The sequence below is a fragment of the Oncorhynchus keta genome, chromosome 4 (assembly GCF_023373465.1).
Source record: "Oncorhynchus keta strain PuntledgeMale-10-30-2019 chromosome 4, Oket_V2, whole genome shotgun sequence".
In the NCBI taxonomy this organism is placed as follows: Eukaryota; Metazoa; Chordata; class Actinopteri; order Salmoniformes; family Salmonidae; genus Oncorhynchus; species Oncorhynchus keta.
The window spans coordinates 28,741,560-28,876,672 of NC_068424.1; the positions used below are offsets into that span (position 1 = coordinate 28,741,560).

The 135,113-nt window shown below is 41.7% G+C and overlaps 1 protein-coding gene across 1 annotated transcript; it reads left to right on the forward strand.

Annotated features, from left to right (window-relative positions):
* Nucleotides 1-5,935: 5,935 nt before the first annotated feature.
* On the forward strand, nucleotides 5,936-119,196 carry LOC118372758 (cadherin-7-like). Its single transcript, XM_035758758.2, has 12 exons — nucleotides 5,936-6,138; nucleotides 13,672-14,272; nucleotides 47,781-48,075; nucleotides 56,105-56,224; nucleotides 71,269-71,436; nucleotides 73,088-73,272; nucleotides 73,927-74,180; nucleotides 75,385-75,521; nucleotides 83,391-83,512; nucleotides 107,641-107,758; nucleotides 113,512-113,763; nucleotides 117,557-119,196. Exons 2-12 carry the CDS (start codon nucleotides 14,027-14,029, stop codon nucleotides 118,069-118,071), a joined length of 2,412 nt encoding a protein of 803 aa, XP_035614651.1. The 5' UTR covers nucleotides 5,936-6,138; nucleotides 13,672-14,026; the 3' UTR covers nucleotides 118,072-119,196.
* Nucleotides 119,197-135,113: the final 15,917 nt, after the last annotated feature.

Genomic DNA, 135,113 nt, shown 5'->3' on the forward strand with positions numbered 1-135,113 from the left:
GCAGGGTACTGAATTAAAGCTACACTCGTTATGAATCCAGCCAACAAGTCCGATTTTTAAAATGCTTTTCGGCGAAAGCATGAGAAGCTATTATCTGATAGCATGTAACACCCCAAAAGACCCGCAGGGGACGTAAACAAAATAATTAGCATAGTCGGCGCTACACAAAACGCAGAAATAAAATATAAAACTTAATTACCTTTGACGATCTTCTTTGTTGGCACTCCTAGATGTCCCATAAACATCACTATTGGGTCTTTTTTTCGATTAAATCGGTCCATATATAGCCTAGATATTGATCTATGAAGACTGTGTGATCAAGGAAAAAAACAGCATTTTATAACGCAACATCATTTTTTAAAATTAAAAAAGTCGACGATAAACTTTCACAAAAGACTTCGAAATACTTTTGTAATGCAACTTTAGGTATTAGTAAACGTTTATAATCTATCAAATTGATCACGGGGCGATGTATATTCAATAGCTCGACGTCTTCAAATCATGTTCAGAAATTTCTACTCTAAAACATCCTGTCGGAGACCGGAGGAAATGGGCTGTCTCTTCTTTCGTTTGACCAAGAAACAAAGCCTAGGCAATTGACAAGACTGGTGACATCGTGTGGAAGCTGTAGGAATTGCAATCTCGGCTCCAGGTAATGTGGTTTCCATTCAACAATACATACAAGTGGCGCATTCATATATTTTCCAATTTTCAGTGATCAGATTTTCCTGCGCTTTTCGATGAAACGCACGTTCTGTTATAGTCACAGCCGTGATTTAACCAGTTTTAGAAACGTCTGAGTGTTTTCTATCCACACATACTAATCATATGCATATACTATATTCCTGGCATGAGTAGCAGGGCGCTGAAATGTTGCACGATTTTTAACAGAATGTTCGAAAAAGTAGGGGGTAGGATTAACAGGTTAAAGACCTGGTAATATTTTACATTAATAGCAGTCAATATTAATCGTCACATTAATTCAGTCTCATCTGAAAGTTGTAAATTATTGGTTATCTTCACAAACCCTGGCTAACAAGTTGAATCAGCAATACAAAATTGAGTTTAATTATTTTTTACTAAATACCTAACTAATCACACAGAATTACACATACACATAATTAATCATAACTTGATTACAAATTACGTCATAAAGGAAAACGTCCTCACTCTGGTCTTGGCACCATAGCCAGGGGGATGTAGTTTGGGGGTGGGGATGGGGGTGCTCTAGCCAAAAGCTTAGTGGCATTTCCCCAGTATCTACCTGTAAAGCCTCAACCGGTGTGGTTTTAAATGCACCATCACACATCCTGAGTGCCCACGTTTGCATCCTATCAAAGCGCAACAGTGATGTAAAAGCCGCAGAACCATTTACAAAGCACCCATAATCTATGGACAATCTCATCAAAGTACAATAAATATTCAGTAAAGATTAACTATCTGCCCCCTAATCATGCCCAAATATTGTCCTCATAAGATGAAATACTTTCTTACATTTAGTGTCAACACATGTAATATTGCGTCTCCATATTTCATCAAACCATAGCCCCAAATACATACATTTTGTTACCCTTTCCATTTGTTCTCCATATAATTGATCACTGACATATTCCTTAATCTTTTTGTTCGTGAACAACATGTGGCAAGATTTAGATACAGATAACTTGAAACACCATGATAAGGACCATTCCTCTACTGCTACAACAGCACCTTTCATTTTCTCTATTACATAAGGAATACTCCTTCCCCTTTTCCAAATGGCACCTTCATCTGGATTTAAGGCTACCTCTATACCCTTCTGATATCCCCAAAGGTATCATCAACATGAAGAGGATAGGACTAATAGTACTACCCTGTGGAGTTCCATTTTCCACCTCATTCGCTTGATAACTCCGTTCCCACCCTGACCTGGAAGGTTTGGTCAAACAAGAAATCCACAATCAAGTTGTACATTCTCCCACTAATATCCATTCCAGTCGTATCAATTAAATTACGTTTAATCAGTAGACCTTTCCTTCACATTCTATTATATGCTTTATTGGCGTGTCGCTTGGTTCACAGCAGCACTGTTGAAATGATAACTTTGTCAGAGTTTTGAATGACTCTTCCCACCTTTTGGTTCCATGTTGGCTGAAGACCTACCTAACCAGTAACTAGCTAATACCAGATAGAGCTGAAAAGGGAGACATATAAGTATCTTTGCCATAGATGAATAGTGTAAACTTAAAAATATTTGCGGACACCCTACAGTCAACTTTTGGCACCAGTAGAATAACTATGTAATTATTCATGGGTTGCATGTTTCCTCACAATATTGTTTTTAACATTTGTTTTGTACTGATGCCCAAATGAGCATTCTACTCAATGCATCGTCAATGAGCACTGATGAAGATTCAATCAAAAGTGCAGTAGAGTGGCTTGGAAAAACAATGACTTTCAAAGGGAGGCGTTGGGCCACCAAAAGGTTGCTGGTTCGAATTCCCGAGCCAACTAGGTGAAAAATAGGTTGATGTTCCCTTGAGCAAAGCACTTAACCCTAATTGCTCTTGGAAAGAGCATCTGCAAAATATAAAAGGAGGAAAATAATTTGTTGGAAAACCTTTTGTCATCATTTTGATGTATCCAGATTGACTTTAGATGCAGTACAAAGTTAGCTAGTTAGCTAAGATTGAGGGCAGGTCACCTGATATTAGCTAGCTAATTTTAGCATTGCTAGCTATTTTTGATTAACTTTGCTAGCTAATTACAACATTGCCATCTGCCTAAAGTACATTTGATGACATGATAATGCTGGCAAAGTTGATTCCTACTAAACATTTGACTGCTTAAGCAATGTCATTGTATCTCTAGGCACTATAGTATAATTTACACTAAACAGTCATTAGCCTCTGTCCAGAATGACTGGGCTTATCATGACTTTAGGGTACCACTATTGCGCCACCGGTAGAGTGCGGCTTGAGAACGTTCATAACAATGACATGACACGACCGAGTGACGGAGGTGCAACCTATGAATATAAACCACGCCCCTCCGCAAACACATCTTCTCCGATGTTGGTTACAAGGTGGTAATTTAACTAAGGTAAGAGAATATCATGTTACCATTGGTGTATTCAAATGATTGTTAGGGTGATGTCACCCTAGCCACTTAAATGACCCGACACTATGTTTAACAGCAAAGAAAAACCCCAAATTATATTTTTTCAACTTGAAGTTTGATGACTTTTCCTAGAGTGACAACAACATTAGAAAAAGTATTTACATGAAAACTGTACAACACCAGGGTACAAATATTGCTGTAGGGTCATTTTTGACCTGGAAGTTATAACATAATTTACACACCACAAAAAAAAAACACACACACACACACACACACACACACACACACACACACACACACACACACACACACACACACACACACACACACACACACACACACACACACACACACACACACACACACACACACACACACACACACACACACAATGAGAAATTTAGATTATGTGTGCTACTGATTGAACTCAGCCAGTAGCTCCTGAAGAGGAAGATCACCATGGTTGGCACAGTTAGAAAGAACAAGCCTGAGCTCCCCCTGCACTCCTCACAAAAGGGGGAGAGAGGCCTTCTCATCAAAGTTTGCCTTCACCCCCACCACCACTCTAGTTTGTTACCTCCCAAATAGGAACAGGAATGTGGTCGTCCTGAGCACACTGCACAAAACGGCTGAGGTCAGTGATCGTGAGGAGAGAAAGCCAGCCATCATCCTAGACTATAATCACAACAAAGGAGGCGTGGACAACCTGGGCAAGGTGATTGGAACTTACAGCTGCAGGAGGATGACTGCCCGCTGGCCCCTGGTCATCTTCCATAACATCATTGATGTGTCCTCATACAATGCCTTTGTGATATGGAACAAGATCAATATCATTTTAGGGGTTTAGTGAAGGCGGGTCATTTTTTACCCTTAGGACAAAGGGAGTATACAGAATGTTAAGACTACACAAGGGTTAATAATCCCACATCTTGAATTCAAGTGTTTGACTTGGGAGAGGGGACCAGTAACTTTATGATCAAACTGTATCAATGTAGAAGCAATCGTAATTTTTCATACTTTGTTCATCATAATTTGATCTGGTTTCATCCAAATATCATCAAATTGAATGAAAAACCAGATTTCGACTGTTCATGACCTTTAACTGATATGTGGTAGTGGTTCCCTAACAATTTAATTTATATAGAGTGCAGATCAGAGTGGCAGCAAGTCCCAAACCTTTATTGGTTGAGTGGCTAGCCATGTCTTTTTTATCTGTTTCCCCTGGAGTCACTGTCAGTTTAGAAGCCTTTGTTAAGGCCTCAAATGGAAGTGATATAAACACCAAATATCAGTTAGTATACTGTAATGTATAATTACATATTCACAATTTGTAATTGCTGACTTGTTTTTCCCCCATTACAATTCAACAATGAGGTACTCTTTTGCTGCATATTCACTGCAGCATACTGCAAATTGTGGTATCACTGGCTCATAAACATTTACAAATTAAATGTATATAGGAAACATCTCAGATTGGTAGCGGGTCTTAAACCTTTAATTGTTGAATATTTAACCATGTCCATTTAATCTGATTTCTCCTGTAATCACGGACAGGTTGGAAGCTTTTGTTTAGGCCTCTAGAAGTACAAGTGATATAAAATACATAGTATTCATTAGTAATCTGTTATGTACACATGCCTAGCAGCCAATCCCTTGTAAAAACAAACTATTACTGCTTAATAGTCACTTTTACAGTCTTGTACTGTGCTTCATTGCATTTGAATGATTGTAATTTATCGGAAGCTGTCGTCAAAATACTGGGATATCTCAGTAAGTTACTGGCATTATCCAGAGATAGTCAGAGATACAGTATATCATAAGATATCTTGTTGTAATTAGAATTGTTTTGATGACCAGTGTATGCTTAACTACAACAACATGTTCAGCAGGCTAATGGGTACAGAAACGTTTGACTTGTTATGGCTGTTTTTTTTATCAACCTTGGTTGAATGCATCAACTAGTAAGTTGCACCCTCTAAATTACACAAATGTAGGCCTAAATGTAAATATCAAAATTAAAACTCGCAAAGAACACTAAGTAATATGTCACTGGATAATTAAAGTAAAATGCTGTAATTGTAATTGGTATAGTAAATTAGGTTACACTAACTGACTTGGTACTGTATATAAGACTACAGTAACAGTTTGGTACCATGACATGATTACAGTCGCTGTACTGTAAATCATTTTGTTTGGTCTGGTAGTCTTGCCCCAGTTCACGCCTGGCATTGTACCTTGCTGTTTGTGGGAGCACCCAAAACCCTATGCAGCTGGCTGGGGAATCTCCAACTGAGCCAGCTCTGGTGCAGCCAGAGAGAAGGAGAGGACCATCTGAATCATTTTCAGTCAGCGAAGGCACATTTGTCTGTTTGCACGTGTGTGTGTGTGTGTGTGTGTGTGTGTGTGTGTGTGTGTGTGTGTGTGTGTGTGTGTGTGTGTGTGTGTGTGTGTGTGTGTGTGTGTGTGTGTGTGTGTGTGTGTGTGTGTGTGTGTGTGTGTGTGTGTGTGTGTGTGTGTGTGTGTGTGTGTGTGTGTGTGTGTGTGAGGGAGAGAGAGAGAGGGAGAGAGAGAGGGAGGGACTGGAGAGGGACAGAGAGAGAGGGGGAGAGGAGAGGGAAAGAGAGAGAGAGGGAGGGAGAGGAGAGGGAAAGAGAGACAGAGGGAGGGAGGGGAGAGGGAAAGAGAGAGAGAGAGGAGAGGGAAAGAGAGAGAGAGGGAGGGAGGGAGAGGAGAGGGAAAGAGAGACAGAGGGAGGGAGAGGAGAGGGAAAGAGAGAGAGAGAGGGAGGGAGAGGAGAGGGAAAGAGAGAGGGAGATGGAGATGGAAAGGGAGGGGATTCGGGGATCGGAGTTCCTGCGCTGCATCTCTTCTACGGTTCACCAATGCGCGTTGTGGTAGAGTTATTCTATTCACCTGTGCACGATCAGGAATACGTTTGTATTACAAACTTTTCATATATTTTTTTGTCATCATCACCTCTAGTGGTAGGCAACACGGAAAGAGCTAAACTTTTATAACTTACGACCTAACCAATACGAGGTAAGTTTTATCGAATAATTGAAGTGAGTAAATTCAAACCTATGTTACGTGCATTTCCACCAGAGTTGTTGCTTGCAGCAGTTGAGAACGATTCCACTGGGACACGAAGTTGGCGTATGGTTAATTCATGACATGAAATTATATTTCGCTAATTCTGTCATCAGTATGCAGTGGACACAGCTTTCCTGCAGCGGCTGTTCACTGATATGTTTGTTGACCAAGGGTTTTGTGGTGAATGGTGCGTCATGGACATTTTAATGCCAAACATTTTTAACATTCGATTGAGATATCTCGCTTCCCCCGTTGCTGTCTCATTTCTCTCAACACAGTTGGAGGTGAGCGCTATAAGTGTCAGACCTATTTATGATATGCTATGGGATGTTCTTAGTCTCTAGCCTTCAGTTCAATGTGGCTTAATGTAGCTATGAATGATGCGACGCTCCATTTTGGCACCGATTTTGGAACATGCATGCGCGTTGTTGTTTCAAAATAACTTTATTTGTGTAGACTATTGTATGTGCACATTTAGCAGATTCATGTTAGGATTTGTTTTGTGAACGTATTGTCTTTGAATATGAATAGCATGCCAGGAACTACGGTATGTATACCGTGGTCACTTATGGGGTATTTTGACGGAACGTACATTATAATAGAAAAGGTAATAATAAAGTTCTAACAATTACAGCTATCAACCTGCTTTTCTTGGCAGTGTCTGGAATGAGAAATAAACACGTGATGCATTAAAACTTATCAAGCATGAAATGCATCCTACTAATTCATCAAATGAAAAGTTATGATTGGCATGCATACCATGATGACAACAACGTATTGGTCGTTTGTCACTGCAAAGTCCATACACCGACGAGTGGTACTTTATAATATGGTAGATGGGATACGCAGAGCAAACTGCATAACGCACGGACGATTCTGCCAGACTTCTCCTAGACCTTGCTAAGGTGGGGACTGATTAGGGTTATTTTTATGGTGTGTGTTCCACGTGATATTCATAATTTAGATGTCATATTCATCTATATTCTTTTCAGGTTCTCCACACTGTAATTTAGTAAATTCTCATTCAATACAGGAGCGAATTAATAAGCAATGTTTTCATCATTTGAAAATGAATTTCAATTATTAATGTTGCTTGAGATTGGATTTGTTTTATTGCTATGAATCAGCCATTTTCTTGCACAACACAAATCAATCAGCTAATTTTAATTGGAGTGATGCAATTCATCAATTTGCTCTCTAATCAAATTGACTTTTGAAAAGTTTGTCTGCTGTTGCAGGTTGATACATTTTGCTATTCAGAAGACTGATTCATTCATTCCAGCCTCTAAATAGGTCTGCCTAGATAGTTTTCACAAAACAAGCCTATGCTTTCTTAGGTTTGTGGCCCCTCCCCATCTCAGACAGTAATACTAATTTGGACTCCTTACAGTGTCTACCCCACTATGGAGAAGTACTCTTACACTCTCCTTCTGTGATAGTACATATTACAAACCTATAACCCACCCCATTAGATGGATTGCTTTGGCTATACTAAGGCTAAGAGGTGTGGAGCGAAGCAATTGGAGGCTGATGCTTCGTAAAACCCATCGAGATTTGAAAGGCTATCTGCTCTCAGCCACTGGCAGGCTTACATCAATGAAAAGTCCTTACATTTCCTAGACAAACACTTTTATGTGACCAAGTCACTGAATCACCTACATACAGTATCACGATTGTCCCATATGAGACGTATATTATGGGTATTTTTTAGGTACAGCCTCCTTTACTAATAATGTTGACAACTATCCTGTATTAAATCAAAGATAGTTGGGAACAGATTTTCAATGTTTCAATACCATGGCATTGGGTTTATGAACTGATATACAAAACAACAATTGATGCATCAAATCATTCTTTACAATTTAAGCTATTATATGAAATTCTTGCTACAAAAATAGTGCTCAGTGTTTGGGGTATAGAACAGTTTGACCGGTGCAGACTCTGCCACGAGGAAACAGAATCATTAGAGGATCTCTTTTGGTACTGTCCATTAGTGGATTGTTTTTGGAGTCAAGTCCAGGAATGGTTGTTATGCTATAATATCAGGGTGTGGTTGGACCTGCAAACAGTATTGCTGGGGGATTTGAAGGACCACAGTCATTCAATAGTAAATATCATTGTACTCTTGGGTTAACATTTTATTTTCCAGGCAATTTCGGCAGAAATGTTGCAGATAGGGAGGTTCAAGTCCATAGTGAGTCACCATGGGAGAATGGAAGGATGTATTGTGAGAGGAAATTGTAGAATGATTATTTACTGGGAAGATGGAAGATCTGTGGCTGTCTGAAGTAAATATATACACAAACGTACAGTATAAATGTTTGAGGTCCTCCAATCAGGGGTGAGGGTGGGGATGGGATTATTGTATGTTTTGCGTTTTGCTATTCATACTGAACCAAAATATAAAAGCAACACGCAACAATTTCAACGATTTTACTGAGTTACAGGTCATATGAGGAAATCAGTAAATTGAAAAAAATGATTATGCCTTAATCTATGCATTTCTCATGACTGGGAATACAGATATGCATCTTTTTGTCACAGATACCTTAAATATAATGAGCCTCACAATGGGCCTCAGGAACTTGTCACGGTATTTTTGTGCATTCAAATTACTATCGATAAAATGCAGTTGTGCTCGTTGTCCGTAGCTGATGCCTGCCCATACCGCAATCACACCGCCACCATGGGGTATTCTGTTTACAACGTTGACATCAGCAAACCGCTCAACCACAAGACGCCAGGCACATGGTCTGCTGTTGCGAGTCCGGTTGGATGTTCTGTCAAATTCTCTAAAACCCCATTGGAGGCAGCTTATGGTAGAGAAATTAACATTGAATTGACAGGAAACAGCTCTGGTGGATATTCTTGCAGTCAACATGCCAATTGCACGCTCCCTCAAAACCTTTCACATCTGTGGCATTGTGTTATGTGACAGAACTGCACATTTTAGAGTGGCCTTTTATTGTCCCCAGCGCAAGGTGTACCTGTGTAATGATCATGCTGTTGAATCAGCTTCTTGATATGCCACACCTGTTCGGTGGATGGATTATCTTGGCAAAGGACAAATGCTTACTAATGGGGATGTAAACAAATTTGTACACTAAATGTAAGAGAAATAAGCTTTACATGTTGTGTTTATATTTGTGTTCAGTGTATGTTTTGGTTTCATGCTGTGAGCAGGGTGTGTGCTGGACCTGGTAGTTATGGGTGAGATCGCTTCCATAGGGGCTTGGTTCTTCCCGCCCTTGGAAAATCCCTTTGGCCCAGGGCATTGCCAGCGTCTCGGGGCCTGTAATCAAACCCACAAATGCTGATGCTCCAGGTACTCAAATAGTCGAAAGAAAGACAGTTTTATTGCTTCTTAATCAGAACACAGTTTTCAGCTGTGCTAACATAATTGCAAAATAGTTTTCTAATGATCAATTAGCCTTATAAAATGATAAACTTGAATTAGCTAACACAACGTGCCAATGGAACACAGGAGTGATGGTTGCTGATAACGGACCTCTGTACGCCTATGTAGCTATTCCATAAAAAATCTGCCGTTTCCAGCTACAATAGTCATTTACAACATTAACAATGTCTACACTGTATTTTTGATCAATTTTGTGTTATTTTGATGGTCAAAAAAATGAGCTTTTCTTTCATAAACAAGGACATTTCTAAGTGGTCCCAAACTTTTGAACAGTAGTGTATATAGATGGTCCAAATGGTCCTCCACACTGAACCCTTTCTGTGGGTTGTCCCACTTGGTTACACTCTTAGAAAAAAATATTAATTGAGGGGGGGTAGGATTCTACCAAGAACCTATAGATGGGTCTGTTATGCAGTGTTTATCACTAGACCCTTACAGTCCATTCTATGGTAATACGTGATTGTGATTTGCCATTGGGTGATCGGAGTGCTGCAGTGCCACTTGTTCCCTCAGAATTCACAGTGACTTGGTTGAATATTGCTCCAAATCAGCTATAGAAAAACAAGCATCTCTACTGTACTCCTTAGGGCTCTTGCGTTTTCAGTAAATAGGGTCTCAGTGGTTTCTTTGAACCCCCTCTCTCTGTTTGCATATCAGAAAGCCAGTGCCCATACTAACCTTAATGAGCTTATACGAGCCCATAGCAATCAGACAAGGGGTCCAAGACGGAGTAGTGAAATGCAAGTGTTTACAGATTAGAACTAACACAGACAACTGGCCAGTATTGACTTTTCACTGTTACATTTCTAGTGTTGATTCAGGAGTTAATTTCACTGTAAGAGTGAAATTAAAACTTAGTGGTGTAAAATAAGCCTGTGTTGGTGTTAATGAGCATAGTTATTGTTTTCCACTGTGGTGAGTAAAACAGTCCCATCAAAACCACGAGCACCATTGTCATGTTTCCCAGAATGCTCTACTGCGGATAGGTTATTTTTACAGAAACACTGTCTAAATGTTAACATTTGAACAATTTTGAAAGTGTTAAATTCACTCTGTTAAGAGCGGATGCATACTGCATACACACAGCAAAAGTGTTAGAATGAACACGACAGGGAGTAAGGTTAACACTTCAAATTTTGCTGTGTATTTGTTGTGCCCCGGTAGACACTGTGAAATCTACAAGCTATACGAAAGGGTGGAAATTAGTGATTGGTTACTAAGCACTCTTAATCCCATTGTGAGGCGGGCAAATGGGATTAGAGACCTCAGAGAGAGAGAGAAAGAGAGAGAGAGAGAGACCGAGACCCTTGGTACATGATGCAGATGAATATTTACTTCTCACTGTATCTCCAAAACTCAAATTTCTCCCTTTTACTACTGGTATTTTAAAGCAGCTAAACACCTCCCAAATCAGCGATGTGTAAGGTGATGCTTTTTATTATATCCTTTTGTTATATCCTCAAGTGCAAATGGTGGAAGGACAACTTCACTCTTCGAGCAAAACAAAACAGATATTTCTCCTGTACACTGAAGTTTGTAAACATCTGCTCTTCCTCTCTCCATCCCTCTCTCTCTCTTGCTCCTTCTGTTTCTTATTGATGCATATAGCATCAGCGAGCTCTTGACTCTCACTACAATTCATTCCCAGTTCCGTTCTGTGGGGCTCTGGGTTAAGCACAATAAGAAGCATTCATTTGTCTGCTCGCCTCAGCCTGACCCTGCACTGGGCAGATCCTCTCCAACACAATACCACAGTCTCAACCTGCCTGCCTCTGCCTCTACGGCTCTCTTGGTTCTCTCTGCCCTCCAGCCAGATCTGTTCCACTACCTGCCATTAAATCGGATGCATGAACTTTGCATTTACTTTCTCCCTGTGTGTGTGTGTGTGCGTGTGTGCGTGTGTGCGTGTGTGTGTGTGTGTGTGTGTGTGTGTGTGTGTGTGTGTGTGTGTGTGTGTGTGTGTGTGTGTGTGTGTGTGTGTGTGTGTGTGTGTGTGTGTGTGTGTGTGTGCGCGTGTGTATTCCATTCCGTACATCATTAGGCTTTTCACATTCAGGACACAAACAGGTCACCTTGAGATGTTTGTCTGTTGGCGGGTCAAGTGGGACCCAGGGGATCCTGAGTGGCGAGGCAGTCTAAGGCACTGCATCGCAGTGCTAGAGGTGTCACAACAGACCTGGGTTCAATCCCAGGTTGTATCATGGCCAGCTGTGACCAGGAGTCCCATAGGGCAGTAAACAATTGGCCCAGTGTTGTCTGGGGTAGGCTGTCATTGTAAATAAGAATTTGTACTTAACTTACTTAAAAAAAGGGGTTCTTGGGAGTTTCTTAGAAGTGAGCAATGGTTCTATGGAGCACCATTTCTACTCAAAGATTCCTTTCTCTTGGAAAGGGTTCTTTGCAGTCTGAATGGTTGCAAAGAACCTTCTTGCTAGAGGATGTCTCCACTGAAACAACCATTGATGTCGCTAAATATGAGTTGGCAGCAATTTCATCTAATTCATCTTCTCCTTCTATTCCTTATCTCAGTTTATACCAGTTTTGCGCAGGACTAGCATAACCGTGTGAAGGTGGAAACAGGCTGATTTAAATTCTGTGAAGTGTAACTGCTCTTTTTGCCTCCTGAAATAAAGCCGCAGCTATGTAATGAAAACACTTCTGAAGCAGTGCATGATACCATCATTTATCTCTATGTGTTAATTACCAGCACTTGATAATGACTTCGTTAAGGCACGAGTGGAGCGGAGCAAATGACTTCCAACAGGATGTGGTGTTAGCTGTTTTTATTTAGCTCCCGGGGAGGAAGAGGAGAAAACACAATGAGTGCTAGAGACTGTGTGGGAAGAGAGAGGACATTGCATGCCAAGGTAATTATCTCCATTGGCCAAGGCATCTGCCTATAGTCTATAGGAGGAGAGAAAAAGACAGGTCAGAGAGAAAACAGATGTATGCATGGTCAAGAGTCTCAGTTTCTGTTTCTTAAGAGCTCGCTTTCAGTTTCAGCAGTCCTCTTGGGATTTTTGTGAGTTTTCTTCTGGCTGACTTGAATTGGTAAGTCAAGTGATATTTGGTCATGTACCTAGTGAACGGATTGACTTTTGAGTGTTTTCACACTGTCATTACATTATTTTATGGCTAAGCCTGCTCAGCTCTCAACCTAGATAACAAGTCACAGTATACTGCTCAGGTAATTTTCCAATGTTGGTGTCGCTGGGATGTGGTGTGATATATGCTTAGACAACAGTCGATCATAATAAGCCTATTTCACTACTTCCACTAGTTCCTAATGGCATGACTGGTCGTTGGTGGTCAATCCCATGCAGCATCATGATGGTGGCTGAGTGACTGAGGCAGAGATCGCGTTGTATGCTCATACGGCGCTCTGTAGTCCTCACACACACAAACTGCTGGGAGTAGAGGTCAGAACACGAACCGGTCCGTCATGTTGCTGACAGCTCAGATTTATTTTTAATCTTGTGGATGAGGGCTTGCCAAACAGATCAGGTGCCTTGTTAGTGTTGTGTGGAGAGCCATAGCGGTATTACTTTGTGCCCTTCTACAAAGAAAATGTGACAAAATAACGACCTTGGAAAAGGTAAATCTGCAGTAATGTGAATTCAGCACGAAAGAAGGCTGAACGACACTTAATTGTTATTCCTACCGCCCACAATTTTTATCCCTGTATGTGGAAATCACTTTTCTTGTGTACATAGATAAGCCAGGTCATTTTGCTCCAATATTCTTGTTAACATTTGACCTCTCTCAATCTGGGTTTAGTTGGGAATGGGAATATACAGTGTAGTTTAGTACGTAGAACTTTATGAGCCCTTGAAGGATGCTATGTTAATTGTATTTACCATATTTACTGTCGATTCATTTTTGTTCGATTTCTTTATCAGTGGTTGAAAAATGTAATTATCATTGCATCAGCAAGCACATTACTTAGTGTCTAAAGTGACTGCGGTCACTGAGGCAATTTCGCTGATGGCAGTCTCTCTCTCTCTCTCTCTCTCTCTCTCTCTCTCTCTCTCTCTCTCGCTCTCCTCATCCCTTTGTTCTGATAGGTGCCAATTACTCCACCCCTGTGGTGAAGAAGCAAGCTTCCCCGTCGCCATTGACCCTCAATCTACCCCCAATGTCAACCCTCTATCTCCAAAGTAGAGGGAATTACCACAGCTTTTGTCTACAATCAAGACCAATGAACAGCAGCACCACTCCAATACCCAGAGCTTGACTTTTTCCTTTTTCTTCAATCCAAGTACTCTCTTCTTCAGGGTTGTATCCACGGTCATCTTCTTTTTCTTTTTGGCAAAACATTGGGTCAGGAGGACAGTGGGATTAGGCCCTGAGGGTTTTATCATTTCTCTGCTGTGTGATTTTTCTCTCTCCTGGGCTTGTTGCTTGTTGGAGGGGTCCTAAATGAGGTGGTGTGGCTCAGGAAGTGTGTGGAGAGCAGGTGCTCTCCTGGCTCTGCTGCTTCCCCTCTGGGAGCTGGGCTGCTGGGGGTTGATCTCCGCCTCTGGGGCCTCTGGGACACAGAACCAGGCCCAGCACACTGCTGGAGGCCCATGGGAGCTGCTTCGCAGGCACAAACGCAGCTGGGTATGGAACCAATTCTTTGTCCTGGAGGAGTACACAGGTGAAGAACCGCTGTATGTTGGCAAGGTAAGTGTTTGCAGTTCATGTGTATTTATATAGCAGTTTGAATGAGAAACAAACAATAGATATTGTTTAACTTTTTAGAGAATAAGAATTTACCAGATTTCATCACTGTGATCACTAGGAAAACATGTATAATACATCAATATAAGTCACTAATTGCTTATATGTTTTTTTAAACACATTCATATCTATTTATAGAATTTGTCATTTTAAGATCATGTTTCAGTCATGTGTTGCTTGTCTCTCAAGTTTATTGCATTCCACACAGGATGAAAAAAGTAAACATCATTTTTTCAATAATTAGAGTAAGTGATCATTTGAACCATTAATCACACAATGCTGTTTTTTAAACGTTTTAATTATATATTGACTCTCTCTTTTAAACTGTATTTGAGTATCAGCAACTCACAACAGTTGCCAGTAACCACAGCTCATTTCAGCACCACATTTAAGCAGACAGCTCCCTCTCAGTGAGGGCCTGAGCTCAAATTGGGCAGATGGGCCTCATTTGCATTTCCTGGATTTCTGTTTTCTTGAGGAATTTCGTGGTCTTATAATCAAATCAGGTTTCAGCTTTCCGCTCATCTGCAGGATAATTGCTCAGGTCTGCATGTGTTTGCAGGCTCTGCACTCACAAACACACTTCCTGACAGTCTCTGAACTAGATAAGTGGTTCCAGCAGCAGGAATTAGGATAGTTGTGACTCTCCCATTATCTCCCATTGAGGGCTGGAGTAATGTTATGGATAGGAAGCCAAATCACAATGTGTATCCTTAGTGTCAGTGAAACCTTTATGTAGTATACTTCATATACTGGCCTCAGTGATTATGTGTATTTACTATGGTTGTGGTATGCATTTTATTGTTCTTTATTTGTAGTCTTTGATAGTCATTTTATAGGTTTCTTTGTACAATGTTGACCTTTTAAAGTTGGAATGAGAGCGGTGCAGAAGGTCAATCTGGGCCACTGAGTTGAACCTAAGATTTGTGTACGTGTGAAGTCAAAGTTCCTTCTCTGACTCGTACAACTCCAGTACGGTAAAGTTAAGTGAATAAAAACACCTTTTTCATTGCCCTCCAAGCACTCGGTCAGGCTTGTAGACTGTAGAAATAGTAGCATCAAAACACAAAAAACTGTCACTCATACAATCAAGTGGTTAAGAAATACAATTGGTTTATAGCCTAAATAATGATTGAGGATAAGGGCCTATGGAGAATCTTTTTTTTGTGGAATTATACTTTATGCTTTGTTTAAGACAGATTAGAAACAGGAGGAGACAGAGGAGTCAAAGTGGGACAGGCAGAAGCGGGAATTGAACCTCTGACTTCCGGGGCAGTGAAATGTCATATTTCATTGTAGTCTCATTGGAATATTACCCACTCAACCACACAGCCACACTGTAAACATACATTCTGGGGTAAATTGAAATTGACAAAAAAAAAACACAAAAAACATACTTAATAAAAAATGTAACCTTTAATTAACTAGGCAAGTCAGTTAAGGAGAAATTATTATTTACAATGATGGCCTACGCCGGCCAAACCCAGACGACGCTGGGCCAAATGTGCCCCCCTATGGGACTCCCAATTATGGCCAACTGTGATACAGCTTGGAATCGAACCAGTGTGTATGTAGTGATGCCTCTAGCACTGAGATGTGGTGCCTTAGACCACTGCACCACTCAGGAGCCCAACAAGCTGTTCATTTAATTCCTTTTCCAGTAATGCTCCCAGTTCCTGGTAAGGTGTTACACACTTAAGTATTGTTACAACACACCATGTAATGTTTCAAATCATCTCAGGATTATGTGTTTCAATACTCCAGCAAGAAGGTTTTGTCTCCTTCGCAATGGTGGCAGTTCAGTTGCTACCAGTTTTGGTTTTACAAAACACTTCATTTTAACACTACAGTGTCAACGGAGACAAGGTCCACAGCTTTTAATAGGAAGCTTTTGTAGGTATTTAAGAGGAATGGGCAATTATTCATCCATTTTAGTCATCTTTCAGGATACAAGAGGATCTGAGATTTTTGCCTTATGCCTGGTAGCCTCCCAAACCTTAACTTCTCACCCCCTCGCATGGCAGAACAATCAGATCTGTTGATTCCTAGAGGTGATGCATGTTGCCCAGGAGCAAAAGGGACTGTCACGTTAGGTGTCATGACACTGTTTCTGACATGACAGGAAGTTCTAACCTCGTGGCTGAGGTCAGAACTTTGCGTTCATTTGTTTTTTTGTTTTATGGACTTCAAGTGAGAACCTAAGTGAATGTTATCATAAAACATGTATATATTTAATGCAATATCATAGGTATTTCATAAGGCCTTAGTTTGAGTGCCTAGTTTTCCCCTAATATAGGGGCCTGAAACCCATACACGTCACTTTGAAACAAAACCAATGCCCGTCATTATCATATTTCCAAGCATGCTCTACTGCAGGTTGATTACTATCTTTTTTTAATGTGTTTTTGTTTGTACATTGATTGATACATATTATACTAAACAAGATAAATAACATACATTTTTCAAAACTAATCCAATCTGATTTTTTTTTTGACCCGTTACTGAAATGGTTGTTCCAGTTTGAATGGTTTATGTAGTATCCTCACAAAGTTCATAACTCTGGCAGGCATTCTGAAATCAAGTTGTAGGTGAAGAAGAGCTTCAACTGTTTGAGAGCCAACTCTGGGTGGATTCCAATAGGATTTCCACATCACTTTGCAAGCCAGCAAAATATGACTTGCAGGTAGGGTTGCAAAATTCTGGGAGCTTTCCTGAAATTCCCAGGTTTCCCAGGTTTCCCAGAACTCCCAGGTGGAAGATATCTCGAGTCCTTCAACCAGGATATTTGGGTATTTTGAATAAGTTACTGGAATTTTGCAAACTTTACTTGATGTGGCCTGTAAATAATCAGTGTGCGATATTGTCATACGTTTAATTTTAACCTCTTGAGTGTAGGGTGCAGTATTTTGATGTTTGGATGAAAAACGTACCCAAATGAAACGGCCTATTTCTCAGGCCCAGAATCTAGAATATGCATATAATCAGATTAGGATAGAAAACACTCTAAAGTTTCCAAAACTGTCAAAATATTGTCTGTGAGTATAACATAACTGATATAGCAGGTGAAAACCTGAGGAAAATTCAACCCAGAAGTGTTGTTTTTCCTGAAATCTCTCTGTTCCATAGCCTGCCTTCACTCCATTTAAAGGGATATCAACCAGATTCCGTTTCCTATGGCTTCCCCATGGTGTGAACAGTCTTTAGACATAGTTTCAGGCTTTTATTTTGAAAGATGAGTGAGAAAGATCACATCGCGTCATTGTATGGTTGGGGGCCAGAAGCATTTTGCATGCACAACAGCTTGGAGCAGACATTTCTCTCTCTCTCCTATTGAAGAAGCTACAGTCCCGGTTGAAATATTATCGATTATATATTGTAAAAACAACTTGAGGATTGATTATAAAAAACGTTTGACATGTTTCTACAAACGTTACAGATACTATTTGGAATTTTTGTCTGCGATGTAGTGACAGCTCGAGACTGTAGATTTCTGAACATAACACGCCAACCAAGGTATTTTGGATATAAAAATAATCTTTATGGAACAAAAGGAACATGTATTGTGTAACTGGGAGTCTCGTGAGTGCAAACATCCGAAGATCATCAAAGGTAAGCGATTAATTTGATTGATATTCTGACTTTCGTGACCAATCTACTTGGCTGCTAGCTGTTTGTAATATTTTGTCTACTGAGAGAGATGTCCTTTCATAAACGCTTGGTATGCTTTCGCCGAAAAGCTTTATTGAAATCTGGATTAACAACAAGCTAAACTGTGTTTTGCTATATTGCACTTGTGATTTCATGAAAATTAAATATTTTTAGTAATTTAATTTGAATTTGGCGCTCTGCAATTCAGCGGATGTTGACGAAAATGATACCACTAATGGGATGGGTGCATCAAGAAGTAACATTCACAAAGAAACTCACTTTTTGAAGGCCACAGGATTGGAAAGGTATGAATTCAACAACCATGTTTCTGTCACAAAAAGTATAGTTATGGTTGGTAACTCTAGAATTCACTCAAAAAGCAAGGCACTCTGGGAAATATTTGAATAGATTTTACACTAAGTAGTGTATTAAGTTAACACTGGTTCCAGTGTGTATATGGTCCCACTCTTTCAGTATTGATTCAGCACTCTGTGTTCATTTAATTTAAGACTGGTTCCAGTGTGTATATTGCCCACTCTTTCAGTGTTGATTTAACACTCTCAGTGTTAATTTAATACTGGAGAATTTGCTGTGATAGTCCTCCTATTTATGTAATGAAGAAGAACTCCATAATGATATGTATGCTTGCACTCAAAGAAACAAAGTGGCCACTACTAGATGCAACATATTTTGATTGATTGGTGGAATTGCATTTTATAAGTCTTTATGTGAATTTCCAAAATGAATAACAGTGATAATCCCAAAATAATGTAGTGTGATTTCTTGTACATAATCATCTTAATAATCATCATTTTGGACATTTCTGTACATGCAATGCTTGAGTCAGAATATCTCAACACTGGTCGGCTGTTGGTTATTACACAGTAAGTCCCTCTCAATAATGATGTATACTGAGTCAATAGTGCCACTGTGCCAGCCATGGATAGCCATAATTTGGCATCTGTGTGCAAACAATCCGACAGACCCCCCTAGTTGGATCTGGTCATTTGTCTAAGCAGAAGCAGGGGGATATATGATATAATGTGGGGGAAATGGGAAGTCATCACTTTGGCCTGGCTGATCCCGCCGCTGCTGCATCTGCAGCCCTGCTTGGCTTTAATGGATTCTGTCAGATTGTGAAATTCAGATCCAAATGTCTCATTATGCCTTGGCACTGTGCCTGGGGTAAGTGCACTGGCCTAGAATCAGCTGCAGTCACAGCAAGCCGGCGAAAACATACATTAAAGACTCAAAACTACACAGTGTCGACTGAAAATTGGTGACGCATATTTAAGCAAGTGGGAATGGCGTTGTCGGAGTAGTGCTTACACTTAACAGATGCTCGGCGGTAAACATGACATAATTGCAGTGATTATGTGCGGTGATTATCGTTTTGTGCACAGGGTGTTCGAGTTACTAAATATTTGCAAGTACCAGTGTGGAGTCTGGGCTGAATTAGTGATCTAAGTAGGCATGCAATTCCGTATCACTTTTATTCCTAATTAGTTGAGTCAACTTTTATCTCTAAGCTTTCATTTTGTGTCTTGTCTGTGTTTACCAGAACGTGTACAGAAATCACAGTTTCTGAGCAATTTTACAAACTTCTGAAAAACATTATACTGACTTTGTTGATGAGCTCCTACCATGGTAGTGTCCTCCTTTCCCATAGGTCTGTTCACGTTTCAGTGGCTACAGTGCTTTGCCCATCAACCCTCAGGGCAAGCAGAGCGCCCGTTCACGTCAATTGGACCATCGTAGGGCACAACAGACAGGACCCTTGTGCTGCATCTAGCTTATTTTTAGAGCCTGTTTCCAGAAACTGAAAGTCTGAATAACCGTCCAATTAATGGATGGACTTATTTCCCTTTTCTTCCTTTAATGGCTGCTTTCAGGGCAGTATTGTGAAGCCTTTTCCCTGCCAAACACACAACTATGGGCCTTTGTCCATGTGAATGGAGAAGCGCAAGGAGAGGCAGGAGATCGGAAAACATCTGTGGATGAGCAGCTGGAAATTTGTGCTAAAGCAGACTTGTACTGAGGTCATGAAGTACAAAGTACACATGCTCTATCAACATGTAGTCTGTAACTTGAAAACAAGTGTATCTGCAACTTGGGTTTTACTGATCACCACCAATTGCGATGCGAGATGTTTTCCCCTCTTTAGTTCTTGGCTGAATCATTCCAACTCTGGTGGCAAATAAACTTCAATAACTAAGCCTATAGCGAAAGTCATTACATTTTTTAAGAAAACACGCACGCACGCACGCACACACACACACACACACACACACACAGGATGATATCCATGCTAGCTCCCTCATTAGCATTCTGTTAGAGGTTCCCTTTCAAATGGATTAGTGTCATAGAGCCCGGCGTGTTATGCCATGCCTCCACTGAGGGGTCAGTCCCAATCTTATCTAATCACTATCTCCACTCATTTACCACAAACAGTGGGCAAAGCTGGCTAGTGGAAGGGGCCGCATGCGCTAGCTAAAGAGGAGGGAAGAGGGGGGGTCATCATATATATCCTAGGAACTACCCCAGGGAGAGGGTATGGGAGTGGGGGAGCTCTTCATGGAGCCTGGGGCCTCTGGGAATGTTGTGGTAGTGGGGGTTTGGAAGCAACACTATGCTATGATCCAGGGAATGAAAATAGATGATGATAGTGGTGTACCTTCTAAAGGACTAGTTGTGGCAGAAAAATAATATTCTGTTAGTACTTTTTTTGATAGTCTTTTCTCCCTAATACAGTATAAAATGCAGACACTTTCACTTCACCCTTTATTTGTGACTGATGTGTCAGTGTACACACTATAAGAAACTATTTAACTTCTCTTTGTCTTGAGAGATGGGGCAGAAGACATCGGGGCTTTAGGGGGCTGAGGCAGGTATGTCCCCTGGGGCCTGAGAGTGCAAGGTATAGAGCAGAGGATCACTGTTGACCTATCACCTTGCCATGAGAAGCATCCTTTGGGCTTGATTTTCCCACTTTATGGTACACAGCTGGTAGGGTTGCTAAGAAACAGAGCTAGAGAGAAGAGCTAAATCATTGCTGACTAGTTCCATTCTAGTTTGTTTGATGCCCCCTAGTAAAACTGTATCTTGCTCATATGAAGGGAGCCCAAAAGGGGTGGATGGTGTGTCTTGGGAATTGTTTGTTTATCATAGGTTATATTATGGTTTGAGGTAGGGGATTGAGTTGTTGAAATTGTTGAAGTTCTACATTGACTTTTAGGGATCCAAACTAGTAAGACCTTGAATTTTTGACAAGGTGTCCTCAGCCTTTTGTTGAAAGTATTATACACACACACACACACACACACACACACACACACACACACCACACACACACACACGCGCACACACACACACATCTTCCGAAAAATTGACAATGTTGGCTCGGGGGAGACTTTGGATCAATCAACTTATAATTTTTTCCATAGCTGTTGGGCCTCAAGAAAATAAGTTATTTGAATGATTAAAATACACAAAATTGTGACAGACAGGCTTGATTTGGTCTTATGTAGCAACATTTTAAATTGTGTTTTTTACGTTGGATAAAAGTAGAGCTAGGAAATAGTATATCATACAATATAGAACAATGAGAAAGTAATTCTGATTTGAAAGTTGATAAACTTGTTACCCCATTTTGAGAAAATGAATGAATGTTTTAATACACCTACTGGAGAGCTCTTTGTTTACACCCAACCAATAAGGAGTAAGGATTCACATGTGAGGCCATGTGCTAAACAGTGTGAGTACGGTAGTGTACTAAACAACCAAAGATATCAAGACTACAGGCTGGTTTATACTAGGTCTATTGACATGCCTGTATACAGTTGTCACAGTGACATCATGAACATTCTATAGTCGTCCGACATCAAACTTGTCGTTGTCGTTTAAAAAAAATAAAAACAACAAATCAAATCAAATGTATTTATATAGCCCTTCTTACATCAGCTGATATATCAATGTGGCTGCATGACATCAGCAGCCTGGTGGTCCAAAATAGCGTAACTGGTGTATTTTAACACCAGTACACCACCCGTTTAAAAATGTATGTAGTATTTGTAAATCTGGCAAAACAGGCAACTAAAAGCCACTTTCTAAACAATGTGTTGGTTAGTTTCTAGCTTATTAGGTAGCTCGCTAGCTAACGTTAAGTTAGCTGACTAGCCAGTTCAAATAATGACCATATCATATAGCTGACAACGTCTTAACATGAGCTAATTTGTATTCATTATTACAGGAAAATAAACTCAAAACAAGATCATTATTTACAGTTTAATGGCAAGCTAATTACAGAAAATAGCTTACGGTTTTGAGTGTGACGAAATAAAAGCAGGGTTTTCTACCGAAGAAATGTAGAACTTGGACACTGTCTCGTTGGTCTAACGTTATATCCTTATTTGACTATGGTGCAGGCCATGTTGTTCTTCACATTAACATCTCTAGTGAACACACACTATATCAAATAAAATCTAAGTTTATTTGTCACAATCACAGGATACAGAAGGTGTAGGCAGTACAGTGAAATGTTTACTTGTATAGTGGAATCTTTTGTTTAGACATTTAGCTAGCTAGCTAAACAATGAACCATAATCCTAACTCATAATGTTTACTACCCTGCATGAATCTACAGGTAGCTAAAGCTAACCAACTAGGTTCAATGTTAGCTAGCGAGCTAACATTAGGCTATTACTAGCAATGCAAATGGCTCTGAGATATGAATAATATTACTACGCAAATCATACATGTAATGTTAGCTAGCGAACCAGCCCGCTAACAATAGCTAGCTAGCTAACTTGCAATGATAATTACTTTCTGACAAAATGAGAAAAGTATGATATTTGAAAATGTAGCTAGCGAGACTCTCTTACACGTGTATAGGGATGAACGCTTCTCCCTCCTTGTCATGGATACCTTGGTTGCCCTTAGTTTGAAGATGTAATCTGGAGACAGGTGTTTTATACAACAGCCTTCTGTGTGTTCTCGTTTCGATTCTCTCCACATATTTACAATCAAACGCCTGAATTTTCTCCACCTCCTTAGCTATCATACTCTGCTTCCACGGGTCATTCCACTGATTTCAAACCTTGGTCCTCCGGAAAGTGGAGAGCATTAGCAACACTTTTGCAGTTATTTGTAATATTGTTCAAAAAAGCTGCATTGGAAAGGATTACCTACACATATTGAGCAGCTCATGTCATAGACAGAAGCATGCTACATGGCAGACCAATCCGAACTCATCTCTCGGGCATGCCCAGCCCATCCATTATCTCAGCCATGGCTAGCGGAAAGGTTCCTCACCTTTTCCGTGGCTAAAACAACTACGCTCGTAATTTAGCAATTGTATTTGTATTTACAATTGGCATACGTTTGTTATTAAAGCACATGTAAGTTCACATGTTCCAGAAGGCATTTCTGCCCCCCCAAAAAACATTTTAATTTGAAAACAAAACGTTTACGTTCAAATGCCTCTCCTGTGAAGTAGTGACGCTCGACATAAGCCTCGTTTCCTGAAACGAGTCCCAATTACACTATAGCTTGAGATGGATAGTAGTCAATTTGCCCTGTCATGAGCATTTCCCTCTCTAAATAGAATTAGACAATGAATGCGAGGCGTCATTTTTCATGGAATGACTAATCAGATTACCGTATCAACATTAATTTTCAGACACGTGTCTGTTTGTAATTAAACAAGTTTAATCTGGGTGTATCAAATACCGGACCAGGAAGCCATGTTGTATAATGCACTATTAAATAGAAACCATTTTGGAAATTGATCCACATCGTCAGTGAGTCTTTCAGGTATATGCTGGCAGCCTGTTACATAATATATGATCTCTTTAAAAATCACAAGTTGTGAATACTTTGCTATGGTATCGACAGTTCAGTGTTGTCTTGCTTTGATATTGCGTTGATATAAGGTCAGACCATTTCTTTCATTTCACTGTCAATACTGTAGGTGTTATTCTTGCCTCTTCAGCTTGAATTAAGTTGTGTCTTGAAGTGGTTTGTTGGAAAGAGTTTGTTTGAAGTCATCCTATTCTTGGAATGAGGCCCATTCATTTTCAGTGAGGGGGAGATGAGTCCATTGTCTGGCAGCGGTAAATTGTGCCCTTGGCTGTAGGAAGCTATGCAAAGCAAAGACTTTGGGATGATTCAGAAATGGATTGGGCTATGATCTAAGGTTCCTGTTGAGTTCTGTGTGACTGTTCCTGATATCCCACAGAAGGAATGTTTAAGTCGATGATTTACTGGGTTTCTTCGGCAGGGGATAAACACATTCACTTCTGCAGGGAATGTGTGTACACATCAAATGTGTTCCCTCCCAAAGGCCAAGGCTGTCTCATGTTGAGGTTTTAAAGGTATCATATTGTTTGAAGTGGTACTGCTTGTTTGAGTTGGTTATTATCCCCTTGGATTGTAGTGGTATGGAAGACTATGTAAATGAGAATTAAATTATTCTCCCCTATGTTCTCTTTCAGTCACAGGTATCACGTTTCCCTCACACATTTATTTTGTAACATTGAGAGTGAGTCACAGAAATCATATTCACTTTAATGCCTGAGCTATCCACATCCACAGACAATATTACTCAGGTCTTTTGTGTTTACTGAATGAGTCCTTGAGCCCTATTCAATCGAAACAGGTAACTGAGATAAAAAAAAGTACCATTCTTCCAACAGCGAGAAGCAAGTTTGAATTTAAATGCATTCTACTTGTTTCACACTGCCATTCTTCTGTTGAGGACATTATTCCAAACATGCACTCTTGAACCCCAAGAAATATAGTGTTTGTGACATGCTTGCGTTCAGTATATGGGGATAGATTTCTGCCATGTGTACATTATGTTTTGGCAAGTATCTACCTCCATACAGCTTGATTAAATAAGGACCATTGTTTTCATTATTTCTTATCTTATTATTTTTTAAATGTTCATTGTACATTGCTCACAGTTATTCACATACTCCCTGGGTTAACCCTATGGGTAATGTATTGGCTTCTCTGTGACACTTCAGTATATCCAGCCACACCGACAAAAGTTATTTAATTTTCTATTTCATCAATTAGCAGACAAATTAATCTAATCATATACATATCATATACAATTAGAGGTAACCTAACATTTGCTACCTTGATAGCCTTGCTGGGTAATTTAGCTAGCCAGTGTTACGGTCCTGTACTGAACTCTGAAAGCCATCAGCTAAATCATATAGCTAGCTATATTTTGGTATACACACAGTCAATCAATTTCGCCCATGCCATGGTAGTCACTGCTTGACTGGTCGCTGCCTTTAGCAGAGTTAACATGTTTGTTTGTTCGTTCTATCTTTGACTGACGTTAGCTAATGTAAGCTGGCTAATGTTAGCAAATAAGAGTATCTACTAAGAGTAGCCATATATTCCACCCTTGTCTGGAAAACAATCTGTTAGTAAAAATATAATTGTCGATATAGCAAACTCACTCTCTGGTTGTGTGTTGGTAGCAATGATGAATGTGTATAAATCGTCTGGTTGGTTAGTTGCTTCTCAGCCAGTCTCAACTGGCTAGCGATCTTGCTTCCAATTTAGACACTACTTAACAGCAAGCTGACAATATTGAAATGTCCATGTTAGGTATGCTTAACTAGCCCGTCTAATAGAGATCAAAACAATTAATTAAGTGGTTAAATTGTGTATTGTTGTATATTTTGTTGTATGTGGTATAGAATCTGATTCCACCAACATGCGCTCCCAACACCTAGCTCTGCACAAGCTGAATGTAAGTTGGCCAAAACATTTCAAGCTGACGGCTAAGATCAATTTCCATTAAGCATGGTATAAACATGAATTGGATACTGTTTGTATGGTTTGGGTTTGTGTTATGGGGTTACAGGTGGTTTGAGGTAGCCTGAGGACCACAGAGTATCTTCCAGACGATGTCATCAATTTAGTCTACCCCTCTTCTCATTTTACCTTTTCTTTTTGTAAAACTCATGTTATCTGAATGATTCCACAGTGCCTTTCGGGTAAACAAGCATGAGGGAGCGAACACACCTTGTGGTTATGGAACACACCAAGATTGTGAGACAGAAACCAGGAAGGGACACTGACAGTAATGAGACAACCACCACATTCTTCTCTGCAGATTTTAAAAACACAATGCAAAGACCTGTCTTCAAAATTCCCCTGCAAAGGGCTACTATTGACAAGAATGATCTGTCAAAGTCAATGGGCTGGAGGAGGTTTACAGATGGTACATTGAGATGAGGAGTTTTTTTTTGGTTGTACAGGGTTGTGCTTGGACAGTAAATGTATTGAGTATGAGCGTGATTGAGGTGCCTTTTCTCCTCATGGAGAAAAATAGTAAAATGCTAACACCACAACCATGCCTTTCCAGGAGACATGCAGTACCCGCAAATCTTACATTTACATTACATTTAAGTCTTCTGCACGAGAACTGAACAGTTAGTGGTTAAGAAGCCCTACACCACTTTCGGCAGTCTTGTCCAGTTGGCCGTTTTCCGCAGACAGGACAAGCCCATCACCATAAGAACAAAGAATCTCAGCTTCCCCAGCCCACCATTGCCAGTGTACCGAAGCCTGATAAAGGAGTATGGCTGCGTTTACACAGGTAGCCTAATTCAGATTTTTTTTTACTAATCAGATCAGTTCTGAAAAAGACCTGGAGTGATTAAGACCAGTTAGTGGAAAAAATATAAGAATTGGGCTGCCTGTGTAAACACAGCCAGTATGGCTCAGCATAAGACCATGTAGAACAGGGGCCTCTAACACTGTTGCTGTGGAGCTATCCTCCTGTAGGTTTTCACTCCAAACCCAATTGAAACTAACCTGGTTCAGCTTATCAACTAGCTGATAATTAGAATCAGGTGTGCTAGATTAGGGTTGGAGTGAACCTGCAGGATGGTAGCTCTCCAGCAGCAGGGTTGGAGAGCCCAAAATAAGTACCCTAAATAAATATAGATAATTCAGATTCAGATATTCAAAGAATGTTTGTTTATTTATAAAAATCTAAAATACCAGAGTGTAAAAGATGTAATGCTAACTCAAGAGTACTGGGTATTCAACAACAATGTTATATGGTAAAAGTAACATACAATTTTTTGATTATGTACAGGGTAGTACAGTTCAGTGTGTCCAAATGTGTCTCAGGTATAGAGACACACAACTGCAGAGAACTGTAGTTACAGATTGTTACACCAGATAATGTGATTTACCCAAAGATTCTTGCTGAAATCTTGTCTATTTCAAGTCTTCTCTCATTGATTGAGACAGATGGGTGTCCATCCCAAAGTGCTGCATGCCATGATGACAGAGATCTGTCTCGATCAGACAGTGAGAAGACATGAAATAGACAAGATGGCAGTGCATATATTGTTGGATTACTTTATGGAGAAAAAAAGTATAACAGAGCATTTTCTAAATTCAAACTGACCCCCTGCAACTGGACACAGACATTTTATGAGACTCCTGTTTCCCCTAAAATTTTGTCCCTAAGGACAAAGACCTTATCGCTAAGGTTGGTCAAATTTTCTGTGCTACACCAAACAGTACCTATCCTGTAACTCCCAGTAATGGATACCAAAAATACTTGGTTAAATTACATTATCTGGTGTAACAATCTGTAGCTAAGAGAACTGGTTATCAGCAGATGATGGGATAGGTGGTCATGATGAAATTGCCATTCCGAAGAAACATGCAGTAAGTGTTGAGTGTTGTCATGATCAAACTGCTATCTGCTTGAAATCCAGCATGATGTCTAATCCCTTGAGAGGGATATAGTTCTGCTACAATGACACACTGAGGCAAAGGAAGTCTCTTTCTGTATCTAGAATCCAGGTACAGAAAGAAGCCCAGGCACCACATGATATTGTCTGTAAGACAAAAACAAAAAGACTATACCGTTTATAATAATAATATAATATAATAATAATAATATAATAATAATAATATATGCCATTTAGCTGACGCTTTTATCCAAAGCGACTTACAGTCATGTGTGCATACATTCTACGTATGGGTGGTCCCGGGAATCGAACCCACTACCCTGGCGTTACAAGCGCCATGCTCTACCAACTGAGCTACAGAAGGACCACAGTTTGAACAACAGTTGAACCGAGACAGCTTAACAGCAACATTAGGGCAGACTAGTTGAACATGCATACATATGCACAGGTACAGATATTACATGTAAAACAATATCTAGCCTAATAGAAATAAATATTGCATAACCCTCAGCTTTTGCACACTGACCAGACTGCACAAATTAGCCTAGGTAGGTAGACAGTATCTACCTTCAGCCATGTCTATCAGGTATGCTTAGGCACATTTTTTTAAATAGTAAAACCAGCTTCAGTTTTAGAAATTTACAACAGTAAATTGTTGTATTATTGTTTCTCCTCGCTGTTTTCTAGGAGTCTAAAACTTTGCACATACACTGATGCCATTTAGTGGCCAAAATCGAAATTGCACCTGGGCTGGAATAATACATTATGGCCTTTCTCTTGCATTTCAAAGATGATGGTACAAAAAAAATACAAAAGAATGGTTGTTTTTTTCTTTGTATTATCTTTTGCCAGATCTATTGTGTTATATTCAACTACATTCCTTTCACATTTCCATAAACTCCAAAGTGTTCCCTGTCAAATGGTACCAATAATATGCATATCCTTGCTTCAGGGCCTGAGCTACAGGCAGTTAGACTTGGGTATGTCATTTTAGGTTAAAATTGAAAAAAGGGGCTAATCATTAAGAGTTTAACAAGAGTTCTGTCCGTGGTGCTGAATGAACAGTGTACTTTTCCCTCTGTGTTGTTCATTGCATGTTTAATAATGAAAATACCTACCAAAAGGAGAACATGGATATGGTTTATTTCTGTGCATGTTAAAAAAGTAAAATAAGTAGCATATCTGGATGTGATTTACAATATATATCTGTCAACACCCATGTATAATCCTGTGATATGATTCTGGCCCACAATGGCAAAAATATATTCTAATGTGGCCCTCCATTGAAAATAATTACCCAGGCCTGCAATAGCCCATAATGACAAAGCAGAAACAGGTTTTTAGACATTTTTGCAAATTTATGAAAAAATAAAAACTGAAATATTACATTTACAAATATATATATATATACAAATATGTATTTAGACCCTTTACTCAGTACTTTGTTGAAGCACCTTTGGCAGTGACTACAGCCTTGAGTCTTCTTGGGCTCCCTGCTGGCGCAGTGGTCTAAGGCACTTTATCTCAGTACTAGAGGCGTCACTCAACCGGCCGCGGCCACTCAACCGGCCGTGATTGGGAGTACCATGGGACGGTGCACAATTGGCCCAGTGTCATCCAGGTTAGGGTTTGGCCGGCGTAGTCCGTCATTGAAAATAAGAATTTATTTTTAACTGACTTGCCTAGTTAAATAAAAATGAAAGTAATTACACTACAACCTCAGCACACCTTTATTTGGGGAGTTTCTCCCATTCTTTTCTGCAGATCCTCTCAAGCTCTGTCAGGTTGGATGGGTAGCATTGCTACACAGCTAATTTCAGGTCTCTCCAATGATGTTCGATCGGGTTCAAGTCCGGGCTCTGGCTGGACCACTCAAGGACATTCAGTGAGGGATGGGGGCCAGAGCACGAAGCACCACCCAACACAAGTTGTAGTCTTTCAAAGGCTGGAAGACATCCATCGCTGTCGTCCATCGCTGTCGTCCATCGCTGTCGTCCATCGCTGAAAGACGTCCAATGGCACTATCGAAAAAGGACAACCACATCTACATCCCAAAAACATGTATAGTGCGATCAGTATAAGATAGAGCCTTCGGAAAATTCCACAAAGCAGGACTACATGTGTTTTTAGATCTCGCTCCCCCCATCAATACAACATAAGTCATCATAGGGTGTATCATTCAGAGCCCAAAGTCTTGACCTGCCTTCCTCCTGGGCAATTATATGTGAAACACATCTCACTGTCCTAGAAATGACTCAGACATGATGAAAGCAAGCCCAGATTCCCCCAGGGTGAAATTCCCCTTTAAGGTTACCGTTCCTCTAGAATTACCAAATGGGCTGATTTGGAAGGTGTTTCAAACAAACAGAGTGTATCCCCAATGACCCAATATGTTTATTCAGTCGGGCCTAGTTTGTTGTAGTTGAGATTTCTGTCTTGGGTTGTGCGCACATTTCTGCCCAGCAAGTGTGTGATAATGTGTGTACTGCGTAGATCCGACTTCATGATGAATTCCAGTATGATCAATCAATTATGATATTGCTGTGTTTTAGTCTGAACTTTGAGACTCCATGTCAGTGACTGAATGGGTATGTTTTGTCACTTACCTACCTCAACTCCTTGTGACTCTGAGGCTGTCTTAATATGGACACCGTACAGAAGGCCTGTTTACCTACCTTGTGATAAGTCATAGTGCTTATTTTCCATCCTTTGACTGGAATGCATCAGGCTTTATGGCAGCTGCAGTCACATCACTGGGGATCCTCTAGTCATAGCCTTCTCAACTAAACAAATAGAGACACTTAGCTCCACACACTTCTGCACTGTTAGCATAGTCTTATAGGTTTCTGTTGTGGTGGGCTCTTGGCGGTGATGGAGTGTGTGTGGATTTACATGTGGACAGTAGAACTATATCATAATTCAAGACTGTCTGTTGTAAGAGGTTATTTGTCTCTTTCAATCTCTGACTCAGGTTGTGTCCCAAATGGCACCTTATTCCAGGGCTGGCTCTAGGCTTTTGGGGGCCCTAAGCGATAGCTGAGTGAGCGTGACAAACAAAATCAATGGAGGTCAGGGCCCCTGGGCACGTGCCTTGCGTGCCTGATTCGGCCATGATTACAATGAGTTTAGATACCTGGCTAGACTAACTTACCAATCTAAAAATGTTTAGCTGGCATGGCTAATTGAGTGACTGACGTAACGAGCGAAAAACTGCTGAAGCACAACCAAACTTCGAAGTTGCACCCTGTGTATTCTACTATTCTAACTCTCAACAGTAAGTTGAGACCCCAACTGAGTTCCAAAAAATGAAAAAAATGTAATGTTGCAGTTTTAACTTTGACACGTACCAACAAGCGGGTGTGATCATTCTACAGTTGTCCCTGGAACATATGCTCAAACCAGTGTGATTCGAACGCTTATTTAGAACGTCCAGTTTCGATTGACACAACAGTCAGCGTTTGAGCTTGCCACACTGTTTTTTTCTCACAGAAACAGTTTGCACAAGTACTTACAAAGTTATGTCCTGAACGTGACCAGTTTATTTTTTAATGCAATGTTCAGACATTCACAGAAGTAGCGACAGCATAACACAATCATCCAAACCGGAACATATAGGCTACATTAGTCCTAGAGCTAACTGAGGAAAGATTGACGTACACGTATGGTCATATTTAGCTAACTCTGACAGAAAACACTATGAATGAGCTAATAGCAATTACTATTTACAATTCATCACATCACAGGTGAACTCACCATTGATCGAAATAATTGAGTAAAACACTTTCTAAAAATCAAAAGTAATCCAACAATGGGTAGTTTGTGGGCACCACAATGTTTGTCTTTTCGCGTCAACCAAAGATAAGAAGAGGAGACAAGATGAGATAGGTATGTTTGTACTGTAGCATGCATGTTAAAGGCGTGAGTTGTCTATGATCGTTCACTTCCCGGAAGTTTACTCGAAAAATGAGTGAACCATTCCTTCACCTCATTATAACCTATTTGGTCTGACAGATGTTTACGTGACACCCAGAATGCATTGTATAATGTCAATCATGTCAGATATGTGTGGCGCCATGTCAACAAACATGGCGCCACACATATCTTGCAAATAGCTTAGCATTAGCTCATCATGATCAGGACAACCTTCAAGAAAGTATTGTATACACATCGCAGGTGTCCATTACAATCTATGCAATAATCAGAATGCATTATTTGCCATCAGTACTTGAAAATGTGAATAAAACTGTAAATACATTATGCTCCATACATACATACATACATACATACATACATACATACATACATACATACATACATACATACATACATACATACATACATACATACAAACATACATACAAACACACACACACGCTAACTGGCCATTTACAAAAAAGGTTATTTGTATAACAAATTTCCTTCAATTCTACCCATTTTTGCGATTGGGTGATTAGGACCCTCTGTAGTTTGGAGGTCAGGGCCCTGAGTGACTGGTCGGTAATCGGCTATAATTACTACAAGTTTAGCTAGATGGCTAGACTAATATACCAATTAAAAAAGTGATAACTGACATGGCTAATTGAGTGATGTCAGTGACTGATATAACAAAAGAAAAATTGCAGATGCACAACCAAATTATGAACTTGCACCTTGTGTATTCTACTATTCTAACTCTCACAACATTAAGTTGAAACCCCAACTGAGTTCCTTTTGGGATGTGGGGCCCTAAGTGACAGCTTATGTCGCTCATGTCTGCAGCCGGCCCTGTCCTATTCACTATGTATATGGTTCCTGGTCAAACATAATGCACTAAATAGGGAAAAGGGTGCCAGTTAGGATGGTGACCCAGTTTTCTGCTGACCTCTCTCACCAGGACCTCTTTCACAGTCTCCATCCAAGTATATTTAGTGAATACGGCCTAAGTAAGAACTATTGATATCATCTTTGTGGAGTGGCCACATGAAAGTGCTTGAAGTGATAAGCACCCTTAAACCAACAGCTTTTTAATCAAAATAATGTGTGTCAAGCTCTACTATTTAAACACTTTAGTTTTCGAGAGGGCTCGAGTCTGTTTGTGACAACAAGTGTAAACAAACTTGAGCAATAATATTTTTCCAGTATAACCCCTAGTAGACCCGTGGGACGTATATTCATATCACATTTATTTATGACAATAACATATTTATTTAAATCACAATGACTTTAGAACAGATTCATCAACAATCAATAATGACAATCAATAATCAACAATCAATAATCAATAATATACACACACTATTTAGAGAACTTAGGGTGGCAGGGTAGCCTAGTGGTTAGAGCATTGGACTAATAACCGGAAGGTTACAAGTTCAAACCCCCGAGCTGATAAGGTACAAATCTGTTGTTCTTCACCTGAACAGGCACTTAAACCCACTGTTCCCAGGCCATCATTGAAAAGAAGAACTCTTATAAGAGTTCTTAATTAACTGACTTGCCTAGTTACATAAAGGTCAAATAAAAATACAGTCATTTGTTCTCTACCTATATAGTACTCTAAGTACCCCAATTCATGTGGTTAAGTTCAAAAGAATACTTATTTGTGTACCTAGTGCAGTCCCCTCTGCTCATCCAACAACCTTCAAATACAGAAATTACATTTAATCAAATTGCTCATGTTATTCACTTTGGCATCATCAGGCTCTCTTTGGAGTCGCCCTTGACATGTGTTTGTTAATTAAAGACATGCAGGAGTACCTCCCAGGCCTTTTAATCTAGTGCCCCCCCGTTTTGTCAGTCTTGCCACCGTGGCAATTTGTCATCGACTCAGATGAAAGTCATCAAGCTGGTAATCAGGACAGCCTTTTCGCTTTTCTCTTTTATCCCCCCTCACCACCACCACCTACCCCCCCACCCAACCAAGAGGTGCATAGCACACAGAATGGTAGCATGAATAGGCATCCCCCTTTCAAAGAATTATGGGGGAGGGAATCAAAGCTCTTTTTCCCACTAACAGGCTCCTTAGATACAATCTCTGGGTGACCTTTTTTTCCTCTGGGAAGTAATACAGCCCACCACTGACAGCTCACAGCTCACTGACAGTCACTTTGTACTAAAAGAAACCCTCCAATGACATGCATTTTCCATGAGTCGGAAATACAATACAAGAAGACAGAATTTGCATTTATGTAATTTCCTTACATTGACTAGCCTCCATGCTAGCCCCAACAGCAGCAGTGTGGTGTCATAGAGTTGAAGTGCATTAGGTAGAACTGAGTTGAGCCAAACGGTGAGCTTGACACATACATCACCAGAAATCCAACCAACCATTCATACTAATGAGATTAACAGCTAGACCTGGTGACATATGGCTAATTCAAAACCCTGGGCTTTGTTTTTATGCAGTAATTTCTGTCGCAAAATATTTGGCTGATTCATATGGTATTGTTGGCTAATCCTCTGGCCTTTGGGTAAGTGGGCAACTCGTCTCATATACTACCGATGCTTTTAATCATGCTAATGTTAATGGGTTGGTAGAGTAAGATGCCGGCGCTCTAATTAAGGTGGAAAATATTCTAGTTGTTCCCATCCAATTTTCTTCCACTGTGGTAATTGGGATTGCTTTCTGAGGCATTAGGATGACTTGGCGGGCAGGTGCAGATATGAAGTCTCCCTGACGTTGAAGAAAGGCAGAATTCCGAAACTCATTTCTGACTTTGATGGAAAGATGATTCGCTCATGTGCGCAGCCAGAGAGCAGCGAGGCTTGCTTTATCCTCGCCGAGTCTGTCTCTGTGTAATTTTTTTAATTGGTCTGAATCTAAAAAGGGAAACATTATCTCCTATACACCCTTACAACCAAGCAAGAGACACTCTCCTAGATCCTCTATAAAAAGCTTTCAATATTTCTCTCCTCACACTAAGTCATTTGATTTGAGAGTCAAATCAGTATTTGCCACCGTTCAGTCATGATAGGGGAAACAGACAGATTAGCTGTAAATTAGTTGGAAATTAAACCACCTGCTCATATCCTGTAGTGTTTCAGCGGCAGACATGGGTTCAAATACTGTTTCACATTTTTGGTTCAGTTGCGCCAGGCAAGCTCAATCAAGCCCAGATACAGTATTTGAAATTGTTTCAAATATTATTTGAACCCCCTATTTAGTTAGTGACCGCCTCAAAGAGCTCAAGACAAACGACGCGTCTCTGAAACAGCGACCTAATAGCACTTTCGTTCATTTGCTTTATATATCACAGGGCAATGTGTTCCCCATGATAACCTTGATGTTACCACAGTGATGGATATGGCCAGCACCTGGCCGCACCATTCTGGCACATTGTGACATCTCGTATAACCTTACCTGATTGTCTCTTATGACATGTCACTTTATTATGGTATTAAGCTAATTTACCATGAGATTCTATAGGATGATCAGTCAACATTAGAGAGAAAGCACACGTTGCTCACTGTCACCCAGATATTGATGTGTAAATACCAGGGGGGAACGACTGCCCCCTCTCATCGAATACGGGATGATGGTGTGCAGTGGCTCTTGACCAATTCTGCTATTTTGTGTTTTTTTTTTACACAGATCTTAAAATGTTTCGTACATAATGTCTCCGCCATCATTTCCTATAACTAACTAACCTTGATCTGTACGAAAATGTCCTCTTCATCGAGTCGGCAGCTCTGGAAGTTCTGCTTACTCTGGACTAGGCCCTCATCCCCTGGTTTCAAAAGAGGAAGCGGCGGCAAAATAGAGGCAGGTGAGACGGCCTCCTGACGAGACTACGTCGAGAAGCAAATAGACCGCCATTGCCCTCTATTCTATTGGCGAACCTGCAATAGCTGGAGAAAAAAACTAAATGAGCTATCCTATCAACGAGACCTGAAAAACTGTAATGTCCTATGTTTCTCAGAGTTGTGGCTGAACGATGACATGGATATACTGTACATCTCGCTGATATTTATATGCATCTTCAAGACAAAGGGGAGGGTTGTGTCTCTTTGTTAACAACAGCTGGTGCGCCATCTCTAATGTTAAGGAATTGTATCAAGTTTTTGCTTGCCTGAGTTAGAATAACTCATGATAAGCTGCAGACAATACTATTTATCATCTACATTTTTCATAGCTATCTATCTACCTCAGACAATCTGCACCCGGACAGATGATGAAACTGTGGGTTTGCACAACCAAAGAATTTCTGCACAAACTGTCAGAAACCATTTCAGGGAAGCTCATCAACTGTAGATGCTCGCTGTCCTTACCAAGGTCTTGACCTGACTGGAGTTTGGCATCGTAACCGACTTCAGTGGGAAAATGCTCACCTTCGATGGCCACTAGCATGCTGGAGAAGAGTTCTCTTCACGGATGAATCCTGGTTTCAACTATACAGGGTAGATGGCACCGTGTGGGCTGGCGGTTTGCTGATGTCAAAGTTGAGAACAGAGTGCACCATGGTTGCGGTGGGGTTATGGTATGGGCAGGCATAAGCTACAGACAACGGCAATGGCAATTTGAATGCACAGAGATATAATGACGAGATCCACCGCCATGTTTCAAGATGATAATGCATAGCCCCATGTCGCCATGATCTGTACACAACTCCTAAAAGCTGAAAATGTCCTCGTTTTTCCATGGCATGCATACTCACCAGACATGTCGCCCATTGAGCATGTTTGGGATGCTCTGGATAGACGTGTAGGACAGCGTGTTCCAGTTCCCGCCAATATCCAGTAACTTCACAAAGCCATTAAAGGGGAGTTGGACAACATTCCACAGGCCACAGTCAACAGCCTGATCAACTCTATGTGAAGGAGATGCGTCACGATACATGAGGAAATTGGTGCTCACACCAGATACTGACTGATTTTTTAATCCCCGCCCATACCCTTCTTTTAAGGTATTTGTGACCAACGGATGCGTATCTGTGATGTGATATAATTTAGTCTGACTGATTCCCTTATCTGAACTATAACTCTGTAAAATGTTGAAATTGTTGCATTTTGCGTTTATATTTTTGTTCAGTGTATTGTGATCACTCTATGGTAAGGGGAGACTCTCTCGAACACAATGGTGTTCTCTGTTTTGCTCTACGACCTCCCCAAATATGTCAGGAGACTCCTCTGAAGTCGGTACTGTCGATGTGTCAACTTCTGTTTGGTAGCGTCTAAACCATTTGGGCTGCAAACATTTGGAAAGTATGAAGGTAGATTTGTGCCTACCCACAAAAATAGGTAAATATGTGAAAAAAATATACATTTTATTTATATCTCCTTGATTTAGGACAGACACTTCAAAACCTTGTTTCTTATGATATATTTTTTGACTGTCCTTTTTGCCATTTATGAAGGAGTTATGTATGAGTCAGTATGATCTAAAAACCTTCTACAGTATGCTCACTTTGAGGCAAGCAACACTGAACCATATATGAGAGCACCCGCCTTTCCAGACTCTATGTAATCTGTCTTCCAGTAGCCAACGTGAGTAATATCTTTAATTAAACAGGTTAACATTCGCAACAGACGGAATACCAGGATGCTTACTCAGAGCATGCCTTGACCAGTTGGCAAGTGTCTTCTTTGACATTTTCGACCTATCCCTGACCCGGTCTGTAATACAAACTTGTTTCAAGCAAACCACTATAGTCCCCGTGCCCAAGAACTCCAAAATAACCTGCCTAAATGACTATCGCCCTGTAACTGTCACATCTATAACCATGAAATACTTTGAAAGGCTGGTCATGGCTCACATCAACACAGACACCCTGGATCCACTTCAATTCACAAACCACCCCAACAGAATCACAGATAATGCAATCTCTATTGCACTCCACACTGCCCTCACCCACCTGGACAAAAGGAATACCTATGTAATAATGATGTTCATTGACTACGGATCAGCATTCAACACCATAGTCCCATCCAAGCTCATCACCAAGCTTGGGACTAAACACCTCCCTCTGTAACTGTATCCTGGATTTCCTGGACTTCTTGATGAGACGCCCCCAAGCCATGAGGGTAGGCAACAACACATCCGCCCACACTGACCATCAACACGGAGGCCTCTCAGTGGTGTGTGCTTAGTCCTCTCCTCTACTCCTTGTTCACCCACGACTGAATGACTGCGCATAACTCCAACACGATCAAGTTTGTTGACGACACAAATGGTGGTAGGACTGATCACTGACAACAATGAGACAGCCTATAGGGAAGAGTTCAGAGAAATGGCAGTGTGGTGCCAGTACAACAACCTCAACATCAGCAAGACAAAGGAGCTGATCGTGGACTACAGAAGACAAAGGGGCGAGCACACCCCCCTCTACATCGTTGGGGCCATAGTAGAGTGGGTCGAGAGCTTTATGTTTCTCTGAGTCCCCATCAATAAGGAATTAACATGGTCCACACATGCCCACACAGTTGTGAAGAGGGCATGACAGCTCCTCTTCCCCCTAAGGAGGCAGAAAAATTTTGGCATGGCCCCTCAGATTCTGAAAAGGTTCTATAGGCTGCACAATTGCAAGGCACCCGCCCGCCATCAAGGACCTCTATACCAGGCGGTGTCAAAGGAATGCAAACAAACTTTGTCAAAGACTCCAGTCACCCAAGCCATTGACTGTTCTCTCTGCTACCGCATGGCAAGCTGTACCAGTGCACCAGGTCTGGAACCAGCAGGACCCTGAACATCTTCTACCCCCAAGCCATAACACTGCTAAACAAGACTGCTAAATAGCTAATAAAATGGCTGCCCAGACTACCTGCATTGACCTTATTTTTGCACTAACTATCTTGCGCTTGCTCCATGCACACACACTGGACTCTACTCACACACACATACTTACACTGACAACCCAACACGCACACACACACTCACACACACCACACGCTGCTGCTACTGTCTATTATCTATCCTGTTGCCTAGTCACCACTATACCTACAGTATATGTACACTACCGGTCAAATTTTTAGAACACCTACACATTTTGTCTTTATTTTTACTATTTTTTACATTGCAGAATAATAGTGAAGACGTCAAAACTATGAAATAACACCTTCTGTATGGAATCTTGTAGTAACCAAAAAAGTGTTAAACAAATCAAAATGTATTTTATGTTGAGATTCTTCAAATAGCCACCCTTTGCCTTGATGACAGATTTACACACTCTTGGCATTCTCTCAACCAGCTTCATGAGGGTAACCTGTAATGCATTTCAATTAACAGGTGTGCCTTGTTAAAAGATCATTTGCGGAATTTATTTCCTTCTTAATGCATTTGAGCATTTCAAGAACTTGAACATTTCATCAAGTGCAGTCGCAAAAACCATCAAGCGCTATGATGAAACTGGCTCTCATGAGGACCGCCACAGGAATGGAAGACCCAGACTCTGCTGCAGAGGATAAGTTCATTGGACTTACCAGCCTCAGAAATTGCAGCCCAAATAGATGCTTCACAGAGTTCAAGTAACAGACAACATCAACTGTTCAGAGGAGACTGTGTGAATCAGGCCTTCATGGTCAAATTGCTGCAAAGAAACCACTACTAAATAACACCAATAAGAAGAAGAGACTTGCTTGGGCCAAGACACGAGCAATGGACATTAGACTGGTCGAAATCTATCCTTTGGTCTGGAGTCCAAATTGGACTCCATTTTTGGTTCCAACCGTGTCTTTGTGAGACGCAGTGTGGGTGAACGGATGATCTCCGCATGTGTGGTTCCCACCATAAAGCATGGAGGAGGAGGTTTTATGGTGTGGGCGTGCTTTGCTGGTGACACTGTAAGTGATTCATTTAGAATTCAAGGCACACTTGATCAGCATGGCTACCACAGTATTCTGCAGCGATATGCCATCCCATCTGGTTTGCGCTTAGTGGGACTATAATTTGTTTTTCAACAGGACAATAACCCAACACACCTGGATTTTTACCAAGAAGGAGGGTGATGGAGTGCTGCATCAGATGACCTGGCCTTCTCAATCCCTCGACCTCAACCAACTTGAGATGTTTTTTGATGAGTCGGACCATAAAGTGAAGGAAAAGCAGTCAACAAGTGCTCAGCATATGTGTGAACTCCTTCAAGACTGTTGGAAAAGCATTCCAGGTGATGCTGGTTGAGAGAATGCCAAGAGTGTGCAAAGCTGTCGTTTTTGACCGGTAGTGTACATCTACCTCAATTACCTCTTACCCCTGCACAATGACTCAATACTGGTACTCCCTGTATATACAGTGCCTTCAGAAAGTATTCATACCCATTGACTTATTCCACATTTTGTTTTGTTACAAACTGTATTGAAAATGGATCAAACTTTTTTTCATCACCCATCTACACACAATACCTCAAAATGACAAGGTAAAAACATGTTTTTTTAAATGTTAACACATTTACAGAAATACACTATATATACGAAAGTATGTGGAAACCCCTTCTAATTAGTGGATTCCGCTATTTCAGCCACATCTGTTGCTGACAGGTGTATACAATTGAGTACACAGCCCTGCAATCTCCATTGACAAACATTATTGGCAGTATAATAGCTTTACTGAAGAACTCAGTGACTTTCAATGTGACACCGTCATAGGATGCCACCTTTTCAACAAGTCAGTTCGTCAAATTTCTGCCCCGTTAGAGCTGCCCCGGTCAACTGCAAGGGATGTTATTGTGAAGTTGAAATGTCTAGGAGCAACAATGGGTCAGCCGCGAAGTGGTAGGCCACACAAGTTAACAGAATGCAACCTCCAAGTGCTGAAGCACTCTGCGAGTAAAAATTGCATTCTCTGGAGTGATGAATCACGTTTCACCATCTGGCAGTCCGACGGACAAATCTGGTTTTGGAGAATGCCTGGAGAATGATACCATCCCTAATGCATAGTGCCAACTGTAAAGTTTGGTGGTGGAGGAATAATGGTCTGGGGCTGTTTTTCATGGTTCAGGCTCGGCACCTTAGTTCCAGTGAAGGGAAAGCTTAATGCTACAGTATACAATGACATTCCAGATGATTCTGTGCTTCCATCTTTGTGGGAACAATTTTGGGAATTCCCTTTCCTGTTTCAGCATGACAATGCCCCTGTGCACAAAGCGAGGTCCATACAGAAATGGTTTGTTGCGATCGGTGTGGAAGAACTTGACTGGCCAGCACAGAGCCCTGATCTCAACCCCATCAAACACCTTTGGGAGGAATTGGAACGACGACTGCGAGCCAGGCCTAATCAAACAACATCAGTACCTGACCTCACTAATGCACTTGTGGCTGAATAGAAGCAAGTCACCACCGCAATGTTCCGACATCTAGTGCAAAGCCTTCCCAGAAGAGTGGAGACTGTTGTAGCAGCAAAGGGGTGACCAACTCTATATTAATGCCTATGATTTTGGAATGAGATATTCGATGAGCAGGTGTCCATATACTTTTGGTCATGTAGTGTATCTCATTTACAGTTGAAGTCGGAAGTTTACATACACTTAGATTGGAGTTATTAAAACTTGTTTTTTAACCACTCCACAAATGTACAAACAATAGTATGCAAGTATAAACACCATGGGATCGCGCTGCCATCATACCGCTCAGGAAGGAAAGGCCCTCATGAAGATGCTGGAGGAAACAGGTACACAAGTATCTATATCCAGAGTAAAACGAGTCCTATATCGACATAACCTGAAAGGCCGCTCAGCAAGGAAGAAGCCACTGCTCCAAAACCGCCATAAAAAAGCCAGACTACGGTTTGCAACTGCATGTGGGGACAAAAATCATACTTTTTGGAGAAATATCCTCTGGTCTGATGAAACAAAAATAGAACTGTTTGGCCATAATGACCATTGTTATGTTTGGAGGAAAAAGGGGGAGGCTTGCAAGCCGAAGAACACCATCCCAACCATGAAGCACGGGGGTGGCAGCATCATGTTGTGGGGGTGGCAGCATCATGTTGTGGGGGTGCTTTGCTGCAGGAAGGACTGGTGCACTTCACAAAATAGATGGCATAATGAGGGAGGAAAATTATGTGGATATATTGAAGCAGCATCTGTAGACATCCGTCAGGAAGTTAAAGCTTGGTCGCAAATAGAGCTTCCAAATGGACAATGGACCCCAAGCATACTTCCAAAATTGTGGGAAAATGGCTTAAGGACAACAAAGTCAAGATATTGGAGTGGCCATCACAAAGCCCTGATCTCAATCCTATAGAACATTTGTGGGCAGAACTGAGAAAGCTTGCGCGAGCAAGGTGCCCTGCAAACCTGACTCAGTTACACCAGCACTGTCAGGAGGAATGGGCCAAAATTCACCCAACTTATTGTGGGAAGCTTGTGGAAGACTACCCGAAACGTTTGACCCAAGTTAAACAATTTTTAGGCAATGCTACCAAATACTAATTGAGTGTATGTAACTTCTGACCCGCTGGGAATGTCATGAAATATATAAAGGATTAACTAAATCAATCTCTTTACTTTTATTCTGACATTTCACATTCTTAAAATAAAGTGACCTAAGGCAGGGAAAGTTTACTTGGATTAAATGTCAGGAATTGTGAAAACCTGAGTTTAAATGTATTTGGTTAAGGTGTATGTAAACTTCCGGCTTCAACCGTACATAATTATTCACACCCCTGAGTCAATAGTTTGTAGAAGTACCTTTGGCAGTGACCACAGCTGTCAGTCTTTCTGGGTAATTCTCTAAGAGCTTTCCACACCTGGATTGTGCAACATTTGCCCGTTATTCTTTTCAAAATTCTTCAAGCTTTCTCAAGTTGATTGTTGATTATTACTAGACAAAACATTTTCAGGTCTTGCCGTAGATTTTCAAATAGATTTAAGTCAAACTGTAACCAACCACTCAGGAACATTCACTATCTTCTTGGTAAACAACTCCAGTGTAGATTTGGCCTTGTGTTTTATGTTATTGTCTTGCTGAAAGGTAAATTAATCTCCCAGTTTCTGGTGGAAAGCAGACTGTAGCAGGTTTTCCTATGGGCTTTGCCTGTGCTTAGCTCCAGTCCTTAGTGATTACAAGCATACCACCACTATGCTTGAAAATATGGAAAGTGGTACTCAATAATGCGTTCTTTTGTATTTGTCCCAAACATAACACTTTCTATTCAGGACAAAAAGTGAATTGCTTTCCACATTTTTTGCAGAATTACTTTAGTGCCATGTTGAAAGCATGATGCATGTTTTGGAATGTGTTAATTCTGTACAGGCTTCCTTCTTTTTAATCTTTCAATTAGGTCAGTATTGTGAAGTACCTACAATGTGGTTGATCCATCTTCAGTTTTCTCGTATCACAGCCATTAAACTCTTGTAACTGTTTTCATTTCACCGTTGGCCTCATGGTGAATTCCCTGGCTGAATTTCCTTCCTCTCCGGCAACTGAGTTAGGAAGGACCCCTGTCACTTTATTGTGACTGTGTGTATTGATACACCATGCAAAGTGTAATTAATAACAACACCATGCTTGAAGGGATATTCAATGTCTGCTTTTACATTTTTTACCAACCTACCAATAGGTGCCCTTCTTTGCGAGGCATTGGAAAACCTCCCTGGTCTTCGATGTTGAATCTGTATCTGAAATTCACTTCTGCGAGTGAGGGAGTTACAGATAATTGTACGTCTGGGGTACAGAGATGAGGTAGTCATTCACAAATCAATCATGTTAACCATTATTATTGCACAGATAGTGAGTCCACTAATTATGTGAGTTGTTATGCAAATTTTAACTCCTGAACTTATTTCGGCTTGCCATAGCGAAGGGGTTGAATACTTATTGGCTCAAGACATTTCAGCATATCATTTAAAAAAATGGAATTTCATTTTGACATTATGGGGTATTGTATATAGCCCAGTGACAAAAACATCTCAATTTACTTGATTTTAAATTCAGGCTGTAACACAACAAAATGTGGAAAAAGTCAAGGAGTGTGAATACTTTCTGAAGGCACTGTAGCATGGTATGTTTTACTTGTTATTGTAATTTGTTACTGTATATTTATTCCTCTTGTCACTTTTTTAATATTTAATTACATTTATTTTTCTTTAACCCTGCATTGTTGGAAAATTACCTATAAGTAGGCATTTCACGGTTAGTCTCCACCTGATGTTTACGAAGGATGTGAAAGATAGAATTTGATTTGATTGATGCCACGGAAGTTCAAGGCCGACCGTCGTACTGCAGGCATTGTTAGTAGAAAACAGGATCCCCATTATAGTGAATGGAAAAATGGCAATCTTCAGGGTCAATCTTCGTGTAAACGGAACATTTTTGAAGACAATCATGGTACTAATTAATTATTGCTTCTAATACACCAGATATATGCCCTTGAACCAATTATTTTAAAATTGCACACAGAACAAGTTCTAAGAATAATTGAGTTGCCAATGGCAGCTTACAGTACCCTGGTCTGCCTTCAACTTGAATGACTCAATGAGAGGGGGAAGCACTGAGAGCTTACAGCGTCACTTCCTGGAGTAGCTCAAACTGCGCATGTTATGTCTCCATGAGACACCAACTTACCCGACTTCATTTGGCTTCAATGTACTGTTGAGTCTTCACATAGGAATGAATGGTGTCACATGATAGATGGCTTGATCCAAGGCTTTGTCCATTCATACAGTATATACAGTCATTGATACATACAGTCAGTCGCACAATCACCGTGGTATGCTCCATGCTGTTTAGTTACAATTTACACGAGCTTGCTGTTGTTCGAAGATGCTGTAGCAACCTGTTACCCCTGGTAGATTGCGTTCTTTTTCTAGGGTTTTTGGGTGGTTGATAGTTGCTTTTCATATTGTTGTTTTTTTAAACATGGTTCAACCTAATCGGAGACACAGCCAATGAACAGACAATGCAATAAGTGCCTATAAATGAATTCCAATTACATCTAAGAATTTGGCACTTACAGAGTAAATAGGAAATTATAATGAAACACTAATTCCAGTATCAGCTCCCCTTTTCCCAGAGCTTATTGGTGCTCCCAGTGCTCCTTCATTACACATACAAGTCTAAGGACCCAGAATGGTACCTAAATGAATGCACCGTCTAGCTTTTACATGACATGTTTCTGGTAATTACCGTCCATATACCAGTTCTACACTGGCTGTTTCCTTTATGTGTATCTACTTACTGTAGATACAGGTACATTGCTAATGAAGCAGATGTTGGCTGTGAAATGATTGTAATGAGATTGTTCATGCAGTAATGATCTGTCTTTCAACATGTATGTGTTAGTTGTTTTACAGGTGTACGTGTGGCACGAGTGTGTGCTTTTCTAAGCAGAGGCATGGTAACTACATTGCTACTCCCGAACAAAGGCAAAGGGAACTAGAGAGGATCATGGTCTCTAATGCCCCCCTGATTTGAAGGGAGGTAGGGCGGGGGGTGAACACACTGAGGCCTTCTCAGAGCAGAGGCAGGGATCACCATGGCTACTCACCAGAACCAGGGGTGAAGTGAATAAATGAAAAGCTCAGCACAGCAAGAGCTGGAGTGTGCATTGACGCTCTCTCGCCTGCATTTTTAGCTCCTTTTGTGGTGCAAAGGGACCTCTCTCCCTTTCCTTTACACTTCACCGTTTTTCTTCACCCTGAGTATTATGTTTCGTAGAATAACATGTTGTACTTCACAATCAAACCCCTAAACCCCGATATTGTATATATTGTTTTAGGCATTGCACCGGCAGAAGCAGTTGCATTATTGTTGCAATAAATGCATTGACAAAATAAGCATAGACCATAGTACTGCACTCAATAACATCTTCCTTGTACTGTACATTCCTACTAATGTAAGAAAACAATGTTGTAAGGACTGTCCCCTGATAATTATACACTTTTGATACATTTCAGTACCTTGTTTGATTTGGTAGCCTACAACTAAGGCAGCATTTTTTTTTTTCTACAGCGTAAACTTCCTTCTTTACTTCCTCACAACATAACAAAGTGTTTTACAGTAGCCCACAAGCATAAAACACAGCCAGATCAACCAATGTTGTTTCTTTACAGGTTTTATTTTGGTCTATTTGTGAACCATGTTACTGCCCTCATGGAAACCCCATTAAACTCAACCGTTCAAACCGAGGCGCTCCTTAGCAGCAGCAGTAGCCAATAGGCTGTTTCGGTGTACCAGAGCCAGTGTTGCTTCTGGGTATGTATTTGCGCCTGACTCAGAACCGTGTGTACACAGTCCGTTAAATAGAATAAAACTCTCTCTCTCTCTCCTCCTGAGAGAGAGAGAGAGGGAGAAATACAAAGCTTGAAACATGTATCTGGGATTTCATTTATTTATTTATTTAAAAAAAAAAACATCTTATTTTATTCTTCCAAGGCTTCCAGTCGTCTTTGTCGTTTTCTACAAAGTACGTCAGTCAAACAGGGAGGAAGAAAAGAGACATGGCCAGTGCAATAATAACAGTGCTAACACACTGTGACTGAACAATACAGCAAAGATTAAAACCCCATTAAGCAGCACCAGAACCATTCAAAACCAAACAGCCTCTTAGCGATTGTGATGGAAATGTGCCATACATCGTAATGTGTATAATAACAGGTGAGATATGGCCATGGGGACACAGTTTTTTTCTTAAAGTTTGGCCAATTGCAGTCTTTTTAACGCTCCGAGGTAAACAAGTAAACACAAAGCAAACGTGATTGCCCCAGGAGGACTGTCTGCATACAAAGTGGCGATAAGTGTCAGCATTGATTTCACTGGAGTTTTTCTGCTCTGTTCCACTCACCCTATCGTACTCTTGCTGTGTCGCTGCCGGCGGTGTGTTTTTAAGTTACACTGCTGTACTGGGCTGTGGAGCATACTGGGTTCTGTTCATCCCAAGGGAGGTAAAGACAGGATGATATGTACATTTTTGCAAGAGAAGCAACTATGGTGCTCGATTTAAAGTTCTACATAATAACAGTAGAAGTTTGAAATAGCACCTGAAAATGAGCAAAGACAGTTAAAAAAACGGTTAGATTAAAGGAAGGAAGTGGTATTCTACAGGGATACACTTTTTAATAGGACCTACTGTGGCGTAGATATTTTATGTAATATACTCACTTCTGAATAGATTCAAAGTGGAACACTTGAAGCCCATTGCAAAAAAAAGCCAAGCGTAAAGCTAACAACCCCGTTTTGAGAGCGACTACATGCCGCAGTCAGTTGACCCCTGACCTTCAGTTACATGCTTTGTGGGCTGTCAGCTTTGTCCTCCCTGTCTGTGGTATTTTCCCGGAACACACTGCCATCGCGGCTTGCTCAAGATTAAATGTTGACTCTCCACTGCAGTTGACAATTTACCTCAAGTTTGCTCCTGACAGCAGGGGATGGTGAATAAACAAACGGCTTCCCTATTGGAGTGTCAAGAGGCGCATGCTGAGGCATGCCCATGCAACCAATACCATCATTACGCCCCAGACATGCCATTCATCAACAGCCTGATGGAATCCATTAATAAAATACATTTGGTGTCCGTCTGAGGCTCTATTGGATATATAAAACATACATTAAGCCTGCGGCGATATCCAGGCAATCATTTGATACACCTATTGACTTGGAAACAAAAATGATACTGCCAGACGCCCGCTGGGATACAACATGGATCTGTAAAACCTTTGTTGCATCCCAAATGACACCCTATTCCCTACATTGTCCACTACTTTTGACCAGAGCCCTATGGGTCCTGGTCAAATGAAGTTGTTGTTGTTGTTTTCTTGAAGTGAAGTGCTTGGGAAATAACCCTGTTTCAAATGTAACTACACTGTAATCCCTGGGAAGGTCTTGGCTTCTTATCCTACAGAATTGTGCTAACACTATGCAACACTCTCCATATTCCCACCAGACTGCTTATTAGAATGCATTTATATTGCATACAGCCATACTCACAGAGCTTTGAGACTTCTGGTATCCTGTTTTACAAACAATGTGCACTTTGTTCACTTATTTTTTTTGTTGGTGCGTGTTTATTCAGCACAATGTTTCTGCCCAGGATAAACGTTGAACCTATTTGAAATTACACAGATGTACATAATGGATCGATCATAATGGTATATCATTGGATTTGGTTTTACAAGTCACCAATCTCCTTTCTACTGACTGACATTATCTCTGGTCTCCAATTATAGCTCCACTCAGATGTAGACAAAGGGGATGGCAAAGTGAAGTACGTGCTCTCCGGGGAGGGCTCCACCTCCATCTTCACCATCGACGAGAACACGGGAGACATCCACGCCACTAAGCGTCTGGACCGGGAGGAGCAGGCCTATTACACCCTGCAGGCCCAGGCCGTGGACCGGCTCACTAACATCCCTGTGGAGCCCAGGTCAGAGTTTGTTGTCAAGGTCCAGGACATCAATGACAATGAGCCCAAGTTTCTGGATGGACCCTACATGGCAGGGGTACCAGAGATGTCAGCACTGGGTAAGCCTCTTTCTCAGCCTCTCTCTCTCTCTGTTTGTTTGTCCCCAGTCATCTGTCCTAGTCTCTGTCTATCTATCTGTCAGTCTGTATGATTTTGACATTGATGTCTGTATGTCTGCCTGTAATCTGCCTCTGATTCTCTCTCTCTCTATTTCTGTCTCTGTCTCTCTGTCTCTCCCTCTATCACATTTACCCAATACTACCCACCACTATCTGAAATATCCTACATGTATTTCTCTCTGTCTCTCATCTCTCTTGCTTCATCTATGTTAATAAACACAGTCTAAATCAAATCAAATCAACATCAAATCAAATCAAATCGAATTTATTTATATGGCCCTTCGTACATCAGCTGATATCTCAAAGTGCTGTACAGAAACCCAGCCTAAAACCCCAAACAGCAAGCAATGCAGGTGTAGAAGCACGGTGGCTAGGAAAAACTCCCTAGAAAGGCCAAAACCTAGGAAGAAACCTAGAGAGGAACCAGGCTATGTGGGGTGGCCAGTCCTCTTCTGGCTGAGATTATAACAGAACATGGCCAAGATGTTCAAATGTTCATAAATGACCAGCATGGTCGAATAATAGTAAGGCAGAACAGTTGAAACTGGAGCAGCAGTATGGCCAGGTGGACTGGGGCATGGTCCTAGGGCTCAGGTCCTCCGAGAGAGAGAAAGACGCTTTATTATAAACATGGAACTGAATCTGTGGCATTCATTTTGTCTGTCAAACTGTGCATGATTGTCATAGCCACAACTGAAGAGGGTCCTTTTCCACACACACAGAGGTTTTCTTTCTAGTGTTTTCATTAACCGTTGCAGTTTCAAAACACTGTGGTTTTAAAACCTCCAACATCTAATCTGACCCTTTACAAAGTGATTACTACAACTGGTTAGTTCCTTTAAGTGGCTCCCATTGTTCCACATTGTACATTGTTTAGATGCGGTTTTATACCTAAAATAGTGAACAACCTCATGAGCCCCCACAAAAAGATCATTGCTAGTTTGAACGATGAAAGCGGTGAAATATCTGCTTATACAAACAGACCCGAAACCCCAATGTTGAGCAATGAATCTAGCGAGTTCAGAGATGGCAGATTATTCAAATCCAACAGGACATGTAACGGAACACCTCGCGAGGTGCTTCGCCACGGAAACAAAAGCTTACCGCACAGTGCCTGGGGACACCGTGAGCCAATCCTGTCGGAATGGGAAATGTGGATTAAGCCTCCATTTAAAATTCATGTGACAATCTGCCAGGGAGAGGAATAAGAGGCTCCACACGCCAAGTGGCAGACAATGTCTCCCAATCTTCAGGGTTAAGTGATATGACAGGCACAAACACACCAACCTCAATATTCTTATCATGTAGACCCAGAGACAGCAGAACATTGCATCTACGTGTTGTATCTTCCTCAGGCTGATAGGCAGAGATGCAAACAAGTGGATACATGGAGATACTGTTTGGTGTAAAGTCAAAATGGAGCCTATGCTAGGCATTTACTGGCAGTGATAGGAGTATTTTCCAGGGCAATGCAGTGCTTTGCTCATAACATTTATGTCATAGGCACTGAGATCTTATAAGGATTAAGCAGCCCAGAGTCAACGGGGGGGTAAAGGTGGGGTCTGGCTTAAGGAACTAGAGGATTCCACTACAAGGGCTAGGTGGCTCGTGTCCAACGGGAGATAAGAGAGGTAGAGCAACTGAGCACTTCATCTGCAGTAAAGGAAGCACTCCGAAACACCAATAGGCCGGGTCACACTCTCTGGCTTATTTACATCGCCATGGTCTTCATCTGAAGTTGTTGGAACAGCATGTGAATTATACATCCCGCTCTTTGTAAATATCTGCTCAGGGCCAGTTATAGTACAGGAGTGGGCCAGGTACCTCTTGTCCTCCATAACTCCTTCATAGATGTGTTTCAATCATTAATGGGCGTAGACCGGCTACCTGTAATGAATTGGTTCAATTTAGAGGAAATCATGAATTTAATTAATTAAAGCAATTAGATGGTAGTTGCTTGTCTCATACACATGGTAGCCCTTATGGCCCGGGGATCTAGGAATACTTTGTCTTAATCACGCCTCGGGATGTCAAATGATAGACAAGAGGGGCTTGAAGACATTTGGCTGTGTGACAACCTCTGAGCAGCCAAGGCACAGGTCTCAGGTCTACACGTCAGACAGACGTTCCCCGGGAGCTGATGGAGGGCTTAGGGAATGTAACGTCAGGCCAAGGCCACCGCCTCGTAGGAATGTACCACCCACCACTCCTTTATCCACCTGTCATTGTTCTTGTCTAATTCATGGATGGAATAGTCAGTTAATTCTGGAAGAGAAAACAAAAGGGGTGCTTCGGTTTCAGGTGACATGGATAAAAATTCAGAAGACAGTTCATTTCAAATGATTATTTCCCTGTGATTTGAGATTTGGGTAAAGCCAAAGGAAATGTAAGATGGAATTATGGAGCCCATTGATTACAGTACCAGTGTGACTAAGTGAGATTGTAAGGATCAGAGCATTGGCACCCACCTATAGGCATATCCTGGGCACAGCAGGGCCATTACGGGTTTGTCTTTCTTCGGATTTTGTCATTAATTTTCACACGCCAATTACAAATAAAGTTGAACTAGTCTCCGTGCAACAATCCCTGCTTATCTCAAGCGGACGGGAGCAGGTGTGAACGTGCAGGAATATAATCAACTTAATCATGGGCACCAATGTTGAATACTCATCAAGGAGCTGCAAAGTTGGTGAGCTTAAACTGCAGGTTTTGAATATTGCTTTTGTAATATCTAATCATCAGTCACACACCCACACTCAAATCAGTTTTGTACTAGAGAGGAACAGAGTTGCTACTAACATTTCTTCCCACTCTCACACTTTGCTGATTATGTGACCTTTGTCAGCATGTTGCACTAATGTACAGTACGCTTACCTTTTGAACTTCTTAAGCCTTGCTGGTGAAAGTTTACTCTAATGGTAATTCTGTAGTATATGTTACGTTAAGTAGAAGAGAAGTCAATTCTTATCTTCTGTCTCATACACATTTTGTTCAACTAAGTATAAAGAGGTACAAGCCATAACGATGCAAAACATATAGCTTACAGTTTTGGATACTTGGATCATGTTCACTTGGAGATGAGTATTTATGGTGGCAGTTGGATCCAGTCTTGTGTCTGTAAAGCTTTGATGAATACCTGTCGGCCATTCAAATTAGACATGCTGCTACATTTATTTTCATTACTGTCAGCTGACAATCGCTCACCCTGAGATGCAGACTTGATTAGGAACCCCTGTTTTGTCCCGATTCACTGGGGAAAAAATGAAAATATGAGAAATTTATCAATCACACAAATGAAGACAGACAAAAAGTGAAGTGACACAGACAGGCACATGACAGCTGCATCGAGAGGAACCGTGTAATATATTCTGATGTGAGGATGTTTATCCGTTTTGGACAACCACTCTTGAAGGCTGGCTATTCTTATTCGTGACCTTGACTGCTATAAATATTACAGTGTTTCACAACCAATTTCCTCTAGCCTGGGTATCAGTACAGATACACCACAGAAAACACAAAATAGACATCTGAAAGAACCACATCAGAACCATTATTGAGGGATAACCTAAATTAGTTTTAGCTTACTGCAACTGTGTAGTGATAAGAATTGTGAATACCATAGCACAGCTCTCTAACATAGTGGCATTGATTGACCTTGTTTAAATAAAATAAATGTTGTAATATAACCTGCCACGACTAAGACGTGACGATATAATCTTGGGAGTCCACATAAAACTAGCTTGATGATAACTTCTCGGTGTCCACCCAGACATTTTTTTATTATATTGCTCAAATTCAGGACCAGTGCCTGTTAATTCTGGTTTATGACTGGAAATACGCCGACCTAATCTTCCATTTCCAAAATCACGTCATTCTGTAAGAGTACGTAAAATATGGCTCATGCAAGAAAGTGTTTTTTTTACAAGGGTGTTTGATGCAAAATAAAATATAACCTACTTTGTAAGACAGGCCCATACTGTAACACATAAAGGAAAGTGCCTAAGACACCAGCAGAGATGCATGGCTATTAAAGTGAAATATACAAACATAAATCAGCCTATTCATCTGACCATGCTCAACAGAAAATGGCACACTTGTGGGAAACATTGTTTTTATTCCAAGGTTACGTCTCCTATGTCAATGGTTGATAATTGCATCTTTGTCAAATCAGAAATGGGCCTCAGCTTCAAAATCACTAATAACGCAAATTCTGAGACTTACTTTCCTTGATGGACTAGTACATTGTCACACAATTTTTTAAAATGTAACATCCCAGCAAATATAATAGTCTTTTGTGATAAATTCACCCTAGAATGGCACTGGCTCTCCTAGTAGCTCTCTATTGAGGTCCAGTTGTTTTGCATGGCAGATTACTGGCTCAGTACACTTGGTTCTGTTATGTTACAGATAAAATGCTGGTCTCCGTCAGGGGCCAGACCATAGTTCACAACAGAACAATAGAGGTAAATTGTCTGATTAGCGATGATTACTGGACCTTTGTGCATTCGGTCCCTTGACCAAAGCACTCCTTCCAACAAGCTTGTTAATCCATGTTTCTGAAACGTCAAATTTCAATGTTGTTCCAAACGTCAGATTTCAAAACGCTTCAGGTTAAGTTTAGGCATTAACTCCGAATTTTTTAAGGTTTGGGAAAGGCTTAAAACAAAACATTAAAAAATGACTTTCTATCACTGGATTCAAACATGCCACATTTTTACCACCAGGGGCAGATGCTTATGCCTATCCCTCATCCCCCATCCACCATCCACCATCCCCCATTCCCATCCACCATCCCCCACACCCTAGCTAAACCGAAACCTACTTGAAGGTAACAGAGCTCACCATTGGCCCTAGTGTCCTGTTTCCACGTCGTCTCCCGACGTGCTCAGAGATGGCTACGGTCCAGCTGTGTAGAGGCAAACTGCTTTAGGAAATATGGAATATCAACATGCTAAAAGTGTCATTAACAATCACTTTAAAATCAAATTAAAGTGTGTTAGTTCTAAGAACAGTTATACATTTTTCAACCTCTATTGCAAGTTTCCAAACAACTGGGGGAAATCACAGTACCTAGCATTATTCATAGTCACCGCAGTACATTTTCAGTAATAGCCATGCGTTTTAAGTCACGGTAACAGCTCTGCCGTTTCTAACCAATACCTTACACAGGTTTCTACAGACCAAATTTGCACCTTAATTATAATAAACTAAACGGATTACAATTGGCAACCATAATATGATGTAGAATGGTAACAGTGTATGGTATCCATAGGTGAGTGTTCATTGTGCAGCAGTGTCTGTGTCTTCTAAGCTGACATATGGAATTGTTTTAAGAAGGTCATAACATGGCTCATTTAGCTATTTGATTTTGGATTTTGACTTTAGATATACAAAAAACAGTACCTGTCAAAAGTTTGGACACACCTACTCATTCAAGGGTTTTTCTTTAGTTGTACTATTTTCTACTTTGTAGAATAATAGTGAAGACATTAAAACTATGAAATAATACATATGGAATCATGTAGTAACTAGGGCCGCCACACCGCCGGTCATGAGTCATGAAGGCAGTCAACTTCCACATTCCACATTAGGCTTCTCCAAGTTCTGATGCTGCTGCTGGTCATTATTAGCCTACCAAATTTGCTAACTGCCTGGTACTCAGCAGTCTATTTTCCTTCTAATCACTTTGACATCAATGCAAATGTAATCGAAAATCGAATCAAACACTTCATGACAGCCTAGGAGATCATGATGTGTAACATTTCTATAGGCTATGCAATTGCGGGTGAAAACAGTGTAATGTCCGCTAATGAAAAGAGGAGGATCCCATGAGCTTTCTATAGGCTAGGTCTAAAATATTTATTTCTCAACTTTCTTAATATTAAGCATATTGCTTATCTTTACAATGGGAGTATAGCCTACCTGGCTGGCATGAAAATAAACCACAGGGAAAAGCGTTCTCCATTCGCTATTTAAGTACATACACTACCGGTCTAAAGTTTTAGAACACCTACTCATTCAAGGGATTTTCTACATTGTAGAATAATGGTGAAGACACCAAACTATGAAATAACACATATGGAATCATATAGTAACCAAACAAGTGTTAAACAAATCTAAATATATTTTATATTTGAGATTCTTCAAATAGCCACCCTTTGCCTTGATGACAGCTTTGCACACTCTTGGCATTCTCTCAAAAAGCTTCAGCTGGAATGCTTTTCCAACAATCTTGAAAGAGTTCCCACATATGCTGAGCACTTGTTGGTGACTTTTCCTTCACTCTGCGGTCCAACTCATCCCAAACCATCTCAGTTGGGTTGAGATCAGGTGATTGTGGAGGTCAGATCATCTGGTGCAGAACCCCATCACTCTCCTTCTTGATCATATATCCACAACCTGTGTTGGGTTATTGTCCTTTTGAAAAACAAATGATAGCCTCACAGACAGTGTCACCAGCAAAGCACCATCACACCTTCTCCTCCATGCTTCACGGTGGGAACCACACATGCGGAGATCATCCGTTCACCTACTCTGCGTCTCACAAAGGCAAGGTGATTGGAACCAAAAATTGCAAAGTTGGACTCATCAGACCAAAGGACAGATTTTCACCGGTCTAATGTCCATTGCTTGTGTTTCTTGGCCAAAGCAAATCTCTTCTTCGTATTGGTGTCCTTTAGTAGTGGTTTCTTTGCAGCAATTTGACCATGAAGGCCTGATTACCACAGTCTCTTCTGAACAGTTGATGTTGAGATGTGTTTGTTACTTGAACTCTGTGAAGAAATAATTTGGGTTGCAAATTCTGAGGCTGGTAACTCCAATAAACATACCCTCTTCAGCAGAGGTAACTCTAGGTCTTCCTTTCCTGTAGCGTTCCTCATAAGAGCCAGTTTCATCATAGCGCTTGATGGTTTTTGCGACTGCACTTGAAGAAACTTCAAGTTATGTACATTTTCCGTATTGACTGACCTTCATGTCTTAAAGTAAGGATGGACTGTCATTTGTCTTAGCTTATTTGAACTGTTCTTGCCATAATACGGACTTGGTCTTTTACCAAATAGGGCTGTCTTCTGTATACCACCCTTACCTTGTCACAATACAAATGATTGGCTCAAATGCCAATCAAGAAGGAAATACATTCCACAAAGGAACTTTTAACAAGGCACACCTGTTAATTGAAATGCATTTCGGGGGACTACCTCATGAAGCTGGTTGAGAGAATGCCAAGAGAGTGCAAAGCTGTCATCAAAGCAAAGGGTGGCTACTTTGAAGAATCTCAAATAAAAAATATATATGTTTAACACTTTTTTGGTTACTACATGATTCCATATGTGGAATAAGATTTTGAAGGGTCTTTCCTTTATCTTGGAGATATAAGAAAGCTCAGGAAATATATATATATGTACATTTTTACACATATTTAAAGTATTTTTTGGGGTAGGCACAAAACTTCCTCCATACTTCCAGATTCTTTTTAATCTAGTACTGGTTACCTTCAGAGGAGTCCCGTGACACTTGTGGGGGTCGTAGAGCAAAACGGAGAAGACCATCATGTTCGTGAGAGTCCATAGAGAGGGTGAAACCATTCAGATGCGACAGACATTTTTCTTGAGAAGACCGATTTTGGGGATTTCCCATGGTCTGACAAACACCGCTTTAGCGATGTTTGTCAGCTTAAACTGACAGATTTTGATGGGGATTTTTTTTTAAATGTTACTTAGACTGATGCACCAGTGATTAAAATGTTATTGTACACCAGGGAAGTAGTAGCAAGTAGTATGTTTACCCTACACTACAGTACATTCCTGATTGTAGCCTATGTAGAATAAGGTGTGATTTATACTGAATATATAACATTAGATATTTGTAAGCTTGTAGAAATGCTGTCACACATGCTGTTGATGTGAGAGCTGTGTATCTACAGTTGGCTGATGTTGTCTTAATACCTAATTGGATGCTGTCTGTGCAGGAACAACGGTGGTCCAAGTGGCGGCCACAGATGCAGATGACCCCACATATGGGAACAGTGCCAGGGTTGTCTACAGCATCATCAGCGGACAGCCTTACTTCTCAGTCGACCCAAAAACAGGTAGGCGGGCTGACTGTTGGGAATAAGAGTTGGCCGTGCATTCTGGACCCTAGACATACTGTGTCACTAAATGTTATTCATTGAATTGTTGAAGATATTTGTTCAAGATAGCATCAAACTGTAGCGGTTTCCATACTTTGCCAAAGTTACGTAGTTCACATTGTAGCAGATACAACATGAACTAAACTAGCCACCCAACTCTTCATATTTTGGTGCAATTGTAGGCAAAGGTAACAGTATGCTATCATACATTTTCTCTAAACACAATAATAGTTTTTTGAGCATTCAACAAATATAAAGCAAAGGATCTGCCAAACAATGTTGGGATGTGAGGTGGTTGTTCTTGCTCATTAGCCACTGCCCCGCTGTGGGAAACGCTGGCCTCATGCAAAGCACTGGGAAGAAAACAGACAATTGCAGGTAGTTCCATCATGTTTGGCTTATCACCATCTTTTTCTCCCAGTAACACATCCAAGGGATATCTGCTTACATGCTGAGGTTTTATAAGTTTGTCTTTGAGTAAACTCACTGACTTGTTAAAATCAATGGAAACTTTTTTTCCTATACAATCTTAGACGTAAAGGTGCCTGAAATAAACTTTTGGGTTGCCACGACTGGAACCTTTCCAGTTAAAAAACCCCTATGTAAAGGTTCAAGCCGGAACCTTTTTAATAACATATCGTAGAGGTGGCAGTCTGTCAGATTGGAGGCATGGCTTTCAGAGACTTCTTTTTGACCACCCATTAGCGTAACTATTTATGCATATTCTAATATAATATCAATACTATTAACATTGCTGTCTACATATTGTAATAAAGTGGTAACTTTTCCCACTTTGGTATTTGCATAGGCACTTAAGGAACTCAGACACCCGTCTTCAACATTAACATGTAATGTAATGACACTACATCAGATGAACAGGAATGACATTTACTCTAACAGGTGGCCCCCACAAAAACATCTAAAAGCCACGCCCCTGCTGAGCCACACCTCTACTCCAGGCTTCCTCCAGGAACCTGTTAATACATTGAACCATTAAAGGTTCAACCAAGAACTCCTCAACGAAGTGAAGGTGCAAATATGAACCCTTGACTAGCAATGGTTCCTTGAGGAACTCCAGGGGTTCCTTGAGGATCTTCAGGGTTCCTTGAGTCACAACTAATTTGAAACGTGCACTGTGGATAAAATGTACTTATATGTCTTGAATAACAGAGTCCATTACACTGGGTGGGCAAATAGCAACCAGCCAGTCCTCTGATTCAAAACGATATGTGTTTCAGGAAGTGCTTTCAAACTAGTAGACATTTGCAGCATTGTCAAGCCATGCTGTGAAGCCTAGGACATTAGCCTGTGTGAGGAACAAGATTGATAGAGATTTGATTACTTGAATGCGTCCTCACAATGATCTTTAACAAAGTTAACGAAACCACTTCAACTCAGCATTAAGTCTCAAGTCGGAATTCGTGACATCAATACCAATCAGAGCGAGAGCCGACATTTGCTTAAGTAATGTTTAAGCAGCACGTCTGCCCATTACTCCGTCTGCATAGTTATTTCATAAGACTCCTCCAGTTGAAAGAATGGAGCCCACATGCTAATAGCAGCAAACTATAATGCATGTTTCATTCGCTAAGGAGGCTCTTTAAATCTTTAAATGTGATCTTTCATATTGTTTTAAAGAGGTTCTGATTACTGAAGAGGTCACTGAAAGAAAAGTACTATTCAGGTGTTCCAATGGCGCTTTTTAACTTCCTGGAAAGCCAGATGCACTATGTGAAGGTCTTATGAAGAAAAACTTCCGAAAGGGCTAATTCGAGGCAGAAAGGAGTTGGAGCATTCAACAAAAAAAAGGTAGAGAATTATTTATGTCAGCATTAATCCATTGTTAATCCATTTCGACGTCAAGCTGAAGTTTTCCTCAGAGTTGATTTTTGTTGCTGTTCCTTTGTTTGCTGATGCCAGACAAATCTAGTCAAATCAAACTGTATTTGCCACATGCGCCGAATACAACGAGTGTAGACTTTACCGTTGAAATGTTTACTTACAAGCCCTTAACCAACAGTGCAGTTCAAGAAGATATAAATATTTACCAAGTAGGCTAAAATAAAAAGTAATAATAAAATGCAACACAATAAGAATTACAATAACGAGGCTATATACCGGAGGAACCAGCACCGTCAGTGTACAGGGGTACAGGCTAGATGAGGTGAACAGCGAGTAGCAGCAGTGTAGAAGAGGACCATCCAGGACCTTTTGTATAGGTCCTGGATGGCAGGAAGTTTGGCCCCAGTGATGTACTGGGCCGTTCGCACTACCCTCTGTAGCACCTTACGCTCAGATGCTGAGCAGTTGCTGTGAGGATGCTCTCGATGGTGCAGCTGTAGAACCTTTTGAGGATCTGGGGACCCATGCCAAATCTTTTCAGTCTCCTGAGGGGGAAAGGTTTTGAGACGGACTATGTGTCATTTTTTTGCATGATTTTGCAGTGAAGTTTTCTGTGAGAGAACTCCACATGAGCCTTCTCTTTCTTGGAAATATTCATAAACCAAGTTGTTTACCAGGCTGGTCAATACTGTTATCAGTAATTGTGTAAGAAGTTTTGAAATGGTACATTCTGTATAGCTTGGTGGTGCAGTCTCTTGCAATCAGTGTAGTGATATCACAAATGTCTTTTGAGGGACACCTTAACTTTAGCATATTTTAACCGAATTTGTATGCACTTTACATTTGCAGACACGACATGGAGGAATACATATGGCAAAGCTGAATCATACAAATTGTGTCTGGCGCAGGGGAAAATAAAATGGGCTTACATGCCAGGTTAAGAAAGAACATATGGAATAATTGGACATGCTCTTAGTTTGACAAGAATATGGATCCATTTAAATGCAGCTACCTGTGACAAAAAGGCCAAAGGTGAATACTGTTTCTATGTCTCTGTAAACCACTAATCACACTCATTTGTTGAAAAAGACTGTGCCTTAGTGAAAGGGTGACTTTGACAAAGTGCTTGAGCTGAAAGGCACTCATTAATCTCTAGCTACACAGCAACACTGCACCACCAGCGATTAAGGGGCTGAGGGGTAGTGGGCAGGGAGGTGGACAACGTCACGTGTGACCTGGACTTGGAGGGTTTGCATCCTGGCTCACTTTTGTCCAGCAAGTCCCTTTACTTGGCATCTTAATCCCAAATTGAATCCTCAAGGTGCCCTTGGGGGAAAAAAAGTGGTTAACCCTGAATAGCTCCAATAACTTCCAAGCTGTAAATGTAATGTATAATGTGGGCAAAATACATACTTTGCTGTGGGTGAGGGTGGCTTATTAAACAGCCATTTTGTAATGTAGCTCAGGAAATAGCACACTTGAGTTTGAAGGTGAAAATCGAAAGGCGGTGCACTGCAATGCGTTAAGGGTGAGTGTTAATTGATGAAAGACTCAATGAATAAATGTAGCTATGAATGAGTGTCTGGTCTGTCTACTGTTTGTTATGATACTCATTATGCATTTTTGAATGGCATTAGTAGAAATGGACCATGACTAACAACGATTAATAATGCACTCCTCCCTGCACAACACTCACACACACACACACACACACACACACACACACACACACACACACACACACACACACACACACACACACACACACACACACACACACACACACACACACACACACACACACACACATAGTTGCATACACCTTAGAGGCAGAGATGAGCACTCGAGCACATCAGCGATGCCAGCCATGTCTGCTTGCCTCAGACCTCCGTGTCCTCACTACGGGAGAGAGCGGAAAGGCCAGGCGTCTACGCGAGGATTAATTATGTTTAAAGGGGATATTTAAGACGGGCCTGCGTGCATTTCAATTTGACGTAGGCGCTACTTCTGCGATGACAGCGTTTAGAGCTTCACCATCATCTCTTTCAGCTCCTCCGGTCATGAGGAAGGAGATAATTTCATTAAATGTAAAATGCTCAAATAAAGAAAAAGGCCAAGGCCAGTCTAGCTGCTCTCCACCTGTTCTTTCATCTCATTCTATGTCAGGGCTAAGATACCAGATACTGAGCCTGAGAGATGGTTCCGAAACCCGGTAATCCTGTTCTGATTAAGATATTGGCCTGGCCTTTTGGGAGCTTTCTACTGTGGGTGTTCTCTAATCTGTTCGAATCATGACACCCACACACGCACACGCAGACACACACACATACAGAATTGTGCATCACCTCAGGGAGACTGTTGTACTATCCACTCCAGTGACTGGAGGACATTACAGCTCAGCGTAGATATAAATCTGGCCTCCCACCATTCTGCCAGGTAATGTACAATACAACCTGGCTCTTTGGTATAATATAATATCTTTGGTATAATACTCAGAAAGAGATACCCTTGGCAAAAATCCTTTATTATCACCCCTGCACAGCAAAATTCGATTGGTAAATTGAACACTGTGGGTTTTCAATTTAACACTTTTGAAGTGTGAATATGACAACCAGCAAAACGTGTTGAATTTACACTTTTCAAAGTGTTGCCCTTCTAACACAGATACTTTCCAACACCAGTGGCATTAAAATGTTACACAAACTCTGTGTTAAAGGTAATGGTGTTCACTGATACCTTGTATTTAACACTTGTATTGCATTTTTACACTAGGTCAGTGTTAAAGGTGCGCTGGTATGGTGTTCACTGATACCTTCTCCAGTGTTAAAGCAACACTGAGATTGTTCAATTTAACACTGGTCAAATGTCTACATGGATCCACACTTTCAGTGTTAAATGAACACATTGCTTAGTGTACAGGGTTATTTGCATATTTAAAATCAAAATCAAATCAAGCTTTATTTTTACAGCACATTTCAGACATGGAATGCAACACAATGTGCTTCACAGGAAAAACTAAGAAAATTAAGAAAATAAAAATGTAAATATTTACTACACAACAAACATAAGAGGATAAAAAACAAAAGAATAACAATAAAACTGAACGACTAAAAAAGTAGTCTCTTATAAATATATCCACAGTTTCGGCCCCCCTCAGGTTCAGTGGCAGGCTATATCAGAGGCATAGTAACAATGGCTGCCTCTCCATACCTCTTGTTTCTAGGCTTTGGGATAGTTAAAAGGCCAGTTCCAGAAGACCTGAGGGACCTTCTGGGTACATAACTTAAAAACATGTCTGACATGTATTGGGGAGCACAATCGTGGATTGATTTAAAAACCAATAGATGAATCTTAAAATGTATTCTAAAACTCACAGGCAGCCAGTGCAGAGACATTAAAACCGGTGTAATAAGTGCTCTCCTTCTGGTCTTGGTCAGTAACCGTGCTGCTGCATTCTGTATGTTTTGCAGTAGACCAGTGGCTTTCTTGGGTAGTTGAGACAGGAGAGCATTACAGTAGTCAAGCCTAATTATAATAAAAGCGTGGATGAGTCTCTCTGTATCAGACTGAGAGAAACGGCCACACCTTGGTAATGTTCCTCAGGTGGTAAAAAGATATATTGGTCACATTCCTAATGTGTGATTCAAAATGGAGTTCAGAATCTAAAATAACACTGTAACGGCGTTCTTCGTTTGTGGAAAGAGAGTCGGACCGAAATGCAGCGTAGTGGTTACTCATGACTTTAATAGAAAAAGTGACACATGAAATAACGATACAAAATACAAAACAACAAACGGAACGTGAAATCTAATTACAGCCTATCTGGTGAAACTACACAGAGACAGGAACAATCACCCACGAAATACAAAGTGAAACCAGGCTACCTAAATACGCTTCCCAATCAGAGACAACGAGAATCACCTGACTCTGATTGAGAACCGCCTCAGGCAGCCAAGCCTATACAACACCCCTAATCAGCCGCGATCCCAAATACTACAAACCCCAATACGAACATACAATATAACATAAACCCATGTCACACCCTGGCCTGATCAAATAATTAAAGAAAACACAAAATACTAAGACCAAGGCGTGACAGAACCCCCCCCTAAGGTGCGGACTCCCGGACGCACCTCAAAACCATAGGGAGGGTCCGGGTGGGCATCTGTCCATGGTGGCGGTTCCGGCTCGGGACGTGGACCCCACTCCATAAATGTCATAGTTCCTCCCCTTCGCGTCCTGGGATAATCCACCCTCGCCGCCGACCATGGCCTAATAGTCCTCACCCCGAACCCCACAGAACTGAGGAGCAGCTCGTGACTGAGGGGCATCTCGGGACTGAGGGACAGCTCGGGACTGAGGGGCAGCTCGGGACTGAGGGGCAGCTCGGGACTGAGGGGAAGCTCGGGACTGAGGGGCAGCTCGGGACTGAGGGGCAGCTCGGGACTGCAGCTCGGGACTGAGGCAGCTCGGGGCTGAGGGAAGCTCGGGACTGAGGGGCAGCTCGGGACTGAGGGGCAGCTCGGGACTGAGGGGAAGCTCGGGACTGAGGGGCAGCTCGGGACTGAGGGGCAGCTCGGGACTGAGGGGCAGCTCGGGACTGAGGCAGCTCGGGGCTGAGGGGAAGCTCGGGACTGAGGGGCAGCTCGGGACTGAGGGGCAGCTCGGGACTGAGGGGCAGCTCGGGACTGAGGGGCAGCCCGGAACTGAGGGGCAGCCCGGAACTGAGGGGCAGCTCGGGACTGAGGGGCAGCTCGGGACTGAGGGGCAGCCCGGAACTGAGGGTCAGCCCGGAACTGAGGGGTAGCCCGGAACTGAGGGGAAGCCCAGTACTGAGAGAAAGCCCAGTACTGAGAGGAAGCCCAGTACTGAGAGGAAGCCCAGTACTGAGATGAAGCTCAGGCAGGTAGTAGGCTCCGGTAGATCCTGGCTGGCTGGTGGATCTGGAAGATTCTGGTTGACTAGCAGATCTGGAAGAGACTGGTTGACTGGCAGATCTGGAAGAGACTGGTTGACTGGCAGATCTGGAAGAGACTGGTTGACTGGCAGATCTGGAAGAGACTGGTTGACTGGCAGATCTGGAAGAATCTGGTTGACTGGCAGATCTAGAAGATCGTGGCTGACTGGCGGATCTAGCTGCTCTATGCAGACTGACAGCTCTGGCAGCTACATGCAGGCTGACAGCTCCTTGCAGACTGGCAGCTCCCTGCAGACTGGCAGCTCAGGCTGCTCCGAACAGGCAGGAGGCTCCGGCAGCGCTGTAGAGGAGGAAGGCTCTGATAGCGCTGAACAGGCGGGAGACTCCGACAGCGCAGGAGGGAAGGAAGGCTCTGATAGCGCTGAACAGACAGGTGACTCCAGTAGCGCAGGAGGGAAGGAAGGCTCTGGCTGTGCTGAACAGGCGAGGCGCACAGAAGGCCTGATGCGTGGTGCTGGAACTGGTGCTACAGGATTGAGGACACGCACAGGAAGCCTGGTGCGGGGAGCTGCTACCGGAGGACTGGTGTGTGAAGGTGGCACAGGATGGACTGGACCGTGAAGGTGTACTGGAGAGCCTGAGAGCAGGACTGGCACAGGACGTGCAAGGCTAGGTAGGTACACAGGAAGCCTAGTGAGTGAGGCTGGCACATTTTTCACCAGCCGACTAACACGCACCTCAGGACGAGTATGGAGCGCTGACCCAGGTGCCATCAAATCCCCGACACGCTCCGTCGGACGAATCTTGTACCTAAAGCACCAAGCTAGCAACTCCCTCATTACTCTCCACTCCACCTTCCCCATTAACTCCTTCACAGTCTCTGCTTCGCTCACCTCTAACACCGGCTCTGGTTCAGGTCTCCTCCTTGGCTCCTCACGATAAACAAGGAGAGTTGGCTCTGGATAGACCGGACCGTGCAGGCGCACTGGAGCTCTTGAGCACCGAGCCTGCCCAACCTTACCTGGCTCGATGCCCACTCTAGCCCGGCCAATACGAAGGGCTGGTATGTGCCGCACCGGGCTATGCACCCGCACTGGAAACACCGTGCGCTCCATAGCATAACACGGTGCCTGCCCGGTCTCTCTAGCCCCCCGATAAGCACAGGGAGTTTGCGCAGGTCTCCAACCTGGCATAGCCATACTCTCTTTAAGCCCCCCCCCCCAATAATTATTTTGGGCTGCTTTTCGGGCTTCCTTGCCAACCGTGTTCCCTCGTATCGTCGGCTCCTATCTCCGGCTGCCTCTGCTCTCTCTGCGGCCGCCCACCTGTCTATTTCTTCCCACGTCGTATACTCCATGCCATTGCTGTCCATAGCGTCCTCCTTTTTCTGCTCTTGCTGTCGCTGCCTGTAACCACGCCACTCGGTCCGTGTGTGGTGGGTGATTCTGTAACGGCGTTCTTTGTTTTTGTGGAAAGAGAGTCGGACCGAAATGCAGCGTAGTGGTTACTCATGACTTTAATAGAAAAAGTGACACATGAAATAACGATACAAAATACAAAACAACAAACGGAACGTGAAATCTAATTACAGCCTATCTGGTGAAACTACACAGAGACAGGAACAATCACCCACGAAATACAAAGCGAAACCAGGCTACCTAAATACGGTTCCCAATCAGAGACAACGACAATCACCTGACTCTGATTGAGAACCGCCTCAGGCAGCCAAGCCTATACAACACCCCTAATCAGCCGCGATCCCAAATACTACAAACCCCAATACGAACATACAATATAACATAAACCCATGTCACACCCTGGCCTGATCAAATAATTAAAGAAAACAGAAAATACTAAGACCAAGGCGTGACAAACACCTAGGTTTTTTACCTGGTGTTTTATCTTTATTGCCGTGAATTAAAATGTGAGGCCAGATTCTATTTCTGTGTTTTGGCTCCAACAATAAATACCTCGGTCTTGCCTTGATTTAGCTGGAGGAAGTTGCAAGCCATCCAAGTATTTAAATCAATAATACAATAATACAGTAAACTAATCATTTATCCGTGGAGCTTAAATCCTCTGGTGACACAGAGAATTAAAGATGTGTATTGGCTGCGTAGAAGTGAAAATCATTGCTGTGCTTTCCCATAATGCCTTTGGAGTAAATTGTAGAGTCACCACCCATTACCCTATTTGTTTAGTGACAGAGACTTGGTTGTTGCATTCATAAATGTTCAGTCCTGTGGCCTTCATAAAGTGAGCTCCTAAGCAAATATGTTATAAAAAAGTATAATATAACACAATATATAAAGCCTTATTATGAGAGCCTAGTTTTAACATAATTCAGTGGACTGAAGTGCGTAGTTTACAAGCAAAATCAGGCTTTCAATTTATTATAGATTTAACTAGGCAAGTCAGTTAAGAACAAATTCTTATTTACAATAACAGCCTACCCCGGCCAAACCAGGACGACGCTGTGCCAATTGTGCTCTGCCCTTCAGGACTCCCAATCACAGCTGGATACAGCCTGGATTTGAACCAGTTACGCCTCTTGCACTGAGATGCAGTGCCTTAGACCGCTGCGCTGAGATGCAGTGCCTTAGACTGCTGAACCACTCAGAAGTCCAAAGTCACATAATTATTTCAAGTCACATTATGCTGGCTTGCAAAGTGATGTGAAAATATGCTGGGAAATATGATATTGAGGGGCTTGGTTTTGGTATAACACTTGTTATTAACACCAACAATGGGGTTATTTTACACCATTGAGTGTTAATTTAAAACTTACAGAGTTAGTTTAGCACCTGAATCAACACTAGAAATGTTGCACTGAAACTAGCTGCCATTCACTCCATTCATAAAGTAACACCACATCAACACCAAAACTGCTTACACCAGGATATGAACACTGGCGATTTTGCTGTGTGAGATGTCTGGAGCATTTGACATGTATGACATTTCTCATATGCAGTAGCACCCCCCTCCCCAAAAACAATAATAATTAGTTTTTACAATGTAACAGTAATATTACTGAAGATGAGTCACAGTTATCTACATCTCGTAATGTTACATAATTGTTTAATGTTATACCACACAGACCACCAAGATATGGGAAATGTACAGTATCACGTATAGTCAAGGTGGAGAATGATGCCCAGGAGACCTCAGCCGATAGCAGTTCAATCTGTGTATCTTTCACAGTTTGAGTGAGCTAAATTGTTATTGCAATACGTATCTGTGCTCTGGATTGGAATCTTTCAAAAGATAAGTTGGATGTAGAGAATATTTGTAAGGTGGCTTTTCATGAACAAACTAAAAGGCAACAACCTCTCTAGGAGGTTGTACTATTCCCAGTGTATATGGTCTTTTCCCCCTCTTGCATCTTACATGGATCAATTGGGTGTAGGTGGACCCCCGGAGGTTGAGGAAATCACACCACTCTTATTTAAGTTTCCATCGCCTTCATCATTACCTTTCATAGCCACACGGATGGTAGGCCAGAGGGTTTCCTATCCTAGCAAAGTGCTCCAGTCCCCACACTTTTATTTCCTCCTCCCAAGACGAATGTCAAGGATCCCTGTCTTTTTGCAGGGAGAGTGGCCTACCCCTCTGCCTCCAGCACTGGGGAGAGGGAGACAGCGAGATAAATGTGCGGCGGCTACAATGCGTCTGCTTCGGCAGCACCGGAGGCGGAGGGAGTCACGGTGCGATGCCGATGTGGGGCCATGCCGCGATAGCGACAGAAGGATTTTAATCATCGCCTCTCCCCAGGAATGACACGGGTGCAGCACAACAGAGATATAGAGCGAGGGGGGCTGGCACCCAGCAGACAAACAACAGCCTGGCGACATAGCCGTGCGGATTAGCACTGTCGCTCTGTGAGAAATATGTGTGCTGCTGGCCAGGCGGGCGGCAGGCGTCGGGAGGAGAAAACACATTGCATTTTTTTTTTACCCCCACATGCTGGAATAAGGATTCATGGCATCATTAACCACAGCCTATATCTCTTGGGCACCAATGCACAGAGCTGATATTAAATAAGTATATCAATTGTATGTGAAGCCTATCTTTGTTTAGTGAGATTATTCACTTGGTTTACCGCTGGCTGCACACACTTAACATATTTTCTTACGGGCTACATTTGAAGTTTTTGGGGTAAGCCATTGTTGTTGTTGTAGCTGTTGTTGTTGTTTGAATGTAGCCATTAGCCAACTTTTTCGAACAGACAACTTCTTCTTTTCCAGAATTCTTTAAGACGGTTTTGTTCTTTCAAGTTAGAACTTTATTGTTTTCTGTCTCTGTGGTGGTAGTGATAGATAGAGTTGAGAGAACAGGGAAAGTTTTGTTTGTTTTGTACCTAGCCTGGTTTGAGGGACCTCTGTTGGATTGAAGGTTTGAAGCAAGCTCTCTGATGCATGTCAGCAAACAGGGTTCGCAGGTGTCACAACAGCTGACACTGGGGCACTGTTGATGCTCTTTAATTGGCTACAAGGTTACACAGTGGGGGAAACTAGCAGCAAACCCGATGAATCTATGAATAGATGGATGGATGAATGGATGGAGGAAAGGGGGATACAGCTAGGAACAGGAGAAGATGGATGTATCCAATCCACACATCCACACATACAGTAGCTCCATAGACAGATGATTTGACAAACGTGAAGGCATCAGGCGTTAAAAATAAACCAGCTTCTCGACTGACATGTTCTGACTCCTCGTCTTAAACTGGGAACCAAAGCATTGACTAAGAGGCAGCTGTGGTTTTCTCCCAGTAGGAAAACTTCACCCACTATTCATTAGTTTGTGCTACGACTTGACTTTATTGACCGTCATTATGTTGTGGCGAGAGCATGGCAGAGGCCTCAGATAAAGAGGTGGACGGCGTCGTAAAATGTTGCTAATTGAGTCACTTACTTCGACTGGGCCAATAACAGACTATCTGATTTGTAAGTATAACAAATGTTCAGGCAGTTGGTCTAAATACCTTGAAACACTGTTTTTCCTCGGCAAACCCAGGCTTCATTTGTGAGATGTATGCATCTTTTTGTCAAGTCTTCAGGCTGCGTTCACTATGTTGCTGTGAGAGTGTGTATGATTGTGGGTGGTCATCAGGTGTAGGGGTGGATACACAGGTACATTCCAAAGACAATAGCAATAATGTCCTATTCTTTACAATAGAGTCCAGTGGACCTCTCTATGCAATATCTGGATTTTTAGGAAAACATGTCTTCAAACCAATGCGTATGTAATTACTCGACTTAACCTGCATTTGGGAGGGAAAGAGAGAGAAAGTGTAGTTTCCCATTAAGTCAACTACAAAGTTATTTGCACGATTTAACCAAATCAATGCATGTGAAAAAGGTAATTCAAATAAACAAATTCAACCTAGCTCATTTCCGATTTATACGAAATTGTATGACTACAGAGGTAGCAAAACTGTACTTCACATCTATGATACTCCCCCACTTAACATACTGCTTGACTAGTTGGGCCCAAGCTTGCTGTACAACATTAAGACCTATTCAGTCTGTCTACAAACAGGCTCTCAAAGTGCTTGATAGGAAGCCCAATAGCCATCATCACTGTTACATCCTCAGAAAGCACAAGCTCCTGAGTTGGGATAATCTTGTGCAATACACCGACGCATGTCTTGTATTCAAGATCCTAAATGGCCTGCCCCCCCCCCCCACTCAGTATTTTGTTAAACAGAAAACCCCAACATATGGCAGCATATTCACAAGGTCTGCCATGAGAGGTGACAGTATAGTTCCCTTAAGGAAAAGCACCTTTAGTAAATCCGTTTTCTCTGTGAGAGCTTCCCATGTCTGGAATACATTGCCATCAGACACACATAATTGCACCACATATCACACTTTCACAAAATGCTTGAAGACATGGCTAAAGGTCAATCAGATTTGTGAACATGGTCCCTAGCTGTGTGTTGTCGCTTTCCATGTTATCTGTTGTCTGTAGCTTGTGAGGTGTGGAAACACTTTGTTGCATTTATGAATTTTGTCTTGCTGCTTTTTGTTCTATGTTGCTATGTCTGTATGCTACATCTTGCTTGTCCTATGTTGCTCTGTCTGTATGCTATGTCTTGCTTGTCCTATGTTGCTATTGTCTATATTTTAATTGTTTGCCCAGGGACTGCAGTTGAAAATTAGCCGGCTGGCTAAAACCGGCACTTTTACTGAAATGTTGATTAATGTGCACTGTCCCTGTAAAAAATAAAATAAACTCAAACTCAATGTTTGGATCATACATGGCAAGAATCTGTGCCTAGTTCTTGAGTAGTTATGATCAAATTTTGTCCAGAACACACAGATACCGTTTTTTCAACATTGTCATCCTCTGGTCTTCTATTTTATTAAGGTCTCTTAAGGTCAAGTCCCCTGAGATGTGCTTGTGTGAATTATAAATGTCTCGCATATCCCACTGATATCAATGTTTGATTAAGTGAGAGTTTGATTCAGCCCATAACCACTCTGTTTGATTATTTAATATTCACCATAGTCTAATTAAAAACTCATATTTCGGGAATGAAAACTGAAGAGGGGTTGAAAAGGCTACCCAGTTTTTCTTATTTTTTGTAAGAGTCACAGTGTATCACACTTACATGACAAATGCAATGTATCTTGACTTAACAGATTGCAATAAACCAAACTTAACTCAGGCTGACTTCATCCCCAAGATTATTTGATTCGTTAATTCTGTATCAAGCTCAAAGAGAGAGACTTAGGGGCTATTCTCATTGACAAACATTTAAGGAGACGCAGCGTGACGATATTTAAATTGACATACAGTATGTACATACACTCTTCAATTTACATTACATACTTGCCTTACTGTACCTTTCGTTGTGGATGGAAATGTGACATTCTTGCTCTGCTGCTCCAAATTTACTGTAAATATCAGCATCACAGTAGCCAATGACTAGTCAGTAAGCTTGAAAAACTCAAATGAAACCTTTCCACTACAACATATTAGCCAGATGTTAGGTTTATGTTCTCGATCATACACGCATTAAGTGTAGCTTGCATGACAAAAACACAGCTAGCTAGCTATGCCAGCTAATAACACGAGCATATAAAAACATGAAAGTTTACCCCTCTCATCGAAAGTTTACCCCTCTCATCGAAAGTTTACCCCTCTCATCGAAAGTTTACCCCTCTCATCGAAAGTTTAGCCCTCTCAAGACGTGACAAATACGTATGTTTACATTACAGTAATATCTCTCAAGAATCGATACCTCTCGAGAATTAATACCTCTCGAGAATCTCTCAAAATTCTCCTTAATTCTCATTAATGAAAAAAAACTTAGAGAGAGCAAGCAAACCTACGTGATCCAAACTGTTTTTCTCGGCTTCCTGAGCTAGCTACTTAATGAGTAATCTTCCATGTTCCGTAGGAATCCCCAATAAGTGCCTTTTAATTTTTTATTCTGAGCTGTAAGTCATTAACAATGAATGCAACAGTAATTGCCTTATAATGATTAGGACTTTTTGCCATGAAAGATTTGTGGTAATTTTGTGGGATTATTACGATTTTCATCTTTAGAGTCAGGAGATAAAATGCTGATTTCCATTTCATAAGTTGGTGTATTCTTTCAAAAGCAATTACCATGAAGCAACTGCATAGGGCCACAGGCCTTTGCTATAGATAACATTTTTCTCAGCACCTACAGAGATATAGTGTATAAAGTTGACCATAGAAGTGTTTTCACTTTAGTGTTAGGATTGGACACAAAAGGTTAAGATTGTTTGACACTTTAAATCCATGTTTCTTCTCACAAAAGGGAACCATCAACAGGTGCAGCAGTGCCAATAACCCAGATAAACAAGTGCATAACAACTTATTTTCAAGCAAGAGTTAGGCATCTTTGGAGGCATTTGCTTTTTTTCTCTGCTCCTGTCATCCCTCTCTCCCTCTCCCTCTCCTCACCTGTCATCTCTCTCTCTCTCTCTCTCTCTCTCTCTCTCTCTCTCTCTCTCTCTCTCTCTCTCTCTCTCTCTCTCTCTCTCTCTCTCATCAAGCTTTCTTTCTCGATTACTCTCTACTCCTGTTATCCCTCAATCTCCTCTCATGTCCCGCCTCTCTATCCACTCTTGTCATCCCTTGCAATCTATCTATCTCTCTCTCTCCTCTCCCATCATCCCCTCTCCCTTTTCACTCTTATCTTCTACTCTTATCATCCCTTTCTCTTCTTTCCTGTCATCCCTTTCTCTCTCTCTCTCATCTCCAGGCGTCATCCGGACGGCACTGCCCAACATGGACCGAGAGGTGAAGGACCAGTACGTGTTGGTCATCCAGGCTAAAGACATGGTGGGCCAGATGGGCGGCCTCTCCGGCACCACCTCTGTCACGGTCACCCTCACTGATGTCAATGACAACCCGCCACGCTTCTCTCGTAGTAAGAGTCCTATATGCTTTGTCCGTCACTAAATCTGACGACATGCCCTCTATCTATTTCCCTCAGACAAAGCCCTAAACCCCTCCATCCACTGTCATTGCAGTCTCACTATGGTGGAGGTTTGACATAAATCTCTGCAATCACTCTCGTTCACAATGGCAGACGTGTACAGTAGGGGAGAAAGCTTTGGGTGAAAATGTAGTCTATGCTTGATATTGCAGATTCATTCAACTACAGTACCCCTTTCAAGCGTATGCGTGATTTTGCTGTTCGTTTGCACTTTCGGACTAATGGTCAAAGGCTTCAAATGCAGTTTGCCCTAGAAGGTATAAACCTTTCTCCCGCTCCCCTCACTCCACATCAGAGTTGAGGGATTTCTGCAAACATGGATACCAGGATCAATCAGGCTCCATTTTTTTTGTCATCAGCCTATTTCACGGCGCGCTAATGGGTTCCTGGCCAGGCGTTGGGATTCAAAGGCATGAGGTGCTTCTCATGATAATCTGTGGCCCTGGCAATTGCTTTACCGCTGATAGTCCCTCCGACCACCGCTGCCTAGGCTGTTACACTCACTGCTGGACTGCCATGAAGTCAAGTCAATTTGCTGGAACCCGGAGGGGGGGGGCAGGTTCAAGTTTGCACAACAAATCGTCAATGCCGCTTTAACCCAGCGCTGTTTTGCTGCGTATGCTGGGAAGAAAGATGCTTTGGGACCGGGTTGGGTGTGAAGTCCCCCCCCCCCTCCTCCCACCCCCACCACCCCACCCCATTTGTATCCCACCCACCTCCCACCCAAGGTCATGGGTCAGAATCAATAGAGTATGACAGAGCACCACAGCTGATAGTCTAGAAGCACTAGCCCTTGGAGGAGAGAAGAGGAGGGAAGTGAAGGCTGGAGGCACAAGGACAGAGAGGAGGGGCGGTTACCAGGGGGCAAAGAGGGGCATACACAGTACGAAGGGAGGGGAAGAAAGGCATTTTTGGGGGTCCTTCCACAGCGAATTAAAAAGCCATTACAAAGATTACACAGCGGCAAACAATGTCAAGCAGATTAGCATTTGGAGCGCGATGTCGGGAACCACTGGGGTGAGAAACACGGAAAGATCTGGTAATGAGCTCCGTCATGGTGATTGGGGAGATTATGATTATTTATATGATTCCCTCCTTTTTGTCTTATGAGAGCTTTATGTCAGGGAGGTGCAGACAAAGACACCGGGAGCACAATGGAAGAGTTTGCTTGTAATAGAATCTTCCAGTGAACATTTCATCCCACCGAAGCATATTCCGCAGGTTCTCCCATTCACTTTGGTCAAGAGATATTCTGTTTCATGTCGAGTGGAGTGGTCAGAATATGTAATACATTTTCATATGAATACAAACAACTCCATTGTTATAAAAATGTTAAAGGTTCAATAAAAAATATATTTGCCCTCTCCACCATAAATGTCTTGAATGTAAAACTAGTCATTTAATATTATTGTCACTATTTCCTCATATATTTGGATAAAACTCATCCTGGACCATTACTTTGTAGTGTGACCACTCATTGTGAGAGAGGGAACTCAAAGGCAGCTGTAGTGCACTATGAATCTGAGCGGCTCAGGAGTAAGAAAACCACCTCATCTCTAACTACTACTTCTCTTTCCTCCAGAGAACTATCAGTACATGGTGCTGGAGTCCTTGCCCGTGGCGTCCGTGGTGGCCAGGGTCAAGGCTCTGGACAATGACATAGGCCCCAATGCAGAGATGGAGTATAGGATCATGGAGGACGGACCTGGGGTGTTCAACATCACTACAGACGAGGACACGCAAGAGGGCGTCATCATCCTTCAAAAGGTACACATGCTGTATCCTTATAGGCTGTGGCCCCAAGCCAGCTTTGTCACAGGGTCCAATCTGATCTTTTGTTTGTTTTCGCCGTCACCGATCATTGACGAGTGCCACAGAGTGGAAAGTCATGCAGACAATAAACACAGACAATAAATGTGTCACATCAATGGCCCTCCTATATTATAGGGCTACAACTGTGCGCCCAATAAGCCAAACAGATGACAACATATCTTCTAAACACCATTATTTAGAAATGCCTTTCACTGTGATGTGTTGTGTGCCTTTTCTCACAATCAATAGTTTGCTTTCACACAACACAGTAAGTCAATATAAAACGTCTGGATGAAAAATATATTTGTGATAGAGAGTCTGATTATGTGCAAGATTGCATAGGGTCGTTGGATTCTAGCGCCAGCATTTCTTCAATCTACTGGTGTAGCGCAAGGCCATGTTGCCATGAGCGATGCACATACAAATATCTTTATGGCTTTGCCCTCGCCATTTACAGCAAATGTGGCCAGTGCAGTGTGCTTAGAATCCAGCCAATTAGGATGGGCTCCACCTTGACCGGAAGGTTACTGTCAATTTATTTTTTAAGAAATGTGAAATAGCTTTTAATTTCAATTTTTGTTTTGCCTGTTTACTTTATGTTTGTCTCAGCCTTTAGACTTTGAGACCAAGAACAGCTTTAACCTGCGAATCGAAGCCACCAATCGGAATATCGACCCTGCGTTTGTGCACCTGGGTTCGTTCAGCGACACCACGTCGGTCAAGGTGACGGTGGAGGACGTGAACGAGCCGCCTGTGTTCTCCACACAGCTTAGCAAGATGGTAGTCTCCGAGGACGCCAGAGTGGGCATCTCCATCGGGAGGGTCTCCGCTCACGACCCTGACTCCTCCAACAGTGCCATCAGGTAGAACCCAGCTCTCCAGTTATTATATGCCATTACAGCCAGTTCCTCTGTTGTCCCAGCCATTTTCTCAAGTGGCCCCTGTTTCTTAAAATAACTTCGCCCCCATGCAACAGAGTGGCGAATTCAAGCCATATAACCCATTTCTTTCAGCATGTTGCCACAGCAGGTTGACAGGAGGACCAAACACCTTTTGAGCAGTACTGTAAATACACATTCACGTTCCAGTGCCTCAATAGCACCTCACTGACAGAGTTCTAAACTCCCTCTGTGACTGTGCGACATGCACTGAAGCCAGATGTCGTGCGTTCGAGGGACTGCAACATTTGTAAAAGTGAAATGCCATCTAAAATGAGCAAAGGGCATTCCCCCAGGAGGGTCAGCAGTTTGTACCAGCTCCATTGCATTTATAACACAACACAACCACTCAGAAAGGCAATCTGCCCCATGTCACTCATGAGACTCCCTCTCATTACGCATTAATTGAAAATAAAAGTGTTGTGTGGTAGTATTCATGCTCGGGGCGTTAGGATTGTTAGTAATCTTAATCAGAAAATCTAATTACACCGCCATTGTGGGTGTAAATTGCCTCTTTTTGCTGCTGTGGAGGCTTTCAGCGTCTGCAATAATGTGGCCCTACCTCTGTTGAAATTAGAATTATTGTGGAACTAATCCAGCCACAAGAGTCAAATTACATTGAATAATACCCTTTGGATACCAGCTAATTGAAGTTGTCTTTTTTTCCAGAAATATAATCTGCTGTATAGAAATTGATAGTGTTTGTTCTGTGTTCAGCATTAATGTATTGCTGTCCAATTTCACATTTCTACCTTAAAAACTTTGATTAAGAGCAGTTCTCGTCAAAATCTAAAGGTTGCAGAAACCTCTCATTCATAGTTCAACATCATGATCGTTTAATCTAGCGTTAAAAATTGATAAGAAAATGGCAAAATTGCACTTGTTGACACAGCTCAATAATGTTCTATGCCTATGTACTGAAACCAGAAGCACTTTAAAATAGTTAATTTGACAACTTTGGAAGGTGGAAAGTTCTTATTCCTTCAGAAATGTTTAAAGAGAGAAATTATTACATGTAAAATCCTTAGAACTTTCTCCAAAAGGAAAATACCTCATCATAGCTACGTGTCTGACTGTGTGTCTGTCATTCTGCCTGTCTGCCTGCCTGCCTCTGTCTGTCTGTCTCCAGGTACTCCATAGACAGAAACACAGACCTGGAGCGTTTCTTCAACGTGGATGCTCTGAGTGGGGTCATAAGCACAGCCAAACCCCTGGATCGAGAGGTCAACTCTGTCCACAACCTCACTATCCTTGCCATGGAAAGCCGTAAGTACATGTACACACACACACACACACACACACACACACACACACACACACACACACACACACACACACACACACACACACACACACACACACACACACACACACACACACACACACACACACACACACACACACACACACACACACACACACACACGCACACGCACACACACACACACGTCTGACTAGGCCCTGCATAAAGTATTGTTGTCCTTTCTATCTTGTCGTGTAGCCAACCCTCCCCCATATTCAACACCCCACAATGCCACTGTTTCGTCATGACTGCATTAACGTGACGAAGCGTGTGGGACGCGGCAGGGTTGTCAGGGGAATCTTAATTCTGACGTAAGGTGGGCGCTTTCGACCTCCGGGTCTCCGTGAGTCGCGGCGTGTGAGTGGCAAGCTGCTAACTAAGGGCAGGCGCAGGTGAATTATGCTCATGTGATGTGGGGGAGAAGAGGAGAGATAAGAGAGGTGCCGGAGTGCCTTTGAGACGTCCTTCCATGGCTTTAAGGACAAAGAGGCCCTCGCATTCCCCCCCTTATGTGTCTTTTTGTTGAGCAAAACTTTTTGTGGAAGGTACTACGCAGCGCACATACTCCATCGGTTTCCTGGTAGGCCTATTTGGTGGGGAAACTGTGAAGCCAGCTCTTTAGCCTATTGCCTGTTTCTGTTTGAGTATTTTATTAATGCCCCAGGGCAGTGATTGGGGACACTGCCCTGTGTAGGGTGCCGTCTTTCGGATGGGACGTTAAACGGGTGTCCTGACTCTCTAAGGTCATTAAAGATCCCATGGCACTTATCGTAAGAGTAGGGGTGTTAACCCCGGTGTCCTGGCTAAATTCCCAGTCTGGCCCTCAAACCATCATGGTCACCTAATAATCCCCAGTTTACAATTGGCTCATTCATCCCCCTCCTCTCCCCTGTAACTATTCCCCAGGTCGTTGCTGTAAATGAGAATGTGTTCTCAGTCAACTTACCTGGTAAAATAATGGATAAATTCAATTAAATTAAAGAGTGTGAAACAATGTTGTATCCCTTTGCTGCTTTTCATTAATTTATGCATAGTTGTTCTTTATATGGCCTTAAAAAACAGTTTTCCTATGGCCAGAATATTATCTATAGGCAATTGCATATTGAATTTTTATCAGTTATAAAAATATAAAAAAATGGATCTGGTAAAATGCAGACATTTGGACGTTTCAATTAAAAAAATACTTTTTCACCTGATTATAGAAACTGAAACATTGTGATTTTAGAGACACAAAGTAACAGCCTATGATTAAAGGGTTAGTCTATACTGAGCTCTCACCATCATCATCATTATTCACATCATTCCAGTTCAATCATGTCACAATTATCAGATTTGGTATTGACATGAGTGAGCAGGCTTTCCGAGTGAGTAGACACATGGGCAGGCCTACCAACGGAAAACGTCTAAAAACAAAAATGTTATGATATTTGGACCACAGAAATCCCATGTTGTAATGAATAAAGTGTCTGCCTTTTTTGCCTACATTTATATAGAACAACATCACAAAATACATTTGGCCTACGTCTTTTTTTATTTTGTCTCAATTATGATGCAGAAAATGTTGCTTATTTCAAAAGAACTGAATACAATATTTTGAATTGACTGTTTATAGGCTATTATAGTACAGATCTATCTATCCAAGGTTCAACTTTAAGACAAGGGTATCTTAAAAACAATCTGTATTTGTCCATTTCTCCCATAGTTCCTATTTTCAATAAAGCAATTATATACAGTGTATTCATGACAGATTCACAAGACTCATATAATATTTAAATCATACATGACCTTAAGTACATTTAAATAATTTTCACCTCTTTTTTTAATTTCTTTATTTTTTATTTATTTTTATTTTACCCCTTTTTCTCCCCAATTTCGTGGTTTCTCCCCAACTATCTTGTCTCATCGCTACAACTCCCGTACGGGCTCGGGAGAGACGAAGGTTGAAAGTCATGCGTCCTCCAATACACAACCAAACCAAGCCGCACTGCTTCCTAACACAGTGCGCATCCAACCCAGAAGCCAGCCGCACCAATGTGTCGGAGGAAACACCGTGCACCTGGCAACCTTGGTTAGCGCGCACTGCGCCCGGCCCACCACAGGAGTCGCTGATGCGCGATGAGACAAGGACATCCCTACTGCCCCTCCCTAACCTGGACGACGCTAGGCCAATTGTGCATCGCCCCACGGACCTCCCGGTTGCGGCCAGTTATGACAGAGTCTGGGCGCGAACCCAGAGTCTCAGAGTCTCTCTTAACCACTGCGCCACCCGGGAGGCCCCAATTTTCAACATTGGAATGTGATAACATTGGAATGTGGTAAAGTGCTGCCATACCTAGCTGGCGAGGACACTCAGGTGAAGCCATTGAATAAAATAAATTACAATGAAATAAAGCTTAGCTTTTGAACTTGTTTTAAAAATAAAAATGTATAATCGCCACTATCCTTTTTCTAATGTATGTGTCACGCCCTGGCCATAGAGAGGTTTTTATTCTCTATTTTGGTTAAGCCAGGGTAAGACTAGGGTGGGCATTCTAGTTTCTTTATTTCTATGTTTTGGCCGGGTATGTTTCTCAATCAGGGACAGCTGTCTATCATTGTCTCTGACTGGGAATCATACTTAGGCAGCCTTTTTCCCACCTGTGTTTTGTGGGTAGTTGTTTTCTGTATAGTTCATGCACCTTACAGAACTGTTTCGGGTTTTCCACTTTGTTATTTTGTTCAAGTGTTTTGACTAATAAAGAATCATGAACACTTACCACGCTGCGTTTTGGTCCGATCCTCATTACGGCGAGAGCCGTGACAGTATGAGACATCAAAACATTCCAGATAAACCTCTCCTGCTATCACAACAGCTGTTCACTTTACTGTCATTTGGAAAATCATTTGAAAAATCAGCTGATGATTGTTGAAACAGGGTTCAAGTTCAATGTCAGTTCCCACTTGCTTCAAGATGTTAACAATTGTTCATGTACACCAGAAAACGTAACTAACTGAACTAACCTAAACTATCGCACTGTATCACTCACTTCTGTCATCAGGAAGAAGTTTGAGAGGCTAATAAAGGATCATATCACCTCCATCTTACCTGAAACCCTAGATCCACTACAATTGGAATACCGCCTCATCAGATCCACGGATGACACAATCGCCATCGCACCGCACACTGTCCTATCCCATCTGGACAAGAAGAATATCCATGTAAGAATGCTGTTCATCGACTATAGCTCAGCCTTCAACACCATACTGCCCTCCAAGCTCATTACTAAGTTTGGGGCGCTGGGTCTGAACCCCATCTTGTGCAACTGGGTCCTGGACGCCCTGACTGGCTGACCCCAAGTGGTAAAGCCCTCTACTGTACTCCCTGATCACAGATGACTGTGTGGCCACGCATGTCTCCAACTCAATATTCAAGTTTACAAACAATACAACATTACCATCAACTACGTGGAGGAGGTGAGGGCCCTGGCAGTGTGGTTCCAGGAAAATAACCTCTCCCTCAAAGTCCACAAAATTAAGGTGCTGATAGTGGACTTCAGGAGACAGCAGGAGGAAGCATGCATCCATGCACATCGACGGGACCGCAGTGTAGAAGGTGAAAAGCTTCAAGTGTCTCGGCGTGCACATCACTGACAACCTGAAATGGTCCACAAAGACTATTCAACCTCAGAAGGCTGAAGAAATTCAGCTTGATCCCTAAGACCTCTAAGACCTCCCAAGTGGTGCAGCGGTCTAAGGCACTGCATCTCCATGCTAGAGGCGTTACTAGAGACCCTGGTTAGATTCCAGGCTGTTTCACAACCGGCCATGATTGGAAGCCCCATAGGACAATCCAGCGTCATCCAAGTTAGTGTTTTCCTGGCGTAGGCCATCATTGTAAATAAGAACGCGTTCTTAACTGGCTTGCCTAGTTAAATCAAGGTTAAATAAATCAAAATAAAAGACCCTCACAATCTTCTACCGTTGCACCATTCAGGAACTGCACTGGTCGAAAACCGCAGGGCTCTCCAGATGATAGTGTGGTCAGTCCAACGCATCACTGGGGGCACACCGCCTGCCCTGCAGGACATCTACAGCACCCAGTGTCACAGGAAGGACAATAAGATCATCAAGGACTTCAGCAACCCGAACCACGGCCTGTTCACCCCGCTACCATCTAGAAGGCGGAGACAGTTCAGGTGCATCAAATTTGGGACCGAAAAACAGCTCCAAGCCATCAGACTATTAAATAGTCACCACTAGCTGGCCTCTGCCCAGTACCCTACCCTCAACTTTAGTCGTTGTTACTAGCCGGCAAACACACTGTACTCAACCCTGCACCTTAGAGAGTCATTGAACACTGGTCACTTTAATAATGTTTACATACTGTCAAGGCTCATCCTATACTTTATAACTACTGCTGTTCACACGTTGTATATTCATATACTGTCCATAATGTCTATAAACACCATCATGTACAGTTGAAGTCGGAAGTTTACATACACCTTTGTTAAATACATTTAAACTCAGTTTTTCACACTTCCTGACATATAATCCTAGTAAAGATTCCCTGTCTTAGGTCAGTTTAGGATCACCACTTTATTTTAAGAATGTGAAATGTCAGAATAATAGGAGCGAGAATTATTTATTTCAGCTTTTATTTATTGCATCACATTCCCAGTGGGTCAGAAGTTTACATACACTCAAATAATATTTGGTAGCATCGCCTTTAAATTGTTTAACTTGGGTCAAATGTTTCGGGTAGCCTTCCACAAGCTTCCCACAATAAGTTGGGTGAATTTTGGCCCATTCCTCCTGACAGAGCTGGTGTAACTGAGTCAGGTTTGTAGGCCTTCTTGCTCACACACACTTTTTCAGTTCTGCCCACAAATGTTCTATAGGATTGAGGTCAGGGCTTTGTGAAGGTCCCTCCAATACCTTAACTTTGTTGTCCTTAAGCCATTTTGCCACAATTTTGGAAGTATGCTTGTTCAATGTTCATTGGGAAGACCCATTTGTGACCAAGCTTTAACTTGCTGATGTCTTGAGATGTTGCATCAATATATCCACGTAATTATCTTCCCTCATGATGCCATCTATTTTGTGAAGTGCGCCAGTCGCACCTGCAGCAAAGCACCCACATAACATGATGCTGCCACCCCGTGCTTTATGGTTGGGATGGTGTTCTTCGGCTTTTTCCTCCAAACATAACAATGGTCATTATGGCCAAACAGTTCTATTTTTGTTTCATCAGACCAAAGGACATTTCTCAAAAAAGTACGATTTTTTCCTAATGTGCAGTTGCAAACCGTTGTCTGGCTTTTTTATGGCGGTTTTGGAGCAGTGGCTTTTTCCTTGCTGAGCGGCCTTTGAGGTTATGACGATATAGGACTTGTTTTACTGTGGATATAGATACTTTTGTACCTGTTTCCTCCAGCATCTTCACAAGGACCTTTGCTGTTGTTCTGGGATTGATTTGCAGTTTTCGCACCAAAATATGTTAATCTCTAGGAGACAGAAGGCGTCTCCTTCCTGAGCGGTATGACGGCTGCGTGGTCCCATGGTGTTTATTATACTTACGTACTATTGTTTGTACAGATGAATGTGGTACCTTCAGGCATTTGGAAATTGCTCCCAAGGATGAACCAATTTTTTTCTGAGGTCTTGGCTGATTTCTTTTGATTTTCCCATGATGTCAAGCAGAGGCGCTGAGTTTGAAGGTAGACCTTGAAATACATCCACATGTACACCTCTAATTTACTAAAATAATGTCAATTAGCCTATCAGAAGCTTCTAAAGAAATACCATAATTTTCTGGAATTTTCCAAGTTGTATAAAGGCACAGTCAATTTAGTGTATGTAAACTTCTGAGCCACTGGAATTGTGATACAGTGAAATAATCTGTCTCTAAACAATTGTTGGAAAAATGACTTGTGTCATGCACAAAGTAGATGTCCTAACCGACATGCCAAAACTATGGTTTGTTCACAAGAAATGTGTGGAGTGGTTGAAAAATGAGTTTTAATGACTCCAACCTAAGTGTATGTAAACTTCTGACTTCAACTGTACATATATGGCACAAGTCAAAAGTTTGGACACACATACTCATTCAAGGGTTTTCCTTTATTTGTACTATTTTCTACATTGTACATTAATACTGAAGACATCACAACTATGAAATAACACATATGGAATCATGTAGTAACCAAAAACGTGAGGATCTGGGGCCCATGCCAAATATTTTCAGCCTCTTAAGGGGGAAGAGGTGTTGACCCACTCAACTACAGCTCTGTCGATGTGAATGGGTGTGTACCCTCCATTTCCTGTAGTCCACGACTTGCTCCTTTGTCTTGCTGACATTGAGGGAGAGATTGTTCTGGCACCCCACTGACAGGTCTCTCTGACCTCCTCCCTATAGGCTGTCTCATCGTTGTCGGTGATCAGGCCTACTACCGTCACCAATGATGGTGTTGAAGTCACTTGCAACCATGCAGTGGTGGGTGAACAGAGAGCACAGGGGGGGAGTAAGCACGCACCCCTGAGGGGCTTTCTTGTTGATGGTCAATTTGGCAGATGTGTTGTTACTTACCCTCATCACCTATGTTGAACGCTGAGCTGTAGTCATTGAACAGCAATCTCACATGGGTGATCCTTTTTTCCAGAGGGGAAAGGGCAGTATGGAGTACAATAGAGATTGCACCATCAGTGGGTTCCCTGGGGCGATATGCGAATCAGTCTTCTCCTCGATGCACAAAATAGTCACGAAACCAAACATGGTAATCACCATCCCTCAAGTAAATGCCTTGTTATACAACCATAAATATAGGCCTAAGACGAATGTTCAAATAATACTTCTTCCTCTTGTCTCGATATAGTAACACATAGGGAGTAAACATCTTTAATAATAACTGTACTAAATGTCATAACAGCCCTTCACTGAGGAGTCGTTGGCCTCTGACACAGTCAGACTTCTATTCTCTTCACAGCGGAAAGTGGCAGCTGTAGAATCAGGCGTCCAAACAGTCTCTCTCAGAGCCCAGGACGCCTTTTTACACTATTTATAGTAAATGGGCTTTTTGTGACAAAAGTTGGCAGAGGAGCACTTCTTCTAGCTAAGGGATCTTGTTCATTTGAGACGTGGTCGGTCAGCGCTCACATTTCATCCGCACTCTGACTCTGCTCCGAACATGCCAATGACAACAAATCTGTGCCCCGGGGTACCACACGTCCTTTTCACTACTGTCAAATCAGCCGCTCCCGAATGTCAGCCAGCGCGCCATCTCTCCTGTCAGCGTGGCTGCTGACGCCAGGCTAAATCATCGTCCATCCAGGCTCTCAGGAGCCAGCCGTTTATATTCAGTGCCACATTGGTGTCAGAGAGGGGAGCCAGTGGTGGAGCCTGTGGTGCCGGATGCTCTGTACTACAACTACACAGTCACCTGCATCTGAAATGGCATCCTATTCGCTATATACTGCAGTGCTTTCAGCAGAGCTGGGTTCTATATAGTGCACTATATAGGGTATAGGATGCCATTTATTTAGCCTCCCTAGCCTTTACCACCACAGCTTTAGCTTCACTCCAATCATAATCAGCTGCTTGATCATGTTGGCTGATCACCATCAGAGCAACTAAGGATGCCAGTTCATAGAGAAAGCCTTGTATATTATATTAGAACGGGCACGTTTGGCCACAATTTCCTAATTTTGCTCGACCTTTGTGATTCATTAAAAAGACATGCGAAAGCTCGATAGTAGGGAAAGTGGAGGAGGGTGACAAAGTTAAGACAGGGTAAAGTATTGAAAGTTATAGCTGGAGTCAAACTGTGATATAAACTATTTTTCTCTCTGTCTTTCAGATGATCCAACCCAGGTTGGAAAAGGTTTTGCTGTCATTACGGTGCTGGACATCAATGACAACCCTCCGGTATTTGCCATTGAGTATGAGACCCTCTTGTGTGAGAATGCCGCTCCTGGACAGGTGAGAAACTGAAGATACTGTATGTTTTCTGATGGGGAAGGAAATGATATACATTGCTTATATACTTTTAAAATGTCAGATATTTAATAATTTAGTGTGTTCCTCACACACTGTTTGATTCCCATTGGTTGGCATCATGCGGCCTTTGGAAACCAATGTTCCCAATAAAACTTGAATCGGTCCCAGACTCCATGGTTCATCCCCTTTCAAAGCTCGAGGTAATTTCAGGGAGACACTTTTAGATCAAATTGCAGGTATTGTTGGTGTTTGTATCCTTAATTAGCAATGTTACAGTCATTTCTGCTGCTGCTGCCAGCTGAATTAATGACAGTGTTTGAATTTCCCGTGGCTCTACAATGATATCATAGAGTAACATGATATTTCATGCTGGGGTGGAGTGGGTGTCTGCCCGGGTCTGATTCCTCATTCGGAGTGTGTGTGAGTGTGTGTGTGCGTGCGTGTGCATGTGTGTGTGTATAATTAGAGGATCAGTGTGGCGGGCACTGGAGCGGAAAATGCATCACAACATTATGCAAATGAAACAGGGGAAGGCTGGAATTTAGTTTCAGAAAGGCGTGTCAGGCGCTTTAGCCATGCAATACATTCTCTCTGTGTTTAGCATTTGGCCTCATTGTCGCCAAATGACTGCTGCAATGGCAATTCGTCTACTCCTGGCATTTGGAAAACACAATCAGAGGGGGGAAAAGGCAAGCATGTAGAACTGAATAAGTACGATTGATCAAAATGATGCATTGATTTGGGAATGGCTATTAGGCCTGTTTAAATATGTTATTTACATCCCCCTTGATCACAGTGGGGTGTACAAGAATAACAAAATGATTTGATTTGGAAAATGAAAGCAGTTTTATGTAGCCTACACATTCGTCTTGTAACCACAGTATGATATAAATCTGTTCTGCCATGGGAGCCAGTTAAACTCTTTGGTTTGGGGACAATTTGCCTTCAAGTCTGTAGGATCGTTAAAAGGCTATTGGTAGTTTGGTAGTCCCTTTGAGGCAAAACTGAATGAACAGCTTAACCAGATCCACAGACTTCTGTTGCCCGTCTCTCCCATCGAGTAGATTGTTTGGTCGATTAAGAGTTTCAATGTGTTGACATTTCTTGTTCTCACATATTTAATGGTCTCAATCCACAAATGAGTCATTACCTTGGAGTGAAATTATAATTTTCGTGATTGAGGTGTTTGAAAATATTACATTATTGTGTTGAGATATTGGACCATATTGTGTAGCATGCCATCTCCTGTCCATGCCCTTTGGATAGCATTATTTTTAGGACACTTTGCTTTTTCTCTTTCAATAAAAAGCTCTCTGCTGCACTTTAAGCTAGCCTATACATCACATGCATTTGTCCTTGTCACACCATGATACACGAGGAAATTGCTTTACCTTTACGTGCCATCACCTTCCTTACCTTGTTCTCATACACTACAGTTGTGTGTCAGAGGCAGCCCAGGGTCTGACTCAGAGTAGGAGTGCTGATCTAGGATCGTGTCTCCCCTGTCTGTGTAATCTTATTCATTACGATCTAAAAGGCTAAACTGATCCTAGAGGAGCAGTGCTTTAATTGTTTTCTTTCAAATCCTTGATTGAGCTTGCCTGGCAAAATCAGACTAATTGAATACTCCCAAATCTTCAAACCACCAGTCTCTCTGGTTCTCCAGGCAGGATCAATCAAACACTTAAAATATTTCAAAGTAAACACTATTTGAACACAGGTCTGGTCAACGCACTGGTCTAATTATTATGTCTTCCCTCATACCTGTAAAAGTGCCAGGCCAATGTGTCATGGTTGACCTGTTTAACCATATGTACCACATATGTTTTCTTTAGACAGAACTCGTTCAACAGCACCACTTTTTCCCTTTTTTTTGAAGAGAATGGTGCTGGAGGCGATGGCTGCCGTTTTACGTGCTCCTAACCAACTGTGCTATTTTGTTAATTTTTTCAGGTTGTTTGTAACTTGTTTTTTTTAAACTTATTTTGTACATAATGTTGCTGCTACCATCACTTATGGTATCACTCACTTCTGGACATCAGAACAACGATAATTCATCTCGAACTGGACAGAGATTTTTTCTTTAATGAGTCTGACATGATGGATATACTGCTTTCTTGGAAAAGGGCCCAAATCCCCGTAATATGCACGAAGAAAAGACGGAGAAAAAGGGGGCGAAGGTCGGGCCTTCTGAGAATTGAGGCGAGTGAGTAAACGCCCTCTACCATCAGTCCTATTAGCCAAAGTGCAATCATTGGATAACAAAATGGATGAGCTCCAATCAAGGATATCCTACCAACGGGACATTAAAAACTGCAATATCTAATGTTTCACTGAGTTGTGGCTAAACAACGACATGGATAACATACAGCAGGCAGGGTTTCGGCGCATCTTCGGGATAGAACAGCTGCCTCCGGTCATACAAGGGATGGCGGTCTGAGTCTATTTAGAAATAACAGCTGGTGCACAAAATCTAATATTAAGGAAGTCTCTATATTTTGCTCGCCTGAGGTAGAGTATCTCATGATAAGCTGTAGACCACACTATTTACCAATAAAGTTTTAATCTATAATTTTTGTAGCTGTCTATTTATCACCACAAACCGATGCTGGCACTTAGACAGCACTCATCAAGCTGTATCGGGTCATAAGCAAACAGAAAAATGCTCATCCAGATGCGGCGCTGCTAGTGGCCGGGGACTTTCATGCAGGGAAACTTAAATCCATTCACCTAATTTCTACCAGCATGTTATATGTGCAACCAGAGGAGAAAAAAACACTAGACCGCCTTTACTTCACACACAGAGACATGTACAAAGCTCTCCCTCGCCCTCCATTTGGCAAATCTGACCATAACTCTATCCTCCTGATTCCTGCTTACAAGCAAAAACTAAAGCAGAAAGTACCAGTGACTTGCTCAATACGGAAGTGGTCAGAGGACGCAGATGCTAAGCTACAGGACTGTTTTGCTAGCACCTATTTGAGAATGCTATTAATTTACTACAGCTTGGCATTCAACACCATAGTGACCTCATAGCTCATCACTAAGGGAAGGACCCTGGGACTAAACACCTCCGACTGCAACTGGATCCTGGACTTCCTGACTGGCTGCCCCCAGGAGGTAAGGGTAGGTAACAACACATCTGCCACACTGATCCTCAGCACAGGGGCCCCTCAGGAGTGTATGCTCAGTCCCCTCCTGTGCTCTGCATGGCCAAGCCCGACTCCAACACCATCACTAAGTTTGCAGATGACACAACTGATCACCAACAACAGTGAGACAGCCTATAGGGAAGAGGTCAGAGACCTGGCAGTGTGGTGGCAGGATAACAATCTCTCCTTCAACGTGATCAAGACAAAGGACATGATTGTGGACTACAGAATATGATTGTGGACTGAGCACACGCCCATTCTCATGGATTGGGATGTGTGGAGCAGGTTGAGTGTCCACATCACCAACAAACTATCATGGTCCAAACAAACCAAGACAGTCGTGAAGAGGGCATGACAATGACTATTCCCCCTCAGGAGACTGAAAAGATTTGACATGGATCCTCAGATCCTCAAAAAGTTATCCAGCTGCATCATCGAGAGCATCCTGACTGGTTGCATCACTGCCTGGTATGGCAACTGCTCGGCCTACGACCACAAGGCACTACAGAAGGTAGTGCGTACAGCCCAGTACATCATTGGGGTCAATCTTCCTGCCATCCAGGACCTCTATACCAGTCGGTGTCAGAGGAAGGCACTAAAGATTGCCAAGGACTGCAGCCACCCTAGTCATAGACTGTTCACTAAGGTCTACCTACACCTGTTGTATTCGGTGCATGTGACAAATCAAATTTGATTTGATTTTTGAGTTTCTACACTGATGAGGTGAAAAAGAACCCAGCGCTGGTTAAATAGTGGACAGGACACACACATTGGGTTTTACTTAGCCTCATCACAAACCAGGCTTCTCTAAAACGGGAAACCTGGGGAAGTTCCATAGCAGAAATTAGCTAAAGAGGGGTCGGAAACCTGGTGTAAATCAGTGACGCCTAGCAACACGACAAATCTTGCTTGGGGGGAGCTCCAAAGGTGCTCACCAGATTAGTGCAGTAGGAGCATCTGTCAACAAAACAAGCATGGGTGACAAAACATTTTAGAATGTTTGCAGCATGCAGCATTTCTCTTTTATTTCGAGGTGAGCTAAAGTTCCAGGAAGAGGGTAGAAATGGTCTACAATGCTGGCCAAATCAATATTTTTAATTCTGATGTTTCTAATGTGATAATTGTCTGTAAAGGCTAGCATGAGAGGAAAGAAGTAGCTAGCCACAATGAGGTTAGTTTTTACCTTGTCAGCTACCTACTGTAGGTATAACTAACTAGCTAGCTACTCGTTAGTTAAATATCTCTCAAGATTATAAAGCCAACAAAATGTTAAGAAAAACTGCATATTAGTGACCTAAAAGGTTAGCAGCTTATCTAAGGTCAGTGATACATACAGCAACCATGCACTGTCTATGGGACCAACTGCAATCATGTTGCAAGCAACATTGATAAAATGAATGCAACAAAATAAAATGAACCTCAAACAATGTTACCTGCAATGCTCATCTTCCGTAACCTAATAGTCATCTCCTTATTTTCATACAGTACTGAACCCCCTCCCCTCTTTATTGCAGGATTGTGATGGATGATTCATCTACATTGACACTAGTTCATTTTCAATAATAGTTTACCAATTAAAATAAGCTAAAAAACTTCACTTGAAAGAATCAACAATTCATCACTTCAAAATGTACAAATAACTAATATGGAAAGAATAGACATCTTAATCTAAACAGCAGTAGATAATTGAATAGTAACAAGTAGGCTAATATTGCTAAAGCATGATTTCAGGTGAGAAGAAAGAAACCACATACCAGTGGTGGCGAACATTGCTCCACTGATCCCTGATCTACTGGGTGAGCAGACTTATTTTATTCCAGCTTTGCAATAGCACACTTGATTATCAACTCATTAGATTTACTAAGTTGAGTCAGGAGTGTTATTTCTGGGCTGAAACAGAACCCTGCACACCCAGCAAATCTCCAGTAGGGTTGGCCTGCTCCAAATGTAGTAGGTTTATACATTGTGTGTGATCTTTAACTGTATTTTTGTTTACTTTTGATAACATAAGTAGGTCATAACATACCGTATAACCCATGGCATATAGGATATACCCTTAGTCTCTTGGGATATGCAAACAGGCTTTCACAGTTTAACATATCTGAGGACAAAAAACATCACAAACAAACAGGCTTCATTATACTCAAATTTGACAGCACTGAAAAATATGTTGCTATTATCTCTGTCCTCAAACTCCTCCCCTCTAGGGACTTGAACTGGATAATCTTTTCATAATGCCCTCCCACGAAATTACCTGCCCTATCCAGTATCCAGTAGCCTACACTGTCCCTTTACTGACAGCTGGAACTGAAATGTCATCCTATTCAATGGCTGTTATCTACAAATGTATTTGGAGACTGAGTTTTAATTTACAATGATTTGATTAAGATAGCTGGTTAATAGAACGTTAGCTAGCTGATGACATTTAATTGACTTTGCTAAACAGTATGTAAAGTTAGCTAGCTAGCAGCTCTGTTTGCCTACTAAGTGGCCTACTGTAGCCAGCTAGCTAGCTAGCTAATAATACTGTTACGCTCGTCGTCGGATGATAAATGACCGGACATTACATTTACATTTAAGTCATTTAGCAGACGCTCTTATCCAGAGCGACTTACAAATTGGTGCATTCACCTTATGACATCCAGTGGAACAGCCACTTTACAATAGTGCATCTAAATCTTTTAAGGGGGGTGAGAAGGATTACTTTATCCTATCCTAGGTATTCCTTAAAGAGGTGGGGTTTCAGGTGTCTCCGGAAGGTGGTGATTGACTCCGCTGTCCTGGCGTCGTGGGGAGTTTGTTCCACCATTGGGGGCCAGAGCAGCGAACAGTTTTGACTGGGCTGAGCGGGAACTGTACTTCCTCAGTGGTAGGGAGGCGAGCAGGCCAGAGGTGGATGAACGCAGTGCCCTTGTTTGGGTGTAGGGCCTGATCAGAGCCTGGAGGTACTGAGGTGCCGTTCCCCTCACAGCTCCGTAGGCAAGCACCATGGTCTTGTAGCGGATGCGAGCTTCAACTGGAAGCCAGTGGAGAGAGCGGAGGAGCGGGGTGACGTGAGAGAACTTGGGAAGGTTGAACACCAGACGGGCTGCGGCGTGGTAGGCGTACATTCCCTCTTTATTTGATAACGTAACACCGTGAAAAAAAAATGAACACAAACCGAGCGTAAAGCTAGTCGTGCATAAAGCAACAAACAAAGACAAGATCCCACAAAATCCAAAATAGACAGAAAAGCTGCCTCCGATTGGGAAACAAACACACCAACATAGAAATAGAAAACCTAGAATGCCCACCCTAATCACACCCTGACCTAACCAAATAGAGAAATAAAAAGGCTCTCTAAGGTCAGGGCATGACAAATACATTGTGTTTTACCATAAAAAAAATGATTTACTTAAATTAATAAGTTCTCCCACTGCCTGTTTTTGGGGTCCTTACAGAAACAAAGTAATGGGTCTTTTTCATGATATTTTAGGTGGGGTGGTAGCAAAGCTCAGCCAGCAGCCATGTGGACGAATAGAGACAAGTAATAAAGTCTGTCAACAGAGCAGTGAAGAACATGTTGACTTTACCAGCGTAATCCATTTCCAATTTCAATAAATATAAATCACAGACTGACGGCTACACTTGATTACTTGAAAACTAGCACTTGAAACTAGCATAGGCAACAACTACCCGGATTGACAACTGTGTCACACATAACACACAGCACCCCTTCTACGGCTGTGTTGGGGGATGGTTCTTGAAATGTAACATACTGTAGTATAGTATTCTACAATATATTAAAACATTTTATAGTAAGCACAACAGGATCGAGGGATACTACAATGTGTAGTATAATATTCTATGGTATAAGATTACTATATAATTCTATTGTAAGTACTGTAGTATTCTGGAGTAAACTGTAGTATTTTTTCATGTGGGTATGCCCCTACTAAGCCACGCCTCCAGTCTTACCATCTGACCTGGTGGACCCTAGCTCAATAACTCAGCATCAACAACCCAACTTAAAGAAAACAATGGGTTGTTTGTGACCCAACTGGCTAGGTCAAAATAACCCAATGTGTGTTATGTCCAATATTTACCGAAATTGGGTTGTTTTTAACACATCATTGTATAGAATGCACTGCCTGTGGCATTATGCAAATCTAAAAAAATATATAGATATAATAAAAAAATATATAAAAAGAAGGGGGAAAAGTTTACATTTGAGCTGGATAAAAACCCGATTTGAATAACAAGGAGCCATCAAGCTGTCTGTTTTATATCAGGATGGGTGGACTTGTTAGCCTTGCAGCTGTACAATGCAAAGCAGAGCCTCCCTATCTTTTTAATTAACATGTATCTCTCTATACGTCCACCCTCGGGAATGGAACAGCAGAGAGCACACAAACAAACTCCTATAGACTCTATCTGCACATGGGCAGCCGCCTTCCCACTTCCCAACAAGCTTAGTTAAAAACCTACAGCTGCCCACTGGAGAACTTCTCCCCCATTGGCCTGTAAGATTAAAACATAATGTTTGCCATTCGGCTCAGGCTGTGTGGCTCTGTAGCACAGATTAGCCGGGAGCGCGGTGGTTGGAATAACCTGCCATCATTCAGGCCTAATTAGGGGCCGTCTCGTGGCACTGGCTCTCTCCAGAGACGCTACTTGTTACGGATCATCGGTGTGTCTGTCTTCTGCCATAATATTAATTTATATTACAACGGAGAGGAGGGGGAAGAGGGAGAGAGCAGAGGTCACACGCTTACAATCATTTCCATCAGTGTAGCTATTACATAAATGAGTGGGCTTTCTTGGCATTCTGCTGCCCCAATCTGCCACCCTGTGCCCCACCCCACCCCTCCCCTCTCACCCAACACACAGCCCCCGATAGACCTTGTCCCATCAAGTGCCCCCTTACTTTGTTTTGTTTGTTTTCATTTTCCATTGGGCTCCTCTAATGATTGAAGAAGGAAAACTAACAGAAGTTAAACATAGCTACCAAAGTGAGGTTGATATATTTTCTTCATTATTTAAATCTGTTGTAAATATTTGTTCTATTAAAATAATATGTGTGTTTTCACATATTGTACTTCTTCTTCCTGTTCCAATTAAGATTCATTATAGGTGTTTCTTGAAGAGGATAGTCAGAAACAAAACATTTAATTGAAGGGGGGAGTTGGAAAAACAACGTCATGGCACATGTGTCAGGAGAGAGAAAAAGAGGGACAGTTCAGTTGAATCTGTAAAAAGGGTGTAACACAATTCAAAATAGTGTATATGGTGACCCTCAACAGCATCTTAGCTCAGGTATTCAGTGTTCTCAGACAGACAGGTAGCTTCAGGTACACAGAGTCTCTCTCTTTTTAAAAACACTTTCCTATAACCTCTCACAGAGACCCGGGTCTCTTTTTCAAATGATCCCCGCAATATACAGTACCAGTCAACAGCTTGGACACACCTACTCATTCAAGGGTTTTTCTTTATTTTAACTATTTGCTACATTGTAAAATAATAGTGAAGACATCAGAACTATGAAAAAACGGTAACCAAAAAAGTGTTCAAGAATGCAAATACATTTTATATTTAATATTCTTCAAAGTAACCACCCTTTGCCTTGATGACAGTCTTCCTTTCCTGTGCCGGTCCTCGTGAGAGCCAGTTTCATAATAGCGCTTGATGGCTGTTGCGACTCCACTTGAAGAAATTTCAAAGTTCTTGAAATGTTTCGGATTGACTCACCTTCATGTCTTAAAGTAATGATGGACTGTCGTTACTCTTTGCTTATTTGAGCTGTTCTGGCCATAATATGGACTTGGTATTTTACCAAAAATCTCTATATTCTCTATACCACCCCTACCCTGTCACAACACAACTGATTGGCTCAAACACATTAAGAAGGAAGTCAATTCGACAAATGAACTTTTAACAAGGCACACCTGTTAATTGAAATGCATTGCAGGTGACTACCTCATGAAGCTGGTTGAGAAAATGCCAAGAGTGTGCAAAGCTGTCATCAAGGCAAAGGGTGGCTACTTTGTTTCAATTAATTTGTTTAACACTTTTTTGGTTACTACATGATTCCATATGTGTTTTTTCATAGTTTTGATGTCTTCACTATTATTCTACAATGTAGAAAATAGTCAAAAAAATTAAGAAAAAGCCTTGAATGAGTAGGTGCATTCAAACATTTCACTGGTTCTGTACAGAAATACACATTTTTAGCAGGTCACAAATTAAGATCTTATAATAGTGGACTAAATGTTCAAACTTCAGCCTGTGGACAGAACACACGTTGGGTTATTTGTTGCCCACCAGTTGGGTCTCTGCATGGTCAATCTGTAATCAGCAGCGGCATTAAAGCATTTACTGCGATAAGGTCTCCACAGAAGTCAGAGCATTTATACTTCTAGCGCTTTGCGGAACAGAGCTGTTGTGAAGGAAGTTGTCAAGGAAGTGAGTTTGTGTTTATACAGTTCCTCCTGACCCACCTACCGTCAACCAATCATGTCAATGCGGAGCTATACAGAGCTATACGGATCCCTCTGGTTTTGTTTAAAAAATTGGGAGGCGCACGGTGATTGTGTCACACCCTCAATGCGGGGCCTCCAACCAAATGTACGGCTCAAGCATAAATCAGCTTTTAGTTGGGTCATTGAACTATGATCCATCGGGTCAGATCAGAAGACTGGAGGACATGGCTTAGTAGGGGTGTGGATTTTCGATTGTTCTGTTTGGCCACCCATGAGAGTAAATGTCATTTCGGTTCATCTGTTCTGTCGTGTTGTCAACACGTGTTAAGGTTGAGCACTGAGACTACATTAGTTTATTGAGGTTTACACAAGTGATAACTATCCCAAAATTGGGAGACGCATTTGCACTTAAGGAACTCATACTCCTCTGTAAACCTCATTAAAGCTAAAAAAAAGTTTCAGTGCTCAAATTTAACATGTGGAAATTTAACGACTGGAAAGACGTACTCTCATGGGTTGCCAAAAATAACTATCTAAAAGCAACGCCACTACTAAGCCACGCCTCCAGTCTTCTCATCTGATCTGGTGGATCATAGCTCAATAACCCAGCATCAATAACCCAATTTAAAGAAAACTATGGGTTGTTTGTGACCCAACTGGCTGGGTTCAAATAACATGTGTTCTGTCCAATATTTACCCAAATTGGGTTGTTTTTAACCCAGCATTTTTTTGTATATCCACATAAAAAAATACCATAGTATACTATGGTATAAATACTATAGTATTCACCGTAGTGTTTTTGCAGACTAAAATCTGCAAAAACACTACGGTGAATACTGCAGTATTTACTATAGTGTTCTACAGTATATTACAACAGTACGTACTACACGATCAAGGGATACTACAGTGTGTAGTATAATATTCTATGGTATACTAAAGTTTACTACATAATTCTATAGTAAGTACTGTGGGTACACTGGAGTTCAATCCATATCTGCTTTGTCTATGTCTCTTTGCTGGACGAGTTGAGCTGGCTGACTTATATAAATGAACAGAGATTGAAACAATGGTATTTGTTGACCATTGTGAGTATTGATGACAATCAAACTCCAGAGTATGTCTGAATTGGGGCCTCAGTGGGGGTATTAGCGGTGGGTGGATGTTTAGAAAGCGTGGGGGGCGTGAGGTCTTGTCGATTTGGGGGAAATTATGTTATGTTTGATGCTGGTGCTCCGATGCGTGTGTCGAAATCGCTAAGCAGTTTACTTCGAAGCAGTGTGCCGATGCTTGTATCACTATATCAGAAGAATACGATCAATGACGTCCGAAGATTTGTTTCATTGAAGATTTGTTTCACCGAAAAACCACCTGATTGGTTTGATAGAAGACAAAAAAGGCTTTTCAACACAATTGGCAAAAAACAACTCTATGCTACAGGAGGCTTCAATCCCCATCACTAATTTGGGGCAAGCTGTATGTCACTGTGTGTCACTGATGTGGGTGTTGTTTTCGGTGTTGATGCCGTGGTGGGGGCAGGAGTGAAACTGCGAGAAGCAAGGGGTGTGAAAACCATGGACCCTGCCCCTTCCCAGTGTCAACACCACCCCATGATGACATCCAGCCATCTACCCACCCCCCCATCTCCCGTAGCCATGGTAACAGTCCGTGTATATTTGAACTCTGGATTCCACTTTCAATACCACCCGTTATCTTGTGTGGAAAAAGATCCTCATCATCTGTATATGGACAGCCTGACTGATGTAAATGATAAACTTGGGCCAATCAAATTAATGAGCCGGATTGTCTGTCCATGCTGACGTGTTGAGTGCTGCAAACGTGTAATTTCACCTATGCATGATGAAACCTTTGACAGTGTTCGTTATGCCCGCTCTAGAGGCAAGTGATGATAATTCAATCACGACTAGTTAGGTGTCAAGTTGCTGTACGACCATTATAAAGAGAGGCAGCAATCACGGTTGTTGTCGCAGTCAAAAAACAAATGGTAAGATATCAAATCGAGATCTCGTTCTACAGCCCTGTCTAAACCCAGACACTTTGAAAGTGATCATTTGTAAAGGTTTTCTTTTGCCTTATCTTGATTTAGCTCAGACAAGTTAGGAGGCCATCTAACTTTATAGAGGGGCAATTTATCTGTAATTTATCTCTCATCAGGTTGTGGAGCAGTAGGATCGGGCAAGGACCGAGGTGTGTGTGTGCACGTTACTTTGAATGAGCAAACATTCCCTGCCTTCCTCTGTGTTTATCCGGTGCCGAAGTCAAGGCACAAATGAAGACATGGTGGCCGTTTTATGTCTATTTGATCTGAGACCCAGCCGTGTGTAAACTCAAAATCCCTATACTTCTGTGATTTATTTGACTCCTCAGTCTTGCCTCTGACAGGCACCGTTCAACTGTTAATGTCTCTCTGTGTGAATGTATGTCTACATCCGTGTCGTTTCCCTTCCGTCTCCTACTCGAACCATTAGAGGATTGGCCGCCGAAGAGCTTACGAAATGGTTTGCATCACCGCCTTGCTAATGAAAGGCATTAGACGTGTACCTTCCCTCTCACTGCAAGTCATGAATTAAATTGACACCTTCCTCAAGATGAGTTTATTGCAATATTCAAAGAACATCAAATTGGTCCCATATCCTTCATTATTAGGGGTTAAAGGCAAGCCACATATTTTTTATTTATTTTTATTTTACCTTTATTTAACCAGGCAAGTCAGTTAAGAACACATTCTTATTTTCAATAACGGCCTGGGAACAGTGGGTTAACTGCCTGTTCAGGGGCAGAACGACAGATTTGTACCTCATCAGCTCGGGGATATGAACTTGCAATCTTCTGGTTACTAGTCCAACACTCTAACCACTAGGCTACGCTGCCGTAGAGGGATGTCTGTATTTGTATTGAAATGTGTATTTCACTGCACATGCATGTTATATGAAATAATAAATATATATTGCACCATGTGAAGAAATGATGTATTTCATGTTGCGCAGATGTGCTTCCATGTTCAGGCTATAATGTCATGTATTGTAGCAGTAGCTCACTGTATCTACCATGATACACACGTCTAAACCAATGAGTGAATTTGAGATTTCTGCCAATAAGATTACTTTTTTTGTCTAATTTTAATCTCAGCACCAGGGAGTAGTGCACATGCAATATTCATGAAATCACACATGATGATAAAATCTCCCTGGGTCTGTCTGTCCTAATTGGCAGGGTGTCTTTCTCCACCTGCTCTAGTTTCTAATACCTGACAGCTTGTAGCTACAAGCATTTAATCAAAGATGACAACTGATAATCCATGTCTCAGCCATGGGGATCGTTGGCTGCCTTTGTGTTACGTTGTGTTTCTGTCTGAGGTTACTTTAAATGTATTCCTCAATATGGTGGGTAGTAAGTGATAATTTAGCATGAAGTGTTTTTAACCTTCTACAGAAGTGGGCTAAATCAGGGTCACACAGAGTGTTTTTGGTAGTCTTAAACTATGGGCTTAAAGAAAACGACACCTGTACCATGTCAAATATAGAGTTTAAATGTGTACCATTTTTAGTTTGCATCCCGATATTACACTTTATATACATCACAGAAGACTGAAATATAACAAAACTGTTTGACATAGGAAACCGGATTTCGGCATTTATTAATTACAAAATTCTGAAAAATATGAATAACATTTCACCCATGAGGTCAGTTGAGGGTGATTTGGTCATTTGACTGCAGGAAAGGTGTATATACTATGAACTTCTTTGCTTGGATGAAATCCATGATTTTAGGGGATGTCATTAGGTTGAGGTTCTTATTGTGGATGACTTCATTGGAAGCAGTGGAGACAAAACACTATGCTGGACTGTAGACGTAGGAATGGCGGCGTACTGTATATCACTCACTATGATGGCCCTTGTATTTGTATTTATTATGGATCCCCACTCTTCCTGGGGTCCAGCAAAATTAAGGTAGTTTATACAATTTTAAAACATTACAATACATTCACAGATTTCACAACACACTGTGTGCCCTCAGGCCCCTACTCCACCACTACCACATACTGTATCTACTGTACTAAATCCATGTGTATGTATGTTATTGTGTGTGTGTGTGTGTGTGTGTGTGTGTGTGTGTGTGTGTGTGTGTGTGTGTGTGTGTGTGTGTGTGTGTGTGTGTGTGTGTGTGTGTGTGTGTGTGTGTGTGTGTGTGTGTGTGTGTGTGTGCCAATGTTTGTGTTGCTTCACATTCCCGGCTGTTCTATAAGGTGTTTTTTATCTCTTTTTTTAATCTCATTTTACTGCTTACTTCAGTTACTTGATGTGGAATAGAGTTCCATGTAGTCATGACTCTGTGTAGTACTGTGTGCCTCCCATAGTCTGTTCTGGCCTTGGGGACTGTGAAGAGACCTCTTGTGGCATGTCTTGTGGGGTATGCATGGGTGTGCCAGTAGCTTGTCGAGACAGTTTGATGCATTCAACATATTCAATACCTCTCATAAATAAAAGTAGTGAGGAAGTCAATCTCTCCTCCACTTTCAGCCAGGAGAGATTGACTTGCATATTAATAAAATGATCTCTCTGTATACATCGAAGGGCCAGCCGTGCTGCGCTGTTCTGAGCCAATTGCAATTGCAAGTCCTTTTTTGTGGCACCTGACCACACGACTGAACAGTAGTCAAGATGCGACAAAACTAGGGCCCGTAGGACCTGCCTTGTTGATAGTGTTGTTAAGAAGGCAGAGCATCGACTTATTATAGACAGACTTCTTCCCATCTTAGCTACTACTGCATCAATATGTTTTGACCATGACAGTTTTCAATCTAGCGTTGCTCCAAGCAGTTTAGTCATCTCAACTTTCTCAATTTCCACATTATTTAGTACAATATTTAGTTGAGGTTTAGGGTTTAGTGAGTGTTTTGTTCCAAATACAATGCTTTTAGTTTTAGAAATAATTAGGGCTAACTTATTTCTTGCCACCCGCTCTGAAACTAACTGCAGCACTTTGTTGAGTGTTGCAGTCATTTCAGTCGCTGTAGTAACAGACATGTATAGCGTTGAGTCATCCACGTACATAGAAACTCTGGCTTTACTCATGTCGTTAGTAAAAATTGAAAAAAGCAAGGGGCCTACCCTGGGGAATTCCTAATTCTAACTGGATTATATTTGATAGGCTTCCATTAAAGAACACCCTCTGTGTTCTGTTAAACAAGTAACTCTTTTTTTTTTTACCCCTTTTTCGTGTTGTCCAATTGTTGTAGTAGCTACTATCTTGTCTCATCGCTACAACTCCCGCACGGGAGAGACGAAGGTTGAAAGTCATGCGTCCTCCGATACACTACCAAACCTAAATATAACCTTCTTAACACAGTGCGCATCCAACCCAGAAGCCAGCCACACCAATGTGTCAGAGGAAACACCGTGCACCTGGCAACCTTGGTTAGCGAGCACTGCACCAGTCCACCACAGGAGTCGCTGGTGCACGATGAGACAAGGACATCCCTACCGACCAAGCCCTCCCTAACCCGGGCGACACTAGGCCAATTGTGCCTCGCCCCATGGACCTCCCGGTAGTGGCCAGTTACGACAGAGCCTGGGCACGAACCAAGAACTCTGATGGCACAGCTGGCGCTGCAGTACAGCGCCCTTAACCACTGCGCCACCCGGGAGGCCTAACAAGTAACTCTTTATCCACATTATAGCAGGTGGTATAAAGCCATAACAGATACTTTTTTTCCAGCAGCGGACTATGATCAATAATGTCAAAAGCTGCACTGGAGTCTAACAAGACAGCCCCCACAATAATTTTATCATCAATTTCTCTCAGCCAATCATCAGTCATTTGTGTATGTGCTGTGCTTGTTGAGTGTCCTTCCCTATAAGCATGCTGAAATTCTGTTGTCAATTTGTTTACTGTAAATTAGCATTGTATCTGGTCAGAAGTTTACTAAGGGTTGGTAACAGGCTGGTTGGTCAGCTATTTGAGAAGGTAAAGGGGGCTTTACTCTTCTTAAGTAGCGGAATGACTTTAGCTTCCCTCCAGGCACACGCTCTCTAGTAGGTTTAAATTGAAGATGTGGCAAATAGGAGTGGCAATATCGTCTGCTATTATCCTCAGTAAATTTCCATCTATATTGTCAGACCCTGGTGTCTTGTCATTATTGATAGACAACAATATTTTTTTCACCTCTTCCATATATTATATTTGTCTGCATAGGTTCTAAGCATACCTGTTCAAATGTAATTTTAATGAGGGTGTCATTCTGACTGTTGTAAATCACACATCTCAATATACTGCACGACATTCAAATTACAACACAGTCAGGGTCATAGCTACATATGAGGGCACATTTTTTTGCATTCAAAAAAATCTACAAAAACTCAGGAACTCAGTCAGGAACTCAACTAACTGCTGAGAGTTAGAATAGTAGAATACATAAGGTGTAACGGCGTTCTTCGTTTGTGGAAAGAGAGTCGGACCGAAATGCAGCGTGATGGTTACTCATGACTTTAATGAACGAAATGACGATACATGAAATAACTATACAATACAAAACAACAAACGGAACGTGAAACCTAATTACAGCCTATCTGGTGAAACTACACAGAGACAGGAACAATCACCCACGAAATACACAGTGAAACCCAGGCTACCTAAATACGGTTCCCAATCAGAGACAACGAGAATCACCTGACTCTGATTGAGAACCGCCTCAGGCAGCCAAGCCTATACAACACCCCAACTCAGCCGCAATCCCAAATACTACAAACCCCAATACAAAATTACAATATATAAACCCATGTCACACCCTGGCCAGACCAAATATACAACGAAAACACAAAATACAATGACCAAGGCGTGACATAAGGTGTAATTTCAAAACTTGGTTGTGCATCAGCAGTTTTCCTCTTGTTATGTGTCTCACTGACAATCACTCACTTAGCAGTCAATTAACATTTTAGATTGGTAAATGAATCTACTTAGTCCAGCCAGCTATCTAAAATTTTAGTAATCATGGCTGAATTACCGACCAGACATGCAGGGCAAGTGCTCAGGGGCTCTGTCCTCCAGGGGGGGGCATTGATTTAGTTAATCACAACAACAAAAAATTCAAATAAAGTATTTTTTATTATTTTTTTAAATACAATTACACATACAAAACATTTTTTAAAAAAGGGAATATGTGTCAGCGTTATGTGGAAACAAGTAAGTGTTTGTGTATTCACAAAAATAACAAACAAATCATAAGCGACCAACTGTACAAAAACAAATAAAAAATGAACAAAAGAGAGAATTACAGACTAGGACAAAGACAGTTTTAGTTTAATAAACCCCCAATGTTCTTTTTATCAATATTTTTTTTTATATATATTTTTTTAAAGATAATTGCTTAGCTCTTAATGCCAAGTAGTAGATCTTGTCCAATAGACAAATTAATTTAACCGAAAGGTTAGAGTTGATTTCAGGTTAATTGCTATACATTTTCTTGTTAGTCACTCTCACTCAGATATCATATTAACATGGCATAAGTCGTGGAAAATTGTGTAGAAATGCAGAAAATTTGCTTTTAAAACGGCAAAAAATCTCCCCCCATCCCATGGCATAATGTGTAGAATTTCAGGAAAGTAGCTATAAAACACAGTACATGGGATTCTAACACATATCATAAATACAGGCACATTTCATGGCATCATAATTAATAAAAACAACATGATATTATCCTAAGGTGCCAGATTACATTTAAACTAGTGATGCACCGATATTACATTTTTGGCCGATACCGATAACCAATATTGAAAATTTTAGCGGCCTTTTAAGCATTCTAGTACAGTTAAATAGTTAACACACACACATGGATGCAGCGGTCTAAGGCACGGCATCTCAGTGCAAGAGGCGTCACTACAGCCCCGTTTGAATCCAGGCTGTATCACATCCGGCTGTGATTGGGAGCTCCATACAGTGGTGCAGAATTGGCCCAGCGTCATCCAGGTTTGGCCGGAGTAGGCCGTCATTGTAAATAAGAATTTGTTCTTAACTGACTTGCCTAGTTAACTAAAGGTTACACACACACCACACTGATCAAAAAGTTATTTTGTTGGCATTTACGTTTGTCCCCATTATCAGTAAAATATCATCAAAACCTATTTTTTTCACTTACTTGCTGTGCTGTTTCGTTGTTTATTTGTTCAGTTGTTTTTTTCTCAACCAGGATTTCTATGGAACGCTGTTTAGATCTTTGCTATGGAACACCGTTTGGGTCTTTGGGTGTCAAAAAAAGATAACAAGGACCAGTAGATATATGACTGCACGTCACATAATAATTTAACGCGTTCATACATTTTTTATGTAGTTATTACACATTGATTACACTATCACTTGCATTACATGTCACAACGATTCATCAATACGTATGCTATGATGCTGATAAAGTTGTCTCGCACACCTACAGTGCTGGTCGTTTGTTTGGATGCAAACAATGTTTTTCCCCAAAATCATAGCAAAACAACATAATCTGTTTCAGTAGCTATAGTTAGCTAGCTAACTATATAGCTAGGTGTTATCATCTAAAATAACCCTCAAATTTATTAGACAGTTTTTATTTGATTCATGGTGGTCGGACTCATCTATGTGAAGCTAGCCACAATGAGGATTAGCCACAATAGTGGATTTTGGGGTTGGCCTTCAAAATAAAAGTACCGCACAATTATACTATTTGTATTCATTTGCATCAATGTCAATTATAAACTTTTATTTTGAAGGCAAACCGCAAATTCCACTATTGTGCCTAATCCTTATTGTGGCTGGCTTCACAACACATAACCATGCGTCTACACTTGCATTGCTTGCTGTTTGGGGTTTTAGGCTGGGTTTCTGTACAGCACTTTGTGACATCAGCTGATGTAAGAAGGGCTTTACAAATACATTTGATTGATTTGATTGATAACCAAGCCCAGTCAAGCCTCACTAGCCAGATGAAGCTAGTTGGCTGCTCATAACATTAGCTTTGGGCAACAGGGTTAAGTAGCTGGCTAGCTAGTTATTTTCATGAACTGAAGTTCAATTTCAATAGGCGAACAACAAGTGGCAACCTAGCTAATACTTACTCACAAGGATTGCAAAGAATAATGAAATTGACTGCAGTTTCTACTGGTCATTGTTTTCAGGCTGGTTGTATTGGTGCTAGCTAGGTACCAAGCTAAAGCTAGCAACCCCAGAAGTTGCGGTTGAACAAATGATGCTTTATTACCAATGCGGTATTGTAAACACATCATTCGTGGCCGGTGTTTGTTTGTTTGCAGACTTTTTTGTACAGCTTTGACGGTGCCACTGTATCTTTTTTTACATGCAAGACCCAAACAGTGTTCCATAGTATCTATGTCTTGAAGCTAAAAGTAGTGACGATATTACCGTGGAACTCCATAGGAAAACATCTGAAAAATAGAGCACTTGATAGTGTATACCGGTGCTCGACCTGTCGGCGAAAGCCAACATCACCCACTACAGAAAACTGTTGATTGTCAAGGGCAATGCATTCCATTATCTTGGCTTTAATGGATTTCGCCTTTTGAGTTGTCTTGCTGAAATGTTCTTACTCTTTCAAATGACTGCTCGACTTGCTGACTGCTCGATCCACACGGCAGACATTGTGGGCTGGGTTATGAATGCTTTGTTGCACGTGTAGTGCAACATTTTACATGGCGTCATTACGGCATGTACCTAGGTGATATAGGTATGCATGTCAGCTTTGATATCGGTTTTGCACATCGGCGTTAAACTAGACATTGGTCGATACCGATGTTGGCATTTATAGCTAATATCGACTTATTCCGATATGTTCACTGATATATTGTGCATCCCTAATTTAAACCAAGTATTGTTCTGCATATCTAAGCATAACTCTTGAGCTGTCTCTTTCCTCCTGATGGGTGGTTCTTTTTTTGAAGAAACAAAATATGCTTCTCTGCATCTATGCTAAAATCTGGGTAAAAGACTGAAAGGAATGTATCTTATTCAGTACATTTAGTAATTGCTTGCAGTAATTAATTGCAGGCATAACAGCTAAGATAGTTAGACAAGCTACTCTAACTTGATTGATAGACTGAAATGGCTTGGTAAACTCTTAGAAAAAAGGGCTCCAAAAAGGTTCTCTGCGGAGACATAGGATTCTACCAAGAACTGTTTTGATCAGAAGAACCCCTTTTGGAAAACAAGGGTTCTTTGTAAGGTGAGGGGTTCTATCTAGAACCTATACATTCCTAAGAAACGTTTTTGGAAGAAATTTGGAAGAAATTTCATTTTTGGAAGAAAAGTATTTGATGATTCTTTGGAAGGCAATAAGAATTATTTGGAATCCAAGAAGGGTTCTACATAGAACCGTATATAAAATTTCCCAGCGTGCTCTATTTCAGGGAGATTTTCAAAAGTGTTTGTTTTACTGTAATAATTAAAACTATGTTTTTGCATGTACATTGCTTAGTTGATTAGTTGTATGCTACACAAAGATACATAACATACAGTTTTCTAAACAAATTATATCTGTTAATAATTTGATTTATTGTACCGATTACTAAGATGTTTTTTCCAGTTTAGATGATTGAGGTAGTCTCTGTATTCAGTCTTCCTTACCATGGAAGTCATTCTAAATGCAGGTTGTAGGTGATAAAAAAATATTGTAACTCTGGTTGGACTCTAATAGGAATTACACATCAATTTGCAAGCAAACATAATTTGACTTACAGGCCTGATGTAGCCTGTAAACCAGGTGATTTCTAACACCACTGTGTTAGGGCATAATTAAGCTCTCAAATAAAGGCCTTATGGTATATGTAATTGTCATTGTCATTTAATTTTAAAGGCAGATAAGGCTGATTGAGCTGTTCATAGAGGTTCTTGGAAGAACCCTCCAAAGATAAAAGGGTTATTGGTAGAACTCTTCACAGATCATTCTAGGAAGAACATTTATATAGAGGGTTCTAGGTAGTACCATATACAGGGGGTTCTTTGAAGAACTCTTTGAAGAATTCTACTGCCAATGTTTGTCAATGGAGATTGCATGGCTGTGTGCTCAATTTTATACACCTGTCAGCATCGGGTGTGGCTGAAATAGCCGAATCCACTAATTAGAAGGTAGTGTAGCGTAATAAAATTAATTTACAAAACATACTTCCTGCCATTCCTGCTTATTACCGGCAGCTAAAATCAAATCAAATGCTGTCTGTCACTACACTCTCTCTCTCCTCCTCCACTGATGATACTGTCTGCATGCACTAGACTAGAGCATCTAGTGTCTTGTCTCGTATTCCTTTGCTCTGTGGTGCACCTTTGAAGGAACCACTTACTAGCGAGAATAAAGGGGGAGGGGGGGTACTCCTTGCCTGGTCCAGTCAGTGTGCTGTCTCCGCAAAATAGAGCTGACAGATCTTTTATAAATAATGAGCAAATAAAATGTTATTTGTCACATGCTTTGTAAACAATAGGTGTGGAATAACGGTGAAATGCTTCGATTCTTCTCAGCAATGCAGAGAGAAAGATAATTGAGAAATAATAGAAAAGTAAAACACGTAATAATAACAGTAATAATAGATACACAATGAGTAACTGTAACAGTAGCAGCAGCGTGTGTGATGGGTCAAAAAAACAGTTTGTGGAAAAAGTGTCTATGCAGATAGTCCGAGTAGCTATTTGATGAACTATTTACCTAACTACCGTATTTAGCAGACTTAAGGCTTGGGGATAGAAACTGTTCAGGGTCCTGTTGGTTCCAGACTTGATGTATAGGTACCGCTTGATATGTGGTAGCAGCGAGAACAGCCTATGACTTGGGTGGCTGGAGTCTTTGACAATTTTTAGGGCCTTCCTCTGACACTGCCTGGTATAGATGGCAGGGACCTCGGTCCCAGTGATGTACTGGGCCGTCCTCACTACCCTCTGTAGCGCCTTGCAGACGGATGTCAAGCAGTTGCCATAACAAGCGGTGATGCAGCCAGTCAAGATGCTCTCAATGGTGCAGCTGTATAACCTTTTGAAGATCTGAGGACCCATGCCAAATCTTTTCAGTTTCCATTTTCATGGCCTCTTTACAACTGTGTTGGTGTGTTTGAACCATGACAGATCCTTAGTGCTGTGGATACCGAGGAACTTGAAGCTCTCGACCCGCTTCACTACAGCCCCGTCGATGTGAACAGGGGCATGCTTGGCCCTCTATTTCTTGTAGTTTACGATCAGCTCCGTTGTCTTGCTGACTTTGAGGTTGTTGTCCTGGCACCACACTACCAGGTCGCGGACCTCCTCCCTACAGGTTGCCTCATCATTGTTGGTGATCAGGCCTACCATTGTTGTCTCATCAGCAAACTTAATGATAGTGTTGGAGTTGTGCATGGCCAGGCAGTTGTGTGTGAACAGGGAGTACAGTAGGGTACTAAGCACGCACCTCTGAGGGGCTCCCGTGTTAAGGATCAGCGTGGCAGATGTGTTGCTGCACCCGGAGTGGCCAGTCACGAAATCCAGGATAAAGTTGCAGAGGGAGGTGTTCATTCCCAGGGTCCTTAGCTTCATGATAAGCTTGTTGAACTCTAAGCTTTAGTGAATGAACATCATTCTCACATAGGTATTCCTTTTGTCCCGGTGGGAAATGGTAGCGAGGAGTGCAATAGAGATTGCATCGTCTATGGCTCTTTTGGGGCAAAATGTGAATTGGAGTGGGTCCAGGGTGTCTGGGATGATGGTGTTAATGAGAGCCATGACCAGCCTTTCAAAGCATTTCATGGCTACAGATGTGATAGTCATTCAGACAGTTTACCTTTGTATTCTTGGGCACAGGGACTTTGGTGGTCTGCTTGAAACATGTAGGTATTACAGACTGGGTGAGGGATAGGCTGAACATGTCAGTGAAGTCAAGATGATAAACGTTGGCTTAAAAAGTTTCGTAATTAATGTAACGTGTGAAGAAAAAAAACAGTACAAATCTGAGGGGGCATGAAGCCTCAGACTATATTGGGAATAGGGTGCCGTTTGGATGTATCCTAGCTCTCACAGAGAAGTTGGATCTCCTACTGCAACTGGACATGGGGATGTGTCCACTTAGAGAAGCACCACACATAGACTGCTACATAATGCTGGTGTTGACACAAGTCTGTGTCGAGTTTGTTAAGGTAAATGTTAGTTCATTGTACTTAGATATAAGCACAGCCACTTGAAGCAGGGGTGCTGCAACACCTCCTGAAAAATCAAAATAAAGAAATTAACTAAAAACATTTATTTAAAAATAATAATAATTCACAAAAGTAGTGCACTGGGCCTTTACTAGTCCTGTATTAGCGGACCGATATAGCCGTCTGCACCCCCACCCCCAACAGCACCCCCACCCCCATTTCTTCGCACGACTATGGATATAAGCAGACATTTTACATTTTAAATGTTGGTTTATGAGGAGTTATGCTAGTGGATATAGGTTTAAGTGGCAATGTGTTTTTCTTTATTGACATAATTCAGTATCTGGTACAACAGATAATAACACATTTTTCCTCCATCCTCTTTAGCTAAAGCTGTTTTTATTCACAATGAAAAAGAGAAGGGTAAAACATTGAATTTTTGTGTAATGAATTTGTTTTCCGCCAAAATGTATTTTCTTCCTAAAATGTAACATATATATCAAACATCCAGCCCGTAAGGATGTCCAATCTGGCACGCAAGTGTTTTGAGTAAAACAGTTGAATAATATAATAATATATATTATATTATTCAGCTGTTTTACTCAAAACACCTGCGTACCAGATTGGTCCTCCTCACGGGCTGAATGTTTGATATGCCTGGCATTGGCATTGCTAAGTTGTCCCTACATTGTAACCTAAGAAGAAAATGTTTTGCTGAGAAAATCGATTCCGGAGCTTTTTTCTCATCCCTAAAAAGCTGCATTAGGCTCCTCTTGCCAAATAAGCACTTACTGCAAGTGATAAGTGATGTAAAACCATAGCCAACATCATAAAATAAACATTTCATAAATCAAAATCAAGTTTATTTGTACCAATTTACTCACTCTATTGCCTTGGCCTTGTGTTAAAAGAAATGTATGTATGCTAGTTTGTAAATTAATCAAAACATATGAAGGCATAGCAGTTCACCATGTTTAACCAGCACTGTTAATTCTTACCGATATTCCTGAATAAAACAAAGAAACTGTGGCTATGGACTAATGACCCATTAGCCCAAACCAATTAATACTTTTCATTAATCAATCAATCAATCAATCAGCTTCACAATTTGGGGTTGTCATTAGGGGTTGTGTGTTCCATGTGTTCCGAGTACCATACAATCAGAGTGGTTGTGTGTTCCATGTGTTCCGAGTACCATACAATCAGAGTGGTTGTGTGTTCCATGTGTTCCGAGTACCATACAATCAGAGTGGTTGTGTGTTCCATGTGTTCCGAGTACCATACAATCAGAGTGGTTGTGTGTTCCATGTGTTCCGAGTACCATACAATCAGAGTGGTTATGTGTTGCACAGGTCATCCAGACTATCAGCGCTGTGGACAAGGATGAGCCTCCCAGTGGTCATCGCTTTTACTTTGCCCTGCCTCCATCTGTGGCCGGCAACTCCAACTTCACTCTCCGAGACAACAAAGGTAGGTGTTTTCTCCTCGTCAAAGTACATCAATTAACAGTCCATTACTGACAACAGAGAAGAATGTGAGGAAAACGTTGTTAGGACTACAAATCCAGGGTCAACTATGGCCATAACAGTCCTGCAAGTATGGATTGAGAAGTCTTTCTTGTCCATGTTTGATTTTTCAAACATGCGATATTTCAAGACCTTTTTGATTGATAGTAGTTGCTGAAACAAACTTTCTGAGGACGATTCTGACGGCTTATTCATGTCTGCTTCACCTTTAAATCAATTTTATGGATAGGAATATCCACGAATGTTAATTGCAGGTTTAGATGTGTGGAGGCAAAAACAGGTTTTGAGATGTAATGACTAAATTTGAAAGTATAATTTAATCTCTAATGGTATCATGCCCATTTGCACAAAATATTTTCCTCCTCTGTAAATATTGTCTGGTCTTCTATTCCTCACTTGTTATGATTCATATGTCACTGCTGGTCAAGTACATTTGGAAATCAAACCAACAATGTAATTTCTCAACGGGTGGCATAGAAGAGAATGGAATGTCTCTGATATCTTACATTATATGAATTATTGGCTCCATTTGTTGATTTTCTTGTATTCTCTTTGTTATTGAAAAGAGAACATAATGGCACGTACAACAAACTCCAAAGCTAGTCGCTGGTGCTGTACCATATGTATTCCTGCAAATGACCAATAGACTATGTGATCTGTGAGATACAGCATTTCATATATACTGAACAGAAAATATAAACACAACATGCAACAATTTCAAAGATTTTACTGAGTTACCGTTCACAGGAGGAAATCAGTCAATTGAAATAAATAAATTAGGCCCTAATCTATGGGTGTCATATGACTGGGCAGGGGCGAAGCCATGGGTGGATCTGGGAGGGCATAGGCCCACCCACTCTGTAGCCAGATCCCACGATCCTGCAGGTTAAGAAGCTGGATGTGGTGGTTCTGGGCTGGCATGGTTAAACATGGTCTGCGGTTGTGAGGCCGGCTGAACATAGGGCTGTTACGGTGAATGTATTACTGCCACACCGGTTGTCATGAGTCATGACAGCAGTCAAATTTCACGTGAGTGTTTAGTCAAGGTAGTTGATGCTGCTGATGGTCATTAGTAGCCTACCAAACATGATAACTGCCTGGTACTCAGCACTCTATTGTCTATCTAATCTCTCTGACATCAATGCAAATGTAATTGAACATCTAATCAAACACTTCATGAGAGTCCATGAGCTCAAGTTGTGCAACATTTCTATAGGCTAACAATTGTATGAGAAAACACAGTGGTGGCCTCTATTAAAAAGAGGAGGATCCCATCAGCTTTCTATAGACTACTACCTACTATTTTTATATTGAATCTTTCCTAATATTAAGCACATTGCTGGTCAATGGTCCATTCTAAATCAAAACAAATTTCAAACATATATTATTTAGCCTATGTAATGACAAGATTAAATCAAGAATCGTGTGATATGTCACAATATTAGCCTATCACTTGTGAATGATGTATTATCACTTGTGTACGATCCCCAGCTGTTACGCATGCCTTTTTTGGGTGACTTTTTCAAATCATAGTCGCACACCTCATATAGCCTAGCCCATAGGCCTATATGTTTTGATAAGGTTTGTAATCACAACTAAAGTAGCCAAAAAACTTCTTAAAATTACGCACATTAATCCACTTTACAACTGGTGTAGAGCCTACATGGCATACATACACAGCGAATGAGTTTCAAGTTTGGGGAAGATCATTTTCACCATAAAAATACAAATTTATAATAAAACCATTACATGCATAATCGCATTTGTTGTCACTTTTGAGAATGGGGTTTTCCTGCTAATCAAACATTTGTGCGTATAGCCTACTGTCGTGTGTGCATTGCTGCCTGTACAATGTGAAGAAACAGCGTAATAGTTTATCAACATTTTAGGCGAAACGTTCTCATCTGTAGCGTCAGGCTCATTGCTTAAAACAGGTTTTTTGATGCAAGTGGTTGTATTAATTTGGGATCTATCGCATCCCACAACTATCCCTGACTATATGTACAGAATAGAATAGGTCAACTTTTGTGCTATGGTGATAGTAGATTGACATAGGCTAGTGTTTTTGCTGTTCGTTAGGCCTAATCATCTTGTTGGCTGACGAAAAGTAAATGTGGACAGTTTTTCCAATATCTTCAATATGGGCAGTTGCGAGGAGTGCAGTTGCGTCTCCGATGTGTCTGTCTTCAGTTGTAGCCTGTGTGCGAAAGACCGATCACATGACAGAGAGCCATGTTAGTTAGAGGTGCTTCAGCAGGCAGCTGGGAGAAGGGAATAATAATCATTATATTCAGCCAAAGTGCACAACGACCACAGGCCGCAAAAGGTATGGATTTTTTAGGGGTCATTACGGCCACACAAATGAGATGCATTCGGGAAATTCGAGGCATTATCAAGTGCTTGTCAAGTTGTAAATGAGAGACTGACGAAGTACATTAAAAAAATTAACAAAGCTCATGCCTTTCATGCAGCCTTATAATGTATTTAAAAAATCTAAACATATAGCCCCATTATTTGTATCACAACTATGTAGTCAGCTATGTTCAATTGTATTCTTCAAACTATAAAATAATATAAAACAACGCCACGGAATTCGAAGCAAATCTTGTCTGCTAAATCAACTAGTGTAGCCCACAGCAACATGGCATAGACAGATCAGGGCCTAACATAAGGACAACATCAGACTATGCTATCCTGTTCTTCTGAAATAGACTACATTAGACTACAAATTAGACTACATACTTCATATCATGTTTCTTTAGACCAGATCAAATCATGGATTTATTGTGAAGGTGAATGCTATATTACATGGATTTATTGTGAAGGTGAATGCTATATTACATGGATTTATTGTGAAGGTGTATGCTATATTACATGGATTTATTAGACTTTTCAAATGTAGATGTTCCAAAGGTCTTCATTAGTTTCTTGTAGGCTATGCGTGAAAGCCAGGAGACGCTAAATGTGTTTATCTTAATTAATGGTTAATTACCATGAGACCGGCAGTTATTTGCTTGACAATCACCTGCTGACAAAATGTTATGACTGCCAAATTCTCTAAAACGTCATTGGAGGTGGCTAATGTTAGTGAAATGTACATTCAATTCTCTGGAAACAGCTCTGTTGGACATTCCTGCAGTCAGCAAGCCAATTCCTCACTCCCTCAACTTGAGACATCTGTGGCATTGTGTTGTGTGAGAAAACTGCACATTTTAGTGGCCTTTTATTGTCCCCAGCACACGGTGCACCTGTGTAATGATCATGCTGTTTAATCAGCTTCTTGATATGCTACACCTGTCAGGTGGATGGATTATATTGGCAAGGGAGAAATGCTCCCTGACAGGGATGTTGTAATGCTTGTCGTTGGTGGAAGAAGGTGAGGACCAATGCGCAGCATGGTAAATGTTCATATTCTTTAATGAAACGACTGAACACTGAAAAAACATCAAAACGACAAGCAAACAGTCCTGTATGGTGAAGAAAAACACAGAACAGAAAATAATAAATCATACTAAAACAAAGACATAACAAAAAGAACTTAGGTCAGAACGTGACAGTAACCCCCGCCCCCAAAGGTGCGGACTCCGGCCGCAAAACCTGAACCTATAGGGGAGGGTCTGGGTGGGCGTCTGTCCGCGGTGGCGGCTCTGGCGCGGGACGTGGACCCCACTCCACCACAGTCTTTGCCCGCTTCTTTCCCCGCCTCAGTGGCGTCTTTAGAGTGTCGACCCTCGCCACCGACCTCAGAATGGGGTCCTTAGCAGCGGGCCCCGAATGGACGGGGGATTCCGGCAGCACCGGAGTGAAGGGCGGCTCCGGGAGCCCCTGACTGGCGGGCGGCTCTGGCACCTCAGGACAGACGGGCGATTCTGGCAGCTCAGCACAGACGGGCGACTCTGGCAGCTCAGGACAGACGGGAGATTCTGGCAGCTCAGGACAGACGGGAGACTCTGGCAGCTCAGGACAGACGGGAGACTCTGGCAGCTCAGGACAGACGGGAGACTCTGGCAGCTCAGGACAGGAGGGAGCACCTGGAGGAAGGAGACGGAGAGACAGCCTGGTGCGTGGGACTGCCAGCGGAGGCCTGGTGCGTGGGGGAGGCACCGGTTAGACCGGACCGTGGCGGCGCACTGGAGGTCTCAAGCACCAAGCCTGCACAACCCTACCTGGCTGGATACTCCCCATCGCCAGGCCAGTGCGGCAAGGTGGAGACCGCACTGGGCTGTGCAGGCGAACCGGGGACACCGTGCATAGGGCTGGTTCCATGTACCCTGGCCCAAGGAGGCGTACTGGAAACCAGATGCGCTGAGCTGGCTTCATGGCACCTGGCTCGATGCCCACTCTAGCCCAGCCGATACGAGGCGCTGCAATGTAACGCACCGGGCTATGCCTGCGCACCGGGGACACCGTGCGCCTCACGGCATAACACGGTGCCTGTCCGGTCCACCTTTCTCCACGGTAAGCACAAGGAGTTGGCTCAGGTCTCCTACCTGACTTAGCCACACTCCCCGTGTGCCCCCCCCCCCTAAGACATTTTTGGGGCTGCCTCTCGTCCCAACCTCGCTGCCATGCTGCCTCCTCATACCACCGCCCCTCAGCTTTCGCTGCCTCCAGCTCTGCCTTGGGGCGACGATATTCCCCAGCCTGTGCCCAGGGTCCTTCTCCGTCCAGAATCTCCTCCCATGTCCATGAGTCCAGAGATTTCTGCTGCTGCCCGATACCACGCTGCTTGGTCCTTTTTTGGTGGGTGATTCTGTAACGCTCGACCAATGCGCAGCGTGGTAAGTGTTCATATTCTTTAATGAAACAACTGAACACTGAAAAAAAAATATTTAAAAAACGACAAACGAACAGTCCTGTACGGTGAAGAAAAACACAGAACAGAAAATAATCACCCACAAAACACAGTTGGGAAAAGGCTACCTAAGTATGATTCTCAATCGGAGACAACGAACGACACCTGCCTCTGATTGAGAACCATACCAGGCCAAACACAAAACCACAACATAGAAAAAATAACATAGACTACCCACCCAACTCACACCCTGACCATACTAAAACAAAGACATAACAAAAAGAACTAAGGTCAGAACTCGACAGACACAAAATTTGAGAGAAATAAGCTTTTTGTGCGTATGGAAACTTTCTGATATATTTTATTTCACCTCATGAAACATGGGACCAACACTTTACATGTTGCGTTCATATTTTTGTTCAGTATATGCTAATAGTATATACTGATTGTTATAAACTGGGTGGTTTGAGCCCTTAAATGCTGATTGGCTCACAGCCGTGGTATATCAGACCGTATATCGGGTATAACAAAACATTTATTTTTACTGCTCTAATTACTTTGGTAACCAGTTTATAATAGCAATAAGGAACCTTGGGTGTTTGTGGTATATGGCCAATATACCACGGCTAGGGGCTGTATCCAGGCACTCCGCTTTGCGTCATGAATAAGAAAAGCTCTTAGCCATATACCACCCCCCCCCCCTTAATTATACCACAGTTAAATAAATACTGTATGTGTTTACTATCCACTGTGTTTACTGTCCACTGTTTTTACTGCTGTCCTAATATAGACAATGTACTGTTTCAGCTTGTATCAGGACTGTGCAGGGTTTGATCTCTAAATACGCTTCCCCTACTTCCTTCTTCCTGACTGATCTGGTTCTTCATTTTCCTCCCTTCCAGACAACACGGCATCCATCGTAACGAAACGTGGAGGATTCCGAAGACGGGAGCAGGTGCTGTACCGACTGCCCGTGTTGATCGTAGACAGTGGGAGCCCCGCGCTCAGTAGCACCAACACCCTATCAGTGAGCGTGTGTGACTGTGACTCGGACGGCGTAGCCCAATCATGTGGGGCGGTGGCGTACACACTTCCTGCTGGCCTCAGTACAGGAGCCCTTGTCGCCATTCTGGGCTGCATCATTACACTCCTGGGTAAGAACAACCGTGATGTCAACTACTGGAGACATTGTGCATGTTTGAGATACACAGATTCTTCACAGGTCTACATAGGTCAACAGATCTTCATCATGCCTGGAGCAATGTTTAACCTATCAAATTTGCTATGCAAACCTGGACATAATTCACATTCTTATGTTGTCTTCAGTTCTTGAATAATCTTTATTTTTTATGTAAGAGCTTACTAATGTGATGTGTGTGGGTATGGTATTGTCTTTGTCGGTATAGGGGCAGGGTATGGGTATAGGATTCTACATTTTGGGCCAGTTTTTGACTGTACCTGGGTTTATAACGTGTGTCTCTCATGATGCGAACACTAGTCCCATTTGCTATGAGCTTTTGTTATGAAAGATTCCACTTAGATTGAATCAACTAAGCAGCAAATGATTGCCCATGAAATCCAGAGACAAGGTCTTTATACCACAGCACAGTCAGAAGAATAGTTTAATGCACTGGTGAACTTTATTGAACACTGAGATGGAGTCCAAATAGGATATACAATAACAAACATTTTGGTTTTTTGATAGGGCCAGCCAAAACTCACTTTCATTTATATTTGCAAAAATGTGCTTAATTTCTATTGCTATGGAGAATACTTTTTGTAATATATATATTGAATGAGGAACACGGTAAAGACGTAGTGGCGGGGCTCTGAACCCAGCATTGCTAATGTGTGCGTGTTTGTCTGTTTGTGTCTGTGTCTGTGTCTGCGTGCGTACACTGTCCGTGGGCGTACGTGTCCTTGTCTGCCTCCATCGGTCTGTGCTGCTTAACTTTGTCTCCTTTTCCCCCATTCTCTCTATCATCCCATATCATTCCATCCCTTCTCCCTGTTTGACCCTCCCTGCCACCCCTCTTGCATTAACACCCGGTGCACAACCCTTCCCGTCCTGGCTCCCAAATCGTGCGTGCCTCCATCAAGGTCTATTTCAATCTGCGCTCCTGTAATTGGGGATGTGATTGCGTGTGATTGCATTGTTTTGGTTGAGAGGAGAGCTCAGAAAAAGACCAGAGGTGCTGCTGCCGTCGTCCTCAGGTGCTGTCAGTCCAGGTGTCCTCCAGCCGTAGTAGAATAGAACAAACCTCACAATCTCTCGCTCTCTCGCTCTCGCTCTTCTCTCTCTCATCAAAGAAAAGCAGGGCCTCCATCCCCACACCAACAACTTCTATTCATCTTTCATCACTGAGTAGAGTAGCTATAATGACGGGTGGCTAAGATGGCAGGTGAAAATTGAACAGCAACTCCTTGAGATGTACCAACCTGTTTTCTTTGTTGATTGATAAGAGCCCACTTCACAATGTCCATGAGTTTCAACCACTCACCAGCTCACTTACCTATCATATAGTTGTGTGACTATTGTGTTTGTGTGTGTGTGTGTGACTATTGTGTGTGTATGTGTGTGTGTGTGTGTGTGTGTGTGTGTGTGTGTGTGTGTGTGTGTGTGTGTGTGTGTGTGTGTGTGTGTGTGTGTGTGTGTGTGTGTGTGTGTGTGTGTGTGTGTGTGTGTGTGTGTGTGTGTGTGTGTGTGTGTGTGTGACTGTGTGTGTGTGTGTGTGTGTGTGTGTGCGTGTGTGTGTGTGTGTGCGTGCGTGCGTACATGGTTGGCTATGTAGTTTTTCTATCAAACTGGACGGTCATTAGTTTTAGGTCCACATGACATTAAGTAACACATCTACTGGTATCATTTAGAAGACATGTCCTCTGTCTTCCACTAAATTGTACACCCTCAAAATATAATATTTTTTCCGAGATTTTTAGCTGTCATCTAAATCCTCTTTGGAGATGAATATCCTCATGGTCATAGTGACATTGAAACTGCAAAAGAAAGTTGGCAAGTCATTATTTGAAACGATTTAGCACCTTTTTTATTTTTTGAGGTCCGGTCAGGTGATGCGTCAGACACGACCAATTAGGGCTTTTAAGTAGCACCCCCTCAGCGCCAGACGTCTGTTGCCATGACTATTGTCACTCAAACCAAATGATTTTCTCACTACCCTGGCCACTCTAATTCTGAATTTGCCTGACTATGAAAAAGTGGAGGACCACAGTCCCAACTACTCGTATATGACTTATTGAGTGATTAGTGATGCTTAACACAACTACTGGGAAACCGTCGTGTATTCTCCCCCTACACAAGTAGTTTGTTTATCTGTGACCTAAATTAGTTGAGTAGAGGCAATACACCAAATGTATCATTTTATTGACAAACATTATTGTCTCCATGAGACATATTGTCCTCATAATGATGTGTCCATTAGTCCTTTTGCCATCAGAATGTAGTTGTCTTTTACAATTATGCAGCAATATGGGAGGTGTGTGATTTGTGAGTGACACAGCCAGTGAATAATCAGCCTGAGGTTTAGACAGAGCTAAGCAAGCAGAGTGGCGATGATGAGGAGGGGTCTTCTTGCTTCAGTTCATTATAATGATGTACACTAGCAAGGAGAGCAATGGCAACATAGAAAACTCTGCTTGCACAGTATTGATTGTTCTTGATGGATCTTTTAAACAATTCAATTACAGCAAATCCAGGATAACATCAAATAGATTTTTTTTAGTTTTTTGGTTTGTTTACCATCTGCATCTATGCAGTGTTGATCCACTCTAAAGAGGGTATTTATTCATATGAAGGCTTGCTGAATAGTGTCTAGTGTGTTGGTCATTGTATTGAAGCCGCTTGATGACTGTCACAGTGGGTTCTTTTGTATGCTTGGCCATCTTCCTGCAGCCACTCGTAAGGCATGATTGGCTCCTGGCCAACACCCAGTATGTGATGATGAGGCACAGCATAGCGCCTTCTAGGTATTCAACCCTAAAAAGCTTTGCTGGAAAGCAATGAAGATATTCTCTTTCATTGTGCCACCATATCATGATTCATCTGGAAAAGCATTACCGAACTGAATGGAATCTGGAGAGCTCTTAAGCTCCTGTACAATCAGAGGTGAACCAATGTACTATTCTCCTCATTGATTCCAAGGGATGTGTCATCTTTCAAAATAGCATTTCACTAAAGCTATACAATTACACACATAGAAAATGATATCAACATTCCAAATAATGGCAGTAGTGGTAGTAGCAGTAGTGAGGGAAACAGACCAGTGGTATTGACAGATTAAACCATGGTTGAGTAGTACCACGGGTGGAGTAGTAACACACTGTAGCTATTAGAGCCATGCATTCAGAAGCCAGTCACCAAACAGCAGTCAAAAGGCTCTCCATTCATCAGTGTCTCCCCGAGCGTTTTATGTAACACCCCCATCCCTTCCAGCTTCTCCATTTGCTCTCTTATTACGAGGTGTGAAGCGGTGTTTGCCTTCGTTTTCCCAGGCCCTTCTCTCTAGCCCGCGGAAGCCAGACGCAGCAAAGGGAAGAAATATGGTCCCACAATGCGATATTTCACTGGCACCAGTGCGACGTTGATGGATGAAGGATCATTAGACATTTGCCAGTTTGCTTCGGTGTGGAGAGTTATTTTCAGCAATAATATATGGGACCAGGGATTGGAGAGGGGTGCCTAGAAGTTCAGAAATTCCAGTTTCAGGAAGTTTTCTGTCCGTTTGGAAGTGGTGCACAAAATGGAGGATGGAGGAGAGAAATGTATTGATGCAAAGACACTGTTTCAATGTTTTATTTTCACATTCACATTCATATGGGCTATTGTTTTCTGTAGATGTATCATCCAAATGTACTGTGCCTTTATATTGAATAAGTATCCTAATGCTGATGGTTAATAAACATGGACTCAGACTCTTCTCTTTCCTTGTTCAGTGATGGTGCTGCTGATTGTGTCGATGCGTCGGAGGAAGAAGGAGCCCTTGATCCTGGAGGAGGAGAGGGACGTGAGGGAGAACATCGTCCGCTACGACGATGAAGGTGGAGGAGAGGAGGACACTGAGGCCTTCGACATGGTGGCCCTCCGCAACCTCAATGTCATCAGAGACCCCAAGGTCCGGCGAGACGTCACCCCTGACACCCCCACCTTCTTCCCCTACCCGAGATCCTCCTCCTCGCTTCCCGTCTACAAGACCCTGCCGGACAACGTGGTGTTCCGAGAGTTCATTTGGGACCGGCTGAAGGACGCAGATGTTGATCCATCAGCTCCGCCGTATGACTCTCTGCAGACGTACGCCTTTGAGGGGAATGGTTCGGTAGCTGAGTCGTTAAGCTCCCTGGAGTCACTAAGTACAGACTCAGAGCAGAACTACGACTATCTCAGCAACTGGGGGCCGCGCTTCAAAAAGCTAGCCGACCTCTACGGCGACGGCAAAAGCGTGTTCTCATAGCCAACATTTTCCCGAACTTATACAAAAATCAACAATGGTAATGTATTGTAATAAAAAAATATATAATTAACAACTAGTCTGCCAAAGTGCAGGGTGCAAGAGTCTGAGAACAAAAGTAAGAAACAAAAAAAATCTTGACTTAAAAGGTTTGGTTTGTTTACTTGCCTTGGATTTTGGATTTTCAAAAAGGGTGACTTGGCAAGTTTTGACATGTAACTTCAAAAGTGACTTGACTGAAAAGGAAACCTTGTGAGCAAAGACATTAAAAGGTTTCAAAGTTGGGCTGGGGTCCAGCAATCGACTGTGTACGTGGTAGGCTACAGTATATTTATGTGGAGGCACCTGTTCTCTCATTCCTGTGATGGGCACAGACCCAGCAGTCTTGTTTTGATGCATTCCCTTGCTCTTTTTGTTTAAAAAAAAAACAACACTTTCTCCTAGTGCTCGGTCCCCGGCGGCTAATCAGTAGAGTAGTCCCTCAACTATTCATTTGAAAGTCGTCAAGAGTGTCAATGTTTTGTTTTTGTTTGATGTTTTTCAGATTACGAAGGAAAAACTCCTCTTAAGTCACAGACTCGCGGAGAAAAAACAAACAAAGAGAAATCAGCCAGTCATATCTTTCAGTGCTATTTGTGACAAGTAGTCAAGTGTACAGATCGGTTGAAGAGGAACCACTACTGTTAAATTCTTGAGAGTTTTGAAATCTGACCTCGTGTCTACAAGAAATTGTGTGTACTGTGGTCTGAGAAAAATAATGCAACTGATCCGTGTGTATCCTTCGATAGGTGCAGGAAAGTAACATCTTTCTCCTCTTAACCTAGCATTTTACAGATGTTACTATGTGGTGTTTGCCTTTGAGTCTATTTTCCTTAGGCCTGACTCTTTCTATTTGCCAAGTCCAATTTTATGTAATACTGATGTAATAACAATGATGTAACATTATGGTTGAGATGGAAAATCCATATCCGGATTGAACCTTCAAATAAAGTATTTTTCATTATTTGCAAAGGAATTTGGAATTCACGGGCCAACATTTACTCTTGCCCAAGGAATTCCGTTGACGTTGTGTTGGACCGTGGAAGATACTTGCAACTTAGACTTGAATAAAGTGAAGGCTTGTTTGAATGGATTGTTGTGCTGGGCTGAGATGGGTCACGTACATAGCTGCAGGAAGATGTTTAGGGGTGCTGCAATTTATTTATTTTTCGCCGGGGGCGTGGGGGGCATAATTGTTTTGTGCACGCTATAGACGGCTATATCAGTCCACTAATACAGGACTAGTAAAGACCCAGTGCATTCATTACTTTCGTGAGAGACTTTAAAAAATATATATTTTAATTGTATTAATATATTCTTTTTTAGTCCGATGTTTTTTTTTATTTGATTTTTAAAAATGCTGCAGCACCCTCAGCATCCTACTTCCAGCGGCTATGGTTACATAACAACAACAACAACAACAGCAACAACAACAAGTATTTCCTGTTGCTCACAGTAACTGCAGTAAATCAGCTTGTCCCAAAAATATTCTGCAGAATGAAATCATGTCCACCCATGGTGCACATTTTGTTCATTGATTATGAAGGACACTGTATGGCGAGAATACGGGAGGCAAAGGGAGCATTTTATTTCAAACAAAATGCCTTTTGAACTGTTCCCATTGGAAGTCAACATGTTCATCAAAAAAGTATTCTTATTTATTTTGAAGAAGCAGAATTATATGATGTTGGCAGATGTTTTTATCCTTTTTGCTGACAATAAAAAGGACATTCTGTTCCTCAAAAGACTGAGGGGACTTCTTTCAGTTCTTTTGAACATTAAAACATCTAGGATATGTCCGTGTTTAATTACATTATCAAGGTGTACCACATGCTTTGAGAGAAATAAATGATGGGTTGTTTGAGGAGATGGAGATGCAGAGCTGCCTTTTTGCCTGGCATGAATATCAGCAGGCATAACACACACACACACACACACACACGCACATTTTCTTTGCCTTTGCACAACTCTGGGATCCAGATGGGAGGGGGGGGGGTACAGAGGGAGGAGGAGAGAGAGTTTTCTATTTGTTTCACGTCTCCTCTCGATGAGGCTTTGTACTTGAAAGGCCCGTTGGAGACAAAGCGGCAGACTTGACGCTCTGTAGAGCCGTGTGTGATGAATGGCTTGCACACTGTCGACCCTCTTAAAGAGCCTTTTGCAAATTAGCCAGGCGCTCCTCCTGTGGTGGGATCAGCCTCTTATCTGTGTGTGCAAATAGTTCTGGTCAGATCATGTGAACAGTCGCCTTCACACACATTTTTGCACTCCCTATGGTGTGTGTGCTTGTGTCTGTGTGTTGAGCGAGAAAGAGAGAGAGAGACACCAGGGGGTTGTATATTGCTCAGTCATTAGTTATGAAGGCATTACCTATAGTGCTTACCACGATTTCCCTTTTAAAGTCATTATTATTTATCAAACCATAAAGATATAGATTTGGCCTAATCAGCAATGCAAATGCTTTATTACCGTATAAGGAGGAATTCATCCAATTTACTTGCAGTGAAGATAATGGAGATTTTACGGGATTTTCTGATCGTAAACTACTGAATATGAGATGTCATATCTGGTTGATTGATTGGTTGAATGTTATCTTTAACTCCAGTGTCAACCTTACCTTGGCCTCTGGAACCTTCACTTTAATCAACTAAGTATGGAACAGAGAGCTTTATAAACCAGCTCTACAGTGAGAAATAGCTGCACTCAATTGCCCAGTGCCCCAAACACATCTATTTACAATGAATAGTTCATCAGACCAGAACCCTAATATAAAGTCTTAGGGCTCTATTCAATGCGTATTGCAGAAGTTCAGCTTTATAGCGCGACTGACAATTAAAGGCAATGTCCCTGTGGTCGCGGAGACTGCATTCACGGAAAACGCCGTATGTGTGGGCTCAATCTGACATGTCCTTTATATTTCTAGCACACAATCTATAATGCTTCAGCCCTAAATAAGATGTTGTTGTTGTTGTTTTTAATCATTGTCATTACCGAATTCCGGTAATTGAAGATGATTTGACACAGGAAGAATTTTGCGTATGGATAGCTCACTGCATGGTTTCCTCTGTATTGATAAAGTTTTGTGATGCAATATGGAGAAGAGGTAGCTTCTCGGGCTCTTTCTCGACAGTTCGCCGAGGTGCCTGAATACAATTGACAGTACCGTAATTCACTGTGATGCAACAGAATGCAATGAGGTTGTTATGCATCTTCACTTGGGCCAGTAAATATGCTCCCTCTCCTTACAGGTATTGATATAGTTTCTGAAGCTTTGAAGAAAAGCAAAGGGAGAACATCTGAGGAATATGAACCATGGGCCATGAAAAGCAAAGATAAGCATGTTCATTTTGGTCCTGCTACTTACAATACTTTGTCGTATTGGCCACTCAAGAGTTGTAATTACCGGAAGAGCCAACGATTGGTTAACTTTTTTCACAATCTAATGAACTAATTTAGAAACATTTGTCAAAGACTGTTTGAGTTATAAGCAGTCAAATCTGCCCTTGAATCCCAGCTAAATTAGTGATATAAATGTTAAATAAAATATATTAATAAATGTGTTGTACGGCACCATACCAATTGACTGACAACAAATCCTTTCAGAAATGTCTAATTGCCATCAAAGTGCTACTCCATCATATTCTTGTTGACCTAAACATTATATTTGGATTTTTATTACTAGATGCTTGAACTCACTGACTGAGGCAGACTCGTAGTCTATTCCAAACACTCACCACATACCACACACCACAGACACACAGTACCATCCTGACACCTAGCCCGTTTGCATGTGGAAACAGGGATGATTAATTGTCATGTCACATACATTCATAATCAGGCCGAGTGTCTTTCGTCTTCCTCAAACTCCCCTCTCATAGTCTCACAATGAAAAATGAATTCTATTTGAGTGTCATACTGTACTGTAGATCCGTCATTTGGTGATCCATCCGCACCCAGTACATTTCTCATAATTCTACCATTGCAATAAAACCTTACTCTTGGACATACATACTTACTAATGACACTAGTATTCTTATGTTTTTTGACAGAGATGGTATTGACTTTCTACAGTAGTTTCAAATAGCAGCCTTTAATATGGTGTTGATGGTTGATAATGACCAGACTGCACCTGTCAATCAAAATCAGGAAAGAGTGTCTCCAGAGACCAGAGCCTGGGGGCACTGAAGAGCATTCAGGAACATGATGGTATCAGGGGCTCAATCTGTACCGCGGCAGATTACACCATGCTGGCCCCTGAGGCTTGGTGGTTTGGGGGGTTATTTTCAGGCCCTTGACGTTCCACGTTATCATAACCCTTTATCACCAACAAATTGCTCTGATGAGGAGTGGGCAATATTTAGAGACAAGGGAGCGTAGAGGGACATCTTCTTCCTCATACGATTTCCATTGGAACACTGCTCAATTGGAACACTGATAATGGAGTCTGACCTATTGGCTGTCTGCAGTTACAATCATTTTCTGTAATAGTAAACAGGTTTCTCAATGTAACATTCACTGTCAATTTTTTTTGCTGTTTCTGGCTGTTTCTGTCTGACTCTAGAACCACGGTAAGATGGTTTGGCAGAAGGAAGGAAGGAGTTGGATATTCCTTGGTTTCACTCTTGGTATGTTTTAATTTATTCATGTGCTGGAATGAAAATCAGAGAACAAACATACAATCAACAAAATGCCATAATGCATAAATTAAATTATCATAAAGATATTTTCACATGATTCAATAATGGAAAATACAAAAATCAGAATTAATCTACGGAATTTCAACATGACTCAATTTATCTTAAAGGGGCAGTGCAGTTAAAAACTTCAATTCCTGTTTGTTTTATGACATCTCCACACCTTGAGGTCGAAAATTATGATAATTCCCTTTTGGTGTAAGAGCTCTTTGAAAAAAATGCCTTGGATTGCATCCTATTCAAGTGGGATGGATCTTTTGGCCCACATCATGACATCACAATGTGATCTGATTATACTGTATACTAGACCAATGACTGTTCATCTGGGAAAGGGGGTGGGCTATAGACCATCCTATCAGCCAATCAGGGCTGTGCATGTAAGTATATTCCAATTTGTTTCCTAATGCCCACACGATCAGACTGAGCATTTCAAAGGCCAAAGGAGGCTCAGGGAAATAAATCATAAAAAATATATTTTGGGGAGTTAAAAAGACTTCAGGGGGCTTTAAGTAATTTCATAACTCAGACCAGCAATATCTAGCACTAATTAACATCATTCGTCAAATATTATTACAACCAAATTTACAGCCAAAAGAATAAAGGGAATTGCACTCCGGGAGCCACATATAAGTTTACAAACAATCATGAGAAAACTCAAAACAATCGCCTGCATTAGGGAAAACAGTTAAATAAAAATAAACACCTATTTACTAACATTTTCTTCTTTGACACACACAAATCAAAGAAAATGGTGAACTGTTGCTGGAAAAGTTGGCATGTGAGAAGTTGAAGCGTTTTTAGGGTCATGTCTAGAAGGGATAGAGCTTTCTTATGCATTTTAGCTAACCCTCACCCCTTTCCTAACGTTAACCTAATTATCCTAACCTGCTACGTTAATTCCAGATACCTGTTGCGAAAGTTCTCCTAACCTGTTATGAAAGGTCAAATCTGACAAAAACTGTATACCATCTAGTCAAACCCAGTTTTTAATGTCAACGAAGGTTGTCTATTATATTGACAAGAAATTTGAGAGACTGTTCTAACAATGGAAATATGTCCTCAAGATGGAAGGCAGGCAGGAGTATGTGAGACCAATTGGGACCATTATAGCCAATGAAGGGCATATACACATGTGAACAACATGCCATTAAGATAGATAGAGGACTCATCTGTGCCATTATCAAGTCCGAGAAAGTATGGGCACTACCATTGAGTCTATCTCCATTTTAAAGTAATCCATTTTCTTCTTCTTCATTGGCTGATTGATCCCAAATCATAGGAAGAAGCAATATGCCCGGGATAGCATATGGACTGCCTTTTGAAGCCTGTTGTTAATCATATTGTGATTGTCCAGTATATATTAGGGATTGGTTTATATATTAAGAGTATGTGAGACAAGGGAGATGTACCTGTCCACAGTTGTTTATTAGGAAAGGGAATTGTAGTAATTATCTCTTGTTTTGAATAAAACAACAATTTTGTCTGTTATGTCTGTTGTCACTACCATTGCTACCTAATTTTGCTGCATTCCCCCTTCCCTCTTCAAAAGGACCACAATGGAAATACGTTTTTATGCTTTATCGTGTTATCCTTGATGGTTTTCTTAAATTGTATGTGGAGGCGTTACTGGCTGGAGCGCCCTTATGGTTTATATATGTTTTTAATTGTCTAATAAATTCAATCAATCAACCAATCAATCAATGTAAACCAGTGAATATTGATTTCCAAGTTTACCCAGCTGCCACGTCCTGACCTTAGTTCCTTTTTATGTCTCTATTTTAGTTTGGTCAGGGCGTGAGTTGGGGTGGGCATTCTATGTTTTTGTTCTATGTTTTGTATTTCTGGTTTTGGCTTGGTATGGTTCCCAATCAGAGGCAGCTGTCAATCGTTGTCTCTGATTGAGAACCATACTTAGGCAGCCTGTTTTCCCACTATGATTTGTGGGTAGTTGTTTTCTGTCTTTGTACTAGTTACCAGACGGAACTGTTTCTGTTGTTCTTTTTGTTTACTTTGTATTGTGTTGTTCAGTTTAATAAAATTACGAACACTTACCACGCTGCATATTGGTCCGATCCTTCGTACTCCTCGTCAGAAGAGGAGGAAAACCGTTACACCAGCGTGAAACAAAACTTCATAACTGAAGTCTTCTATTTTTTTCCCTTTTTCACAGACAAAACTTTCCACCTAGACCTCTGGCCATCCATCCCAGGGTGCTCTGTGTTAGCAGGGAGACAGCCTCCGCCTCGACTGTGACTTTTCTCCCCTCGCTGCTGGTCCTTTGAACAAGAGAAAATGGGGGAAACTAGGATCAAAGGGCCTTGCAGCACTATGTTTTATTCTCTGTTTCTCTCAATGCCTCTCACAGTGCCCGGGCATTCAGCGAGAATAATGTCAAGCCTGAGGGCTGTGTACGGTTCCACCCAAATTAGACTGATCCCAGACCTGCACAATATAAATAATTATCTTGTGAGGCGTGAGTGCAACAGCTTACTCCTTGGGCGCCCCGGGTATTAGAGGATTCCAAAAGTAGACCAAAGACGTAGAAGAAAGTAGAAATCATTTGAAATGATTCTACAAGAATTTAAATAGAATAAGAAACTTCAAAAGAATTCAATTTTGACCCATTATCGAAACATGAATTTCCATGTAACATGAGGCCTCGTAGCACGTGAGGATATAATGACATCACAGAGTTGTGTTGAGAGGGTACTAAAGACGGGAGCAGGCTAGCAGGAGAAATTAGAAGCCTTTTATTAGTTAAAGGGTAATTTCACCACTGTTCAACCTCAAATCCACTCTCTCCAGCACCATCCCAGTGTGTATATATGTGAAAACGGAGCATTTCTATTATCTGTGGTTGAAAAGATGAGAACAAAGTTTTTTTTAAAGAAGTAAAAGTAAAAAACAGGGATTTTGATCCAGCCTTAATGGCCATGTACCCTTATAATCTCTACCCGGCACAGCCAAGTTCCTCTCTAGGTTTCTTCCTAGGTCCCTGCCTTTCTAGAGACCTTTTCCTAGCCACCATACTTCTACATCTGTATTGCTAGCTCTTTGGGATCTTTGGGGTTTTCGGCTGGGTTTCCGTATAAGCACTTTGTGACAACTGCTGATGTATAAAGAGCTTTATAAATACATTTGATTGATGGATTTTCAAAACCTGCAACAAGTTTTTATCCAGAGGGAGGGTATTTTCTTGCTCCCGATGTCACCATGAATCTCAAAGTGCTTGAAAAATCATTGTGTTAACTCTTGATGTCATCATCATTCTGCGACAGAAAGGTAAACATCATTTCCAATTGAGCCGACGTATGCAGCTTTTCCCGTGAATGCATTCTCCGCTAAAGCGGGGTCATTGCCTTTCATTTTCAATCACACTGTAAAGCTGAACTTCCGCGATGCATATTGAATAGAGTCCTTTATATTTTTTACTACAAAACATAGAAAGATGCCCTTTTCACATATGTGACCGACCGCCTCGATTCGGTCTTATGTAGCAAAATTTGAAATTGTGTTTAGTACATTGGATAAAAGTAGAGATCGACAACTAGAAAATGGTATATAATACACTGCAGTTGGGGAACAATGGCAAAGTAATTCTGCTTGGAAAAATGATAAACTTGTAACCCCACTTTTGAGAAAATGGCCTTGAATATTCTGGTACACCTACTGGAGAGCTCTTCTTTGTCTACAGCCATTCAGCATCGTTCACACCCTCTTAAGCCTTAGCCCCACCCATCTCTTTAAGGATTCACATGTGAGGTCATACTATACTAAATTAAATCTACATTTATTTGTCAAATGCACAGGACACAGAAGGTGTAAACGGTACTTGTACAGTGAAGTGGTTACTTCCATAGTAGCAATATCAAAAACAGAGTGTCCAGATAAAAATATTGTATAAATATGTTATCACTATTAGATGACGCTTACCCGACACACTCATCTAAATTGATCTAAACTCCGGTTGACCGTGACGTGTGCAGAAAGTAGCCCATCACTTTTTCCAACTGATCTGTCGATAGGGCCTGTTAAATTCAGGGCATCAATGTTGTTGAGGAAAGTAGCAAAACTTTTGTAGTTGACGATGGCTAACGTAATATCTTTCAAAAACGGTGTGGTAGAAAGGACAGTCAACACATACTGAGCAGCTCACGTTATAGACAGAAGCATGTTAAATGGCAGATGAATCCAAACTCATCTCCCGGCATGTCCAGCCCATTCATTATCTCAGCCAATCATGGCTCGAGGGAAGGTTCCTCCCTTTTTCCGTGGCAAAATTAATTAGGATTGTAATTTAACAATTTATTCATATTTACAGATGGCATACAAGCTTGTTATTAAGGCACATGAATGTTCATATGTTCCAGAAGGCATTCCTGACAAAAAAAAACGCATTTTGATACAAAAATAAATATTCCCGCCTACTGAATCCAAGTGTTTGACATGGAGGAGGGAACCAGTAACTTTAGCCTTGTTCAGATTGGCAGTTTATAGTGACTCAAACCCTATTTATTTGCATATCTGATTTGAATCGGTTCTTTTTCCTGCAGTCTGAACAGCCAAAAAGCGCATAGAATCAGCTTGGTATGTGGTTTGAAGTCAGATACAAATCTGATTCCTGGCCATGTGACTTGTGTCTGAACATTCAAATCCGATTTATTTTCTGATTTATTCCCTCAAGCAGTTTTTGACTGTTATTCCACATATCTTGTTGCTTGCTAGCTACTCTGTTGACAGGACTCGTTTTGAAAATTGGATAATGTTATCCTTTGAGGCTTTACCCTATGATTTTGAACATTCAAAGCAATTGGGAATCGTCCATGGCAGGCATTGTTGTCTCCTTAGCTTGCTACATAACTTCTGAGTGATAGGAAGCACAAGCACCACCACCAATCAGCCTGGACTCTAGAGCAGTGGAAACGCGTTCTCTGGAGTAATGAATCACACTGCACCATCTCAAATCAAATTAAATTGTATTTGTCACATGCGCCGAATACAACAGGTGTAGTAGACATTATAGTGAAATGCTTACTTATAAGCGCTTAACCAACAATGTTTTAAGAAGTTTTAAGAGAAAAATTTAAAATAAGTGTTAACTAAAAAATACATAAGTAAAAATAGAAAATAGAAAATTAAAGGAACAAATAATTAAACTGCAGCAGCTTCTTAACAGTAGAATCTGTTAAGAAGCCTTTTTGAACTGGTCTTGGTGCTCTGGTACCGCTTGATGTGCAATAGCGGAAAGAACAGTCTATGACTAGGGTGTCTGGAGTCTTTGACAATGTTTAGGGCCTTCCTCTGACACCCCCTGGTATAGAGAGAGGTCCTGGATGGAAGGAAGCTTGGCCCCAGTGATGTACTGGTCCGTATATACTACCCTTTGTAGTGCCTTGCGGTTGGAGGCTGTGCAGTTGCCATTCCAGGCAGTGATGCAACCATGCTCTCGATGGTGCAGCTGTAGAACCTTTTGAGGATCTGAGGACCCATGCCAAATCTTTTCAGTCTCCTGAGGGGGAACAGGCTTTGTCGTGCCCTCTTCACGACTGTCGTGGTGTGTTTGGACCATGATAGTTTGTTGGTGATGTGGACACCATGAACTTGAAGTTCTCAACCTGCTCCACTGCAGCCCCATCGATGAGAATGGGGGAGTGCTCGGTCCTCCTATTCCTGTCATTCACAATCATCTCCTTTGTCTTGATCACGTTGAGGGAGAGGTTGTTGTCCTGGCACCACACGGCCAGATCTCTGACCTCCTCCCTATAGGCTGTCTCATCATTGTCGGTGATCAGGTCTACCACTGTTGTGTCTTCTGCAAACTTGATGATGGTGTTGGAGTCATGACTGGCTATGCAGTCATGAGTGAACAGGGAGTTAAATAGGGGACTGGGCACACACCCTTGAGGGGCCCCCGTGTTGAGGATCAATGTGGCGGATGTGTTGCTACCTACCCTTGCCACCTGGGGGCGGCCCGTCAGGAAGTCCAGGATCCAGTTGCAGAGGGAGGTGTTTGGACACAGGATCCTTAGCTTAGTGATGAGCTTTGAGGACACTATGGTGTTTAACACTGAGCTGTTGTCAATTAATAGCATTCTCACATAGGTGTTCCTTTTGTCCAGGTGGGAAAGGTCAATGTTGAGTGCAATAGAGATTGCATCATCTGTGGATCTGTTGTGGCAGGATGCAAATTAGAGTGGGTCTAGTTTACAAATAAGTTACAAATAACGCGAAAAAACATACACAATAGCATAATTGATTACGGGATCCTAAAATGGCAGCCATCTCCTTTGGCTCAATTATCATGCCATCTGGAAGTTCGACGGAAGAATCTGGGTTTGGCGGATGGCAAGAGAATGCTACCTGCCCCAATGCCGTTTGGTGGAGGAGGTATAATGGTTTGTGTCTGTTTTTCATGGTTCGGGCGAGGCTCGTTAGTTACAGTGAAAGGAAATCTTAACCTGATGCGACGAGCAATCCCGTATCCGGGAGCGTAATTATAGCCTCAAGCTCATTACCATAACGCAACGTTAACTATTCATGAAAATAGCAAATGAAATGAAATAAATATATTGGCTCACAAGCTTAGCCTTTTGTTAACAACACTGTCATCTCAGATTTTCAAAAAATGATTTTCAACCATAGCTACACAAGCATTTGTGTAAGAGTATTGATAGCTAGTATAGCATTAAGCCTAGCATTCAGCAGGCAACATTATCACAAAAACAAGAAAAGCATTCAAATAAAATCATTTACCTTTGAAGAACTTCGGATGTTTCAATGAGGAGACTCTCAGTTAGATAGCAAATGTTCAGTTTTTCCAAAAAGATTATTTGTGTAGGAGAAATCGCTCCGTTTTGTTCATCACGTTTGGCTAAGAAAAACCCCCGAAGATTCAGTCATTACAACGGCAAACTTTTTTCCAAATTAACTCCATAATATCGACAGAAACATGGCAAACGTTGTTTAGAATCAATCCTCAAGGTGTTTTTCACATATCTATTTGATGATGATAAATCACTCGTGGCAGTTTGGTTTCTCCTCTGAACAAAATGGAAAAATGCACGCACCTGGAGATTACGCAATAGTTTCGATGGAGGACACCGAGCGGACACCTGGTAAATGTAGTCTCTTATGGTCAATTTTCCAATGATATGCCTACAAATACGTCACAATGCTGCAGACACCTTGGGGAAACAACAGAAAGTGTTGTCTCATTCCTTGCGCATTCACAGCCATATAGGGAGACATTGGAACACAGCGCATTCCAAATCTGGCTCACTTCCTGTATGAAATTTCATCTTGGTTTCGCCTGTAGCATTAGTTCTGTGGCACTCACAGACAATATCTTTGCAGTTTTGGAAACGTCAAAACTGCAAAAGTGTTTTCTTTCCAAAGCTGTCAATTATATGCATAGTCGAGCATCTTTTCGTGACAAAATATCTTCTTTAAAACGGGAACGTTTTTCATCCAAAAAGGAAATACTGCCCCCAGAGGTTCTAGTGGTTAATTCTACAGCATTCAATGACATTCTAGATGATTCCATGCCTCCAACTTTGTGGCAACAGTTTGGGGAAGGCCCTTTCCTGTTTAAGCATTACAACGCCCCCGTGCACAAAGCGAGGTCCATGCAGAAATGGTTTGTCGAGATTGGTGTGGAAGAACATGATTGGCCTGCACAAAGCCTTGACCTCAAGCCCATTGAAGCATCTTTGGGATGAATTGGAATGCCGACTGAGAGCCAGGCCTAATCGCCCAACAGCAGTGCCCGACCTCACCAATTGTCTTGCGGCTGAGTGTAAGTCCCCACAGCAATGTTCCAACATCTAGTGGAAAGCCTTCCCAGAAGAGTGGAGGCTGTAACAGATGCAAAGCAGGGACCAACTCCATATAAATGCCCATGATTTTTGAATGAGATGTTCGACGAGCAGGTGTCCACATACCTTTGGTCATGTAGTGTATTTTGATTATCTTGTGCAGTGGTGGAATAAGTACTCAATTGTCATACTTGAGTAAAAGTAAAGATACCTTAATAGAAAATACTACTTGAGTAAAAGTCTAAAAGTGCTTGTTTTGAAATATACTTAAGTATTAAAAGTACATGTAATTGCTAAAAAGTAAAAGTATTAACATTTCAATTCCTTATTTTAAGCATATCAGGTGGCACAATTAAAAATATATATTTTAATGATGGATCGCCAGGGCCAGACTAACACTCAGACATAATTTACAAACAAAGCATTTGTGTTTAGTGATTCTACCAGATCAGAGGCAGTTGGGTACAGTTACCCCAAAAAAACTGTACTTAAGTACTTACAATACTGCTCTTGTGTAAGACTTATTAAAGCTACAAAAGTGTCAGTACTTAACCCAAACATACGTGTATGTTCTTCTTCTTTGGTATTATGGTGGTCAGCAAACAAATGTTATAGGTGCTTGTGGCCACCTACTATATGGACTGTGTATCAGCCTACTATTCTGTAATATGAATTCGTCAAACTTTGTGAAAAAAATTGCCCTACTAACTAAACCTGCACCCATTAAAACCTCACCACTATTCCACTACTCTGGCCCTTTCTGAACCTACTTCATGCCTTCAGCCTGGGAGGACGGGACACTATCGCTAAAACGTCTTGTAACTCTCCTGCAGTAAAATCTCGTACACCCAAGTACTTCTCTGCAGCTGCCACCACAACATCTATCCTCTATCTTCTACCTTCCATTCCTGTGGTACAATCATGGCCATGAATGCCCCTCCACAAAAAATGTACTGAAGCACGTTATTCCTATCACTCTCTATTAGCCTTGGCCTACTCACAGGGATCCTCTTAGGATCCCTCACCCCTGACCCACATTATTCATCTACCTTCTTCACTGCCTCAGCATATGACACCTTCTGCACTACTCCGATCCTAGCAGCAACCTCAACGTGCCCTTCTCTCACTGGACACCTCTGAACTCCAGCACCATGGGTACCCCTACAGTTTACACACAACTTGTTCCACTGATCCTACACATTCCTTTGTCATGTCCTCCTGCACACTTGTCACGTGTAGGAATCTACCTCCACACACTGCTGCCACATGACCATAAACTTGACACCTAAAATGCCATAATGGATTAGGGACAAAAGCTCTCACGGGATAACTGACACATCTTAACTTTACTTTATCGGGTAACTCAGTAGTACACACAGTGTCTTCTCTGTTTCATCACGCTCTCCACTGGATCTGCGTCGCACCAAACGACGCAGACCCATCTTCAACTTGAGTTGAACCTCCTCAACACTTAACACCACTCCAGTTATCCCTGCTTTCAACTACACCCTGCTCTGGAGAGAAAAGCAAGTCACAGTTTTTGTACCCAATCAAGTGGTGTGGAGCGCACGTTCCCTCTGGATGGCAGAAATAGCAAAAATCAACACGATTCCACTTCGAGTTACTTTCACCTACCCAACATTCCCCAACCTCTTCTCCACCCAACCTGACACCACATACGGATCTGCCAGGAGGCAAAGATCCATTCTCTCCAAAACTCTTACTCCCACCGGGCCAGAATCCTCTTTGTTATCATCAGGATGAGACTCAAACGTGGCGGTCATCACAGCATGATTCACTATTCCATATTTACTCAAATCATGTTCCACTTTTCTCCTTTTTTCCTGTCCACCTTCTCCTTCATCAGCCCTTCCTTCATTCCATATTTACTTATAATACATTTCACATCAGTAAATGTTTTCCTGTCCACTATCTTGCCCCACACCAGCAGCCTTGCCAGTAGGCTGACCAAAACTTTAAATGTCCCTGAACGAATACAAACTCCACTCGCCCCGCAGCTGGTTCCATAACGGCCCTTTAACGTGCCTCAACACTGGCACTAACCGGAATTACATTTACTATCATGGGTGGCCAAAAATAACTATCTGAAAGCTATAGATCTACTAAGCCATGCCTCCAGTCTTCTGATCTGACCTGGTGGATCATAGCTCAATAACCCAGCATCAACAACCCAAAAAGGTCATGAACAGTCAAATGTGATGACCAAAGTTTGAAAAATGACTGTTGCTTCTACGTTGAAAAAGTTTGATCATAAAGTTACTGATCCTCTCCCCCATGTCAAACACTTGGATTCAAGAGGAGGGAATATTAGGGGGAAAGGGTGACATCACCCTAACTCTCATTTTAATGCACCAATGGTAACATGATATTGTCTTATCTAATTTAAATAAGTACCACCTATTATTAACCAACATCGGACAAGGCGTGTTTGCAGAGGGGCGTGGTTTATATAGATAGATAGCATCGCTACTGGTGCCAAAATTTGACTTTAAGGTGTCGGCAAATATAATTAAATGTTTACACTATTCGTCGATGGCAAAGATATGGATATGTCTCCCCTTTCATCTGTGTTTGGTGTTAGCTAGTTACTGGCTAGCTACAGTAGGTTTTCAGCCAACATGGAACAAAAAGGTGTGGATGGGTCGCTCAAAACTCCCATGCAGTTGTCATATCAACACATCCGTCAGTGCTGCTGTGAACCGTATCACAACACACATGCTGAAAGGGAGATGTATATGAAAAAGTGTGTTTTGTGTATCACCGACTTTGTATGAGTTGATTTTACTGCAACACTGCTCACTGCATCCAAATGTTTCTTGACATAGGCGTTTCAAAGAGCTGTCAGTCAAGGCAAGCAAATTAATATAAGCTCTCCGCCAACTCAGCCTGTCTTCTCAAACGTCTTGGTAGTTAGCCATGAGAGAAAAAGTCATTCTCCAACATTTTGAGCATTTCTATCCCCCCAAAAATATTTCAGGTGATATTTCAGTCATTCAAAAGGCTATTTTACATTGTAATCAGAATGACGGTTCGGGACCTTTAAAGAAAACAATGGGCTGTTTGTGATCCAACTGGCTGGGTCAAAATAACCCAACTTGTGTTCTGTCCAATATTTACCTACATTTGATTATGTTGTGTGCAGGTAGCAAACAAACGTGTAATAATTAATGTTGACTCCAAAACTACCACCCTTAGGGCAGGAATATCAAATGAAGCATAAACTCCAACTGTTTCATTGTCATAATTCAGAAACAAATGGAAAGCAAAATACCAGACATTTTCAGGGATGTTGATCGGAATTTCTCCATTTATCTGATTCGACACCAAAATACAACGTATTTTTCCACAGAAAGTAGATTACTTTATTCTTACTTCATGATACTTAGTAGAAATGCAGGGATAATAGCTAGTAGGAGAATAAGCTAGTACACTATACAAGCACCATGTCTTGAGAAGAAGAGCATTTTTTCTTTCTTTCTTTTTTTTGCATTCACATGGCAACTACACCAGTGAGGAATAGGAGTAATGAGAAGACAATAAGTGGGAACACTTCTAGATGGGCAAAAACATGTCAAAGCAACATCAGTATTAATGAGCCATAATCATATGTTTATCATCATTAGCCAAGCTTGGGATGGGGATGTGTGGGTGCCATGTTTGCTTATCATGTTGACATGGAAAACAGTTACACGCAACATGGAACCTCCATTCAATCAACGTGATCTATTTTAGAATGCTGCCTGCCATGGAGAGGGACTGTAGGACTCATTGGTCCACCAAAGACTTGGAGAACCGATTTGGTGGAACAAGGCTAATGAAGCACACATCCAAAGGTGGGAGATTCAAGTTGAAATGTCTTGTCTATTTGCGCTGTCTGTTTGTACACAAAAACGGCGTGCTGATAACAATGGCTCGCTATCTTAAGCAGGCCAGACTTCTCCAGCTAGCTTATGGATGGGAGTCCTTTCCACCATTCTATTACACACAGCATTTCTGTTTTTGAACTAAAAGTGTCTCATCTATGTATGTTTTACGCCATCTACAAAGCAGGGACTGAACACGTGATTTTTTTTATGATACAGTACAGTAGTTGTAGAGAACATTTTATGCTGCGATATGAGCCACAGGGATTGTCAGAATGAGTACTTTCCCACTCAAAACTTGAACTAGCACTTATCAATTAACACTTTCTGTACTTTTGGACCTGATTTTAGAGACGGGTCCTTCCAATGTTTCATAATCTATTTATGAAATAGATAACAGTTTCTCATTCCTCAGGAAAAACAGCCCAGTGACTCCATCATTTATCGGTTAACCAGTGGCTTAATTTAGTTATTTCAAAGTGGTGCCACATCAAGAGTGTACTGTATTTCTATAATAAAACTGTTGGGAACAATGAAAAGGAGGAATTATCCTGGTACTATTTAATTGAGTTTGACCAGGTGCCCAGCTCTATGTCAGCCTAATCTCCCTGCAG

Bases quoted from the DNA above. Each gene is read 5' to 3' on its own strand.
- LOC118372758 (XM_035758758.2), top strand. From the start codon at position 14,027: ATGAGGTGGTGTGGCTCAGGAAGTGTGTGGAGAGCAGGTGCTCTCCTG. The intron at 74,181-75,384 runs GTAGAACCCAGC...GTCTGTCTCCAG, and splicing joins TCCTCCAACAGTGCCATCAG to GTACTCCATAGACAGAAACA. The intron at 113,764-117,556 runs GTAAGAACAACC...TTCCTTGTTCAG, and splicing joins CTGCATCATTACACTCCTGG to TGATGGTGCTGCTGATTGTG.